Raw genomic sequence first — 144179 nt, 5'->3', positions numbered from 1 at the left:
ATAACCTTCTTGCCTTTGAGCTAAGCAAACTGGGGGTTTTTCACTGTGCAATTAAAAATTCAGAGCTAGACCACAGATCAAACCTCTGGTTCCACAAGGTAAAGAGACAACTCTCCTATTGTATATAAATAGTTAAATTTTTTTCCCAAATACATCAGTTAAATAGATGGCCCTTTGTGTTTGCTCAAGACTGCATCACACAACTGGAACCAAGACCTGACTGCAGACTAAAAATCAAATGGATCATTAAATAATTGATGGTTAAGAAACACTTATTTGAGGCACACTAAAGACATTGAACAAAATGTCAATAAAATATATCAAAGTTAAATGTCATCTTATTATTCTCACTTCTCAAACATACAATCCAAAGCACATGAATTTGATATACAAATGAAATAACTATCTTTGTATGGCTATCATGATCTTGCTGCCAATCTCTAGCACTGCTACCAAGCTCTTAAAATATCTGTACTTGTGCATTTTTACTCTCTCAAATTTTAAGAAATATAAATTCAATAAGTAGTAATTGAATGCTGAGCTATCTCAAAGCTCATTTTAAGCTACAATGCATTTTACAAAATCTGTATTCAAGGAAAGTAACTAAAGCAGTCTTTTTTTTTCCTCAGGAAATGAACTTTCAATTGCTTAGGCAAATATTTTCTGCAGAAAGCTCTTACCCAGCATCATGGTTTGCTTCCTTGGAACCAAGGTGCTTTGACTTATCTCTGTAGATTTACTTCTGGAAAAATCTGTGGGATCCACTTCCTCAGCACCTGGCCTTTGGTCTCTGTAGACAATCTTACAATGGCACTGCGACATTTTAAACATGTTAGAAGTCAAGGGTAAGGGCAGAATGTTGTAGGTACACAGTTTGTGGTGATTGGGAGTGGGGCTGGGCCAGCCTCATCCCCATGGGCACAGCTGTGAGCAGCAGGTGAGCAGCACTGACAGCAATGAGCCATGGAGTGCCCAGGGGCACTGATCGACCACCAAAGGGAGCAGAGGGCACACAGGGGCAGGGTGTGAACATCAGGGGTATGAAAGGCTGGTCATGCCTGGATAAATCAGAACTGATTGAAGGGAATGAATTTTCTAGCATCATGTTCAATAACACTTTGATCACCATTCCTAACTATAGCCCTGTTTGTTGAAATTTAAAAGTTAGTTGGTGTGACCTAAATTAAAAAGAAAACATTCTATGTGAGAAGCTCCTGAGTGAAAGCCAGTGGCTTATTAGTATCCTTTACAATTGCAAAATAGTCTAAAGTTTCAATGCTGATAATGAATTGATGATAATGCACAGCAGCATGTGCATTATTAATAGTTATCTACATATGAATAGAAACTCAGCCAGACTTGTCTGAAAGTACACTTCAAGGACTGCTCCTTAATAATACATCTGAGGAACAGGTTTGTGAAGATGAACGTGACATTTATTATTCATTTAAGGATTGACAATAGGGAAAATCTTATTCCTTTTAAATATATTTAACCTTGTGTAGTGTTAGTATAGAGCCTTCAAAATCTCAGATTGTTCTTGTGACCAAAAGCTCTCAGACAGTATGTTGCCCTAAAAATTTCAGTTATGTCAGCTGTGGAAGTTATCTTTAAGCTCTTGTACTCTGAGGAATCATCTTGGGATTTCAAAACAAGAACTTTTGCCTAGTTCAACACATTCACAATTATTTGGGAACAGTAAAGTGGTAATTTTTGCTGCTGCTGCTATCAAATTTTTCAGACTAATCACTTTAGGTGGAAAGTGAAAGGTTGCAGTGATAACACTTAATGACTGACAAAATGACAGATGATATGATGATAAATACAAAGGAACACTGCTTCCCGTGGTGCAGACATTTTGTGGTGTACTTGTTTGATTAAATGTACTTACAACTTAAACTTCCACCTCTAATTTAGTTTCCTATTTCCTGTCAAAGGTGTTGTCCATGCTATCTTAAAGCAGATCTTGAAAATTCATATTTTTCTCTGTTGAGAAAAAAGAAAAAAAAAGAAAAAAGAGGTTAGAATAAAACTCTGAACCCCAAGACTGGTTCAGAAAGCACCAGTCTGCATCACTAAAATTTTATACCATCCTCTTGGGCCACATACACTGGAGGTTACTGATGCTTATAGCTATACTTACTGCAGTACAAACATATTATGCTATAAACACTTTAAACTCATAGTGTCTAAAACAATGTTTTTCATTGAATACTTTAATCTTTCATTTTAATAAAATGGTTTGTATTTTACTGAAAACTTTTCTTACTGCTGCTCTAAGTTTAGCTAGGGAAAATATCCATACCATTTTACTACCTATTAAAGCATTGAAGACATTTACATTGATTCAGGAGCTGCTATAGATCAGTAAAATGTTTCTTTGGGAAATAGGCAACCACAAAGTCTCAACATAATTTTTCTTTTTTTTTTTCCTTATGTTTCCAGTGCACATTCAATACCTGTGCAACACCCTTGTTAATTAAAACTGACTGTAGGTCTAATGGACCAATCATAATGAAAGGTTTTCCAAATTCAGAGACTTTTCACAAGTCTTGAATTCCTGTAGTCACTAGTACCAGGCTGTTGTGTGGCTGTTTCTTTAAAATATGAGCAAAATACAGGACAATACATTGCATTTGGTGACTCAATTGCCATTAACAGGACTCAGGACAAACCTTGTGTCAGCTCTTACACAGCTGCCTGCCTATCAGCTACGCCTAGTCTCAAAATCAGGTAATATCTCTGGTTGAAAGAGGGACATCCCTGCAGAATGAAAAAAAATCAGTACCACAAGTCTCCAGTGCCTACAGTTCTGACCCCTATTATTTTTCTGGACTGATTTAATTTTTCCACTCTTCCAGGTAAGAAAATGGAAATTTAAACAATTATAAAGCACCATATATATACTAGTTATTGGAGAAATTAAACTGGTAACACCAGGGGAAAAAGAGATTTTTTTTTTCTAGAAAAAATTTTAAAAATTTATATCTTACAGATGAGTGCTGAAAAGGACAAGGAAAAATATATGTGTAAGTATGACAAAGAAAGAATGAAAGGGAAAGAATTAAAAAATTGTCATGAACCATACACACAGAAACAGTGCAAGAGAACAGAAATTAACAAAGAAAGTCAGAGATTAGAAAATTTTAATTTCTAGTTCAGTTGTAACAAGTAATTGTCGATGCTAAAACTTTAAAAGAGTCAAAAAAGCCAAAGATTGCATTCATGGAAGAAAAAATAATTTTAAGGACTAGTAGACATAAAGGATTAATTCCTGGCTTTTGAATGTCTGAGCTGTAAAATGCTGGAGAAATTCAGGAGAATTTTCTGGGAAGCTGCTAGTTGCAATTCCTATATTCTTACCCTTTCTCCATGCTCTCCTGGCTATGCACTAAGCAAGCAAGCAATGAAACCACTGCCATCAGTCCAGATGATTAGTTAATCCTAAGGATAACAGAAATAGCTGGACATTCTTAATAATACTGGAGTTCAGATCTTAGCAGCAAAATTGGAAGATAATTATAACATATTTTCATCACTAACATGCAACAAATCTTAGAGAGAAGCTTATATAGAGACTCAGCTTATAGATTTTGTTACAAGTTTTGTAATGCAGCTGATTTAAATACTTCATATAAACATTTTTCAATATTTCCATTAAAGCCTGTTAATTTGACAATATCTAAATCTTTCAGGTAGAAATAACTGATTTTGTGAATATTTCTACTACATTTATCCAAGTTATTAGTCTTAAAATGTTTGAAATCCATTTCAGTTATGTTGTTCGACTTGTATTATGTAATTTTTACAAGAAATAAAAGTGTTTGGACTTCATTATTCTACCATAATGAGAAGTAGAATTAATGTGAACCAAAGCTACAAGAACCCCCATGTTAATAACCCATCACCTTTGCTCCTGGCATTATATTAGCATTTGACCTGACATTATATTCACTAGTAGTCAACACATAAATGAAACTATAAGGTTTTGCAGACATTAAATTACAAACTCTTTCTGATTGCATCTTCAGATTTTATTTTACTATAATTAAATACATGGATTTTTTTTTCCATAGGATACTTCTGTATCTGTTTTTTGGACAGGGCAGAGAGAAGTTGATCTTCATGCCTGTTCAGTCTACAGCAGGGCTACACAGAGAAGAAAAATTCTGGGTGGGAAAAAAAAAAAAAGGCAGAAAAAGACAAAGGGCTTATTGATACCCCAAATCAGGGAAGCAACTGCAGCTCTGGAAACCTCAGAAGCCAATGCCTTATTCTGAAGTCAAGCCCATCCATCTATTCTTCCATAGCTGCCATGGACATAGGAAATATAAGATTCAGCTCATATGCCAGCCTAAATTCATATCAGATAGAACTAGGGATATGCAGTATTTGAATAGCCAAGAGGGAAATTTGAGCTCATATTGTTTTATATTTACTTTTCAGCAATGCAGAGCTTCATAAATTGTCTTTTAAGAAGAGCATATCATTTTAGCTCATATTTACTTCTGTCATCTTGACATTTATATCCCACTGAAAAGGAAAACTGTAATGCAACAGATCTGCCTGAAATATGGTATGGACCATGTTTTATTCAATATTACCCCTGATGGTAAATAAGATGTTTACACAGCATTCTGCAAATGACTTGAACATTAGAAAAAAGAAGTCATCGGGAAAAACAAATCCACTGAGATTCCCATAATTGAACAGGAGAGGGAAGTAGAGGGCCAGTGTCAGTACAGTTCCAGCTATTGGACTTCATCAGGGCTATTTTCAGATTACACTAATGAGTCAAAATTTCTGGAGATTAATGACAGTTTCTGTGCAGCAAAGGTTGCACCCAAATAATACTGAAGTGAATTTGAATGAGTTAGGTGACCGAGAATAGAACAAATGTTTTAAAAGAGCGTAACAGTTTCCCCTGCTTATCCATCAGATCTGAGAGAACAGTCAAGTAAGAGCAATTTCATATTTAAAGCAGGGTTGTGATTGCCATCAAGAAGCTGAAGACAATCAGCAAGTGTTAATCTAGAACCTAGGGCAGATACTTTCTAGGACATGATAAAAATCCTAAAACAGAAGCTCTAGGGGCTTTATAAAGACATCCATTTGAGAATTCATCACCTTATAATCAGTATGGAGGAGAAATAGCTTGGTGTGAGCATCTGTCACAAGTGTGCCAGACACTGCATACCTACATCATCAGTGCTGGTTCCTTTCTGATCAGGTTTTCAGTCTTGAGTATAAGAGGAAAATCAGAGCAGCAAGGGTGAGAAAGACAATCACCATGTCAGCATGATGGGCATTGCCTTAAACTGCCTAATAATTACCTAGTTTTGAGAAATATCTACGAGCTATTTGCAGACTACCAATTCATGTGGTACTCTGAGTACTGTACACTTGCTATGGAAAGAGCAATGAAAGAAAGTGGCTCTACAAAAACAAGAATGGTAGCTGAAAGCTAGTGGTAACACAGTTCTAAGGCTGATCCTTTCAGACACCAGATTGCAAAAACTGCACAGAATAATGTACCTTTGCCTTCTGATAGGGATGGCAAAGCCACAGAACATGTTTTCAGAAGGGAAAGCTGACAACAACTCATTAAAATTTTTTCAGGTAATTTTATTTTTCCTAAATATTTTTAAACTCACTAGGGTTTTTTTTTTTTTCACTTACTTGTCTTCAGTGACTTTCCTGGAGTGTGGAAATAAAGCTGACATTCCATTTCAATCATGTTTTAGGATTAAATGAATATAAATAATTTTTGACCCACTGCATAGAAACTTTTTGACCATTTTCCACAGCTTCACAGCATGAAAAGATGTAGACTGTGGAAACAGATCTGTCAGCCTAGTTTGAGAAACAGCAACAGCAGCAGAAAAACAACAAAGCCAAGTAACCTTTTAGTTAGTTAGTTAGTTAGTTCCAAGGAATGAAACTACAGCAGCAAATGTAATCCCTGCTGTGAGGGAGAATTTCTCATGTATTTCTTTCTTGACTCTTTCCTAGAAGTGATTTTGTTATACAGGGGAGTTATTCCTTACTTGATTTACAAAGAAAATAAAGTCAATAGAACTGAACCAGCAGCCTGAAAATATAGTACTATGTTTCCTTAAAAATCCTTATTTAATCACTTCTCCACATCCACACTGACTTTGTAATTTAATATATAGGTTTTGGAATTTCTGCCTTGAGTTCTTCCTGCTTCTCTTGAAATTACCCATCTGATTTTTGGATCACAGTCACTCTTAATGAAGTTCCACTGCCAGTACAGAAGTACAAATTTTTCATATTGCCTTTACTCTCCTGTGTAGAATTTTGATGCTTTCTCTAGAAAAGGGTATTTTGCACCAAAGTTGGAGGTTTTCATTGACCACCTCTCCCCCTCCCCCTCCCCGAGGAAGACTTGGTCCCACATGCTCAGATCTCCTGTTCTGTAGCCAGATTGTCCTCTCTGATGCTAAGCAGCTGGGGTATTTTCCCTTAAGGAAAAAAATGTCTTTTGTCTTTAAGTACAAAAATGTCAGCTTTCCATACACTTCTGTGTCCTATATATTATCTTAGCAGAGGTATAGTTCACATGATTAAACTCTGTAATGTCAGACTACATTTTCCTCTTGTGGCCTGTGCTGTTTGTTTATCAGGAGAAAAAGTATTGACGATAATTCTTTTCATTAACTTTGCTGTTTTGTATTAACCAGTTTCATGCTCTGTTCTTTTACCAGCTGATAATACTGATACCTGTTCTAAGTGATACTTCAAATTTTAATCTTCTGAGCCTTGGAGTAAATATAATTGATAACAGCAAAAGATTACAGATGCCCTTAAACTTAAGTGCAGATATTTGAGAAGAAAAAAAAAATGCAAATGTAGCCAAGAACTTTCTTTTATAAGCATATGCCACTCATTCTGTGAGCAGACCAGAATATTCACAAAACAGATTTTCTCAGGAGTTATTTTTTAGTAATTAATCCTGTCACATTAAAAAACAAATCAGAGTTCATGCATTTAAAGTATATGTTCTCTGTAATCACCACAAATGTTGGTCCACAGTTTGAAAGGGTAAGCTTCTAGAAATGTGTAGAACCTACTGTAAGATTATAACATTTTTTAGTATCAAATATCAAAAGATCCTTATAATTTACTTTTTAGGGTACCACAGGATACAAAAATGAATTCAAAATACGATTCCATCTCAACTACATAATCAATTCTTCACAAACCAATAAGTAATGGGACATAATGACTCTTTTAATTTTCTGTTTCAACTGAAGTTCATGGAGGAAATAAAAATTATGCTATTACTATCCACAGAGTACTGGATATACTTCTCTTTTTAAAGACTTTTAATTTTTCTTAAGCTTGTCTCTATGTGAGATTGGATATTGATCTATGGGAGGCTTCTAGAACATCTATAGTAAAATTTATAAGATCAAAATTGGAAAAATAATTAATGGCCACACCCATACATCTTTAAATTGTCATAACTTTGTATTAGATGGTCTTGCTGAAACAAAACAAAATACACAAAAGCACAAGAAGAACTGCACTGCTGGCTATGATCTTTCAGCCTTAGTCTTGCCTGAACTTCAAGTAATAACAAGCTTCTCAAGTTTGCCTCACTGTAAGGATTTTGAAGTAAGTATATTGCTATGCTGTTCATAATTCAGCTACTGAGATTGAAATAATCCCTTTAACCTGATGTGAAGATGCTGGAATCTATTTATTCTTGCAACGCCTTAATTTGCTGTTGCTTGACTTTCCAAATGCAAGCAGAAAGCTGTCAACTGGAAACTTTGATGAGGATTCCCAATGTATTAAGGTAAGAAGAGTAAGAGAGGTCTCCTTATCAGATGGTGAGAGGAAACTGTGAGAAGACACAGGGTGATTATGCACAATTAAGGGATTGAACTTTTATCTTCCCTGGGAGAAGGATTTCTTAATTTGAGGGAACACAATCACTGAGGTCCAAAGTATACCCTTCCAGGCTTGACAGCTGCTCTGGGCTCACAGTGCAGCCAGGCACAGAGAGCCCTCCGTGTGAAGCCGAGTGAGGAGTGAGTCAATATTGGAACTAACAGCACCAGAAACAGACAGAACAAAAGCCAGAATCCCAATGGCATCAATCCTTCCCCAAGATAAAATGGTACTGCAGTAACGAATTTTAAATTATGCTATTTCCTCAACTCTGTAAGAAAATTCCCATGAAGTAGATGACAGTGCTGGGACTGAAAATTTATGTGTTGACAGAAGGGTGCATCATGAAAAAGACAAGGTCAAGGGAAGAACATTTGAGTAAGCCTTTTTTACATACCCTTCTATTTCTCCACATCTCACACTGTTGCCTTACAGTGTCTACTTTTTTCCCAGCAACACAAAATAGCCATTGGCATTAAGAACCTACCTCTCAGACTAAGTATTAGCTGGTGTGCTAATAATTAATTCTGTGAAGAAGTTCAGTGAAAATTAGTTGTAATCTGTGTTGTGGGCTGTCACAAAAGTATCCAAATTCTAATGCTATTTGATTATTTTCTACTACTTTGTTTCCTTATGCTTTGGGAAACTTCAAACATCAAGCTGTATCTTAACTAGGTACTTGCTGGGATAGTGCTGGGCTTTCACTTAATGGTGAGACTTGATCACTAATGACTCTGTACTGACACTGTCTCCTTATATTTGCAAGTATTTAATTGCTTCTGAAAGAATTAATTCCTCTAACAGGACAATAAATAATGCACAATGAAGTAATCTCTCAACTTTAATTCTAATAATCAAAGAGAAGCATTCTGATAAGCAAAGAGAAGGATCAAGATCTTGTCCAAGATCTTTATCCCACATCTAACTCATCTTTTTATATGAAAAATACAAGTCAGCATTCAAGATACTGCTCTGTACCATTAGTATGATTTTCCACTCCAGAATGGTAGGTAATTTTATTGGCAAATTGTCTATCAGGAAGACTTTGAATCAGGAAAATGATTGCCCAAGTACTAAGGCTTATTATTCAAACTGCTATCTAAATACTAAGTACAATTACTGATTTTCACTGAAACAAACTAAATGTTTTTTAACCTATAAAAAGAACAAAAGTTCAGGCTAAGAAAAGATGATTTCGCCAAAAATATCATAATATTGTACTTTGTTAGGAAAATTATATTAATTTATCTGATGATATCAAAATTTTTAGTGAAATCACATAGGAAAAAGCACAGAAATATAAACAACCTATGATAATCCCAGAGATCCTCAATCCTAACTAGTTTATAAGTGCAATGCCTTTAATTTCCAATTGAGCAACTGTTTAAAGAGGTTGAAATTTTTCTCAGAATTATAGCATTAATGTTCTTTCATCCCAATTAGTTCTCATGGTTTATTTTTATTAGACTCAGGCACTAAGGCACTGGGTTTTTTTAAAGTGCATTCTTTTCTTGACAAAGAGTCCCAGTGGTAAAAGTAACATAATTCTTAAGTAAAAAAAAAAAAAAAAAAAAAAAAAAAAAAATCAAAAAAACCAAACAGATATATATAGAAGTAAAAAGTATAAAAGAAGGAAAAAACAGTTGAATTGCCATGAACACTTTTATGTCTTTTTTTTCTTTTTTCTTTTTTTTAATTTATTTCAATTAATGTAACCAGTCACCATCATTATTTTACAGAGTTTTTTGTTTCTATTGAGGGTAATGTCTTAGCTCCTAAGAGCAATTCAAATTATATGTGGTCATCTGAGAAGAAATATATGTTAATATGGTTGATAAATGTGTCCAAACCTCACTCTCCAAAGAGCAAATCAATCTAGTATCTCTTCCAACTGCCATTTAAAATGAAACTAGCACATGTAACATACCTATTAAAATCCATCCTTGAATAGATATAGTCTTTCCATCCTTGTTAAAATGCAAAAGCTGTTTGGACATAGTGCTGGGAAATCTGCTATAGATGAGACTTCTTGAGCAAGGTGGGATTAGGACCAAATGACATCCAGACATTCTTTCCAACATCAGCCATTCTGTGATACTACGACATTAGGCTCAAATGCATTTATTTGTTTACTCAGTAGCTCATCTACTATCACAAATCAATAATATGGCCCATTTTCTGTGGAAGTGATATTTTATGTTTCATTTTAATTGTTGGAGGGGGAGCATTTCCAATATTTATTTCAGACTGAAAGTGGCGAGGACAGTGGAAATAAACTATTGCTGGGATCACCCAATTCTTCTCATTGATTATAAACAGTTCTGACAGGTATCTTAGTCTTCAAGGTATTTTCTAGATCACTAGAGCTAGACAATAGGAATCATAACCTGATTTAATTTTGTATGGGGCAGAAAGTCTCCCATGTTAAACAATGGTGTACTAGATATCCTTTGTTAAAGAATGTGGCAGGAGCAATGACACAGTGTGAGTACTAGAGATTTTCATACTTACACTGTAAACTTCTACAGCTGGGTGAGATCCATATGACTCTTTCTACACCTAAATCTTGCAGTCAAATTCCAAAAATACCTGGTTTCAGCAATGCTTAAGATAAGACTGAACTTGCCACAGAATGAACTGGGATAATGACATAACATGGTTTGGAATTCCCAGGAAACATGTGCTTTGGAACTGATGGGAGGTCTCACATGAACTCCTAGGAGAAGAGCTTCCCTGAAATGTTTTGGATGTCTTAGGCACCTGGACCTCTGAGTTCAGTACATGTGAGAGATTGTAGTCTACATCATGGAACTGTCTTTTTGGCAAGGGCTTTCTTCTGCTTGGGGATGATAGAGAATGTGTGCTAATGTATTTACAAACAATTCTACAGGTGAAGGTATGGGTGCTAACATCTTTGAACAGGTCTTACTGTCTCTCCTAACTTTGAGCAGCAGATAGGTTACAATGCCCGGACAGCATAGCTCCTGAAACAGACAAGGTTCTGCACAAGCTTGAGTTTCTGAACTTCAGGGTAAAATGACAGGTTCAAGGTGGGAATATGTGGTAGGTGGTTCAAGAAAGCTGTACCTTCCTAGTGCCTCAGGAAGAGGGCAACATGCAGCTTGGAGTTTGGGATTAAAGGAGGCTGTGCCCTCTAAAACACCGAGAGAAAACCCAGTGGGTGTGTGCCCCAGTGGACTCCTTCCCTTTATTCAAATGATGATGTGGGACTCCTCTGTCTCCTTTATGGACGTTGGCTTTTCATAACGTGATTTTCAGTACAGGGTATCTGGCTTTCCCCTTGTAAAGTCAAATTTTCAGTTGCAGCCTGATCTCCAGGTGATCTTACCAGTATCCCAACAGCCCTTTAGTTTGCATTTCTAAATCTCATCTAAAACACTTGACCAGAGTCAAAATTCTCATCTATATTCCTTTAGGCAAAGGATTATCTATTTCCATTAAGTAACAAAAGTATCTCAGCAGGATAGTGGGAATTTCAATATTTATATTTCTAAGGTTTTTTAAGACAAGAACATAAAAGACATAAAGAAACATAAAAACTTCCCAGAATTCCAGATAATAATTCAGAATATCACTTATGTCACATTTCATGCAAAAGAGTGTCTCAGAAAATGTCAGAAGCATGTCATATGTTTTCTGTTCCAATTAACAGAAAATACCTCACAATCCTGCAGTCACTGAAGTGAGATTTATTGCAATTCAAAGGCAGACATGATCCTTCATATCAGTTAATACTGTTGTGCTAGTGTTATAGGGTAGAATATGGCTCCATCCTTCTAAATATGAAAGTATGTGAAAAAAACTTTTAAGACCTGAGATGTAAATTGATGCTTTTGTAGACCATTAATTCAATATGGCGCTTAGGGACATGGTTTAGTGGTGAACAAGGTGGTGCCAGGCTTATGGTTGGACTCAATGATCTTATAGATCTTCTTCAACTCACGTTATTCTATAATTTTGCTACTATTTTTAAATGTGACTGAGAGAATACGTGTCCTTAAATAATTCAGACACAAATTGTCCTGGTCCAGGACAGGGCAGGTTAAGTTTTGCAGTACCTGGGAGAGGGCATGGCCAGGAGATGGAGGTTATTTTATACCACCTCACATCATTGCCAGGGGTGGGGGGAAGAGAGTCTCTTCCAGGGAGAAGGGATTCCTTCCAGTCAAGAAAACATAGAGGGAGTTGTTGGTGTTGTTTATTTTAGGAGGATTATTGCCTGAATCCTTCCTTTCTGCACTTTCTCTCATTAGTATTGTTGCTGTTACTTTTTTCTTATCTCCTTGTGGTTTTCAGCAAAATGTCCTTACCTCAACCTGTGATCTTTGTCCTTTGTGCCTCCAGTTCTCCCCTCCAGCCTGAGGAATGGGTGGAGGAAAGAGGGAGTGAGCAGTGCGTGTGTTTTAGTGGGAGTGTTAAATTGGAAAATATCATTCCTAAACCACTACACAAATCCTACTGAATATTATTGGGGCTTGGGCCAGCACTGCAGTGTGCCTGTAAGTTGCAAACTTACTACATCTAACACTAAAAACACTTGTGATTTTAAGAGAGTATTAATAAAACGGCAACACATTGTCAAGCACACAGGAGCACGGAGAGAATCAAACACTATGAAAGCTTTCATCCTGCAAATGTTCTTAGACATCAGTTTCAATTTTCAGACATATGGACTCGGTGCCTGTTTCTTCTCCACAATTAATGTTTTTATAAGACAGGAATCTTACACTTTCTGAGACTTTCTGAATCTTATACTTTCATCTCCTGTGAGTACAACACTAAGGGAAGATAAAAAGAACAGAAGATGGTAATATTTACCAATGCCTGAGTTTTCTTCATGTTAGTAGGCATATCATGTTTCTTCAAACACTTCTACAGTATCAGTACTATCTTAACATGAACATGCTTCAAGACAAATCTTGCCTGTTTTCCATCTTCAAAAGTCTCACTCACTGAAATATAAGCCATGGTTGACTCAAAATCTGTGATTCTTTGCTTCCAGAATGTTCATATGGTGCAAATTCTATATTCTGTGTTTCTATACTTGGGAAAGTATATTCTGCAAATTATTAGCAGTTCTAAAGGTAAAACAACAATTTGTGGTTCAAATAAATTTGCAGTAGAAGGACCTGTAGCTTCACATAATTTTGTTATTTAAAAGATCTGTGAAACATTTCTCCTTAAAGTCAACCTTGCATACTGCAAGTGTTTAAATACCAAATTTATCTTTCTCAATGTGCCATTATTCCTCAGTAAAATTCCATAGTTAAAACTTTGACCTCCTTAGACTTTTTAACAATTGCTAGGTGTAATTTCAAATAATTAACAAAATCACTTTGTTTGTTTAAGTTTTACACAAAAATTCAATACCACTCTTCCCAAATATCCTGTCAAGTAAGAAGTAAGGAAAAGTAAACCTACACAGTGGGAAAGACAGTGAGGAAAATGTGAGGGGCTTGTGATTTTGCTGGTGTCTGGAGTTATATTTTGGTGGAAGTAGAGAAAATGTTCTGGGAGACGGATATAATAGGCATTAAGTTTTTACCTTTCTGTAAGTGTTTTTCAGCTCTGAGGTGAGGCAGCAACATTCTCTTTCACTCTGAAGCGTTTTGTAGTGAAAAACTAAAAAAAAAAAGGGAAATTTTTCCTCAGAATCTGTAGACAGGAAGAAGCATGATGGCAGCCTGAGTGTTTAAAGAGCTAAATATTTAAATGTCATTTTAGGAACCTTCTGAGCACTGGCTTTTTGTTGTTTTTCCTTAGAAACACCACAGAGAAGTCACAGTCCTGTTTTGCTGGCAGTGCATGAAAACCTGCCAAAGTGACAGGACCCACAACAGAAATCTACTTTCCTCAAAGTGGCTTGTGCTTCTCAAGTCTGCAGTCACCCATGTTCAAGGACCAGATTCTCATTTGACCAAATCAACTTAATGCTTCCACACTAAATGCATTATTTTCATTTGTATCAGAAGGAAGGACTTCTGTGGATAAAGAAAACTAGAGAATTGTGTGAGAAAAATACAGAATTTGAGGAATTTCAAATGTGGTTACAGATTTCCTTGCAGCAGAGCTTCCTAGGGATTTGCAAGGCATCTTTGAATATAACATTTTGGAAAAATGAGAGAGGAAATCAGTTGGAGATACAAACCATAACTTTGCATTATTCTTTGTCAGAAAAACACAGACCTGATCTCTTTCTGAAGATCTTACATGGGAAGCTTCATTGTTAGCAAAAGCCCCACTCTCAGCAGCAGTAATTTTAAGCAATTCACACAATAGATTTTCTATCCATTCCTGGTACATTACCTTAAGTAGAGATTTATCTAAAAGCCATTTTTGGACACTGTCCTAGAGCACAGGCTTCCTTTTTTTTTATTGGTACTACTAAAAAAGTAGTACCAATAACTTCACTACATACCTCATATATTAAATACATTCAGCATTCTCCAAATTTTAATGGTGGTAAGTGAAACTAATGACCACAAATGGATTTGCTTGACTTGATTGTAAAAGTTAATTTTAGATATTGAAAACATTAATGTCTTATTTAATGAGCTTTTAAAAACATGGAACATAATGACTTTCCTGTGTATTGTTTTTAGGATGTTGCTGAATATTAAAAATCATTTTATTGGATAATAATATGTCTCTGCTATCAAGAAAAGTGACTCAGACTGGAAATGTTTCTACTTAACATAATAGATTTTCTACAGTAGTAGTTTCTTCAAAAGTCATTACCAAAGGAGTGCTGTTTCTCAGACTAGACTACTTCTAGTACGTAACTGAACCAAACTTGCAGGAAATAAATAATATTCCTGCAAGTCAATAAACAGGATTAACTGGTGCATATTAAATTATTTCTTTTAGAGACCCACCGTGCAGGAAAAAAAAATAAATTACTTTTTAAATTACTCCTATTTCCTCAAGCTGTTTCCTACTGAGTTACCAGACTTACAGTCACACCTCACATCAGGGAACACCCAATTTGGCTCTAGCTGCTACATCTGCTTTTACAGACAAGAATGAAACAATGTTTTAGATATAAAAATTAAAGTGTTGCAGTTGGACCACAAAGAAAAATCCTTGTTTACTAATGCAGTTCATATAGAATTCTGTATTCGGTCTCTCATTTTCATAAGGTCTATAACTAATGGTATTAGTTAAATCAGTATAGTTAGTTAAATTAGTTAAATAAGCAGTAGAATAAATATTTTAGGAGAAATCAAAGAACTGTTTTGAACTTTGATGAAACCTTTATCATCCTAATGAGTTCTATAACTTGAAGCTGCTGCTGGCCAGCTGTGACACTTACTAGATTCTCATGCAGCAATTTCTTCACGTGTGTGAGGGCTTGTGATTGGACTTCAGGTATAATTATGTGTGTAAAAACGTGATGAAAACGTTTTGATCAGACGTGATCAAAAGTTTTGATGTTTCAGAAACATGATCTGTGTCTACTAACTCCTCCCCTGTCCTTGCTCAGAGTGAAGATGTACCTATAAAGGTGACAGGGGAAGGTGGCTGTCCCCAGAGCCCTCAGTCTGCCCTGCACTGTAACACTTGCATAACACAGCCCAGTTGCTCTTGCAAATCCCTGAGTGCTGTGGTTTTCCTTTGATCTTTTACTCACAAGGTGTTCATGGGTTCATCGCTGGACATTTCAGACAATTCAATGTCTCATTGCTAACTGTGAGGCTTGTAGGAGAATTGATCATGCAGCATAAATCCAACATGCTGGAGATAAGGTTTCCTTCATTGCTTTATGTAGGTATGTTCCTTGCCTTATTTAAATTATGCAAATAAACAAGAATTCTGTTAAGGAACAAGGTAGATATTTCACTATCTGCTTACAAATTCGTAGTCTATCTTCAGTTCAATTTTCACACAATAGATGTTTTTAATAACAGCTATTAATTCATACATGTTCTTTTGGAAATAAATGTCAAAACATTTTTTATCCCATTGTGTAGTGGAGCACAGAATTGACATGAAGTGACTTGGCCAGTGTCATACAACAGATAAGCCCAGTCTTATCTTTTGCAACATGCTTTCCTATGCCTAGTACTAAAGAAAGAGAAATCCACCTACTTTGATTCCTAGACAAATGCATTTTCTCTAGAAATGTAAATATCATTTTTCTTCTTCACTTCTAGTTCTGAAAAGTCAATTAATTCTTCCCTTATTGGTCATAGATATCTGCAGCTAATAAAATGATTTTTTAAAAACTAAATACCCAGATTTTAATAAATATTTTCAAATATAATCTCATGCAAATTTGTTTGCAAGCACCAAGCACAGTTCCAAACTATCCGATCAAGCAACAAATAAGCATTTTCCTCTGATAGCTCAGATCAGCTTTAGTATTCCATGCCTACAGAAAAATGCTTTCTCAAGAATTGTCTATGCTCAGAAACCAAAACTAAACATAATTTTCTCAGACTCAGCTTCCTTTTCAAGCAGTTTCTGCACAGCATTGAACATAGTTCTCTAAACTAAAACATTTATTTGTGCATGGAGAACAACTGCATCAAAAAGTATGTGCAATAACACCATGAGCAAATTATCACCATAATACACATAAGCATAAATCTAAGCTTTCCATTGTACATGTCTACAAAATAAATTCTCTGTGGAAATGTACACTGATGCAAATTTCAGGATAACAATCTTTGAATCTTTATTTTTAGTTCTAACTAGAGTTTATTAATCAACATATTTAGTGTGTCAATAAATACTCCAGGGAAAATTTTAATGTAGATGTGCAGCAAACTGGAGACTTATTTCTAATGCTCTGATGCATTTGTTCAAAGGTTTTGTAAGGAGCTGTGATGAGTCAGATGGTCTCCACAAGCAGAACTGTTAGAAAAGTTGAAAGCTATGTTCAACTGGTTTTCACATGGTGAGTTAACTTTGGCTAAAGGCCAAACTCCCACTTAGCTGTTCAATCCCTCCTCCTACTCAGCAGGATAAGGAAAAATTAAGAAAGATTGTAATGAGATAAAGACAGGGATATCACTTACCAATGACTGACTTGGGGAAAATTAATTTAATTTATTGCCCATTAGAATATTTCAAACAGTAAGAAACAAAGACAAATATTACAACATACTGCTTCTCCCCACTGGCCTATATTCAACTTCACACCTTCACTCTGCACATGAGCTCTGGAAAATTTAAAGCAACTCAGTTTAAAGAAAGAATCTTTGTTCTATAATGCTAATACCTTACCTTGTTTTTTACATACCTTCTAGAAACTTAGTCTCTATCACATGACATCAGTAGAATCAAAAAATTCTTAGGTTAAGCTTATGTGGAAGGGTCCTACAAGGAACATCAAGTCCAGCTCCTGGCCCTGCACAGAAGAGCCTGAAGAATCACACCACGTGCCTGAAGCATTGTCCAAACACTTCTTGAACCTCATTTCTCTCTGTGGTAGGTTATGCTATAAGATAATCAGTACTCTCATCTAAGGAATACATCATTTTTCCCCCCCATTCCAGGATGATGTTTTCAGAGATTTGATAAAACTTTAAAGAGTTTCTTAAATTAATGTGATCTTTGAAATTCAAGTGCATAACTGTAACTGCAGTAAATGGACACGATTTGTAGCACTGTAAATAAAGCTTCCAAGAAAGCAGAACTATTGAGCCACAGACAGATGGTATCTGATTCTGTATTCTGTATTCATTTTGCTGCTTACCAGTGATTTTATAGGGTTTTTTTCTCCTGGCTATAATAACAGCTATATGTTATTAAAATGCCAGTTTTGTGATTTGCCTTGACATCGACATTACCTAGTGGATTTTGGATTTTTGAACTCTCTAGCACTTAGCATCTGTGCTATCTTAGAGCCTCAGGTTTCATCGTATAAAAAGTAAGGATCTTGTCCTCATTAATTCTGGGGAAAACTTTGGAGTAGGGACTGGCAATGCTAGATGCAAGCTTCCACAGTACAGCTGTTTTTTCCTTTTTAATATTTTGTTTGTTTGTTATTTGTTTGTGGTAGAAATTATTATTTCATCTGATTTAAGACATTACATTGAAAAGAACACTTCTGAAACTTGAATATTCAAGGCTAAAATAACTCTCTGAAATAATGATGCTGACAGAGCAGAAACTGAGAAGGTTGAAGGCTTGAAAAGAGAAGTAAGAGATTTATCTCTGGAACAGTTAATCTTTGAGAAGGTTCAACAGGTAATGTCAGACAGAAAAGAAATATTTTTTTCCAAAGAAGACAATAAAACCCCTAGAATTCCAAAGAAATTGGTTTTTATTGCAAAATAGGGTAAATTTTGCATCATATATTTTCATTGTATATTAAAACACATCCTACATATGTAGTTTCAATATACGAATAATGTTTAGTCAGTTTGGTGACTTATATAATTCATAATTTTTTTTTACCAAAATATTGCTGAAAATGTATATAAGAATAGAGTCAAAGCACTAGTTAAATTTTACATCAAATTTACTGAAGAGTCGGCTAGGTTGTTCAATAAGCACCTTCAGCAAATGTAAGCTGGCACAGATACTGGAAAAAGCATTCCTTACCACCACTAAAAACATGCTCCTATTCTCATTCCTCCCATCCTTATACCAGCACAAATGATTGGGTGTGCTTATACAGTGTGCAGCAAGAGAGCTGCACAGATAAAAATGGGAAGAAGGAGAAGAGGCAAAGGAATAATTTTCTGTCAGATCAGATCCTGCATCCAATTCACTACTTTGACACTTGAACAAATTTTGCACACATCTGAGCCTTGAGAGCAGGGAGCATACAGGTAAGGAGTGAGAAGGATTTCTCTGGTGAAAGTGGTGACCTGTAATTGCTGAAATGGCTGCTGAGAAATTTCCTTGTGACAAGGAAATCAGAATCAGAATCAGATTATGGTATAAGCTTACTGAGCTGGTTCAAATATTTTCTAAAATGACAGTTCGAGATTTTATTAGCAGCATTTATTGGTTGCAGGATTATATTGGCAAGTAAATCAGACAAATATGCAGTGGAGATCAAAATGAATAACCCACAACAATCTTACTTTTTTCTTACAGTTAGATTTCTTTTCTGCTATGTTACAGGTTTCCTTCTTATCCTTTATCCTGGATGCCATGATTTTCATCTACTCAATGGTACTCCCATCTTAGGATCTACACCTGGTCATACAGAGAAAGGAGTAAGTGAGGTGTTATGTTAGGCCATTTACACTGAGATGTGGGTTAGTCTAGACTCATTATATTTCATTCTGCTATATGAAGAATGCTCTTTGCTGTGAGGCTTACTGGAGCTGAAGTACTTCTTTAAGTCTATTTTTTTACTGCTGGTAAAATGGCTGAGACTTTTTAGGAGAATTTAAAAGAGGATTTCAAATAAAAACTTGGCTTCAGTTTCAGATTTTTAGAAGTCACAGAGGACATACTATTCTGCTTTTCATAGAGGCTGTGTTTTAACAGACATAAAGCCATTTTCCAAATACCTGAAAATACAAAATGCTTCCATAGTGTTGGAGCCTCCTTTCAATATCTTTCAGGCTTAGGCTAAAAATAGAATTACCTTCTCTCTGAAGCACAAGGCCTCCTCACATAAAATACTGTCCATGCATATATTTAGAGGTAAAGATGCATTGTAGCCCTTTAAGAAGGGTGGTAAACTCCTCCTTGTACAGCTTGTTCTCTCATAATGTATGAAGTTGGGAAAGAGAATGATATCTGCTCCTTTTGGCAGTAAAGCACCATGTTTTAATACTGTCATATTTCAAGTCTATCATGCCTACAACTGAGTATGCATAGTATGTAAGTCTGCAAGTGAGTAGGTGAGGAGTGGTTTTGTGTCCTGTGCTGTAACATCGACACAAGGACAGCTGCAGCTTGGCCCCCCAGGAGTTATGGAGATTAACTATCCACTGGTCTTAGAGACAGCTGTATCATTTCCAATATAAATTTTACTGGTTTGAAGCTCAAATATATGGAGAATAAAACTGCTGGGGCACAGATGTGCTAAAGCAGAGCAGGAGCAATTTTCAAGGTTCTAAACAGAAAATCTGGTGCTTGCAATTAAAAAAAATGCAAACAACAGACAGAGTACCTAGGGTTTGCAGATGCAATTTCCAATCTATCATAGGAATTTCATTTCATATTGTGGAAAATTAAAGCCCTAATAATTTCTTATTAATCACATCTTAATAGAAAGAAATAATGATAGCTTCATGAAATTTTACTGTGCTCATGTATTTTTTCTCTGGTTCATGTATATTTTAGTTCTTCCAGGGTTGATAAATGCTTGTATTTTTTTAATGACCAAAGGGTTCCTACCAGAATGGGTACTGACACTGATACCAGAACAACTAATCTGTTCATTCAGATGTTTTCTTTCCAGTGAGGGAAGGAGCCATTCACCTCATTCTTCTGACTACTGTCATTTGGCCATTTCTCACACCAAATCAACTTTGAGTTGAAAGGCACCTCCATCAGCATTTATCCCAACCCCCTTCTCAAAGCAGGTCTCATTTTACCAGGTTTCTCCAGGCTAGGTGCAGCCCTGAACACCTTGCAGACTGGGGAGTCTGCAAGATCTGGGGCCAACCTGATCCTCTTGGTAAAACGGTTTCTTTATGTCTAAATTGAGTTTTTCCTGTTCCAGCCTGTGCCTGTTGCCTCTCTTCCCACTGGTGTGCACCATCAAGAAGAGTCTGACTGCTTCTTCTCTCTATCATCCCATCAGGCATCCGTAGGCAGCAGTAGGGCCTCCCCAGAGGCTTTCTCTTCTCCAGGCTGGATAAACCCAGATCTTTCTGTGGCTCCAGCAGCTCCCATTCCTCAGGCACACAGGCACCCTGCAGGAGCCAGCCCTGGCAGCACCAGCCTGACAGCTGAGCCCATCCTGCCTGTGGTGATCAGATAAAGGGCTGGTTGAATGCACGGAGAGGAGAGGAAATTGCATGTACTTTGCTAGGTCAACCTTCTCTCACACAAAAAAAAAAAAAAAAAAAAAAAAAAACACCACAAAAACCTGAGGGCCTTGAAATTTTATATCAAGGCTTGCATTTATTTTTGGTGAGAATAATGAAAACTTGTTCCCCTGGCAGTTAGACAACAGTAAGTGAAATTACAGTATTCTTGAACTGACTAAACTTTTTGTGTTTAAAAAAAAAAGGTGGGGTCAAAATGGAAGAGTTGTACATATTTGCAGAATTTTAGCTGTTTGTCAAAGGCTTTTGCTAAACACGGTTAACTTTGGGCTGATCTCACAATGATAGATGAGCTGTAACTTGAGAAAATAAGACTTAACTTTTTTAATCAGTAAAAATATGAGTGATAAGAAAAAGATTTCAAAATATAAGCTTTATATTACACTAGATGAAGGGCATTTCTGTGTATATGAGGAAGGTAGATTAGTTATAAAACTATTTTTAAAATTGTGCTGACTCCATTTAAATTTATAATGTCTCTTGGAATTAAACTATAAATATTTATGAATTATGTTATTAATTTCTGTAACAAGTCAGATTTTATTTGAATATTTCTGAAGTAAAACTCTTTCCTTGGATAATGGAATCCAAATGATTAAATAAAAATGTTCATTTATAATAAATATCTAGCATGAGAGTTTGCAAATAGTTGTTTCCTTTGGTTTTTATCTTCTCTTAATACCTATCATAAAATGCTGTGAGCTGAAAAAGGTCATTTGTAGTATGACAAAGCTGTTCAAGTAGTGAATTATGCCTTCAAATTATATGGAATATTAGAATAATTTTTTATCTGAACAAATCTAGTTTAATCCCCCCAAGAGGGCTGACTTTCTAGACATTAAATAAAACCAAAGGAAATATCTTTAGAACTTGAATGTCTTTTAATCTATTGTACTGAAACTAATGGCAAATAATTTCTTAAAATGTCCTTTTTATGAACTATTTTTGTCTGTGTAATAGGCTAAATGCTATGGAAGAAATCTGCAGAGAACTATTACCAAGCACCAGAAATTTACAATTGATTCATTACTAAATTATAGCTTAATAGCTACTAGAAGTTAGCTAATATTAAATGACTCCTTGCTCAGAGAAGATATTGAATTACATAGAACTGAAAGCTGTTTATAACCATGATAAAGGGAGTTGATAAAGTTGAGATGATATCAGAGGAGGAAACGCAATTGGTTTCAGAGTCTTTCTAGTTTACATACCTGTGATGCATACATTATATATTAGTGACAAAGTTAAAAATATAAAGCAGCAGTTTTAGACAACAGTCAAATTTTTCAATATTTCTGTTTGAGGTCTCTTCTGCATACAAAGAAGATCGAGAAAATAGGCTTAAAAATTAAAATCTATGGACAACATTTTGAGGGTGTGGGAGTGTTAAAAAAATAGCTAAATATACAAATGTACCTTTTCCCCAGGAAAAAAAAAAGAGGAAAATTTAAAAAAATACATAATGAAAAAATCTTCTGGTGCTGGAAAAACAAAACATGTTGATATTGGTTTTTTTCTGTTTTACATGGAGGTTTTTTTGGTGGTGTGGTTTTTGGTTGGTTGTGTTTTTTGTTTTTGTTTTATTTTGGTGGTTTTTTTTTTTTAATGCATCATTGTTCCTAGGAAAAAAAAGCTTTTTTCCTATATGAAGTAATTTTAATAGTAACATTTCTCAACTTGAAGTGGCAAAATCTTTCCTTTATAGAAAATATTGGTAGATCATGAGAAAAAAATTACATTCCTTTTTTTTTTTTTTTTTTTTTTTTTTTTTTACAAAACCACCCAATAAGTGTGGTCCATCCCGTGGTGGTTCAGAAGGTGGCACTGTTCTCCCTGTTGAGTTTAAATGCTTGTGTGGCATATTGGAACAGGGAACAGCTGTCATTTAACGAAGTTATATGAATTCCTTACCCATCCATTAGCACAGATGTCAAGCAAATGGAAAAATAAAATGCATTTTAACATTTTTCTTATTATTCACTGATATGAGTCAAGTAATATCATTTCACAATTCTAATTATGTCTCTTATCTGCCTCTCTGTGCTTAAAGTATGTAAATAATTCCTATTCCCACAATGGAATTACAGACTGCAGAATTTCATTATGAATATCTTTTCTTAAATGTTTTTCTCATAATCAGACATTTGTTATATGGTCTATAATGTTCATTCTGCCCACAAGTATATGCCAAACACAGAAAAGAAAGTAGGCCCTGAATACCTCTTAACTCACCCATGGAAATTATTTTGTTTTGTCTAATAAAGAAAAGAATATTTATGGTTTTCAGAAAGGAAAAACAATCCACTTTCTAGCTGTATTACATTAACTGAAAAACTGTAAAATAACAGATGTCAGGGCAGATTGGATTTATTTTTCCAATATGCTTTCAAATGAATGAATGTGAAACTGTTTAATACTTGTTGTATGTCAGAAAGTTGGTTATATTTACATGATTTTAATGTCTGTTTTTTTAAATGTTAGAAATGCAGTCATGTATGTGGGAAGTAACTGGCACTTTCCCAAAAAAGGCTAGCTGTATGAGCTTGTCATTTAGGATGACAGACGTCTTTTCTTTCCTATTTATTTTGTGGTTTCATAAATCAGGTCTTTTGTTGTTGCTGGTGGTGGTGGGGTTTTTTTTTCCACAGTTAGATACTGAATGTGTATTTCTACTCACAGGAGAACTCAATAATCAGATTGAGTCTGACAATGCTTTATGGGCAATCAGGTCTAACAATGCTCTATGGCAATGACAAAGGCTATCCTTTTCCAGGAAAACATTCTGGTCTCCTACAAGGGTGTTTCTTGTATTGTTGTTGAAGCTGTACAGAGACGTTTTCTTCTTGATGCAGATAAAGAAATAAATTCATTCATGGTTCATTACTTTTTGTATCTTGAGAATGGGATAAAATGGAATACAATAATAAACCAATCTGCAGACCTTATGGTCAGGAAAACCAACATTGTAATGTTATTGTCCTGTTACTCTAATCTACATCCTTGGATCTGTGGAATCACATGTATTTCCATTAATGACAAAGACTTTTTTCACTTCTGTGTTATAGTATCAATAAGTTAGGGAAGAATGAGCTGAGCTGGTCTGCAGCTTTCCTTCTACATCATACACACTGTCAGCTTAGCTCTGTCTGCAGAGTCCTCATTAGAAAGGGGAGTGGAAGGAAAGAACAGATTGCTTTTTTCAGATTCCAGATGGAGTTTGTAAATCTGACAGGTGAAGAAGAGAAATGAGTTGGAAAGAAAAATTTTCATGCTTGTGAAATTACAAAAATCTGTCTAGAAATTATTGAGAAGATGAATATTGGACAAAATGGGGCTGTAAATTATACCCTTCCTGAGTATAACAGTATTTGAGGGGTTAATAATTCAAAAATGCTTGAAACTGACACCCAGATAATCTGCAATTGCAAACATGTCAGATGAATACCAGCTGAGATCCTTGTCCATTAAGAGATTGCTTTGCATAAAGACTTGTGCTATTAGGTGTTTCTTAAAATTTTACACAACTTAATATACTGAATTCCTTTGTGACCTTGTAAGCATGAGGCTGTAATTTTCCAGATATGTGTATTAAACTACACAGCACAGGTGTCTCACCAGGTAGCTCTCTAGCTTCAGGTCACTACTTATTTGCTTGTTTGCTTCATATCTGCTGTGCTGCTTATTGAAGTGAACTAGACTTAAATAAATACAGCAGTTAGTTTATATGGAATCATACTTGCCATTTTGCACATTTGAAAATATTGCAGGCAATGGAAAAGAAGTCAGTTTGAAAGCTTAAAAGCTAAGGTTTATCCTACAAGGCACTAAATTTCTATGTTTTCCCATTATATTTGAAAAGTAAAAGGCAAGGAAAGAGCATGTGGAAAACCAATTAGCATGTGATAATGAAATATATAAGACTATAATACAAATTTTCTTTATCAGTGTGAATAAGTTTGTGAATATATCTGACTGGTCTCTGCAAATCCAAGCTAAGCAGCCATGCAAAACTACTGGCAGCAGCAGATTGAGATGAGATATAAACTCTTAAATATAAATGTAAATATATAACAGCATGTCATGATAGAGACTTTAGCTGGCTTGTAAGCCCCTCCAGAGCACAGGGAGGTTAAAGAAAATGCTAGGTAAAATAAATAAGCTACATGTCACTGTGTTGAGCACTCCAGTACTTTAGAGAATTTAAAGACTAACACTACAAGTGACTCACAGAAAGTCTTTCATATCAATTGCAACCCAGATTTGAACCATACTTTTATAGAAAGAAAATTAAATATGTTCAGAATATGATTATAAGAATTAAGCAACTTAATTCTGCACAATAATATATGCTTTTATAGAATTACTTCAAGATATTAAGAAAGAAAACTTACTTTCTGTTAGCCTCTCACTTTTCTATTGCGCCAGTAATACTAAATCTAAAAAATAAATCTAATTTTCTTTTTAAACTTTTAATTATTTTTCCAGGTTTTATATACCATTATTCTTGAAATAATTTATTAGTTTTGCATTTTCTTATTGCAATTGTTCTTATTTTGTGTTTCTTTTGACTTTTCATGCAAGAGCTGAAAATTGAAATAAAAGGAATATTCCATAGGGTCACTGCAAATGTTTATCTAATCCTTGCAGTGGCTGAGAGTGCATGCAGAAAAGTACAAGAACCAGGGTATTTATATTATCTTTCTCTTTTGGATTCTGGAAGATGAGTAAAACTGGAGGTTTAAAAGAATAAATTTATGTTTATCAGCTATAAGTGGAACCATCTTCCAAAAGTTATCTTCCCCTATTGTCTTTTAATACAGGAGAAAAATTGTGTTTATTTTTCACTTACAGTGCTTTACCCTCCAGCCTTTATAGCAGAGATTGAATCAAGATGACTGTACTCTCTCCTGAAAGAGCAGCCCCAGAAGCTGTGAATCCATCAAATGATGTCAAAGCACCTAGAAAAAATTGATATGTAAAAAGCTATTTCTATAGTCTGAAATGGGTTATTGTCAGGGCTTCAAAATCTGGATATAAATTTCTTCTGACCACAGAAGGACTGCAGATGGGTCAGAGTAGAGCAATGCTCTCAAGGAATATGAGATTCATGATTTTGCTCTCAGTGGAGTGTAAACTGCTAAAGGCTGCACGCATGCAGTCCGCATTTAGAAAGAACTCTGGCTCTTTTTACTCACCAAGGGATATCAGACTCCTAGATATCCTCTGGGGAAAAAAAAAAAAAATTATATATATATATATATATGTGTATATATGCTGGGAAAATAAAGGTCTTGTTTCTGCCTCAGGAACGTGTTACACTGATGCTTTTATAAACTGTGGAAGTATATTTGTGACCTGCTATGCTGTCTTGTACAACATACATTTTTTGTTTTTGTTACAAGATGTCATTTTTGCTTTAGTTTGATTTAGAAAGAAAAACTACCTTTTAGGCTAGTATTTCACACCTCTACTGTCTGCAAAGTATGCAGAAAAAAAGGATTATTTAGTCATTGAGCCAAAGAATTCTAATTTCTCTTCCCATTTTTTATCATTATGCCTTAATCTAAGCTGTTTAGGAAACAGCCATATTATCTATTCTCACAAAGGCTCTAGGTAGAGATTTATTAGCAACATACTTCTGAATTCTTCAGATTAATATATGACTGAAATGCAAAGTGCTCTTACTGATTAAAGAAAATGCAGCTTATATTGCCAGAATACAGCTTTTTTCATTGACTTAAGATAGAATAAAATTCTGCTGCATTTGTATCTAGAGTGTGTATTAGAGTTAGGTAGTAAGAACTACCAGAGTCTCATTTATTTTGTTTCTAAAATGCATTCTAAAAATATACTTAAAATATTAGTTGGGCAGCCTCTAACAGTGCTTGGCTTCAAATTAGTCACCAAGTATTGAGAGATAATTATAGCACTTAGAGTGAGTGTGAGGAATTGTGGTTCTAGTTGCTGAAGCAGAGATAATTGCTGTGAACAGACTCTCCACCCATGCCATTCTATAAACACTCATAGAGTGTTTGGGAGAGTGGTGAAGAGATTGCTAAATGTCCACAAGTTCATAGCCTGGAGCATTAAGAAGAAATTTGTTTCAGTAAAATCAGTGGTATTTTTTTCTTCCATAGCTATGTGTTACTCTACCAAACTATCCGAGGCTCAAATGTGTTTATCAGTCCATCTCCCCAGTGTTAGTAGCACCCACCTGACAACAATACCAGCTTTCTGCAGAAGTATTCCCAAAGGCTCGTGGCCTCCTCATGACCCTCTCCTCTCCATTTTAGTCCCAGATGTCCTTACAGGCACCAGAGAAGCCACACAGGAGCAGAATGAAAAACAGTCCTCTCCTTGCTGAAGCAAACCCCCTGTTTCTGGTATCTAGCAACTCACTGGCATGCACAAGTCTCAGGATATGAATGCCTCCATCCTACACCTACATGGGAATATTTGGCATGTAATAAGTTTTTAGGCAGTCCCCACAGATGCCTTGATCACCATCACACATTTTTTTCTTCAGCTTTCACCAGAACTGGAACTGTACACAACAGCAATCTCCTCTATGTAGGCTTCAGATAAAAATGCATCCAAGGACTCTAATGTTTGATGAAGATGTTGCCTAGGCTGGTGTCAGAACATGCTCTAGAGAACTAGCTGTTGTTTCTCTGTCCCTTTGTCAATCCCACAAACCTTTTCATGTTTTTCTCAAGATCTCTCTTCTCTCTTTCCCACTTTCAGACTGGCCAAAACACAACTCTGAATTTGGCAGCAATTCCCTAAGGAAAGAATTCATCCAGATTTTTCTCCAAATGAAGCAGAGTATGTGGGAATATTCTGAAAGAATATGGAGAGGGATTTCACATGGAAGGAACTATGAAAAAATGCATAACAACTGAAAAATTCCCAAGTAGTAAGTCACACATGAGATGACTCAGCTGGCCTAAGGAACTGAAGCACTCAAAGCACCTTTGTTTCAGGTACAAACACTTGGACACTGATGTCAGATGTCCATGCTAGTTTCCACGATGGCAAGAGAGCAAGGAGCTTGTGAAGAGCTCACTATCCATTCTCACTAGGACAAGCACAGCAAATTAATAGATTTTCTGAGACCAAGAATAGAAAATGAAGGCCCTTCCTTTCCTCTTTTCCGATACTTACATTTCCCAGCCTTTCCTACCTACCTAATAGAATGTCTAGCATAACAGTGCTCGCTCCTTCAGAAACCTGAATCTGCGATGTGGAGCTCAGCACCTGAAAGACCAGCATCTAAACTTCCTTCTGGAAATAAAAATAAACCCCCACAGTCCCCTGTCGTCATCTAAGAAAACATAAGAAAACATAAGAAACATTTTCAAAGTGTGACCACACACTGAAATTACTTTTGTGTCAGACACAATAGCCCATGAAGATGTTCTAAAAATACACTTCTGATTCAAAGTGCTCTTCATTACCTGAGTATGGAGTTTTAACTTTTTGTTTTGTGATTTTAGTATCGGGTAAAAGTTTCTATTGCTAGACTTATTTCACCCTGGAAACTGAGTCTGTGCTCCATCCTCCATGAGATCAGGAGAGTGTAGGTTCTCTATTATACACACAGGGTGTTTTTAAGGCAATTGCACCTTATTTGCAGATTTCTACATTCCCAAAAAAAAGCAAAACACAGGCTTAGCATTCTTGTATGTGCACTCTTGTATTAAACAAACCATATTTCAAATATCTGAGAAAGAGTTTTCATATGTAATATCAGGAAGTGTTTTTTTTCAGCCCAGTCAGCAGAATTAGGTTCTAATGGAATTAATTATCCTCCACATGAGAAGCAAGTGCTGGCAATGTGGCATCTTAAGAAGCAGAAGCATAACTTTAAATATGATTTTTATATGTTTTTAAATTAAAAATCACATTACATAATAATATTTATTGTCTATATACATTTTTCATCCTAGACAAGTTGTTGTAACACAAAATGTCAATTCCCAGCTGTTAAAAATATGAATTCTTTGTTTGTATTTTAAGTTGTTTCCCCTTGAAATGACATTGCTAAAAATATATTTTTGGGAGTAGTTTTCAGTGTTTTTCAATATTATGTGCTCCTTCTGTGGGGTTGTCACCTAAAAATAACTGCCTACCTTGATATCTGAACACTCTTCACTCTGTCTGTTCTAAATATTTTGTGCACACTACAAAGTGGCAGTGTATTTTTAAGGAAATACACCTATGGTCCTTTGTTGCTATATTCTGTTTGGAAATATCTGTAAATAAAAATTGCATAAAACTCAATAAGGTGGTTTGGGTTTTTTTCTTATTTCTTCTAGTAATTATCCAAAAGTATTGACATCAGTATCTGTACCATTTATGTAAAGTACTTAAATAATTTTAACTTTAGGGAACAATATTAATTCTAATATTTAATAGCTAAAAGGTCAATTCAAAACAGACTCTTTGTTCAGATTGCTTTGAATTTTCAACGATTAGTTGATCAGTTGTGGTTTTTGAAAAATCTAATTACAGTCTCAGAGCTATAGAACATCTTGGATTTTTTTAACCAATCCTTATGCATTGAAAATCTCTTTACTCATCATGAAATCTGAATAAATATTAAATAAAAAATTGATTTTATTATAGAGTCATAGAAAAAAATTACTGAATCACCTTAACTAACATCTTGAAATTAGAAACTGCAATAAATATTGACTGATTTTAATGTTGCTTTGCTTTGGACTGTCAGGATGACTAGCTCTTTAAATGAATTCTTTAAAAGAATTCCTTCATGAGAGCTTGGGGCATCTATAAAAACACCAGAACATCTGGGTTAGACCAGTTATAGTCTGAGTAAATTGTTAGGTTTTGAGTAAATTATTCTTCTTCTGGGTGCTGATTGGTGAAGAATTGAATATTAAAAGGAACAGACATGACAGGCAGCATCATGTTCATAACCCACATACAACTGCAGTGAGAAAGCACAATGATGATCCCTTCTGTATCTGTCACTCACGAAGATGATGGGCAAGAGCTTTTGAACTGGTGAATGCCACCTCCTGAATTACCTAGTCAGATGATACTCGACAGTAGGCTTTCTGATTGCCAGAAATGTCAGCTGTCTACCTCCTCAGCTGAAGGAGGAGCTCAGCACAGATTTATGTGCATGGGCATCTACTCTCTCACCTGGAAGCTGTCCCTTCACTGATGGCCACACTGCAGCACTCAGTCAGTATTGTCCCCAGGCTCCAGACACTACTGGGTGCTGCTGCCTGGGTGTTTCTGCGACAGACATCTGGCAGTCAGATGCATCAGCTGCACTGCTAGCTCTGTTCCCTGCCTACCACTCTGCAGTTTTGGAGAAATGGGAGCTGTTCCGTGCCTGCACACACATTCCCAAAGCCCAGCTGCTCTCAGGTTGCAGACCAGAAAGGTTTCTAGAGAGTATGCTGGAAATTACTGGGCTGAAAGGTAATGGTGTCCTGATAGTGATGTGTTTCTTTATCAGGGGCTATTTCTGCAGGGCAGAGCTAAGAAACAGAAGAACCTAGGAACCAGCTGCCAAAAGCCTCCTCAGTGCTCCATGCAGATAAGCAGAGGAAAAACACCAGGCAATCTGGAATGGCTCCCACATGCCCACAGAGCGTGCAGATGTAAATGCCATAGTATGAGCTTTTCTGCGCTCCTACCTACTCCTATCCTAATCTGCACTACTTAGTGAGCTGAGGGCATAGGGACCCCTTTTAAATCAACATGGGAATGCATGGCCCTAGGTACTCACAGTATCCTTTCTCTCCTAAAAGTTTTTCCCTACTTTAATTCAGTTTTTTTGTAATGTTAAACACTCCTTCTAGCTAAAGTTCCCTGACTCACAGTTCTCAGTATTAACACCTGAGAATAGAAAATCACAGATCAGTATTTTGAAATCAAATGTGTTCAGAAAACTGTCAAGAGATCCAAGACATTTTCAATTTATTTAGTTTAAACTGCATTAACCTCTAAAAGGACACAGTGCAGTTCTTTGTATATCATTCTATGCATTACTGCAGTGCACTCGGTTATCTTGGGGAGAAGGCTTTACCATTCTAAGTACTTGTATCTGCACTGTTGCACAGAAGAATATTAAACACATGCAAACAAAAGATTGCAGCTGAAAAGAATTTGGTTTACAGACTGTAAACAGTTGAAGACTGTTGGGGGTTTTAAAATCCTATATATATATATATAGGTATGAAAAAAAAAACAGCTAAAAAAAAAGTTTTTCCAGGCATAGAAAGATGTTTTACTGGTACACAAGCAAAGTATTTGCTTTCATGAGTGCAAAATGGAGAAAATAAGTTTGAGAAGATTACAAGATGAAACAAGAAGTAACTCCATTGAAAGTAGCTCCGTTAGGGAGCTACAAGAACAGAGCAAAGTCAAAGTACACATGTCAGAGCAGGGCCAGCATATCCTGATTATCAACATTGATATGCAATGGAAAAATACAAGTTAGCTGCAGTAACATTCTCATTCATAGAACACGAAAAAACAGCATTTGGATGTTAACAAGAGTGTATAATTTCACAGTTTTCTCTTCCTCAACTGCCCATTTTATTTTAGGTATTTTTAGCCTGACTACTTTCTTCACTTCCCTTTAGAAGGAATCAAGCCTCAGGAGGCAGACGTTGCACAACATGGATATTTCATTTATTTTTCTTTCACCTTAAAAAACAAAAGTTTACCTTTAGATACAAAAGCAAAAAAATACAGCAGATATCCACACTATTTTCACTTTTTTTTTTTATTTTTTTTTTTTACTTAGGATGGGTGCAATGAAAGCTTCTTTTAGAGCTGCTTATTTAAAGTGCCCATAAAAGAAAGAATTTATCCTGTTTGCCAGAGATATGCAAGTTAAAAATAGCATGGCAGTGAAGCAAAACACATGATGACTCTGTGCCAGATGACAACAAAATGGCCTAACAATGGAAAAGAAATTAATTCTATATACAGTAAGTTTTTCTCAAGTGATCTTATTTTCTGCACAGATTTTCTCCTCTCAGCTATCCTGTATTATAGTATGACTCAAAAGCAGAATAGGTAACAAAATGAAGTGTTAACTACAAGTTAGAGATATGCTACTAGATCTTGATGTTTGGGGACGTGACAGGGATTATTTTGTAAGAAACAAATTCTAGATTTTATCCATTAAATGTCTTCATCATTATTTCTGTTAAGTAACAACAGAATTTGTTAACAAATTATCAAACAAAAGGCAATTCTAGTATTTTGTATATAATTAGTTTAAATGCCTCACAAGAAATATTTCTGGTAGCAGTACTCAATGTGCTTTAAGCACTGAATTTATTCAAGAGTTTGTTTGGTTTTCATATTAAGTTATCTCTTTCTTTTACAGACAGAGGATGTTTTACTATTTTTTTTCTTCTCTCAGTTTGCAGAAAGTAAAAGTTAGGGAAGAGATATAATTTAGAATCCAGTTTAAAAAAAATTAGGTCATTATTAGAAACGTTAAACATAAAGCCTAATCAAGAAGAAGTTTAAAGTGCAAAGAGGTTCTTCTTAACTTATGCTAAGAAGTGTTTACATTAATAATTAAATGAAAGGAAATTAGTCTATTGTTACTATTATACAAAGAATGAAAGCTTTTCAGAACAAACCACACTTTAAAATTACTTGAATATCTAGAAAAGCAAATTTCAAGTACTTGGAGAGTTTATGATCCTTTTTGGGAAGTTAACATTACTGGCCATAAATGGGTGTGCAATTAAACTAATTTTCTAATATTAAGGAAAAGGATTTTATTTTAAATCCTCAAGACTATAAATTTTTTAAGTACCTATCCATTACATGTGCTCAAATCCCTCAAATGCAGTATTGTCAATACAGTAACCTCTCCCCAAATTGATTATATCTGTATATTGGCTACAGATCAACATTTTTAGTATTTAAAGAAACCTGATGGTGCTATCAGTTGTATTATTTGATAAGTGATTTAGGGTCAAAACCACAGTATTGATCACACTCCATCTTGGAAAGAAATAAACAGACTGACCATCTATTGCTTTATCTCTCCGTGCATGTATATATGTGTGTCTGCACACATGCAAAGCTGTTTATTTTGACAAACATGGTTTCATCTGTCCCCAGAGGAAATGGTGCCATTAGACAGGTAGTTATGAGTGTAAAACTACCCATTGGGCATTTAACTCATTGTCAGAGTACACAAAGCCATTTCACCTAACTGATTTTTTAATGGTTAAAGAGGCTGAGTAATATGTTACCTACAGGCTGAAAATCGATTATCTTAAATACAAAGTGAAACTCAAAAGTTATTAAGTGTGCACGCTTGCTGCTTTCCTTTTTTTTTTTTTTTTTTTTTTTTTCTATGCAGTGGAACCTTTTTCAAGTTGGAGATGGAGCTGACAGAACTCCAAGGCTCTCCACTCTGAAGCAAGGATTGTGATCCCCATTGCTCCTCGAGGGTTGGTGGGACTCAGAGAGGAAGCATTGGCTTTGCACTGCTTAGGCTTCCCTGTGAATGGCTTTTTCACATCTGTGGCAGAAAGTCTCAGGGCACTTGTACTTAATCCTTGAGAAGTGTGGTTATTTCACAAAGGGGACAATCTTAAACAGTATCCCCACAGAAACATATGCAAATGTAGGACATTTAAACATTAAAAAAAGTTCATCAAATAACTTATTAATTTCCTTCCTAAGACCTCTGATTTGACTCTTTCTGCCTCTGAAGACAAGATTTAATTTACTGTTGATAATTGGGCAATGTATCTGACAGCTTTAAGATTCTAAGTGGGTTTCTACATAATAATCCTTATTATTCTAAAAAACATTCTCTGATGTTCTCCTACTTTCATAAATCCCTATCCAAGCAACCTGTCCACACAAATTAGGTCTAATCAAATTTCAGTATAACCTCTGGAACTGGCAAACAGTGAACATCTTTTAGTATTAAATGCCTTAACAGAGCCTGTGGCTGATTTTACCACAAGCAGACCCAAATCTAGCCCTGAATTTAACACTATTTGATATATTAAGTCTGTGACAACTTTGAAACTATTTTCAATTTAATATGTCTTCACAAAAGGCAGGTATAAGGTCAGTTATAGAAAAACAAAGATAAAACCCCAGGAAATCTATTTCAATGTTACAAATCTGTATTAGAAAAAAATGCCAACACAATTCAAAGAGTAATGATGCACAATTATTTCTGGAACAAGTTTTTGTATCTGCCTGCTTGTGTTTTATTCAGACTGGTTGCAGAAAGTAAACTCATTAGAAAAACAAATCTGTGGTTCAGAGAATAAAGCCTGGCCAGATCTCGAAGCTTCTCAAAGATTTATGTTCTTCCACTTTTTGACTGATGCTGAATCCACTGCTCTGCAGATACTGATTTTCTGATTTTTTTAGCTTTAATTTGGTGATTCTTAAAAAAAAAATAAAATATAAGGAGAAATATTGGTGAGTGAAAATTTTTGCAGTTCAGTGTGTAATTCAAAAGCATGCAATATTATTAGGTTGAGACCTTCAGAGGTAATTATGCTCAGACTCAAATCAGGGCTCACTTGAAAGACAGATTTGCCCACTCTAGTGATGGCTATTCCGCTGCTCCCCTGAGCAACCTCTTACTTGGTTCTGAGAGTGTATCATCACTCTCATGCCCAAGAATTTAGTTACAGATATGTCTGTGTCTGTAGCTGAGGCAAAATTATTACAGTTACATCAGTAAATCTCATTAAGAAAACAAGCCCCCCCCTTAACCCCAAAGTTACAGAACAAAATGTACTGTTTCAAACCTACCAGGTGCCTTGAAATCATAGCCACACTTTTAAAATAACTAACTTTACACTTCTTATTCTTGTATATTATTTTATGCATTTAAAATAGTTCTTCAAGTCTAAGATGCAGTTTTCTGCATATCTGGCATTTTCTGCTTTACTTGAAAAGGTAAAATATACTTTACAGACTATTATGCATGCCATTTGTCAAAAATTGGACTAACTCTGTGTATTGATCTAGAATGGTGAATTTAACCTGTCATTACCTGTGGATTTTCACTAAAAGTACTCTTTTCACCTTCAAAATATCTACAACTGCTCTGGAGCATATGTTACCCACACCTCCCATCCATGGCTCCACTTATATCAGAAAGTCTGTTAATCACACAACTAGAAAGTACAGGCTACTCTTCTAATTCTGAGTTGTAATCAGACATGAAATATGAGATGCTTGGTTTTTGGGTACAATGTATTATTAAATATGGATTCCTTTGTATTGACAATTTTCTGTAAATATTTGTGTTTATAGCTTGGATTGTCTCACAGAATTACACATTAAATGGAATGTAAGACTGCTTAATTTTTTTTCCTTTAGTTGAAATTCAGTGTTTGTGTCTATATGTGTGTGTGTATATATATACGTATATCTATATATGTATGTATCTATTAGCTATGAATCCAGGCAATTGCATGCACAAGCATTCAGCGAGCTTTCAAAGCCAACTAAAAGTCAAGATGGTTTGACCTTAATTTTGTCACTTACATATGCAAAAATAAAAGTCAGATTGAGATGGCTTTGAAAACTTTGTATCTTCATAAACAATTGGGAAACCAATACGATATTGATTAAAAACCTACAGTTTCCAGAAATCTATTTTCAATGCCTTCTCTAGCATATAGTGGCAAATATCTTCAGTTATCTACATATATGGTCTTTACCTCTCATTATCATCAAGTTATTGCAAATATACTATTTAAAAAATAATACCTATTTGAAGAAAATATATTTCATGTCCATTTTATATTTCAAATATAACCCATATATGTTTGCACATTAAACAAAATTAGGGTTCATAATCACTGAAATAACACAAAGTAATGGTTTTCAGACGAACAAAACTTTCCCAAAGCTATCAGATTTTTCTCTTTTTTTTTTATTCACAGCTGCAAGTTGAATAGAAAAACAAACTTGTTTCTTTCATTTGCATTATCTAGTCTGGGACATAATTTAGGAAAGAATACTATGGAGCTGATAAAACATTACACAAGTGCTTTGTACAGGCAACACAGTAAATTATGCAGTGCTATTTGCTTTTTCTCCCCTTTACCATGAAGGGAATTTTTTCAAATAATTGCTGTAAACTTGACTCCAAAGCAAATAGTAAAATCTAAAAATTGTTAAATGAACTGTCATGAAAGCATATTTCTAACCTTTCTAAAGTCCTTGGATGTCATACTCAGACCCATGATATTTAACACCACTGTCCACATGGCTATGATACTAACCATTAAGTGATGATAAATGGTAAGGCATGCTGTGCAAATTATATATAATTTTATGTTGCATTCCTCATACCCTATTACAAATCACAGTAGAATTTCTGTGGTTAGGTCATATACTGTGCTAGGCAGCACATGATGTCACTCCCCTGATAATCATAAACATTATGCACAGATTTTATCGACTGGTCAAAAGAAACCTGTAATTAGTGACTAAGCCAACCAGATCTAATAAAACAGGGTCTTTCCAGTCCTATAAGCATGGAGAAATCAAATCCCTTAAAACCTCCCACTGCTGCCTAACACATTGTATATCTTTTCAGAAAAGTGCATGTTCTAAAAAAACTTTAGGAAATATCACAAACATTTCCAAGATGTCTGAGGCTTACTTGTGCCCCTTTACCCTGCTCTGCCTTGATGTGCCTGCAAGTCTTCTGAGTTATCACTGGTCAACGAAGGCAATTACTCATCTCATTTTCACATAGTTATTTTTAAACTGGTCCAAGCATGTTCTGACAACACAATCCAGTACCTTCATTGCAGGAACTAGGACAATTTTAATGTATCCCAGTAATTAGGGATTTGGATTTTCCACATATAGATACACATATCTATCTATGTCTCTGCATATCTTGATGTTATCTTAATTAAGTTGAATTAAGGGTTATTTATTTTGGACAGTGCTCCTACTTAATTAAACATTTCAATTTTCAATTGGCAGGCTTAGAGGAGATCTGAGTTTTCAGTTAGAGGTATTGCTTTTAGTGTAAACAGGAAATTAATAAACATCAGAAGATATCAGTGAATAAAGAGTGAACAGAAAAATGAATGGTGATTTTTTTTTTTCTAATCTAATTTTGTCTATCTTAAAGAAAGATAAAACCATCTTTTGAATGTAGAACAGCATTTTCCACATGCTGTTCCTTTATTGACATATTGGAGTAGTGAAACTTCTTGCTCTTGTTTTATGGTGCCATAAGAAGAGAGGCCACAGTGAACCTTTTTTGCTTTACATGTCCCATAGATCCTGCTGTGGAATATCCCATATCCTGACGTGGTATTTTGCTCAGCCTGTCTGGCTTCCTATGCTCAATCCTTGTGGCTGTTCTTTCAGCTGCATAGAAGGAATACTTTCAGGAAGGTGTTTGAGGGGAGATATGTTTTTATTATATGGGAAAGGAACAGTCCTGAAGATAAGAGAGAAGGAATGCCTCCTTTGCTACCTGCCAATGAAAGAAGTTCCAGAATTACCAGAATCTCCCTCCATGGGTAAGAAAGGGCTAGAAGCAATTTGTCAAATGACCCTACTATCACCAAAAAGTCTGTATCAATTAATATAAACATCAATTTTGCAGTGCATAGATACATAATGCTTTTTTTTTGCAAGCAGTAGTAAATCATATTAATTCTCTGGATCGGGTTGTATTAAATTTCTTTTTGTTAAGCAACACTTGCTAATACTGAGGACTTCTACAAGAAAATGTGACTCAGCAAGGATCATGGGAAGTATCCTTTTATGTTAAAATTTTATTTGTATATTGGACAAAAATACAGAAGCAAATCTGTCCACTTACTTTTGTACATATGGACACATTCTTTCATCATTGGAAGAAACAATACAACTTATTCATTCTGAAGCAAAAAGAAAAACGGTGGTGGTACTTCAGATGACACACTGGGGATGTGCTGCAGTTCTGCAGTACGTATGCATTTGTCACAGATGAGTAGTTTCTGCTTTTATCTATGCTGCACAAGGTTTTACCCCTCCCTCCATCAGCTCTTCAAAAGGCCCATCTCTTGACTCTTTGAGACTGGCTGCTTTTCCACTAGGCAACAGGAACACTGGCTGCCTAGACTGCCCCTGCCACCACCCTCCCTGACTCTCTTTACTTCTAGCCACAGACTCGGTGGATTTGCCATGGGGGGTTTTATGATCTGAGGACTAGAACAACTAGCTAGGGGGGCAGTGTATGCAGGTGACCGAGAACCCAGTGCTGGCTCCTACAGCACTGGAGTCTGAGAAATCCTAAAGTCCAGGACACCGCTCCCCTCTCTACACAGTTCATCAGTAAATTGTATCAAACATTTTCTTATGATCCATTTTCTCTGTCTTGCAACTGTGAAGTACTTAAATTGCTCAATAACTTTAGCTATGCACTAAGCACGAGGTCCAGCACGTGCCATTAGCAGCCTTGCACATTCAGTTTATGCTATGTATCTTTAAATAATATGTTTAAAAATTATTTCCTACATAAGACCTTAGGTGTCCTGCACTGTTTGTGTTGTGAGGAATTGTAGGTATCTCGCTTGTTAGTCCTTTATCAAGCTGCTTATCAGTGACATTCTGGTAGTTCAACTGCATAACTAGCAGTCAGACTTCTGCTCTCCAGGCCCACAAAACACTTCTTTAGTCTTAATTCTGAGGTCATGTTTCTCAGAAACAGTTTATTATCTAAATGCAGTTTTAAGTACCTTGCACACAAACCATTTCAATAGCCTTGTGTTCCTGGAGCAAAGGCTAAGGCTTGCTTTTGAATACTCAGATGAGTCTCACACACAGATAACCACCAGTATCTCTATTTCATCTCTATTCCAGTGGAACTGATGAAAAGGGAACCTTTCTGAATCTGGACCTCTCTCCTGATCCCACAGGATTACAGGATATACAGGCAAGCTCTGACTTTGTTTCTCAGATCTCACTCCTGCAAACACTATGCTCCTTAGAGAAGTGCTTTGGTACAATCATTTAAAATTATTTGAAACACTATCACTTTGCCAGTTTAAAGCTCTGCCTCCTGGCCAGAAATTGCTGCAAGGAATGTTTATGTTAGAGGTGAGGTTTGTTTGTACTGAGATAACAGACTACAAATTGAGGCAGGAGAGAAACACACATGTCCTGTTCTACTATGAAGATGGTAAGCTCTGTGAAGAATCTGGAATACTGCAAGGGGCATTAGCCTTTCAAATTCATTCATCTAACTGCACTCCTTAGGCACTCAAATAATTTTACATGGTTGACTGACACATTTTTTGGCGTTGTTTACAGCTACTTCCATGTGGAAACCCACTTGCTTTCCTGGACCTGTTTGGCATGAAGGTTGAAATCTGCTGGACAGTTTTTGTATGCTAAATCTGTCTAATAATCTGTCTAATAATATCCAGCCATAGGAGGAGAACAATGGCTGAGCCCAAGCATGCCACTCAGCCTGACAAGCCCAAGGACACTGAAGAAGACATTTTACAAGCGTACATGTCACTGGAAATGACAGGCTATGTGCTTAAATATAAACTCAAGACCATCAATACAATTTGGCATTTCTAGCAACACCAATCAAGTAATCCAAATTAAATATTATCAGTACAAAAGACAATGGAAGCAAAAATGAGACAAATTTGAAAAGTCTGAGCAGTTGCAAGAATAAAAGCTGGACTTTAGTTTCTATTAATTTCTACCTAAAACACATTGCCTGCAAGAACCTACAAGAGGAAAAAAAAAAACAAACCAGAAAACAAAAGAAGAGGGAAAAAATTAAAAACAAAACAGAGCAAAAAACTCCAAATAAACAAAAAAATTCCCAAAACCCAAAGCTCATCAAAATACACTAAAAAGAGAAGAAAGGTTGTGAAAGGTTGAAGGGCTGACAAGCATCATTATTAGTGTTCATGAAGGCATATTCAGCTTTTCTCTTGGTTTCTGTTATCAGGCAATTAAATACCCATCATAACTTCAGCATTACTAGTTTGTATGGCTGCAGAAAAATTAGAAAAAAAACATTTTAAATTACTCAGCATTTAGATAGCAGATAAAAATGGATCACTTATCTGGATGTTCCCAAGTTTATCTTTCTAAAAAAAGGTCATGATGAACTCTTTGAAGGTCTCAATGCCCAGATTTATCAGAAAAAAGAAAAAAAATAACCTTGTTTCCAACTTTGTCTTTCATAACTGCGGCCTGTTCTCTGTTTTCTGTTCATGGCTGTGCATCTGGCCTGAAATTCACAGATGCTGGAGACACTGAAGTCTACTGGCAATCATACTCACAGAGAAAAAGGGATCTACCTTTTCAAAAGTTGGTTTTAATACAGAGGAGCAGCTGAAGGCCACTGGGAGTTAAACTTCTAATATATAAGATAGGAAGACATTTGTAGGAGGCTGTTGCCTATAACAAAAGTAGATTGACCTATTTCCATGATATCCATGCAAAATTTATTGGAATTAATATGAGTCACTGAATGGATTTCGCAGCATTTCTAAGAGAGATCTAAAGGAACAGCAATACAGCTGAGTGTAATGGTCTGAAAAACCGAGGCTGTAGCGAACTGCCACTATGTAGCATCAACAACCATTAGATTAAATGACAGGATGAAAATACACATCCCCTGAGGAGACAGTCACTAACAGAAGTTGTACCAACTACAATTGACATTGACAAAAACTCAGCGTTAAACATTGTAAAGTAAAGTACAAAAATATTTTGCTTTGTTGTGAATGTTTATTTTCTAACTAAACAGCTTTTTATTTCCAAGCATTACATTCCCAGCATTGTCACAGTGGACACACAGCAATGTGTGTGGCCCAGGATCGGGACACGTCACTGACATCCAATGTAGAAAATACAATAGCAGAATTTGTTTCCAGCCTTATCCTCTGAGTGTGGAGGAACAGCCCTCTGTTATTTGTGTGACGCTTTAGCAGGAGAGAATGCCTTTCAGGAACGTCGCTGGGGGCCGGGGCAGCGATCGCACACCTGACCGATCCCAGGCTCTCCGCGGGCCGCTGGGAAGAGCCGAGACCGACTCCCGCCCCGTGGGCTTTCTGTGCCAAGGTGAGAACGTGTTTCTGTTCCCAGCACGTTCAGCGCTGCAAAACTCGTCAGAGAGCTGAAAGGGCGCTTTATACATTAATTTTGGAGGTTTGCCCGTCTAAACTCCTGATCCCGGCGCCGGGCGCCTCCGCCTGCCCCAGCGGCTCCGGCGGGACTCCGGCCGCGGCGGAACCCGGCCCGCGGGAGGCTTCCCGACCGCGGCGGGCGCACGCCTCTCCTGCGGAGCGCTCTCGCGGAGCGCCGCTGCCGCCAGCCCGGCTCCACGGCGGCTCCGCGGGCGCGGAAGCGGCGCGCAGCCCCCGAGCAGCAGCGTTTGGGGTTCCCTCCCTTCAGCGATCCCAAACTCCGCTCCAACGCGCTTATTTCCTCCTGCCTCCCAAGCCAGCTTCCTGCCCGCGCTGCCACCGTTTTTCCCCAGCATCCCGCCCGCCCCGCCGGTTCGCGGGCGGCCCGGGACGGTGGCGGCGGGGGCGGTGGGCGGCCCGCGGGCGGCCGCGATTGGCGCAGCCGACGCACGTGGGGCCGCCCTCACGCCTCGGCGCTGGCAGCGCGGCCGCCGCCGCGGGGCACGGCAGGGCAGGGCGGGGGAGCGCACCGAGCTCCGCTCCGCGCGGGTCTCCGCGCACCGCACGCGGCGCTGCGGCGGGGAGGGGAGAGGAGAGGAGAGAAGAGAGAGCGGAGTCAAGTCGAGTCTCCGCGCACCGCACGCGGCGCTGCGGCGGGGAGGGGAGAGGAGAGGGGAGAAGAGAGAGCGGAGTCAAGTCGATCCTGCGGAAAGGTGGGTGTGGGGGCCGCAGACGCCGCGCTGCGGGTCGCGGTGGCGTGGGGTGGACGGGGGCGATGTCCCTATCGGCTCCCTCGGTGGCGCGCCGCGCTCGCTCCGTTGGGGCTTGCCGGTTGCGCGACGCCCGCGGGAGGAGCTCTCGGAGGGAGAGAAATCACTAACTCGGGCCAGCGAGTTAGTGATCAACTCCGCGGTGGCGTTCTCCGCCCCGGCACGGCGCCGGGACCTCCTGGGCGCGCCGGCGGTGCCGGGCCGAGGCAGCCGGGTGTGCACCCCGGGAGCGGGGGCGGCCGCTGCCGGAGCCGCGGAGCTCCGCTGAGCGCCGTCTGCGGCGCGGCTGGGGCGAGGCGGGCGGTGCGTCCGGCGGCGCAGCCCTTCAGCCCTCGCCGTCGGAGGCTGTGCGAGCGGGGGGCCCGGCCCTGCAGCCCCGGCACGGGAGGCTTTGCTCTGACGCCGGCCCCGAAGTCTGCGCTGCCTGGAGCCGCTGGTGCAGCCCGGCAGTGGTCAGTCCCTGTCGACTGTCCTGGGGAGGTTCTGCGGGTGGTGAAGAGCAGCACAGAACTGGCCAGTAAGCGTTAAGCTGATGTACTGGTCCCCTTCCAACACGATGCTTCAGGAGTAACCTTGTCAGTCCAGTGAAAGGACCACCACCACCTTCCCCGCTTTCTGATTGAGCTAGCTTTGCTAATGGAAAAGTAAAATTTACAATAGCTGTAGTCATTATCCACTTGTGATGGATAATCCACAGCTGATGGAATCTGAAGTTCAAGGAAATATTTACCATTATTTAGAGAAATGTGTTATTCTTTTTTCATCATATTTTACCCCCTGTCAAACAGAGGAGCTTATGTTTAAGGAATTGCATCACTTCGCAAATCCCTCTATCTTTGTCTAAATATAAACTGTCTTATAGGATGTCTTCAACTTGGCTGTTTTCCTTTTGTGAGTCAGAGCTAGTGTTACTGCTTTTCATTGCTTGAACGGGCTCCACAGACCCATGACACCTCTCTTAAGAGTTTTAAGTTGTTGCTCTTGTGATTGGGATCATCTGGCAACGCTGCTTAACGTTACTGAGGCAGACAGGACCTTTTCCAGCCTAAAATACTGAAAGATGACAATAAGGTATCTTGATTTTCTTTTGATTATGACATCTAATCAGTGCTGCAGTGACTAACTCTAGGGGAGGTCTGTAACGTGTCATCTCTTGTAAGGGAGGAGGGCAGGGAAGTTGTATCTTGCTGGCGATGCATTGTGTTAGCAACTCAGGGGTTTCTTTTTCACATCTGTAGTTTCCAAGCACACTTTATCCCTGATTTTTTCTGTAATTCTTGTAAGTTATTTTAATGAGGTCCTAAGAACTCAAAATATAATGAACACAGAACACTTGTGGTACTTTGAGTGCAAGTAGTCATACTGGGGAGTTGGGCATTTTTTTTTTCCCCATGCTCTGTGAATAGGAATTTACAGCTTCTTGCCCCAGGAAAAATGTTCCCCCTAGGGCTGATGTTAGTCTACTTGGTAAATACTTGAAAAAGTCACTTTCAGTGAAATGTTTAAGGCCTTTCTGCTTGAGGAAATGCAGTTACATTGTAACATGCCATCCTAATTTCCCATCTATTACTCTCGATTTTCTTCAGGACTATGCCTTAAAAGTTGCATGGCACTTTTAAAAATGCACTAAGGTAAAACAGTGAAAATAAAAAGTACTGTAACATATTGAGTATAGAGTGAAAGTACCATTTTGGAAGTTAGCTCAATCACCATTTTGTGATAGCTTCCTCAGGTGAAGGAATTTCCAGGTGGAAAAAAAAGGCTGTGAAGAATTGTGCAATGGAAAGTAAGGGGTATCCTACCCTTGAGTAACAGTGTTTGCTGTGTTGACTGAGATTTCTGTTAACTTGCACATGTTGATTTCTTACCTGTATTTCATTTATTCTCAAGTTTCTGCGTGTCTCCTAGACATGGTCTGGATAGGAACATGTAAAGTCAGGGAAGTGTGATGATAACATGGTGTTATGAGCTATAGAATGGTCAAAGAGAAGTACTTTGGTTTGTTTTTTTTTTAAGATTTGTGTTCAGATCACCTCAGTCCTGTGTGGATGTGGGATGTTTAGACACTTTAGATAATATAAGCCATTCATAAAGTCCTCAGTATGAATGGGTTTTTATTCCTCCTAGCTGAATATTTTTTCTTTGTGCTATTTAAGGCTACTTTTACTAGAAGTTCACTTCTTAAGTATGATGAATTCTTCAGTAGGTACTTCCTGTGTTTGTGGTGTTGTTATTAGATTAAAGCATACATTTTAGAAAACTTAAAAATACCTTCTTTAAAAAGTGCAGCTTATAAGACTATATGGGATGTCTTCTGTTTTATTATGAATAAAATTATATGAAATGCCAGCTCTGCAAAATAGTAACTGTTAGTTTCCTTTGGGGAGAAGCATGCTGTCTAAGTAATAGTGTGCATTTGTTCTTTCTTTTTTCTTCCCTTGTAACTTAATGTCCATTTCCAGTGTCCAGCTGGTAAGCTATCATTGCCAAGGCTGTACAAAAGTTGTGTTCAGATAAGATGGTGGTAAGACAAACTTGTCTTCTGTTTTTAACCAAGCAGGAATGCCATAGCTGACTTGTGTGCTGAGAAAAACCAAGTCCTTCAAGGGAGCACTTAATTTTCCTAGTCCTGGGTTGGTGATCTGGTGATGTTGGGGATTTGAAAAATTGATGAATTAGAAAGCCTTGACATTAATTTATATTGTATCCAGACATGCCAGTGAATTCATTAATACACTTTTGCATATGACTGCAGCAGTTAGTGCTGGTTTGACTGTATAGAAGCATGTTTAAATTTAGGCTTTTGGTTTGTCTGTTTCTTGTTCTGAGTCAGGAAATGCAAACTAGGATATATCTAGTGTTTTATCAGTGCTAATAAACATTGTGTGATTGTTTACAGTTACTTGTTGTGTAGCATTCCTTGGTTATACAGATTTTTAATTTTATCCCCAACAAATTTCTTAAGCTTGGAGAAAAGGAGAGGAAAATAGTTCTTGTTTTGAATTATTATTACTATGTTAACAAGAGAAGGACTATTGGTTTTCCTGCCTAAATGATGTCATAGAACATTTAGGCTGTGGTGTGCAGGAAGAAACTGGTTTTAGGGAAGTGGGAGGAAGGCTATTGCCTCTTACTACTTTTTTTCCCCTCCTCTGGGTAATCTGCTATCACAGAAGGGAATGATGATTTTTCAAAAGCAAATGCATTTCTGAAGCTATATGTAGCAGAAATAAACTCATGAAATATATTCACTGGGTAACTGAGGGCTAAAAAGAGATCAGACCATTTAACAAAATCATTGTATTAAAACTCTTTCAAAATTGCCAGTATCCTCTTCCATCCTGAAAAACCTTTGCCCAGTAGTCCATTTTCTTTTCCAGTATACATTTGTTGGAGGTCCAGTTGACTTCTGGCATGTGTTGTTCATTGTGGTGCTCTAGAGCTCATAGCTGAGCATTAAACTGCCTTTTTTTCCATCTTAAGCTTAGGCAGACATCCTCTTCACCTGAGGTTTTTGACGCAGACAGTGCTGTGGGATTTCTTTGTCATAAGTGTAAGAGATTCCTTTGTAAATGGGGATTGCATGACTGTGAGTTAGCTTGATAAATTACATATTCCTACTTTCCCTTACACAATTTGTCTTTGCAGATAGTTTTGGGGAAGGGATTCCTGCTGTGCTGAAGTGCTGCAGATCTGGGAGCAGTTTGGACTGTAAAGTTCCTGTGTTCTTTACAAGACAGCACTTGTATTGGATTTCTGATGCTTAGAAGACCCAGGTTTCTATGTGTATGTGTTGTCAGTTTCAGACTTTTACATGTAGATAACAGTGGTAATCTACTGTCAACAGCCCCAAGGAGAAAATATCCAAACCCTTCTGTTCTGTAGCATTTTGATTTCCTTAGTAAAACAGGAGCATAGTGGGAGCTCAAGGTTGCTCAGTGGTGCAGAATTCTTACCAGTGGCTATGAATACAAGTTACTGAAGGTTTTATGGTCATGAACTGCGGACTAAAGTCCAGGACTAAAAGCTGAACTTGGGGGTTTTTTGCCCTTTAAACTTGGTTCTAGTCTTGCTGTAGGCGTGAGAATAGTGCCAGCTCCAGGAATCTTTTTTTTTTGATTTTTCTTCTGCCTTTACTGTCTTGTGTGGTTTTAAACTTCAGACACTTTCACTTCATTATCTCTTCCTAGAGATTGCACATGTTTTTTATATATGTGAAGTTTCTAAGTAGTGTGAAACACACTGTGTAATTGCAGGCCTGTTAGTAATAGGGCAAACCCCCAGATTACATGTATGTGTATGAAACACTTAGGATGGAAAGACTTTGGAAAACAGGTTTCTGGGTAGGTTGGGTTTTTCTTGTCTATGCATAAAACAGTACTCTTAAATGTATAACAGCAATAAATAATAAACTTGTTTTGGAGTAGATTTCATTATAAGAAATTAGCATACTCCTACTTGAGTTAAACTAAGCCATAGTTAAATTATTAAGATTCTGCTGCTGTGGAAACAATTCCTTTTTCTTGATGCATCACCATAAGATAAAACTGGAAATGTAACTTTTGTGAAATTTGGTGCTTGCCTGCAATTCATCTTCAAAAAAGAAATATTTATAATTTCTTCTTGCTAACTGTCCTGGCCAAATAGTTTATTATTTACACATTTTGGTTTTGGGTCTCCTTTTCACAAGCCATTCTGTTATGTTTGCAGGCTGTTTTAGACAACACTCTTTGTACCTTGCAAATACTTGCTTGGAGAGCCAAAACAGTAATTCCTTAACTTTACTTAGAGTTTTTTTCCAGGGTTGTTGAGGTGCGAAATTGAGATGTAATCTAACAGTTTTCCTACCTTTCCACTTGCTAGTGTATTTAGGAGGAGGGGAAGAGCAAACAACTTGCCATATGCAGTATACACTTGGAAACCGCCCTCTTAGTAATTAGTAGAAATTCTAGGATGTTTAAGAGCTTCCTCTTGAATTGTTTGCCTTTAATGGGCCATTATCTGAGCATATAAACTTTCTGTATTCATTTAAAGGGACACAATGCTCAGTTCAACATTGTTAATCATATATGGAAGGAAAGAAGGAAAGACTATGATCTGTTATTGACAGATTGGAATTATGCAGTTAGAGTGAGTTCCTGTTAGTTCATTTATTTCTTTGAGCTTGTATGGCAAGTTCCTGACAGTGTAATAAAGTGTCCAAGTGCTCTGATATGCCCACAGGTTAGTGACTAGTCTGTTAGCACCTCTGTGACTTTAATATAAACATGGCAAATAGTTTTTTGAAGTGGCAGTTTGTTCAGCGTAGGTTAACAATCCACTCTACCCTCTAACAGCAAACACTTGTAAGTCAGTAGGATGCCATGCTCAGAGATGTGCTCTGCTCATGTGTAACACTGCAAAGGGGCTTCTTTCTGGCTTCCTGGTGGCCATCAGTTCCTTGCTGGTAGGCATCCACTGCAGGTGGATGGCAGGCTCTGCACCTGGGCCTTTGCCACGTTTTTCATTGCATGAAGGTTACAGGATTCAAAGAGACAAAAAAGTGTCTGGTGTCTTTCCACAGGAAAGAACCAACAAAAAACTTGTGTTCAGCTACCTTTAGTGTCTTAAGGAAAGATTTAAAGGTGGGTGTTTAAACCTCAAATTTACAACTTAGTTTTGTAATTTCAAAATCTTGACCTGTGCTGAAGGGGTTGCATTAAAGATGCATTCTGATTTAAAATACAAAAACCCCCAGAAGATCACAGAACTGTAGAACAGCTGAGGTTGGATGGGACCTCTGGAAGTTCCTTTTTACAGTTTTATTATACCATTCTCTTTAGGAGAAGAGCTGTGTTAAGCTTAGCTGGTTTTGGACAGTGCTCTCAGGGCCATGGTGTGATTCTTGGGCTTGTCTGTGCACAGCCAGGAGTTTGACTTCATGGTCTTTGAGGGTCCATTCCAACTCAGGATGTTCTATGATTTGTTTTGGGAGATACAGAAAGGATGTTGCACCTTGTAAATATGGAAGCTCACTAGTATGAGGGGATATCAAACAATGAAGAGTTTGTTTTGTAAGCAGACAGCTGAGTGAAGTCAGAGGCATATTCACAGATGGAAATGAGTTCTTGGTTACTGGAACTGAAATTTTCCGTTTACGTTTTTTTGAACCTTAAATGGGGCCCTTTTAAGAATCATCTTGCATTGTGCCCACGCTATTAATTTTTGTCTCCATCAGTACAGAATTTCAGTTTCAGTATTCAAGAATTATTCTTGACTGCTTTTAGTAAAACTCACAACTTAAGAAAATTAATGTGTCATTTGTTTATTTGAAACATCGGTTTTACTGTAGCCTGTGTGCATTTGCAGCTGTTCAGAAGTGACTTTCAGAGGAGAAAAGAATGATTCAAAAGCATATGAGGTGCTGGATGCTTCCCACATCACTGGTAACGTATGATCTGTATTTGAAAAATGTAACCAAGACTGAATCTTTACATGTTTTCATGTTTCTTTTTCTGGGCAACTGACTAGTTTGACTATAACATCAGACTGCATTTGCTGTAAGTTAGGGCATTTGTATGACTTTCAGTTTACCAGGGCCTGAACTATTCATACAGAAATTCACGATGGAAGTGTTCATTTTGAAGATTCTGATTTAATTTAACTCCTGTGGAAGCTAAAGGCTGTAGCTGACTTGACTGGAACTTGAACAGAGCAGGCAGGCAAGCTTTGTCCCATAGAGTTGCTTTAATATTTCTGTTTCCTATGTATTTAGTAAGGCTTCAGATATTCCTTTAGTATGTAACTATAGGGCTAGGTAACGTGTTTCTTAGATGCAGAGACACAGTTACAGTATATAATCTATTGCTTAAATATCCAAATACGAGATTAAGGATTTGCCATAGGTGATCAGTTGTACCTTGCAGAGTTCTTAATTAACTTGCACTTATACACAGATTGTGTTTGTGATTGAGTCTGGGCTGAAAACTAGCATCTTTTACGTCAGTTCTGCATTGACTTGTGAGTTATGCTGTCTGCTTAGGCACCTGATTATCTTCTGACCTGAGGTGTCCACATTTCCTGTCAAGTCAGTGGAAGGAGCTGAAAGCCTTGGGGGCATGAATCACAGCACTGTAGTGTTTCACAAAATAGTAATGACATTACTTCTGTAAGCAGTATTAAAAAGCATGAACAGAAATAGCTTTTATGTGCGCTGGGAGTAAGGCAATACAATTTTGTGACTACTGTGTTAGCTGAAGGTCGCTGTGTCTGTTGGGTTACACTTCATTTGCACATCTTGACACACCACTGTCCCTGCTTGCCCCAGTTTGCCAAGGTCATACTGAATTGTGGGTGATTCTTGTCCCCAGCCCAGGAAATCAGATGCTCTTGAGAAAGCTTTGGGAAGGCAAGCTAATTGGTTATCTGTGAAATTTTTCAGGGGGAAGCTAGGACTTAGGACCTCTAACTTACTTTAATGACTCGATGGGATCTGAAATATGTCATTTAGCGTCTTAAAAGTAAATTCCTTGTGTCCAATGTGATATTTTAACTCAGAGCCCTTATCTGACCGAAAGCTTATGTGACAGCCTTTAAAGGATTAAGAAACCAGTGTGCCTATAGTTCGATAAAGGAATTTAGTAGATGGGAGCCATGTATAGGGCACCTTCAGATCCTTGTAAGAATTACATACAAGACTAGTTTCAGGTTCTGTTTGGTTGCTAGACAAGGTTTCATTTTAGGGGACAAGAAGTATGCAATTAAAAAATATTAGACTTCAGTAACTTTTAATTTTTTGGGGCATAAACATTATGCATTTTAACCTCCTAAAAAGAAAACTTCAAAGATAAGCTCTGTAAGCTGAGAAATATACTGGATTTAGTTGTCATGTAAAACAACAGTGCATTAAACTGCCCTTATTTTTCTTTCAGTGGTGGTTATTGTGAAAGATACAGCAGTGTTTTGGAGTGGGAGTATAAGGGTTCCAGATGTCTGGGGGTTCTACTCCCGTTCTACTCCTAGTTACTTCTGTATAAATCTTCTTATTTATTCTTGTAGAAATGATTGTTTATTTGTGAAAGTGGGCAGGTCTGTGCTGAGGCGAGGCTTGATCCTGTTGTCCTTGGAGTGCAATAACAGTGCTTCTGCATTCCTCTTAAGGGGATGATAAGACCATGTTTGCAACTCTGCTTTCTGTTCCTCTCCACTAGGTTATTAGGGAACTGATATGGTTTTCTGGATGTTTGGGCAGAGAAAACTGAGAATTCTCCAGTAGTATTACTCTTGTTTATTTCATGTTTGTCCCCTATAGAAACTTATGGAGCAGGATATAGACAAGATGCTGACATATCTTGTGATTAGTTGCTTGTTTCAGACAGTAATAGCTGATGCCTTCAAATCTTGACTTGAAAATACTGATTGGTTTTGTGTTAATTCAAAAGCTAAATTTGAATTAACTTTTCAAAAGCTAAATTCACAGTTTTGTTTTTGGTTTTTCTATTCCATTTGGTTACAGTAGAAAGTGCAGGAATGGATTGTCTTTGACAGTAACCCAGGTACCACTGGGTGCTAAGGGGGGGCTTCCTTAAAGCTCTCTCTGAGCAGTGATTAAGCTGAAGAATGTGTTTGTGCAGCCTTAAAACACTGACCTGGTGGTCCCATAAGTGCTTAGCAGATGCCAGACTCTCCCATTTCCCATGAGCTGGGTGTGGTGACCCCCTCATTTTCTGTAGAAGGAAATGATCTTAAATGAGTTGATCAAGGTGGTATCTGTAGTAAAACTGTGATAATAATACACCTTTCTAGTTCTGTTTTTATAGATTATAAGCCTATCAGACTTTATCTTTTAAGCAATTCAGTAAGAAACTTGTAATCAACTCAATATGCATTTGAAGGCCTCTTAAAAATTTGCTAATTCATCCTATGGAGAATCTTGCCCAATGTATAACACAAACATCTTTCCTTTCCAGCTTATAACAAACCTGTTACTTAGGTTTCTAGAGTAAAACAGGCAATGATGTATATGGACCGTTTTTCTGTCTTTTTCGTTGTGCATCTGTTGTGTCTTCCTCTGTGTCTGACATAGTTTGTGCATGTACCCCACACATAGTCTGTGCATGTCTCTGCACAGAGGGAAATGAATTTTCACAGGTGGAGCAATAAAAGCCATCCTTGTGAAGGTGTAGTGTCTGGATGTTTCACAGGGAGCTGCTTTGGTGGCTATGAGCATTTTCTCACTTCCTGATGGTGACAAAGCAGTAAACCCCAGGTTGTTTTTCTCTATGTTCCCCCCACTATGTGGATTTATTTCATGTTCTTACAGCAAGGGCTTATCTGAACTTCAGGATATTCCCAGCTTTGACATGAGTGCTCATACTTGTTTTTGCCTTGTCATTTAAGCATTTTTTCTCCCTCACTTTTCAAAAGGGTGGCATGAGGTGAGGTTGACAATTGATATCTGTTGTGACTAAAAGGGAGCCTTGCTTTTTTGATAGAGGGGTGAATACATAATTTAGCTTGCAGTAAGAAGAAAATGCTTTTCATTTCACTCAGTGAGCTATGCTGAGGAGGGGATAGAAGGGATCAGAAAAGTGGAATCCAGGCTGTGATATAACATATTGTAGTGTGTTATGCTGAATAAAATTTCCTGAAAATAGAAAAGAGATATTAGAGCACTCCCAGGAAATGCAGCAATTCCCCTAGAAACATGTCTGAGATGGGAGGAGATGAGAGTTCAGTACTACTGAAACACAGAGAGGTGCAATGAGTTGTCTTCGGAGGTGTGGGAGCTATGGGAGGTATTTATCTGATTAATGAACCAGTAGCACTGGTTCAGCTGTCTTCCATGGACAAGGATTATTCCTGTAACGTGGTCTCAGCTGTGTCTAATCTCCTTCTAATGTCACTCTTTGTTTTCTGCCTTTATAATTTTGTCTGTTTCTTCCTCATTTCTCACTATTTTATTATCTTTGCAACCCTTGCACGTGATTTTAATCATGAGGCTGTTATCTTTCAAACCTCATTTTGCAGTCCCCAGGGACTTCTTAAGGGCCTTAATAGGTGTGTATTTCCCTGTCATGTGTCAGTTTAAACATTAACCTTGGCATCTTTGGTCAAAGAATGTTGACTAGAGATTGATTTCCTCTATTTATAGGTGAGTTCTCACCTTTCTTCATGTTCTTATTTTCTCCTTTAAATAATTATACTTTTCTAGCTTATCTTAGAAAGGTAATCTTTGGGAAGAGTAAGATGTGACTCAGATGACTGGAAAAGGGAAAGGATTGTGCCCACCTGTAAAAAGGATAGAAAGGAGGATCCTGGAAGCTACCAACTTGCTGACCTCACCTCTGTGCCTGAGAAGGTCATGGAACAGGTCCTCCTAGATGCCATGCTAGGGCACATTGAGGACAGGAAGGTGACTTGAGACAGCCAGCACGACTTCACCCAGGGCAGGTCCTGCCTGATAAATGGCCGCCTATATTGGAGTGACTCCATCAGTGAACTAGGGAAGCTACAGATGTCATTTATCTGCACTTTTGACATGGTTCTCCCCAACATCTTTCTCTTTAAATTGGAGAGAGAAGGATTTGCTGGCTGGACTGTTAACTGGATAAGAAATTGGTTGGATAGTCTCATCCAGAGGGTAGTAGTCAACAGCTCAGGGACCAAGGGACATCAGTAACAAGTGGTGTCCCTTAGGGATCTGTAAACTGTGTTATTTAGTATCTTCTTCATTGGCGTAGACAGAGGGATTGAGTGCAGCCTCAGCAAGTTTGCAAGTGACACCAAGCTGAGCAGTGTGGTTGACAAACCTGAAGGATGGGATGCCATCCAGAGGGACCTGGACCAGCCCAAGAACTGTGCCCATGGGAATCTCAAGGAGTTTTAACAAGACCAAGTGCAAGGTGCTGCACCTGCCTGGGACAACCCCTGGTATCAGCAGAGGCTGGGGATGGACAGATCCAGAACAGCCAGGGCTTGAGGGTGCTGCTGGCTGAGAGGCTGGACATGACCCAGCCGTGTGTGGTGGAACCGGATAAGGTCCCTTCCAACCCAAGCCATTCAATAGTTCTGCAGTTGTGTGACTTCCTTTGTAGTTTCCATTTCCTTCGACTTTCAATTCTACTTCTCTTTCACAGTGTTTCTTCTGAGTTGCATACTTCAAATGAAGCAACAAAGTTATTGATGATAAGGGGTGAAAGGTAAGTGTTCTGCAAATTCCACTATGGTATGTTGTGGATCTTTCCAGATGTGTTATTACACTCTGTGACAGGATGTGAAATATTCCACACATTGAGTAAATAATAGCTGTTATGAATAAATGCTTTTCAGTTAGCAGAGCTGGATAACTGGTTTCTGAACATCTTAAAATGAAAATCCTGAAGAAATGTAGATAGAATAAGGAAGGACCTGGAGTTATGTTAGATAGCTAATTAAATGGTTGCTTCTTATTCTGTTGTGGAACAAAAGAAGCCAATGCTTTGCAAGTGCTGAAGGGTCACTGAAAAGAAAAAGACAAATTTGAAGTTGTGGGTGGTTGTTTGCCTCAGTATGGTGCTGGCAAGTCTAATATACTTTGTTATGTGCAGAGTATTCTGTGTTTAATTAAGCTTAAAATGTGAGTAATGTATATTCAAAGGCAAGAGAAATGCATCTGTTATTTTTAATCTTTCATTGAATGGAGCAATTGATTTCAGTGTAGGATTGTCTGTATTACAAGGTACAGGACACTGAAGGGCTGCTTCTGCTTCTGGTTGGCTTTTTTAATTGTTCTAAAATGTCTGAGCACTTTAAGTACCGGCAATATCTAGGTATTGAATTATCTATTGTGTTTCATTAAAATTATTGGTTAAAGGTTATCTTTAGTATACATAATTTGTAAATTAATTACATATTTATGTGTACCTGAGATCTTTGCTTTCTAAGAGGTGAATTTGCATCTCTCCATAACCATAATATTTTGGTTTTTTTGTTTTGGTCTTTGGCCTGAATGGACATCTGAGGCAAAAAAAAATTTGCAAGACTTATTAGCAGTAGATCCTTGCTTGATTCTAGATGGAAATCTCTCAGTTCTCTTGGGGGTCCTATGGAATTGTTCTTTCCTACAGTAATAAAATTGTCTCTCGAGTATAAATGATGCTAGAATTGTCTAGCTGAGTGAGCAACTAAAATTAATGAGTCGCAAAGAATTCCAAGTATGCATCTGGCTATTAGGGCTATACCCGCAGTTTTGTGATATCTTTATTTGGGAAAACATCTCTTGCTTTCTTTACTTGCTGTGCAGATGGCCATACAAAAGATTGCTCTTTGAAGAAAGACTGAAGCATCAGTAGGCATAGTAGATAAAAGCACAGAATGCACTTAACACTCTCTTTCTTAATTTCAAAATCTTTCTCATGAGGATTTAGAAGCAGTTCTTATAATGATGTAGCTTTTGAGAAATTAATATCCTTGTAAAAGCTAGATGAAAGCCTTTTAAGAAGTTGTAAAAACAATATTTGTACCATGTGCTATGTGCCTCATTCATGGCTCCTTTATTATAGATCTCGGTTTTTACAGAGTTGCCTGTCCTTGCAAATGTTTGTGTATGAAATTTTCTTGGAGAGACAAATGGTTCTAAAATACTAATAGATCTTGTAGTCCATAACACATGTGTGCTTTGCAAATGAAATGCTTCTTTCTTTTTTCAGCAAGTGGAGTAATGTGAATACTTCTTTGAAGAAAAAAACAAAACCCTAAGATTCCCCTTCCCTCCTTTTCTCCGTGACCAAAGTATTTTGGGATATTAACTTCAAAAATTTAGTTTACTCTTCTTTTCATTTTTGAAAACTTTCTAACATATGGACAAGAATAGTGAAAATTTTTAATTACTGCAATCCTGGTAATATCCCACTTTTTAAAAGTGATTAGTTCTATTGGACTCTCGAAAGTATATGAACTTGAAGACTAAGTTCAGCTACCTTAGTGATGAATGACCAGAAGAAAGCACATGTAAATTCCATTTAGGGTGCACTAAATACCCTGATAAGGATATTGCTTCATGAGTCTCTTTTTTTTAAACTTCCCTTCCTCTCTGTATACACTGTGTTTCACTGGTGGCCTCGCTGTACTTGTCAGGCTGAATAAAGGCTGTTAGTTCACATTCTGACTCAGCATCACCCCTGAAATGTACATCTGCATTGTATGTAAACTCACTATTAAAAAAACCCAAACAACTTCGTAGTATTTCTTATATCTACCAAGGCTTGGATTCAGACCTTTGAGTTTCTGGATGGGTTGTTTTGCTTGAAGACTGAAACTTACATAGGCAACCCTGAGAAACTGTTGTGATGGTAACATGATAGCTGATACTTACTAGGTAAGGATGAAAATGTTATTTGCAAAGTGAATGTGTGCAGAATCAACAGGTCTGCCTTATCTCTGTGGGGTATGGGAAATTTTTGGTTTGTTTGAATTTTTTTGCTGTTGTCTTTTGTTTATACGGTGTTTAATGTATTTTATTAGTGATAACATCCATGATAAAATGCATGGCTGAATCCTTGCATAATAGGAAAGCTACTGAAAGAGGTCTTAAATATAAGTAATTATCTGTGAGGCTTTACCTACCTGTCCTGAAGATCTCTCTCAGGGGTTTCTCCTGTTGTTGAACATAATGAGCACAGACCATCATTAACTTTAAAGATACTTGTGTGCCTCACAGGATTCTGGGTCTCTGTTGAATCAATGACACTTACTGATTTTCTTCCTCTTGGAGGAAGACATTTCTCCTTTCTTTTAAGTCTGTCCTGTCCCTGTTGCACATTTGTCTTTATATAAAAATTAGGAGGGATTCCCTTCCTTTTCTTGTTTTCTTCTTTCTTAAGTTTCTTTCTCATTGTTCTGGTGTTACATACTTGGGTTGCCTTTCTTTTATCTTCTGTTCCATTCCTTCACCAAATTTCACACAGGTATGGGTGGTTAAAAAGGCTAGTTGCATCAGGTTGCCTGCTCAGGTTACAGCATGATTAGTGTGAAAGCTTAATATTGAAAGGAAAGAATTTCAAAGAAAAGTGTTAAGCTGCCAGCAAAAATGTACAAAACCTTGTTATTTAACAAAGTGTAGAATGCCATGCACACATCAGTAAAGAGTACTGATCACAGTACTCACAGAAGTGTATTAATAACAATAATCTGTATAAGACTTTAACAATTCTAGAGCAAGATCCTAGTTGATGCAAATTTGCTTAAAAATATTTTACTTCTGACTTCAGTGTACATTCTCACACTTCTCTAGCCTGGCCACTGTATTGTAACAGGGCTTACACCCCCTGAATAAAGCTATTTTTGATTCCTTTCAGGAATGAATAGAGGAGGGAATTGTGTTTCTGATGAAGCCAGAGCTGTGTACAAGGAAGTACTAGATCTGAATCATTTTTATTACAGTTGTGAAAAGGCATCAGAGCGGTAAATAGTTCTGTTGTATAGCAGGAAAGACAAAAGACAGTAAACATTTGCATTTGATCTTGAATCTGATTTACACAGTTTATTTAACAAAGCTATCTGCTTTGATTGTAGAAGAGCAGGAACTTTTGGTGATAAGGTGAGTAGCAATTTGAGTTTCCATTTATGCTTTTCCTCTGCTCAAGTTTGCACCTTGAGCTTACTGGGTGTCAGATACCTTGAAGCAGTTAATAGATCTGCAGGAGCCAGAAGGAATACTGTGCACATTTGAATGCTCAGCAAACATATGTATGTTATTTTAGGAAACCTGACAGGTCTTAGAGTAAACTTAAAAGTCACCAAATGTGCTGGTACATTGAAAACACATCTCCTCAGTGTGAATACAGCTGTACTACCCTCCTGACTACTGGGAGATAAGATCCTGGAAGGGTGAGTTCTCTTAACAGAAGGCAGAGAAAACCTGGTGATGTTTGAAGGACCTAGTTCTTTCTGTGTGTGAAGCATAGTTAGCATTCTTTGCAGCACAAGGGAGGAGAGAATGAGGTAACCTTCTTGTGAGAGCTTCAGAGGCCACACTGACTGGATTTGAAAGCACTGTATGAAAACGTTCTCTAGTTTTCTGTCCCAGCAATAGTCTAGCCTGGGAATAGGGCTGAAGACTTTGGTTAATATCTTCAGGGTGTTGACAAATTGCAAATGAATAAAGGTTGCATGGGCTTGAAGGGAAGATGAAATTAATCTTCTTTCATTGTCAATTACAGCAGAAACAGCCAGAATAGCATGTTAATTTCAAGGAGACTGTTCAGTGTAGATTTAAAAGCCCTGAAATATGTAGAATCACATTTGTGCATGAAACTTGGGTAACTTGAATCAAGTTGTGAATGTTCTTCCTTTCACCTACACCCCTCTATTCACATTTTGAAATTATATTGGGATTGTACCACCAGTTGCTGTCATGTGTGATTGCAGTGTTGTAGGTTTCTGCCTCTCCTTAAATAAAGGTAAGAAAAAGGACATTATTCCTATTGTCATTGAAAGTGTGTTGTTGAATAATAACAATGAGGGCATTTTACTAAGGGCACATTATTTTAAAGCTGTAAAACTGTCCTAGATCTCTCTCTCATCAAAACACTGTTCTTCAAACAAGACTGAAATACTCCAAAATGTAGTCTACCAATATATGTGAACTAGAGGACACTGGCTCAAAGATCAGACACAAAGTAGTGTAAGCACTTAGCGAAACTAATTTTATGTAAAAAGTGGTAGTAGGTAATTTCTTTTTATGTCTTCTTTAGGAAGCAAACTCAAAAAGCTAATAAAAGCAGACTAGTGTGGATCAGAACTGGTAATATTCCACAGGTATGGCATTCAGATCCAACACTTTGCTCCTAATTCCTTTTCTTCTGTATCACCTGCATAGTACTGCCCACTCCTTCTCCCCCCCAAAAATACATACTGGAGATAAATTGGGAAATTATTTCATCTCCTGTAACCAGCTAAGTTCCTTATCACTTCTGTATATTCAGGTTGTGGTATGAAATTTGCAGATTTGAATTGCTCAAGGCATTCCTCAAAACTATATCAAAACAGTAAGCGCAGGACAGGAGTTACAGCTTGATGGAGTTGAAGTAGAGATGTTGAACAGAATGTGGTGCTGTGGTGAAAAAATAATCATGTGCCTGGATTATCATAATAATTTTAAAGAATATTGGGGCTGATTTAGCATAGAGACAAACCTTTTTTTCTTAAACTGCATAATGAGAGGAAACATTGCAGTAAGAGACAGACTGTTCCTGCCAGACACTAGAATTATGACTATATTGATAAAGTTAGTTGGGATGATTTTTTTTTCCTTTCTAAGGTGGAGGTGGCAATTCCTCTTTTAGAATATGATTTCTGAGATCTTCTGTTAATGTGTGCAACAGTGAGACTGCCAGAAAATGGTTTTCTAAAAATGCAATCTCTTAAGTCAACCAAATGCACCATTGCAAGCAGTTTCTTTTAATCCACAAGTCAGTGGGCACCAATCCTGTTTAGTGGTTTGAGTTTTCAAAGAAGAACATTGATGTCAAGCTGAAGCTTGCATAATGCCAGTGGTGGCTGCCTAATACATAATATTTCTATGAGTTGTTCTAAATTTTAGACTTCACTGGTAGTGCAGGTACTGTACATCATTTTATGGAAATAGAAATGGATGTTTTTCTGGATATTCTTTTCTGCATTATTTTCCATGTTCAAGATTCAGAGTGACCAAAGAAGGTCCTTTTGCCTATCATTTTCCACCAATGGGCACAGCAATGTTAGTAGATATTTCCAATTTGGCAAAACAAGTTTATGAAGGTAATCAAAGAAAGGTCATTTTGAAAGAAAGCAGGAAGAGAAGGGGAACCTTCCCCTGTGGATGCTGTCCCTGTACTCAGGTGAGAATGGTTTGGGAATCTGACCTTTGCATATGGGTTTGCTTCTTTCTTTTTTCCTTTTTTTTTTTTTTTTTTCCCCTTGTTGTTTTAATAGAGTGGGTATACTGGCGGTAAACCCAGGTTAACCCTTCTGTTATAGTATGTGGAGTGCTGTCTCTGAACTAAAATGGGAAGAGGGAACCTTATATGGGAAAGCAGGACACAATTTATGAATGTGAGTTTTCAAATCTAGTGTTTTATTTCAGCATACTTTCAGTTTGCATCTGTTTATGTACTTGGCACAGAATTACCATTCATTATATTAGGGGTGACCATTCAATTGTTTTTTGGGTTTTTTTATTTCATATTTTGGAGCATTTTCTATTATTGGACCACCTAAAATGTAACCGTTTGTCAGTGAAGTTGATAATATCTTTTGCTGCTTTGGCTTGAAGGAAGAGCTGTGCTTTCTGCTCCTTGATATCCTCTTTGTTTTGTATGATTGTGCTAGAAGGTGGTAATTGGCACCTTGCTTTTTCCTACTATTTAAGGATGCCTTGTAGTTAATATAATTTGCTGTTCTTCAAGGTAACTAATTCACATATGTAGTAATTCAAAGGAAACCAAAAGGAAGTTACATGGAATTTCTCTTTTGGCAGTGCTTGGTAAGCATGTTTCATCATCCCAGAAATTCTGTTCAGTCAAAGCCTAATTTTGGAAAAGAAGAAAAACTGTCTGTTTCTGTCGAGAACTTGCTTGATACAAAGCAAGCAATTAAGCTTTCTGCCTAAAGACTTGTAATTTGTATTTGAAAAAATTAATAACTGTAAGGGAAAACTCAATAGGAGTTGGAATCTTATGTTTTGCATTTGATTTCAACTGTCTCTAAAGACCTGAATGGTTTCACTTCTTCACCTAACCTCTTTTTATGAATATGCTCTATGTTTCTAATTTTCTTCTCCTTTGGGGATGCTTGATGGCTGTCATTGTGGATTTTTATTTGAGTGAAAATGACAACTTGAGTATAAGTGACAGTTTTCAAATCCACTTTTAAAAAGATATGAATTTTCCAAATCCTTTGGAGATTATATCAAACCCCTTGCAGTGCTTTTATTGGGTCTGTGGGATCTCTTCAGCAGCTGGCAAGAAGTCCATCTTAAAACACTGTCAGGATCACCATTTATCCTTTGCCTATTGTACTATCTGTGGTTTTCTGCAAAAGTGCTGAGCTATCCCAGCATGGATACATGTGGCTTCTGAGTCTGTTGCATACCTTTGTCTTGTGCATAAGCCCTGCAGTTACCTCGTGCTTATGTGTCAAGCACAGGCATGAACCTGGTGTGTAACAAGGAATGCTCAAGTAAGAGAGGAATGCTTGGCAGAGCACTGTAATTAAGCATGGTGCAAACAGGACATGTCCCTCTGTCAAATATGAGCTGTATATTCTGCAACCAAAATGTCCAAGTGCGTGCTCATCCTTTGCATGGACAGATATTTAGCACTTTTAACCTGTCAAATGCTAAATGACAGGATTATCATGTGCTAAATAGAAAGCTCTTACTTTGTTCCGTTTTAAATTTGAATTTTGAAGATTTAAATCTGTATTTCTTCTAATGCTGTTCAAACTATTTTTATCCATCAAGACAGGGACAATAGTTTCTGATTTTAAAATGTCAGATTACTAGTTTCTTTACTACCTTTTAATGCATTTGTGTACCCTGGCAGTGTTTGTGAGTTTGAAGTACTATGCAGATGCAGCTGAGGTATAAATTGTATAAATGACATTAGTAGTAAGTTAGACTAAAGGATATTAAAACAAGCCAAGCAGTTGCTTGCTCCATTTATTTATTTATTTATATCTTATATGCTTAAAGTGGGTTTCCTTTGGATTAGACAGATGTAGCAATGACATTTTCTGATTTCTTGTCCTGGGGCAAATGATTTTTTGGGGTCATCCACCAAAAAAAATACCTTTATACTACTATATACCTAATAGTAGCTGCAGCTAGTTCTCTGTTCTTTCTGTTTCTAAGGCCTGCTTTCTCAGCTTTCTGAAAATCTTATCTTTACTGTTTCACACAGGAGGTTACCTTGAGTTGATGTTAACTGCTTAGAGAAATATCAGTTGTAAATAATCTATGTTTGAGTTACCCCCAGTAGGGGATGGATCTTTTAAAATGCTTTCGAAATCTATTTTCTGAGTTTCAGTAGAGTTAAACTGCTTTCTGAACAAAAGCTTCCTCATTCTCCTGTCACCTGAAATAAGTTGATCCATTGTTTTTGGTGTTCTACTATGAGTAAGTCTTAACTGAAATTGTGCCTGTCATTGGTACCCATTTATTTAGGTTTTATTGATATTTTCTGCTTTGAATTTCAACATGTCACCTCCTTATGCAACAGAGAATGCTGTAAAGAATTTGTTTTATCTATGAATGGGTTTAAGAGTGCTTGTTTACAATGGGCAGTTGTGCTTGTCATTTCGTATATTCACTGACCAAACAGGGAGCAAACCTGTGGAAGATCCTGTGGAAGATAAGCCTTTGAAATTCAGCAAGGTTTATTTTGAAATATTATCTCAAAATTTCTCATAACTGTTCAGGGAGAAGTTGCAGTCTTATTTTTTTATATACCCAGCATTTTGAAAGATAGAATTAAACTATTGAGGCTTGTAGCCTAGTGTCTTACTGATAGTTACATGTTCTAGTATCTGTGAAACTGCTTTTACTTTTTTTGAACCACTGCGCAAATTGCTTAAAAATCTGATTTTAAGTGTTAATTCCACTGTTATCCATACACAATAGCAATGCTAACTATTTGAACTTTTTTCCTTTCTGTTCAGATGTGGTTATAGGTTCAAGGATTTATTTTCTGTTTTAATTTCAAGTTTACAGACGTTCTTAAATTCAGATGATCACCTACTGGTGGCCCAAATGGAACAGGAACCATTCTTAACTGTGAGCGAGACTATTTTGTGCATAATTCTCCTTTTTGGCCTGCTCTGTTTATCATCTTACTAGAATGGGATTATGCTCCAAGGATGTTGATAAATGTTGCTGAGTTGTAGCACTATTATGCATGAACTGTTGTATTTGAATAACTAGGAATTTTTATTGACACATAAAGGATGTGTTTGTCTCTAATTATCATACTGTTGTTGAAGTGGTTATCTTTTTATCTTGACTTAAGAGTGGAACAACTGGCAAGGCTTGGCAGCTCCTCTGCCTCCTATCACATTTGGGGTTCTTGCCAGGGTCACTGAAGCAATTTTTAATGTGCTTTTATTAGACTAGAATTGCTTGTATCATTTTTCTTTTCTGCAAAGTCTCAGCTCAGAGTTTGTCAGCAGGATTGTGTATGTCCCTGCGATGCTGTGTTTCGAAGAACGTCATTAGTTACTTTGGCCCTGTGCACTGAGGCTTGCCTACAGGAGCTGTGGTGACTAAGGGAGATGCTACAGCCTTTTTAGGTCATCGTCAAATCAGGCTGCCGCTGTCATTCTGCAGAAGTTTTGCAGCACTCCCTGTGAAGTTCTCTGTCTGCAGTTTTGAAGTCCTTGCTGCCCTTGCTAACCACATATAAGCAGAAAGTTTTTGATTCAGTGGTATATAGCTTTTCAGATGCATCTTGTCTTCTTTCCCACTGCTGAGCTGAGCAGTCTCTTGCATAATTACCTTTTATTTGAAGAAGAAATAGCTCCAGCTGGCTACTGCTGCTGCATTACTGTGTGCAGGCAATGATTAGGTGTTCTGACTTTCCTTCCTTGTGCTTCTCTACTCTCACTGCTTTGCCTGTCCTTTGCTGGTCCCTTCTGCAGTAGTCTCTCTCATGATCTGCCATCCATTACTTAAAACCTTCTAAAAGCGAGTAAAAAGAAGTTTTGTTTGCTTGATTCCTTTGTTTTCCCTTCCCCTGTCCTTATGAACTTGGAATAACTGCAAAAGGCTTGAGTAAGCACAGGCTTTGGATCCTGTTTGCTGCTCAGTGCGTTTACTCAAGCTGTTGCTGGTGTTCCTTGTGCAAACAGCTGCTGGTGGTTTTAAGTTGATCTTTTGATTCTCAGTTGGTTGAACCTGCCCAGGTGCCCTGTGAGCCGGAGGTTCCCTGTGGCTGTGGCACCAGGAGTGGTGAGGGCTCCCTGGGGTCCAGGCTGTTGGGTGGACTCAGCCTGGGGCATGGGACACCTCCCTGGGGATGAGGTCAAGCTCGGGCTGGGGTATCAGCCCACCAGTAGGCGTGGTGGGGCTGGATCAGTAGAAGTTCTGCTGAGAGGAACTGTGGTCTCACAGGGCTGTAGGGATGGCCTGAGGCCAGGCTGTGATGTGGGCCCACAGGTGGGACTGGCTTGGTGGGGCTCGTGGGCAGCTGGAGAGGAGCCCTTTAGAAAAGAGTAATATGACTGTGATGCTTTATCTTTTGCATACAAAGTAAAGCCTGATTATTTTTTATTATGAGCAGGATGTACTGAAGGAATTAATTCATAAACAAAACATCTGTCTCTCCAGCAGTTTTTTTTTTGCTGGGATTGGAATGAGTCATGGATTTGGGAACTGTGCTGGTCTCAGCGCAATGAGATCAGAAGACTTAAGGATTTTCACTGTGCTTTCCAGGAAGAAAAAAATATATTGTGAAGTTCTTAAAACTTACCCTCCTTTTACACTTGCACATGGCCACCTACTTTTATGCCTTTATGGTATTGGGATCTGTCTTCCAGGAGAGCAGTTTCCTTTTATTCTCCAATAAAAGCATTAAAGGGACTTGGACAAGACTTTCTATACTAGTAAAAGTTACCAATCTGAATGTGATGAGGGAGAGTGAAGAATGTCAGGAGTGGTAAGGAGTAGTATGTTGTTGCCAATTCAGTTTTGGCCTAAACATATATATGGGCAAATACCATTATTGAAGGAAAAACATTGAGTTGACTGACTAAAAGTAGTCCAGAAATGTTTCAAAGAAAATAAGATTTTAACTGTAAATTACTTGAAAAGCAGTATTATGGCACTAGGAGGTGGAAAATAGTCATTGAAAATGAAGCCGTGTTCTTCTGCACTTGCCTTTTCTGAATTTTTACTTATGAAATGTTAATTTATTTATCTAGCTGAGTTATGATTTACTTACAAAAAGAAATTGAAGTGACTCAGTGCTTTGACTGCTGCTCAGTCAAATTGAATTGACTCAGTTAATTCCTTCTAAATTTTATAGAAGTTGCAGATTTTTTTTAATACTGTCTAGCAAGGCTATTGTATCTGTATTCTCTAGATTTCATGCTGTAGTTCTTAAGGCGAGAACAGTCAGTAATTTTATTGGCAGAAATGCATGCAGTCATGTTAGGGCAATCACTTTGCACTCGATCTTTCCTTCATGACACTTAATACAATTCTGTAAATTTGATTTGCATAGAAACTGATCCAGTTTCAGGCCTTTAAAAGAATCTAATATTTCAACCTTAGCCGCTGGATCCAGCGTTTGAGATATTTTGTAACCGTGGTGGTCAGTGGTGCTGTCTCCATGTCTCTTGCGTATATTCTCTCTGAGATTCTTTATCTGACAATCTCATTAAGCAGCGGGCTCCTGTGCTCCATTTATTAGTAATAGGCCCTTGGATAGTTTTCTTTCCTCTTTAGAGTAGGATTTCCTATGGGAGTTTTAATTTTCAAAGTTTATTTTATATACGTTAATATGTCTTAGATGCATAGAAGTTGAGGAGGAAGACTTATCCTAAGACTTTTGGAGCATGAACCATTACTTTTATTCTTGGCAAGGCAGTTAGGGCACAAGAGTGAACTCCTTCCCATGTCTTTCTGTCATTCCCTTATCTAGCCAGCCCCTGGCATAGCTGTAGTCCAGCGTGGTAAAGCCCAGTCCTGGATTTCACCAAAAACACACTCCATAGTACGGCCTGTGAGGACCACCTTTAGTGCTTCTGAGTATAGAGGCTTGGCTTCCACTAGCACAGGAGTTTCTGCAGTAAAAGAAACATCTTCCTCAGTGCATGAGAGGAGACTTGTGGAGGCTGAAAAAAATGACAAGATATGTACTCCCAGTTCAACGTTCTTCTCTTCTGATGTCATAGTAGCATTTTGAGAAGTGGAGCTTTGTCCCTGCCCTTCTTATCATAAGCTATTTCTGTTATTTCATAAGTTATTATAAATAACTTATTTATGTTATTAGTTTGTTTCTTCTGGTAGAGTTTGGGTTCTGTCTGCTAGGAGATGGCTGTGTTACGTGGGTGAAAGAAGTTTTACCCTTTTGTCTGGCATGCGGAGACATCTTTGTTAATCTTTTGTGGTAAAGTAGTTTGTTACTGTGTCACTTGCCAAATGCTTCTAAATCAAGGGCCTCTTGTGCTTGGAGTTATATTTGATTTTTACTGGTATTTCAACAGATATTCTCTGTGTCCCATCCCTTCTTTACTGGAAGCTGATTGCTCTGAAGTTTCTTGGCTGTATCCATACTGTTTTTACAAACATATATTTGTTTCACTTACATCTTACCTTCCTTACCTGTGCTCATGGTGCTTATCTGGATAGCTAGTGCTTTAAGGCAGATGTAGTGAGCTTTGTGTTTATTATGTACTTAGTGTTGGCAAAGTGCTGTTTTCAATGTGGATCAACAAGCCACAGAAATAAGCCTTAATGTCAGTTTATCCAAGTACATTGTTTGTCTTAATAAGTTCCTATATATCTTAAACATGCAAGCATATTTTAGGTGTTGGAAGCTGTAAATGTGTATTGTGAATTTAAAGCCACCTGTGTAAGTTCTTAAGCTTCTTTGCCTCTTGTGTTAGCCATTATGAAATGAATATGTTTGAAGTAAATTGTTAGCGTGATTAAGTCTAATGAATGGCCAAGTATCAGGTTATAAAGTCATGTTTATTTACCTACTGACTGTGAAATGAAAAGTAAAGGGTAAAGTGAAGCTTGATTGAATCATTCATGTTATTAGTTAACCATTCTCTTTTAAGGTAGCTGATTTCTAGATGGGTGATTTTGAGGAGTTACAAGTCTGGAGATAATGCTACTGATACCTTTTATGAATTTTATGAGTTTTGTAAGTCTGCAAAATATATGAAAGGAAAAACCTATTGCAAAAACACCACTTGATTTAACATAAGATGTACTTATAAAATTTTCTGGGTGCTGTATGTATGCAATTAATTATTGAATTATGGAGTTGCTTTTAACTACTGACGTTGATTGTTGGATTACAAAGGCAAAGTAGTTTAATAGCTTTTAATAAAGTATGGTGTTAGTATTAGTAGAGGTTGTGGGTCCTGTTGAATAAAGAAAGAAAAAGATAAAAACTGTGCAGAGGCGTCTATAAGTTCATTGCAACAGGACATATCATTGTCTCTGAAATGGGTTCAGGATTCAAAAATAATAAATTTTAAGAATATAATTTTAGGGCTTGGTTCTAAAGGAATGTGCAGAGATGAGGGTAAGGTTTGAAGAATGAATTAACCCAGTGAACTGTAGATTACTGCCAAGAGTAGTGCATATTCCTCCCACAGTCTCACTGTTTTGATACTAATGTGCAGCTGCAAATTTTAGTATCGGTTGAGTGTTCTAATGAATCAGGAAAATACTGCAAGATGAAGGATGTTGACCCCTTCATTTGGTAATGTCCCACAGTTTATCTGGCATAAGCCACTACTGAAAAGCTTCTTTTGGCTGAGGACAGGACTAGATTTATTTCTCTGTGAAACAGTATTCCTGTCTGTAACTGGAAATTTCTGTCCTTGAGCAATTGTATGAGTTGCTCATACATATGAACTGAGAGCATTGTGTGTAGTGGTGATTAGGTTTTGCACAGGAGGAGGTTTTTCATAAGGTTGTTTATGGTAGAAAAAGAGTGATTTGAGATAAACACATCTGTATCTACATGAATTTGTTTTCAGGGCTGCATACTACAGCCAGGACTGTGTGGCTGTCAGTTTTCCCTTCTATTCAGATGTCTTAGTTAAAGATGGAATATATTTCTTCCTGTTGTTGGTGCAGAATGTATTTGTGGAATAAAAATCATAGCTCTGTATGGAATATGTGCTTGTTCTTTTGGTTGGATGCCATTTTATCTAGGGGTGTGGCCATGTAAAATATGATGTGGGTTGTATGAAGTTGATTTTGGCACAGAATTCTTACAGAGGATTTGTTGCTGTGGACCTTGTCAGTTACTATACATACTAATCTGATAGGGGAAAATTGAAAATGCCATTCAGTTTTAAAGTGTGTATTTACCAATCAAGTGTGCATTTGGTGCTAAAATTACCTTTTCATAAGCGTGTGAAGATATACTGAGAGATTGTTATTTCAGGGTTCATAGCTGTGCCTGCTCTTTTAGAGACAGCATAAATGATTCATTGCTAAGTTGTGGTTGACATTTAAGTTGGAAGGGTGTCTGATACATTGATTGAGCTGCTGTTTTCTGGGATTCGTCTGAAGGAAGACATACATTGTATATTTTGTCATGATTTTTTGTTTGTTGTTTGGTTTCGTTTTTTTTTTTTTTTTTTTTTTTAAACAGCCCTCTTACCTTGACATGTGAAATGGGCACTGTAGGTCTAAGTTCTGTGTGCAATAAGCATGGGACCACTCCTAAATATATGAAGAGAATGATACAGGGGGTTTGTGTTGTATAGTCTTTCTGCATCCCCTCTCCCTGAACAGGATGCTTCTTTACAAATGTCGTTGTTACTCCTTGGTCCACCTTCTCATGCGCTCATGTTGTATTGTCTCAGCTTCAGGCATGCAAAACAGATGTGATTCTCCTAATATTTTCACTTCAAATAAAGGCATTCCAGTCTCTTCCTTGGCAAACTATAAAAAGACATAATAGAAATAGAGAAGGTTTTTGTTTTGTTTTTTTGGGGTTTCTTTTGTGTGTTTTTTTTTTTTTTCCTTTTGGTTGAGCTGTCTAGGTTACCATCATTCTTTCATCCTTCACTGTGCTGTTCTACTGTTCTCAGAATTTAATGTAGAACTGGAAAATTTTGCAATGTGTTTTACAGGCATCCCATACATTGATTAATACCACACTGATCTGTAAGAGATACTAATCTAAAACTTAATGGCTTGTCCGCATCCATGAACCTGATGAAATCTTCCCTTACCTCAAGAAGTTCCTACTTGTTCCCCGTAAGGAGTGCAGAGGGGAAAGTGGTATTTTATTTATATCTTTATTTTGAAAGAAGACTGTCTTGTTCCCAAGAGGCTATCACTTGACATAACTGCTGCCTTGCCATGTTTGAAGGAAACTTTCAAGCTAGTAAAATAAAATAATTCTGTCACTGATCACTGATTGCAAATTACTATGAAAGTAATTAAGGAGGACTTACTTGAGAGGAGAGGAGAAAAGCCAGTAGTTTCCTGTCTTGGTTTTTCTCAGCTTTCTATGAGATTGAACAGTTTATTCCTTAAAAACCCAACCAACCAAAAATAAAAACCCCACAAAACCTCATAAATTTCAACGTACAAGGTCTGTTTGCAGGCATGGTTTTAACTGGATTCTGTCAGGAGAGCAGAGCTAAGCTATCAAACATAGTTGGGGCTAGAAGCTGTGGATGACATCTTTAATCATTTCTGAGATGATAACATCCCTTGAACAAAACACCTGATCAGACCATTTTATTTTTGTTTGTAATTTCTTAAGTTTGCAGAACCCTCTGCAATTTTGCAAGCTTTGTTGAACTCATCCATTTTGAAGTGAGTGATGCTTGTAACTGCTGGAAGATTCTTGGAAAGAAGCATGCAGCATGAAATGTGTTCAGGTTGTGTTATTTGCCAAAAAGAAAACTATTTATTTAACTGCTGCAAAGTATCACCACACTGCCAACCGATGGTTTACTACTTTGCATAGTGCTTGTTTTCCCTCAAGAAAAGCATTCATGTAGTAGTTCATAGAGGTGTGTCTGCTCTTACAGATTTTAATATCCCCAGAATCACATATATTTCATTCTTAAAAGCATTGTGCATTTTTCTAGTATGTTATTCTTCTTAAGCATTTGGAGTGATTGAAAAAACCACTATTTATACTTACCAAGGAATGTTGATTCACCTTAGATGGATGAGATAAAATGCCTTAATATCTTGATGTTATCTTTTCTTGTCTCATCCCAATGTATTACTATGCTTTCGTACTTTTCCCCAGCATTAAAGTAATATAAATGAACTTTTTCTTTTTTTTGCTAGTGTGGGTATTGCAGGTTGCAGTTTAGAAAATTGAAAATATTTAGCCTGAGAGGCCTGACTTTGTTCCCTCCTCTTTTGGGATATTTAATTTAATGGATGACTGTAGCTTGAACAAATATCAATTATGTGAGGAAGAATGGAAATGAAACTGTGAGGATTTGTAAAACCTGAGTTCAGAGTGTACTGAATTATACAAGTTGGAGAAAGCAAGTGCTAAGAGTACTATGTGCCAGCTGTCAGTTCATACAGTTTTGTGGGTTTTTATATTTTCTTTCTTTAAAGCACCTTCAGCTGATGCTGTAGGAATAACATGTCTCTCTGGCAACCTGTACACTAAATTATGAATCTATTTAATGTGTTTTTTCAATTATCAGTACTTATTAAGTCAGAATCTGGTTCCTGTGAGATGTCTTGACAGAGTAGGTGATGTGAGTTAGTGTGTTGTAGTTATGGGTGCTATACTGCAGTAATAGCATTGCATCATTTATTTTGTATATTCCTATAGGCAACAGTTCTGGTAGCTGTGTAACAGAGACAGACTTCTTTTAACCTGAGTTTTTGCTACATCTCTGTTTAAGCCAACCAATAATGCAGTCAGTATACCAAGAAATTAGTACTATCTTGAGCCCCATTTTTTCTTATCAAGGAGAAGCCCCATATGAACTCCTGTTTTAGCACTTTTTAGTAAGTTTGGTTCTTTGTAGCAAGTTTTGATTTTGAAAAATTTTGTCTAGGTTGCTGCACTTTAAATATATTTGTTTTCTTGCACACCTATTTAAAATAATCTACTAGCAGTCTGCAGCTATTCAGACACAGAGTACAGAAATCTTATGTCTTACAACATTTGAGTTGGATTTTCATAGATTGCAGTATTTTAGGTTAACTTCAGTATTACATCCTTTCTGTGAGCTGGGATCTGTGATACTGTTTACTAGGACATTAATTTCTAGATCTGGAATTGCTGTTTTCAGAACATGAAATATGACCTGGAATGTACAGTAACCCATCCCTCAATATGTTTCTGGTGCCTTATGTCACCTCCTACTTAATTTTCTGTACCATTTGGAGACAGTTTAGGGGCACAGTCTCAAAAGAACAAAGTGATACTGCATCTTCTGCTTTTGCTGCATGTGCCTTGAGGAAGTACATGTATTACTTGCCATGATGCTCTATGTATGTATTTCACTCAGGAGAGCAGAGTGCAGAAATGAAAGCAGCTGCTCTGTCTTCCACATGCAAGTGGGACTGGTTCTCCTTTGCCCATTTATGGGCTTTCTGTGATATCCCTGATAATCTGTCTTTGTAAGGAGATGTTTGGGTTTTTTGTGGGGTGATGGAGGAAGGTGCACCAAACTTCTAGGTGTATTTTTTTTTTTAAAGATTGTGTTACATATGAAATAGACTCAAAAGCACCTTCATTGTTTTACTGTCTCTTTATAAATACGTATTCCATTCAGAGCTCCTTATCTTTTTAAATCTGTAGGTCCATACTACTTGCACAGAATTCAAATCACCTTCCCTTGCAATGAAAGGTTATAGGAAATGCTTAGGGCCTCAGGCTGCCTGCCTCAGGTGAAGAAATGTGTCAAGCACTGAGGTATTTACTGCTTCTGTCTGACTGTAAGATCCTATTACTGTGCAATTTTCCTCTTCAATTTTTTTTTTCTTGACCAAAAACATCACATGTTTTCAGGCCACACAGTATGGTAGCCAGTATAGTCTTTCATGTTTCTTTTGCTTATTCTAGGAGCTTTTGAGAAATTCACTGGTTCAAACAAGGCTTCTTGGAGGTTTCAGTAAACAGTCCTGCTAAATTCCCATAATCAAACAATGTCTTGATTAAAAACAAAGTTTAGGCTTGTATTCAAATTTACAGTAAATTCTGTCATGTGTTGGTCTTGGATTAGGTGGGCTACAATATAAACCTTCACTAATGCATCCCACATTACCACTTTAGCATGTAAGATTCAAGTTTTGTGTTTAAGAGCTGCTGCTCTCTGAAGTCTGCTTTTGTCCTATTCAGCTTAACTGGGCAGTTTATTTTGTAATTACATATGTAAGTGAAAGCACACTTCTTGTTTCTAGTTTGAACTGCTACAAATACAGTTCCAGTTTCATAATTTTCATATTTTAGAATTAATACATTATTCAAATGAACGAGTCTTAGCTGAGAAGTTATTTGGAATAATAAATTGGAAATTTGACAGCCCACAAATAACTCTGGAGAATGATTAAGGTTTTTTTAGTAAACACTTCTAGAAGTCGTAAGCCCATGTTAATAGGAAGTAATGGAATTTTTCTGGCTGCTGCAGTGGCTGCTGCTATTGTCCTAATTTAAATAACTATCTTTCAAGCAAAGTTAGATTTGAAAATAGGGTGACAGAAGATGATCTGATTTATTTTTTATGTTCAAGCATTTTAAAGATTTTATCTTGACTGTTTCAGAATAAGGTTGATCTTCTGATTTGATCCTTGTTTGCAGAGCTAATTAAACTTGGTGTTATTCCTCTAGGATAAGTTATGCTTAATAAATGTATTGCAAACCAACTTTTAAAATGTGTATGTTTTAATATTTGTTCTTTAAATATTTATAAATCAGTTGCCTTGGGTTTTAAATGGGGTTTTTTTGCTTTTTTTCAGAATTATACTAGCTATTTGTTTGAGATGACAGCAAATACAGGATTTTGATGACCTGCAATATTCAAAGTAGTTTAAACACTTCCAGCAAGTAAATACCAGGCAACTATCACAATAGCAAAAGCTGTTCTTTTGGCAACAGTGTCTTGCAATGATTTCCTCAAGTAGATGTCATCTTTCAGGATAGTGGCTTTATTAAAAGCAGATTTGAGTGCTTGCTAGAGTTACTATTCCAAGAATAGTTGGTTGCTCAGATGATTTCACACTGCAGGCAGCATTTCAGTGGTTAGCCTGTTCTGGGAGCCCATCCCTGTTTGTGATTAAACTAAAGATCCTTGAAAACAGCCAGGTTTAGCATACTGAACATTTTTTTCCTTTTTTTTTTTTTGGAAACTTTTATGTTCTTTTCCAGTTCTTGCTTTGTATTGTAGTTTACTCCTATTTGAATTCTGCATGCTGAGGATTAGTTTCCTTTCTGCATACCTATACCCTCAACAAAGATACTGTAAATCCCCTTTTTTCCACTTACTTGCATAGAGTCCTATGAAACATGTGGGTGTAAATTAGCCATTTGCTGGCTGTGTGCCTGAAAACAGTCTGAGATTCTGGCTGACCAGAAAACCGTCCATTTTTTTGGTTGTTGTTGAACATGTGGGATGCATTAAGGATTCAGTTTAATTATCCTGGTTTTATTTAATCTTCTTTTTAAGAAATTGCCTTTAATTGTTGCCCCCTCACATACTTCTAGAGGAATAGTCAGCTTTTCACAGAGGGGGCTTTTAGTGATCGAAATATAATGGAGAAGAACTGTAGTAGAGAAAGATGTGAGAAGATGCAAATGAGCAGCGCATTGCAGGCACTTTTTCAAGTTCACACAGGAATCTTTCCTCTCTGTGTTTCTTCTGTGTGCTGGGGGCACTGTGTAAATGCTGACATCCTGTTCCATAATGCTATAGTAGATGGAGTGAAAAATTGCGGAAGTAAAAATGGGGTCTTTGTTTAGCCAAAAGCATCAGTATAATAATTTGAGTGGAAGTAAATATGTGGAACAAAGCATGTGAGGTAGGAAATGTGGTCTCTCTTTCTGAAGTCTTAGGTTTCCTGGAATCTTTAAGTCCCCCTTACCTCCAAGGGGTTAATGTTGCAAGCAGTAATGCACTGTCTGAGAGTGCTCTGAGGTCCTCCAGCAAAGTTTCTTTAAGGATTTTATTTTGTATCTGAGTATAAATGGGAGGAAAAAAGTTTGTGTTCCAGTGAATGAGTTCATACGGGCCTTGAGTGGAAACTGCTGATGGTTTGAATATGTCCTGGAATGTGCACCAAGAGAAAACACAATTATGCAAAGAAATATGCATATACAACATGAAATTGTGCACGTAGAGGCAGTGGTTTGGAGTTTTTTTAATGAAAAGAAGAAGGATTTTTTTAGAGAACAGGAAAAAATGAGACTCATTCGTGTTCCTTGAGGAAGTGTGTAGGTATATAGATATATATAGATATATATATATACATAGATATATAGATATAGATATAATTATTATTATTTTTAAATAAAACTGCCAGAGATTGTATTATCTCCGCTTGTGAATACAGGGAGCATTGGAAGGCTTTACTTATTTAAACAAAGGCCTTTTGCATACAAATACTATTGCATAGGAGAAGATTGCTTATTTGAATTCAGCTGCTGATTTTTTGACCTATGAAAAATAACTTCATCTAAGCTATATTGACATCTCAATCTCAGAAGTCTGTTTGTACACAGGCACAGTTAGTTATTTTCTTCTTTAAATAAGTGGGCTTCTGTGGTTTGTGTTAGTGTCAGTCTTCACACCAGATTTGGCAGTTATATCAGGTACACACTGTCTTAGATTAATTGTTTGAATATGGCTTCTGAAGCTGTTGTCAACCCAGGTTCTGGGAACAGAAGGATCACAATCTCTGAAGCCAGGAGTCCACACTTGGATTGGAAGTTCCAGTCACAGTCCACTTACTGTGTCTGTGTACAGCTTCTGGTAAATGTATACAAACCAGCTTAATGTCAAAGCCAGTGGCAGCATGCAGCAATAAACCACTAACATTTTGTGATACTGTAGGTAAGCAAAACTTGGATCTTCTCTTAATCCAGGAAGTCTTTACAGCCCTGAGTAATCTTTGAAGTCATATTTTATTTTACAGTCTGTGACCACTAAGAAAATGTCTGAAAACATCTATTCAACAACTCAGTTGCAGAATTAACAGCATCAGATTGTTGCACTCTGGAAAGCACTCTTTCAGTTTAATGTCACTTTAATGTCTTTTAACCTGACAGCACTTCTGAGTGTTTTCCCAAAAAGTTATTCATTGAAAATTCTTTAGGCACGTAAAGGAATGGGTTTTGCAAAGATTATCAGTCTCTAGCTCAGTCAGGAGGAGGTCTGTGTGTTTAAATCCATTGTTGTTAACAGTAGCCTTGAATTAAAAAAAGAAAAAAAAATTAACCCAAAAGCTAGTTGCAATGTCCCAACAGTTTAAATGCTGGTATGATGTGCTCTGCAAATATTTCTATAACACAGAAGAAGAGAGAAGTATGTGATGAATGTGAAAACAACACATTTTTTCGCAACTTTTTTCCTAAGTAACTACATGTAAATTGATTCTTTTGATTCTGTTTTCATGTAGATATATTCATTGTTAAAGGATAGGTAACTAAGATGTTGGGACTTATGAGATAACACCTTGTCAGGAATTATACATTATTTGTTCCCTTGAAACTGGTCTCGTTTTTTCTTTTGATGGAGACAATTTTTAAATCCAATTCACTTTTTTAAAGATTCATGTAAATGACCTGGTGCTAAAACATGTCAGAATTCACATTACTCTGTGTTGGTTAACTGAAGTATACTGTTACAGATTATTTTGGCACAGGATTCTGTTGGCATCCCAAAATTAGCAAGTGGTGAATTCAGTTTGGACTAAGTTGTGCTGTCTCTTGTGTAGCTATTTTTTTAAATTTTCCCATTTTTTTAAGATAAGGGAATGTCATAAATAGTGACAACAAAACATTGAGACTGAAAGTTAAGGCAATTACTTTGCCAGTAGTATGCGTAAGGGAATGTCATAAATAGTGACAACAAAACATTGAGACTGAAAGTGTTAAGGCAATTACTTTGCTAGTAGTATGCACACAAAAAATAATGGATCTGTGACTCTCTTAATAATCTAATTTTCATAATCTAATTTGATTATGTAGTTTATTTACATTTATTTTAAATTATGACAAATATCAAATGATCCACAGGCAGAATTATCAGGTAGTTCAGGCCTGAGTATAATCATCTTCGTACTAAGAAAGCTAAGGAGGTCAAAAAGATCTGTCAGCTTGAAAGTCTTCATAATACAGAAATGTGTAAATTAATGTATGTGCATTGGAGTGTCATTACCCTGGGACAATTAAAGGTGTCATTCAGCAGTTTCCATGAATGGGGGCCTGTGCATGTGTTACAAGACATCAGTGCAGAACTGACTGGAGTTACAGCTTGCACAAAGAACCTGTTCATGCCCCCTCTGAGTTCTCCCTCCTTTACTTAGGCTCTTCTGCAAGCTGCAGTGAGGTTGGTGAGGTTTGTTTTTTGGGATGTGCATGACTAAGCAGCTTCCCTCCTCCCTCCCTGTTCTCTATAATAATTTTTTCCTCTACAAATGTGTATGTCTCTCCTGAGACAAATGTCTCTCCTAAGTCAACTGTGCTGTTTTGTTACGAAACACATTGAGGAACTGACCTGGGTCAAAATTACGCAGCCCAAAAGTAGAGGTGTGGTTTTGGCTGTGTTGACCCCAATGGTGTCTCTGACACTGTTTCCTGTGCAGTTGCCCAGTCAGTAATTCCAGAGTTGAGGGGATGAGGTGCTAAAGCTGCAAGAGGTGTAAGAGCTGTGCAATCAAGTGCTGTCACCAGGAGCAGTGCTTCTGAAGAACAGTCTCACCAAGTCTGAAGCTTTCTCTGTCCTCTGTGAACGTGATTTCTTGTGTGCCAGCACAACCATGATGCTCCTTCCCTATGCCCTTGCAGTGCTTTCCCTCTGTATGTGGGACACAGATCTGAGTTTCCCTCAGTTATCAGAGGGGGAATTAATGAAGCTTTTATGCTGCATGAAGTTAAACAGGGTGTTTCTCTGAGAAGATTTTGCAATATACTGAAGTGCAAGTGCTTCTGCCCAAAATAAGCTAAGCTTGCATAAGCAAATTTAAGAAGTGTGGAGAACAACTTCAGTGAAGACACTCAAATACTTGGAAAATTCTGCCTTTAAGAATATGAAATTATTTTCTAAATTCTTTGAAGCATTAAAAGCTTTCTTTGAAGGTCAGAGTTTGTAATGCCTGAGTAAGTTAAGTGGACTTTGATAAAACTTTAGAGTTTCTAATATAGTTTTATATTTATGTTTTCATTTTAGAGAGTAACAGTCGCTATACCTGTGATCTACAATGAATGCCAAATCTGCAATCAGCAAAGAGATTTTTGCCCCACATGATGAAAGGATGCTGGGAGCTGTTCAAGTGAAAAGAAGAACAAAAAAAAAGATTCCTTTTCTAGCTACTGGGGGTCAGGGTGAATATTTAACGTACATCTGCCTGTCAGGTAGGTTTAATGACTTTTGACATCCGGTTGTTTGTTTATCTTTGATTAACTGATTAGCTGTTGTCTGTAGCCATAAGGAGCTAGGTGATTCCAGTCTTCACAATGTAATGAGAGAATTATAGCACTTATACCTTTTATCTTGAGGAGCCATGTGCTCTAGGCTATTTATATTTATATATTATAGTAAGTTGAACAGGTGGTTTCATTGTTTAAAAACCCCTAGGTGTTCTCACAGCCCAGCTGCAGAGTATGAACTAATCAAATATTTGGTAACAGCCTTTCCTTGGTGAGATTAAGACATTTCTTTGAAGGATGAACTTTTCAGGACATTAAAGTGATATACAATGTAATTTTTTATGCCACGTTTCAATGTCTACCAACTGAGTGTGTGTGAATATCTTTGGAATTTAGGGTGATCTAGTCACTTACTTTTTTAGGCCAATCATTTGCTCCCTTTGAGTGTGTGAGGCCAATCTTTCTGGAAGGACAGCTAGTGGCCAGAAGAAATGTTCTATGACTCTCAGAAAAGTAGGATTATTTGTGCACTAAATGAGAGAGTTTCATGACTTTCAAATTGTGGTGTTATTTCTTTAAATAATGTTAAAACTTTCAAAGCATAGGACGTAAAACTCAGTGACTCTACTACTGTTCTAGCACATCACACACCTGCCCAAAAAGTATACATTCACTATATGTTATTGGATGAGATGCTATTTATATACATATGTACAAATACTTCTGTTAAAATACAAGCTGGAGAGGAAATGCACATGCATACTGAGGTCAGTGAGACAAAAGAGAAGACCTTTCATTTACAGCTGAGTATTTTGCTTGTCATTGTAGGATCATAGAATATCCCGAGTTGGAAGTGACCCACAAAGATCATCAAGGCCAACTCCTGGCCCTGCATTTTGCTAAACCCAAAAATGGCACCATGTGTCTGAAAGCATTTCAAAAGCTTTGTGGGCTCTGCCAGGTTAGTGCTGTGACCAGTTCCCTGGGGGGCCTGTTCAAGGGCTTGAACACCCTCTGAATGAAGAGCCTTTTTCTGATATCCAGCCTAATCCTTCCCTTACAGAGTTTTGTGCTATTTCCTCAGGTCCTATCAGTGGTCATGAGAGTGAAGAGGTCAATGTGTGACTCTCTGCTTCCCCTCCTGAGGAAGCTGTAGACCACAATGAGGCCTTCCCTCAGTCTGCTATTTTCTAGGCTGAGCAACCAAGTGACCTCACATTCTCCCCACATAGAGAGCTTCAAGGAAGGATTTAAAAATTGATTCCCCTAGGCTATTCCATAGACTTGCAGTTGGAATACTCTGTGTTGATGTAAGAATTGCATGCTTCACTCTTCTCAAGATGTAGAGGAAACTAATCTAGGCCTCTCAACTGTTAAAGAAATGTTCAAATGACTAATGTATTTAAGCAAAGCCAAACTCTTCTTTTGGCAGTCATATTTTTCAAATGTCAGTCCATTTTTTTCCTAAGTCTTCTTGTAAAGAGCAATCATGTTCTAGGACTGTGCAGTAAGTTTTGGGACATACAGTTGTTTGATACCCATGTTCATGATTAAAGGTTAGAGATGTGCTCATTCATGATTAAAGGCTAGAGATGTGCTCTATGCTTACAATTTTCTGTAGGCTAAATGTTCAATAGGTGGATTTTTGTGTCTTTTTTTTTTTTTATTTGATATTCTGTAAAACTTAGCCCTCCTTCGACTCCCCTACCCCATATTCATAGGTATCAGTCAACATGGATTTTAAGACAATGAATGGTCTTAAATGCATTTATTGTTTTACTGCCATAGCATATTATGAGTAAGGAAAAAATAGCGGATGTCCTGACTTAAGCAGAGTTTGCCACTCATGATAAGGAGAAGCATTCAGGATCTAAATAAAATTACTTAGTGACAGACACTGAAAAGTTGCGTATTGATATTGCAAGAACCCTCACATGTGGCTCACTATGCACAGGTCTGAGACCAGGTTTTCTCATATACATTTATAGTTTATGAGAGTACTGTATGATTGGTAATATCAGTAGGCAGCAAAGTGACTAGGGAGAGGACTGCCTGGCTGTGTTTGATGTCACATTCCAAACAGTCTGCTCAGCAAGATTATGCAGTTCAGTAGGGTCAAGTACAATTAGTTATGTAGTCGGGAGTTATCAAAGGCACAAAACCATGCGTTGGGGAGCAAGTGTTTCTGCCACTGTTTAAAAGAAATTGTGATGAGGATAAACTGAGATTTTTACCTATTCCTAATGGCTGTGAAGCAATAATGGTTTTAGTTGCAGCTGTTACAGAAAAAGTTTCTGTTTGGTAAGGCTAAGTTAAAGTAGTCATGGCAATTTAACTGTGCCCCAAACAGAGTCCAAGATGAATTGTATCTTGGGACAACAGAATGTATTTGATTGCTTTCCTTTTTTTGAAGTAATGTGTCCAGCGAAGCAGTCACAATGGTGGCTAGCTCTGAATTTGTATTTACATTTCAGGTAACGTGCTTTAGTGCTGAGTATTGCAACCTCTTCCCTGGAAATGCCTTTATCAGCCTTTGACTCTTGTCCCAGGTTTGCTATGTATTAGGTAAACAAAGTGACTGGAATATCTCTGTGTTCATAGTTTTCTTGGACTAATTCAGTTTGGCCTTTGTTGAAAGGAATTTGGTAATTTACTCTTTAGAACAGAATTTGTCAGTTGAAAGAATAGAAACTGACTCCTTATATCCTTAGGGGGTATAAATATAAAACATATTGTCTAGTGGTAGTTTCATCCAAGATATAGTACAGAAAATGAAACATCAGCCACTGTGGCAGCTACTTCTATTTACTGCTCACTTTGAAACTAAGAAATTACACAAATTCTTATAACCAGAGTTAAACGTTTTACTTTCAATGTTGAACTGAATTTTGGGTTGAAAAAACATTTTATCATAGTTGTTTATTTGAATTTCTGAAAGTGTGGCTAGAGATGCTGAGCAGGGAGAATCCCCTTAGCCTCAGAGATGGGACAGTGAACCATTAAAAGAAGCAAATATTGAGGAGAGTGAGATGGGAGAGTAAGGAAGATTCTTCTTTAGTATTGGTATTTGAAGTATGTACTGAGTTTTTTGATTGTACAATATTGAATACTGAGATGGTTAGAAGTAAGCATTAATGCTTGAAAGAGGTATAGCTAAAGCCTGTAATCTGAAACAGATTAGGTTAAGCTAAGAAAGCTGTAGCAAGACTGCTTGACAGCCTGGTGGAAACCAAGCATCTGGGTTACCTGCAGCTTTCTAGCCTAGTGTTGGAGCTAGCCAAGTTAAACTGGCAAACAGAGCCAAGACAGATCTTTAGGAGTTGTGTAGCTGAAGAAGAACAAGAAGGGAGTAGACAGATGGGAAACACAGAGGTGGGGTGGCTGTAGGCAGAACAGAGAAAATGAACACTAGGATTTTTGTAATGTAAAAGAAGATTTAACACAGAGCAAAGACAAGAAATTCAAAGTGGATATTTATCACCTCCTCCGCACTAGCAGGCCTAGTGAGAGTTATTGGATCAGGTCTAAGTTTTAATTTTGTCACCATTGTCTTATATAATTGAAACATAATTGTTTAAAATAGTTCTTAGCCTTATTTAGAATTCTGAATTAAGTATAAAATACTTAAACGGTCACTTCAGAAATAGGTCATTGGCCTACTCACCAGTGGGTGGTATTTTCCCCTCTGTTTAAATGTTGTGAGAATGTTACTTCAGTGTTCGTCATATTCACTTTCGATCTGACCCACTTAGATGTCAGACTCTATTGAATATTTGATTATTTATGCAAAAAAGGTCATGACTGACATAAGAGATTTGGTCAGCCCAGAAGAGCACACCAGCCAAATGATGGTCCAGTGTTCTGCAAGCTCTGACCTGGACAGCTGTTTGCAGACAGCTGCAGGCCAGTTGCGGTGTTTGCCCAGCCCCATGGACCCAGACTTGGATCATGGCTGAACATCTGAGCACAGACAGGGGTGCTCAGCAAGGACTGAACAAAGTCCAATACAAGTTTTATATTGTGTTTTGTTGTGAAAATTCAAATTCCTTTTTTCGGAACAGAGGAAAAAAACCAAACAAGCCTCTTTCTTCACTATCTTATCTTAGTAATGTCTTCTTTAAGGTGAAGGTTTAATAGTTCAGGTATCTGTAGGGCAAATAATGACTAGCTCCTCTTGCTGTGTGCTCACTGACCTATATTTACTGCTTTAAACTAGCCATAAGTTGGATAATGGAAAGCACTGATGTTTTTCAAATTGTTGCACAGTGTGGTTACATTCACTTACTGTATTATGTGTGTCTAAATAAATATGTATTAAATGTACACATGCAGCATATAGCTTCTAGCGCTAATACGAACAAAACATAATTGCCTTCATCTACTTGTAATAAATTATTACGGTACTGAATATAATTCTTAACCAAGAATCTTTTCCTTCCTTTGTCAGAACCTACTTCTGGTATTTTAACTCCAGGGTTCCCATAAGGAGTTTTATAAGGTCAAGTATCAGTTGCTCATAATAATAATAAATTTCAAATTTTATAAAAGGTATTTGAAAATCTTTTCTTAAGGGTCTTTGAAAAACAAAACTGGCACATTTTGAGTGGAAGCCAGGTTAAGCTTCTCTTTTTCATTATTGATCTTTCTGTATACATTGAAAGAGAAAGTTATGAACTACTTTGCATACATGTATTGATTGTATCCTTAATATGTCTTGTTGCTCTGATCCCTTCTGATTCTGAGTTGTCTACCGTAATATAACCAGTCTTTTTCCACAAGAATTTTGTGTAGGAGTGCATCTTTTTACAGCAAAGCTACAGAATTATATATTTGAAGGCATTTAGTCTTAAGATTGGTGTGTTTTGGTTTGCTTTTTTTTTTCTCTTTTTAAGGTGGAGGAGGAATGTATGTGTGCATCCTCCCAGTACCCTACTTGATCTTATTCATGTGCAGGAAGTATTTTCTAAATGGCAAGATGAAGGTGTGCAGTTATGTGTCTGCTCTTTAGTGCTTTTTTTGCCACGCAAATCCTTCAGAATATAATTGTAGCAGATTGGTAAAGCTTAACAGTTTACTGTGCATCAGTACTGTTCCTCAGAGCTCAGTGTTGCACCCAGTCCTGATTAATACCTTTATTTATCATCTGGATGAGGGGATCAGGTGCATCATCTGACGGATTACAGACTACACCAAGCTGGGCAGGAGTGTTGATCATCTGGAGGGAGGGCAGGAAGGCTCTGCAGAGGGATCTGGGCAGCCTGGATCAATGGGCCAAGGCCAATGATACGAGATTCAACAAAGTCAAGTGCCAGATCCTGCACTTGGAGCACAAGAATCCCAGGCAGAACTACAGGCTGGAGACAGAGCGGCTGGGAAGATGTCGCGTGGAAAAGGATCTAGGAGTGCTGGTCAGCAGCTGGATGAACATGTTCCAGTGTGTGCCCAGGTGGCCAAGAAGGCCAGTGGCATCCAGGTCTGTATCAGCAATAGTGTGGGCAACAGGACAAGGGCAGTCCCTCTGTACTCAGCATTTGTGAGGCTGCACCTGGAGTCCTGCGTTCAGTTCTGGGCCTGTCACTGCAAGGAAGACATTAAGGTGCTGGATTGTGTTCAGAGAGGGGTAAGAAAGCTGGTGAAGGTTCTAGAGGGTAATTCCTTTGAGAAGCAGCTGAGGGAATTGGGGTTGTTCAACCTGGAGAAAAGGATGCTCAGGGAAGATGTTACTGCTCTCTACAGCTGCCTGAAAGGAGGTTGTAACAGGGTGGGGGTCAGCCTCTCCTCCCAGGTAACCAGACAATAAAATGGCCTCAAGCTGCAAGCTATGCCAGAGAGGTTCAGCCTGGACATCATGAGGAGCTTCTTAAAGGGGGGGGTCTTAAACAGTGGAGTGAACTGCTCAGGGTGGTGGTGGAGTTACTATCCCTGATTCAAGAGAAATGATTGGATGTGGCACTTAGTGCCATGGCATATCTGATATGGTGATGTTCAGTCAAAGCTTGGATTTAATGATCTGAGGTGTTCTCCAATCTAAATGGTTCTGTGACTCTCTGTGCAGTTTTTTAAAAATGTGTCAATTCACAAAATTTGTGTTACTAATGTTGCTTTTAATTCTATTCAGACTTGATCTTTTGAAATTGTTTTTCCTTCCACCTCAACCAGACATAAACTCCTTTGGAAAGATTTCCAAATGAGAAATCTTGAAAAAATGTGAGCAAAACTAAGGCATTGAAAACTTGATGGGAAATGTGAGGCATCAGATCTGTTTTTTCAGTCATACGTAAATTTGCAGTAATTAAAAGGAATAAATTCAATATACATAAGTACAAAGCCGGTTTTGATGCAGGAAGATTTATGCATTAAAACAAATTGGTTGTAAAACTGTAGACTGGAAGTTGTACACTGGGAGCTTCTTGTTGCCTCATTGTTCATAAAGGAAGCCTGATGAGATTATTAGTTGCACATTGTGGCCTTTTCCATGGAGGTATGCAAAAATTACTGTGAAAATTACTACACAAAGTAGTTATGTTGCAGATTCCCTCACTCCCCTCCGTGTTCAGAAGCGAATGGGGGCTCTGCAGAGCTTTATCCGTTTATTGCAATTACTTGTGCTGGCTAGGTTTGTATTCCTCAAGAGCTGGCAGCACCTCACTTCAGTGGTGATGATGTATGTCAGTGCCGTGTTTTGCCCAGAACATGGCAGATGCTGCATCAAGTTTAGTGCCAGGTTAAAATGTTTGAATGTCATAATGTCTTTGGAAACAGTTTGTTCATTCTTTGTCCAAGTGAGGCTTTTGGCAAGGTTTGTTGCTATCTTGTATGTGATAAAAATGCAGAGCTGTAAAGTAAGGCTCTACATAACAAATGTCCATGGTAGCTCTCCCTTCAAGTTGGAGAACAGCAACCATACACATAAGACCTGCATGAGTATCCCCTTGCTTGCTTTGGCAAAAGCTATTCTTGTGGTGCCATGACAGCTAAAACTGCTGTGTTTTGCTTTGCAATAGGATTCATTCTGAACAGTTCTTAGTTTTTGTAGTGCTGGAGTGTAGTATGTATAATACTCTGACTCACTGCATTATGGATTGTGCAGCTAAAACTGCTGTGTTTTGCTTTGCAATAGGATTCATTCTGAACAGTTCTTAGTTTTTGTAGTATGTATAATACCCTGACTCACTGCATTATGGATTGTTGAACTTGAATCATACTGGGAAGAAAACATCTGGAATGTTCCCTTGATGTTGCATTTCAGAAAGCATTTCTGTTGATTGCTGTATAGTTCTGCTCTTAGAAGTAATATCATCTTGTGAACAAAACCAGAAGTTCTCTTTCTCCCTGACCAATGCTTACTATATTAGACTCTTTTAGTAGATAAGCATCAGATTAAAATCTTATCCTTTTATAGTACTCCAAGCTGTATGAGTCAAATCCTGCAAGTTTTCACCATACATCTGGCCTTTAGATACTGTACTATTGAATAATTTTCAGCATGGAGCAGCACGTAAGAAGTACTTAACAAAGGAACTGATAAGCTGATTAGAAGACTACATCAAGCTTCTCTATCATTAGGTAGATTTTATTGTTGCCTTGACAAAGAGAAAGATGAATAATGCAGTTCTGGTGTCTAAATATTTTCTGTTTGGGACTTTAATCTGTAAATAATCCTTTTAAAGCAAGTGAAATTGAAAAAGAACAGATCAGAACTGATGATTGATTTTCTGTGTTTAGCCTGTGTCCCCCAGTTTATGCAAACTGCTGCCACAGGAGCTCATATACCAATCAAGTAGCAAGACACCTGAAAAACACAGTAGGGGGGAATTACTTAATGAACTAAGTCTGTCTAATCGTCCCTCACTGTTATAATATCTGAACATTTCAGACTGTTGCAATAAAAACAAGCTCATATTCTCATGTATGCCTGTGTATGTGCTACTGTGAACAAGTGCTCTGCATTTACAGCAGACATTGTTTTTCCTCCAGCCTACTTACATTTAGATTTTTAGTAACTTGTTTTTGTGCTCTGATTATGCATATCCTAACAAGAAGGAAAAAACAACATATGAAGGGTGGGGAGGCTGAGAGAATATAAACTATGCAAAGTTTTGTTGGCCATGTATCAGGGAGGAGCCTACCCATTAGTCCAAGTTAAAACAATCTCTAGTAACTGTTTAGCTGGAACAACTTCATAGAGAAATTCTGGCACACCCAGTCAGCTGCTTTTTTGTTCATTAGAGCTCAGCAGCACACAGTAACTCTCAGTAGCCTGAGGGAATGACAAAGTTAAAACCCTACAAATTCTCTAATGTTACTGTTTTAAACAAAACTTCATTTGGGTGAAATTTTCAGGGGCTGAAAACTTTATAACTTTGTGGAACATACTTGTCAGTCAGTGAAGTTCCTTGGGTATTTTTAGCCCATAATTCTAAATAGTTATTGGAAAATTACTTTAAGCATTCAATTTTCTTTTCATATTGTCTATTTAGACCTGTCTTGAGAGGACAGGCTCAGCTGGAAGGGAAGCTGCAACATTAATGTCTTGCTGGATGAAATAACTGGTAAATGCTTTTCCTGGATAATATGATATCAGCCCCTGCTGTGTTAGTTTTCTCAAACTTGTGCCTCATGTCACTCTGTGGAACACAGTGTGGAGCACACATAGTAATGGCAAGAGCAATTTTCTGTGACTGGATCAATGACTTGGAAGGAAATAGAACTGTTGAAAGAACACTCTCTTACTTCTAGCAAGAGAAGTATTTACAACATGTATTTAAAGCAGTTACACAAAGTATGATTTTTCTGAATGAGGCACAAATTGGAAGCTGAAGTAAACAAAAGCTTCCAACCTCCAGACATTATATTTATTCACTTGCATTAATGACCAATTGCTAAAGAAAACTTGACTGTTTAAGTGTCTGGGAATATCTAAAGTTGTCTAGAATACTATCTGAGAAGATTTTAGGCAGCTGAAATTTGTTGAATTTGCTTCCAAAGAAAACAACATCTAGGTAGAGAATGTTTAAAAGTTCTGGAATAATTTCTGTTCTCCTTTATTTTTGTACTCACATATCATTATTTCTTTTAAGAATAGTTTTTTTAGGTTTAGCACACAAAATGCAAACAATCCTTCAGCTGTACATTTCAGGGAGTGCTGCATTTTTGCCCAGTGTTCAATCTATAATGAAAGGTAGTTGGGATACAAAACAACAAAAATTGTCTTTACGTATGGGGAACAGAAAATGGGTTGAGGAGAGGCTTTGAAATTTTTTAGGAACTGGGAAAAGGGAGGGTTTTTGCAGTGGCATTAGGAAGAGTTTAAACTCACTGTATGTATTGACTGATAAAGCAATTAATATTTTATTCATTGGGACTCCTAAATTTATTTATTTTAAATTAAAAAATATATTTTCCTTTTGTCTCCTAACCACCTAGAGAAAAAAAAAAAACAACAAAAAAACCAAGTTTGCATTTGGATTTTGTGTTGTACTTTGGAAGTATTGTAAATCACATAATCACTAGGTTGGAAAAGATCGCGAAGGTCACTGAGTCCAACTTTGACCAGTCATCTCCTTGCCAGCTAAATTGTAGCGCTAAGTACCATGTCCGTTCATTTTTTTCCCACCTCCAGGGATATGCTTTGTGATCTGTGCTCATACCATTTTTAACTAAAAGTGAGGTTTGTTTGTGTTCCCGCTAGAACCTGATGGATCCTAATAAAATATTTTTGTGCTTAGGTTCAAAAAGCTTTTGTTCCAGCCAGGGAGAAGGGTGAGGAGGGGAAGAGCAGAACAGAAAGAATCAACTACACCAGCTGGTTGAACCACATACTTCGCTTGCGTCTAATGATGTGTTTGGAGCATGATATTATTTTGCAAGTTAGGGCTTTCAGTCTGTACTGAGATACTGTGAGGACTAAAGTATGTCATGGTTGTGAGGGTTTGTGATCCATGTGATGAGAAACAACTTTTAATTAAAGGCTCTTTGCCTTTTAAATATGATAAAAAATGTTTCTTTTTTAATGATTTTTCAGTCCTTAAGTTACACTAGTCAGAGAATGGCAGAACACCCTGGATTGAAAGGAGCCTTAAAATAATCTTCTGGTCCAGTCTTTATTTGTTAAATAATATACTAAAAAAAAATAGTGTGTAGTGAGGCACTGGTGTAGTTCAGACTGTCTGCTGGAATTATCCAGAGCAGCAGCCTGGATATTTCTAACAAGTAGAAATAGTGTCAAGAATAGTTTCAGCCATTCATTTAGGTAGGTAGCACAGTCTCAAAGACTTGAATGACCAGAGGTATACTACTGCTTTGGACTGAAAATTTAATGATATGTAGAAAATATTGTAAAAATTGTATGTATCTGTAACTGTTTACTGCTCTGCTCTTTCTGTTGTGTTTATCCATAACTTCTGGTTTTTCCCTGTTTCAGCTCAGTCACTTCTTTAAAGAATTTCATATTATGGTTCTCATGTCTGCTTAATGTGGACCTCTTCAAACAGTATTTCTTTTTTTTCCATTTGTTTTTTCTCTCTTTAAAAAACACTTGAATAATTTAGGGCAATCAGCTTGGTTTCATGATGTCTTTCCCCTTTTTGCATACCTGTAATGCCTTTAGAAGATGGGAAAAATATTTGAAATTCCCTCTTTCTGTGAGTAGCTACTGTTCTAAAACAAATCAGTTGTGGACAACTTCTTTTAGTCTTCTGATTTGTGGAAGTTTTACTTTGGCAAGGTTTCTGTTTGTTACTTCCACTTCTAAAATATGCCTTTTTCTTTATGATTAATTAATTGCATTATTTAGCCATGGCTATTGCTTCTTGGAGAAGTTTCAGTCACTAAACATAGTTGTTTCACTTCAAGTTAATTCTTGTTTTAATTTTGCGCACTTCCTTCCTGAATGTGAATATTCACTAGTAACAAGCCATTGTTCACTTGGCGCTAGTTCTGCTTAACTCAATCTCCAGCTGTCCAGCTCTGTGCAAGAATCTATCCTTTCTTGAAACAAAACATAACACTAATTCTCCTCTGCTTATGCCAGCTTCTTCTGCTCTTAACACACACTAGTAATGCTGCTGATTGTTAACCTCACGTGATTGTTCCACCCCCTTTTATCTTCCTGCTCTTTTTAAAGAATCCACTTTCTTGCTTTTCCATCTTGCAGTCAAGCTCTTAATTTTCCAAACCTCATCTGCTCTTTTGGACCATATTTTTGTTTTTCTTTGTTTTTCCTTTTGTTTCTAGAATCCTGCTGCAGCTGTAAACCCAGGCTTCCGCTATGCCATTTCCGTGAAAATTTGATATGCTATCACTTGGCTTCATTCCAGGTTCAGGAGGAATCACTTTGGGTGCATAATTCCTATTTCTTACTATCCCTGAACATTTTGTCTGCACTTCATTTGGATGTTTGATGTTTCTGTCAGGCTTTGTGAACTCCATGTATTATTAGTGATTGTCTAATAGGAGATTGGTTTGTGTAATATTTGATTAAAGCAGTCCTAGGAGTTGCTTGTCAGCTCTGTGCGGGAAGCTTCTGCACATAACAGAAGGGCAGAGAAACTGTTCTGGAAAATGGTTGGATTTTTTTTGGCCATAGAGCTAGGTTTTAAAACTATTTGAAAAAAATAAGAAGCTCACAGAATAGTGAAGAAATACTGATTACTAGAGCGGCCTTGCAGAGCTGTATTTTTGTCTGTTAATGACTGTCCATTAGGACACATTTGTAGGGATGGAGTACTGGAAACAACTGTGTTGCATTATTTTAAATGTTTGACATTCAGCTGTAAACTCCTGTGGTTATGCACTGGCTTCCTTTCCACCTGTTCAAATGTATTACTCCTTCTCTCTAGGAAAGCTTTTTGTCTTTATTGTTCATGCTTCAGTCTCTTTCATCTATTAATCTCAATGAAAAGAGAATTTACAGCCTCTTCAGCTTTTTTTGTCCTCCACAAATGCTGTCACATATAAAAAACATTCTATTACATTGTCCGTGTGTTGAGGCTAAAGTAAACGTGGAAGAGAGGGGTACAAATTGAATTCAACACGTACACCTTCATATGTTTTAAAATTAGCTTTAGACCTAGTTCCTGTATTTGTTATAAGTTTTCTCACAGTATTTCTTGCAAAAGAATACAGATAAAAAAATCAGCAATATGGTGACTTCAATTTTTCTTAAAAAATACTTTATCTCTAATAGTGTGACAGGTTAATAACATGGTTTGTCAAACATCTGCATGTATGTAGAAAATAGAATAGAAGAAATGAAAATTCGTTCAGCTTTAAAGTGCTGCCTAAGCAGACAGTTTAATTTAAATCATAACAGGAATGCATCGGTTTGAGGGCTGATATTAAAATTGTTTTCCTAACTATAGAAATGTTTTTCCAAGCATGGGGTTTGTTTCATTTTGAATATGTTATAAATATCTCAAGAATTGGATGGAATTGATATTCAGAAAATTCTGAAAACTTAATATAGGCAAATGCAATTTTGTCAAGCTATTTCGTGACTATGTACTTTATCTGTCAAAGCAGTCTGACTCAGAGGACACATAGAATTTCCTAGAATAGGAGTAACTTGACTGACATGTCCTTTATTTTAAGATGTTATTTTTACTGAATCAGTAGTTTCATAATCTAGTTATCAATATTCTTGAAACAAAGGCAGTCACTGCCAAGTTGCTAAGTGACTATAAGTTTTCATGAGGGGTAATTAGTACTGTAAAGAAAAGGGGTAGACTGCTCACTTCTGGTGTTTCCAGTATAAATCTAAGAATTCTTGTCTAACTTTTCAGGTTAATTCTTTGACACTGGTGTGGCTGTGATTTGTACAGAATTTAGTTATATCTTATTGGATAGTGAGTACCAAGAGATACCTTACAAGACCCCTCAAATCATAAGGTACTTGATTGTAGGATTGCCTTTCCACAAGGTGTGGTACTTCCTTACTATCCTAAGTGTTGGCTAGTAGTTTCATTTTTTAAAGCAAGTGGAAGCAGGATCTTTGAGAGGTACAGATGTCTGGAAGTGTTAGGACTAGCTGATGCCGTACTGTGCAAGGTGTGCTCAGTACAATGTGCAGCCTGCATCTTAGGGTGCAGCTGTGTAACTCCTCTCCTCATACCTGCTCTCTGGCCACATCTTTTTAAGCACAGAATCATCAGCCGCAGGTGAATGAGGCTCAGAACCTCTGAGGGTTCTGAGCACGTGTTCATAGGGCACATGTTGATAGATTTGGTATTTTAGCTTTTGGTAGTCATTGTATTGAAATAAAATCTGGATTAAGGGACTAATCAGCATAAATTAGAAAGAAGATTATTCACTGAATAAGATGCCACAAAGAATATTATTCACTGGAAATTATGATGGCTGCAGAACATCCAAAATGTGATTTAACAAGGCGTCAAGATACTATTTCTGGATGTTTCAAATGCCATGAGGATCTGCAGGAGTTTCTTCACCAGTGTAATACAGTATGAAAAGAGTGAATAGTAGAAGTAGTAGTAGTAATAAATGAGCTTGCATTCCTTTCAGTTTAGACAGTAATGAACTGAAAAAGCAAACTGACCCCTATAAAAGGAGGTTTATGTACTAAACTGATGTTTGTCAATAGATGCAAACCATATGTTAAGGTTTAGAATTTGGAAGGGGTCATATAATATTTGAGCAGGAGACGTTTCTTATGGACATGTCTAAAGAATTGGATGTACTTTCAAAGGAAATGCAGAGTGATGTCATGAGTTAGCCCTTTTCACATGTGCACCTTTGGGATTGTTTTGTTGCTCTGAAGTGCAGAGAATGTTTCAAAATGACTTTGTTGTCTTCCCCATCTTTTGGGTTATACCAGTAAATGAGTGATGTACAGTTTGTTACACTTGTGTAATCTGTAAAACCTCAGTCTATGGATTAGCATTGTCATAATGCAGTAATAAAATTTAACGGTTTTCTGCTTATGCATTGCTGGGATTTTTTTAACTCCACAGGGTCATTCATATGATAATCAGTCTTGGCTGTATCTTGTTTGTATTACATATTCTATAGGATTTCTGTGGGTAGCATTTGTGTAACCTTTCAAGATGCAGCTGCTGCTTCTGTTATTGAATCCTTTTCATTATGTATTCATTACAGAAGGATAAATAAAAATAGATTTAATAACAATGGCAAGAGAAATCTACTGCAGTCTGGGATATGCAATTTGTATATTCTTGTTCTTCATTTTGTGTTCAGTTCTAAAGTTCATAGTCATTAATACAGCAAGAATCCACTATGAATTTGCTGTATAGTTTCTTCAATTAAATTTAATGCTGGCCTTCACAGGGTCAAAGAATGAGTTAGTAAAGTCTGGGATTCCTGTTAAAGCTAACTGATTAGTTTACTATGTTGGTAAAGGAAATCCCTGAAAGAGATATTAATCTGAGAGCAATGGTAGTATGTACAGTATGAGATTCTGATTTGAAAATAATCTGTTAAAAAAATCTCATTCTCCTTAATACTTAGAGTATCAGAATTTCTTGCTTGCTCATGGAATATCTTAAAAATTGAAGAGTTACCCCTCCTGCAAAACACTGCTTGTAATACTGTACATTTTATAACTTCTCAAGATACAACCCCTTCTGAGACTTGTTCAACACAGGAGTTGGTCTGAATTGTGTATGTGGAAGGCTGAGGAATTACAGGAACTTGAAGTAGGTGTTGAGATGGCTGATTTTTCTCAAACAGCTACAAGCAGAGATGGAGAATAACTCAGCCAAGTATCAGTATGTTTCTACTCTAGGGAATTGAACTAGCTAATGTTATTCCAGGCCGTGGGCTTTTGAATCCATGTTTACTTGCTTCATTGAGAGAAGTGCATGCAACTCTGATAGCTCTTTATCTTTCTCAGTGAAGTATTATTTGAGTGAGATTTTTGTGGCATTCTTAAACATAATTTGTGTGTTTATACATGAAATTTCTAGACAAATAAGTATGAAAGAGCACACATTGGTGTTTCTCAGGATCCTGATAAGTAGCTCAAACCCCTAGTCTCACCCCTAGTGCAATAAATTGTGTGGGGAAACCTGCAAATCTTAAAAGTCTGGATCTTATGTGTAGGGAAGACTTTGAGGTGGAAAAAGGGATGGATGTATCTGAGGCTGAACACAGGGCAGGTCTGTTGCTTAGATTTGTTTTATTTTCAGCTTTCTGGCAATTGACTTGGTTTATGAAGAAAATCCTGAAATAATAGTCTTGTTTGATAATGTTAAAATAATTGATCTGCAATAGATCAATTATTAGATACTTAAGTAGAATTTTTTTAAAGTATACACATATATTGTGTCTTAGGATTTGGTTATCCTGAGAAGTTGTGGATGCCACATCCCTGGAAGGATGGTTGGATGAGACTTTAGGGAACTTGATCTAGCCTGCCCATAGCAGAGGGAGTTGGAACTAGATGATCTTTATGGTCTCTTACAATCCAAACCATTCTAAAATTCGGTGAACTAAGTGTGAATGTATTTGTGTTTTAATTTGATTTTCCAGATTAGAGTGCTTTATCTTCTTACCCTGATCTGTAATTAAATGCATCTGGTGGATCCCCTTCAGGCATATGTAAAACACAGTATCTTAAGCAGCCTTATAAAGTCATGTGTTCACATTCCTGTCTGAACTGCAGCATCTCTAGCAATAATCCAGGGAACTTGCCTTAGCATTGATATAGGTGCATTGGGTGAATTTAGTAATATATCCACTGGTGCTTATTGTGCTGGTAGTTGTAAGGTTTTAATTGTCTATTCCATGTTGTCTTTCTTTTGTAACTCTTACAACCAAGTCTAATTGGCAGTGCTGCCATGGGAGAGTGTACTTAGTGCTCTATTGTCAATGGTTTTGTTAGGGAGAGAAGTTTTGGCTAATCTAGCAGTAAAAGGCAGGTTAGATATAAAACATGAACGAAATTCACCTGCTATTTTTTTAAATGGTATCACATTGTGCTACATTTTTTGGTGAGTTGGAAAGTGGATAGGGTCCTAAGGCAAGAAGAGTTATTCTGCAATTGTATTTATAAAAATGAAGGAATTGAGTTGCTTGATGATAGCTTCATATTTTAACTGTTTGCTGAAAGATATTGACCCCCTCTTTAATCTCGTGTATTAAGCTGTCATAATTTCTGATAAAGTTGTTAGGTACATATTTAAATTAATTAAATGTCAGAAGGTAGAGTTCAAGTCATATGTAGTACCTTGAAAAGTATTACAGGAAACACAGGTCAAGAAACTGTTTTAAATTAGTATGATCTGTTTTCTTTATGGAAGTGACTTAATGTGGTATAACTTTTGACAGCTTCATAGCTTCTCAAGCTGCTAAGTGTTGGTTGGTTTTACTTTTTCTCTATTGAAATAGTTTTAAGCAAGTGTTAAATCAACAAGTAGATGACAGCTTGAACCAAAACCTAGAAAATATTAGATTAGAAAAAATTCTGTCCACCAAATTAATGTTTAACTGATATTTAGTCAGCTCTTATCCAACCTAGTGGGAACTGACATAGTGCAAGACATGAAAGACAAGGAATTAGCTCAATAATGTACTGGAATTAGCTCAATAATGTGGCAAAATGAAAAAAAATTGCAGGGGGAAAAAAAAAACCACCAAAAAAAACCCAAAAAAAACACAAAAAAAACACACCCAAAACAAAACAAAAAAAAATACAGAACAAGAAATACAAGTCTGAAAGGAATCTGCAAAGCAAGTCCTTCAGCATAACTCTTTACTTTTATTTCTTTGGCTCTTTAGGGAGTTGCCATTCTCTCCCTCTCCAGTGACACTGCAGTTTGTGCATATTACTGATCCAGGTCAGGAACTGATTCAACTGAAAAATATTTTTCTTTTCCTGTGTTCTTTTTCATCCTGCTCACTCTGCAGTCTGGTTCCGCCTGTGACTGAAAGCCATGGCATGGGACAGAGTGAAAGCCAAGGCAATGGGAGGAGGCACCTGACAGCAGTACCTGATTTATGCCATAGAGGTACCAAGCTTCTGACCATGATCTCTGCTGCCTCTGCACTGTCGCTCTTGTTTGGTGCTGGTACAAATCCTGGACAAATTGATTCCATGCATTTGTCCAAAGCTGTATTTGAATTTGAATGGAGACCAAATGGTGTCTTCATAAACAAGTTATGCATTTATTAAAAGTAAAAAATAAAAATATTATGTGTTAATAATCAAAACAGGAACAAAGTGAAATTCACAGGGTTGATTTACTATGCAAGGGCTTTCCTAAGCAACAACTAGTGGTGTTACCCCGCTGCTTGCTTCAAATGTGCTTCCCTCCCTTATACTAAAATAGTAATTTCCATAGGCTCTCCTTGATGAATCACTTATATATACTAGAATATACACTTAGAGGAACTGAGTGACATAACAGCCCATTACATATATGAATATGTTCACAAGCAGCAGAGCATTCTCAGCAAAAGAATTAACAGCTCATAACCCAAATAAATAAGTGTTCTGCCTCAGTCACCTAAGCTTCACAGGTGGCTAGCCCATTGTAAAGAGGATATCTGACTTAAAACATTTATTTCTACCAGGTTTATGTGAAATATATTACTTATTTCCTCAAACTATTGTACTTTATTTGTCAATGAATGAAGACTTACTAAATATCAACATTTTTGATAGTCTCAAATATTCATTTTCAAATGCATTGCAATTAATAAGCATGTCATGTGTTGCAAAAATAGATGTATAATATATCCTTATCTTTCTAAGGGGAAATGTTGATTCTGATTGGTAGCGTCAGGTGAGTTGGGGAGAACATATGCAATTATTTTTCTTGTCATGTTCTAATCCTTGTGAGTATCTTATGGTGGGATATCAGTAAAGGATTGCTTCACTTTAAAGCAGATCTATTGCATCAGGTAACACCCTTTTTCATAGGAGTGCAATACTAATGGGTGTGTTCCCATGGGGGGCAGATGCATGGGTGACCTTTCTGCAAGGTCTTTTTAAAATTAAATTAATAACTTACTTCTGGATAATTTGACCAACACAGAAGTGTGAAAATGTTTCTGCCCCTTTTTTAGTTCCCTTCCTAAATGCCTGGTATGTAGGGGTGTTGTAGCTGTGAAATGTCACTTGGCTGATAATGCACTTCAGCTCTCCTTAAGATAAATTGATGTGGTTTAATTATTTGCTTTAAAGTAATCTGATCCTGAGTATACTCTTATATTTTTGCTAGTCATATTCTTGTTAATCAGGGAATGTTCCAGCATAATTTGGCACATAAAATACAACTGAAGCAGATGTCCCTTTAAAATATACTTAAAACCTAGAGACCTTACTATTCCCATGTTATTGTCCAGTAATCCTTGAGCATTTGTAAGCTATTAAGCTGCTTCTTTTAAAAGCCTGTTCATCATTGTTGTATTTCTTGTGCATCTTGCTGCTGAGTTTTACTAGGGAGAGCAAGACATTAAGATGGAAACCTTTAAATGGGATAAGGCTGCTCTGCTCCCTTCTCCTGTAATTTTAGTCCTTGTATCCTTTTAGTCCAAATGCCTTTGCTTTCTTTCCATGATGTAGTTTCTATAGCTATATTCTGGATCACATTCAACTTCTTGTGTTGGCAGTCTTTGCAATTATACCACATTCAGTAAGTCTCTGAAAAGGCTAAATTGACTTCTAAAGAGCCTTATGAAGGCCTCATTACCATCATTTTTTGTCCTGACATGCTAATAGGGACATACCCCTGCACTTTTAGCAGTGCCAGATTATTAAGTACTTGAATACCTGTCCCTATAGCATCTAAATTTTCTTTTAGTATCAAATAGAATATTCTGTATAGCTATGATAGAGTCAGTCTGTGGGAAACCAAGAACTGGGATGCAGATGTGTTTGCTTAAGAACTGTTAAAACCAGCTGATGCTGCAATGTACTGCTTGTACATAGCTGTCTCCAACAGACAAAACCTTTTTTGGATTCATAGGTAATCTTGTGGATTTAAGATTTTAGTTCATGTAAGAGAAAACCATTTCAGTTTTCTCAAGCTTGGGAGGACAGAAGGGTTCAGTGAGCATCTCTTGCTGATGCCATGGGAGATTTTGCAGCAAGCGCTATGAATAAACAGCTCTTGCAGTAGTGAGGCAAAACAAATGATAGGTACTAATTACTGTGTCCCTGTGGTTCTCAGGTACTCTCATGTCCCATTTATTGTTTCATGAACAAAGACGTACGTTTTGAAAGACAAGTAAGTTGTTGCTTCTTGAAAAGCCAGTGACAGAAAAAGTGCCAAGTAAGGAAGAACTCAAATAGGAATGGTGTAATGATTTCAGTATGTAATTTTAATTTTTTGAGTTCTCAAATGATAATGTGAAAAGATGGAATGAGGAATTAAACCCCTAGAGCAAGGGGTCCTATTCTTGATCCTTTATTTATGTATTTTGGAGTGAAGCACAACAACTTTGGTTTTAGTAGAGCATCTTACCTAGCAGCAGAATGCTGTTCTGAGTGAGCGTAAGCTGAAATGGCTGTATTTGCACAAGACACTAACTAGGAATAACTACCAGACGGAAAAGGTAGTGGAAATTAATATTTGCAAAACAATCTAATTTCTCATTAGGAGAATTACCCTGTAGGGTGGGCTGTGGTGTTTTTTTCTCCCTTCCCCCACCCCCCTTTTTAAGGTGTTATGCCTAACTGTTACTATTAATGTATACTTAGGTATGTCAGCTATTGAATACTGGTTTTATTGAATACAAGTTTTTAAAACTTGTGTTTCTAGGAAATTTCTCTTAAATTTCACTCCGGAGCAACTTACATGATATGATAGCTTTATTGCTACAGTCTTGATATTTGGAAATATCCAGCTGATTTTCCCACCTTCACTGGGAGACAGGGTCAGACCTGCAGAAATTATTATAGCTGTTGACAATATGCTCGTATTGTAAATTCTTCAAAGCTGTGAAAGCAAGTCTTTAGAGTGTGAAACAAATCCTGTGTGGTTTTTTTAAGTACACAGATTTTTGCATTTTTGTTTCAAGCATTTTTTAAATTTCCATTCTCTTTCCAGCTTATAACTCTAATCTGAAATTTATTTATTCAATAAGATTCTATTATGCAAAAGAAAGCAAAATAAAGGTTCATTGAATGGGTTTGTCTTCGCAGAGACTAATTTGTGGTTTTTATTGCTCCTGTAGAAAAATAGTAAATACTTTTCCCCTCTCTAATAGAAATTCTTCAGCTCCCATTGTGTTTAGTTTTTTAATTTCTAAGGAATTCAATAAATAGTCGGAGTTTTCTAGAAGGAAAAGGTCTGGAAGTATGCTGTATTTTCTTGGTGGGTAGAGGACAGAGAAACCAGCTATAAAGGCACCACATTTGGCTTGCTTTGAATTACCGCTGTCTCCTTAAGGTGTGTGCTTATCTGAAAGAAACATAACATTAAAGTGATTCATTGTTTAGAGTTTATCTGTACAAAAAATTTGAGTTCTAGCATTGAGAGAGCCAACCGCAAAATATAGATCTTAATAATAAAACATGTCTTGATGCAATGTAGTGAGTTCTTCCAGGCTGAACAAATCGAAGCAGTTATTTATTACTGAAGCAGGACACGGTTTGGCACTGCATGGACAAAATTATCCTCAGTTTATACAAACAAAAAATATTAGCCTTAGGCCATGTGTATAAGACAGTGGTCTGGAGCTGTTTTCTCCTGAAATGTTGGGCAGAGACATGAAGCTCTGATCCAGCTCTCTCTTGATGTCTGGGCCTGGCTGGCTGGGAAATGGTGCAGAAGAGAACCATTAAGAGAAAATAGATTGTAACAAAGCTCCTTGTCTGTTCTCCTTTTATCTTGACTTAAGAAGAAGTCATACCATTGTCACAGTGCTCTGATAGGAAAGGGAAGTGTCACAAGTCTGAACTGTGCAGACAGCAGTAGTGTGTAATACAAATGTGTGCCTCTAAGCATTGAGAAACAGTGATAAATGGGCTGCAGTCCTGGATCTCCCAGCCCCACTTCCTGAAACTGTAGAGCTGAGCCCAGTAAAGTAAATAACCTTTGTTTTGAAATGAGACTTTCACTTGCTCATACCAGTATGTTTTAGACTTTTACAGTGTTCTTTTCACTGCTCAGCATTTTCTTTTAGCCACAATGAGCCTTTGTCAGATAATGATTATTTAATCTTCTCTCATTTTATATTTCTTTCTTTTTAGTATTGGGTAATATATTTTGTTGAAATGATAAGTGATTCTTTTTAGAATTGATGATTGCACTGTCTTTACAAACCTTTTGATTTGTTTATTTGGTTTAGTATTTCTGGTTTTGCTTCTAAAATTGAACTTTTTAAGTGGAATTATATGGATTTGTTGCTGTGGTACCAATAATTCCTTGTTCATGAAAGATTCAGCAGTATAGCTGGCTTCCGTGCTGGTATAGTCACTCTTGAATATGTAAAGTTGTCTCTGCATGAGAAACTTATATTATATATTATATTATATGATATATAATATAATATAATATATATATATTATATATATATATATATATATTAACCAATATTATAGAGGAATATTGGTTGAAAGGGATTTTTTCTTATGTAGATGGGAGTGGTCTTAATAGAGTTGCACTGAAAAAAGAAGCCTCTGATTGTGGCTCTGCAGTCTTAGTAAGTTCATTAACCATGGCAAGGGGAGGAGAGGAGCACAGGGCAAAAAAAAGCACAGGTAATTAATATGTTAAATTCTCTGTATTCAGCAAGAATGTAAGAGGGTGTTATACTTAGAATATTGAAGATTATGTGTTTCAAGATAAGATACACATTTTTCTTAATTTTTGGCATAACTTCAAAAATATGTATCCTGGGTAAACATGCAAAAAATTCAAACTCATTTAAATCGAGATGGTTGGGGTAAGGGGCAGAGGAGAGCAGTCTAAAACCTGTTTGCTAGAAATAGCCATTCTTTGGCTTTTACATAAGTCATTATTCTCTGAAGTAAGTCCTGGTTCAACCCTTTAAGTGGCATTTAGGCATTAAAAACTAGAAATAAATTGATTGTAATGCTAGTATTTATTTACTAACTGTCCTGTTACACTGTTCTCCAGGACTTACTTTTTATAACTTCAAGAGTTCTTAATAAATCTTAAACAACATTCACTGGAACTGCTAATGACGCTGAAGTTACTTCTCTTCTTGCTTTGGCTGAACTTTGTTGTTCTTTTACTTCTTTAATACATAAAATATCCAATCTTGAGTCGTCAGTATAGACAGTCATGAAAGGATTGGTATTGATTGCATCAGTTGATGAGTGCGTATAAAGGCCATGTGTGTAAACTAGGATTGGACTGGGACTTACACCTCTTGACAGCCTGTCGAGCAGCTGGACAGGTTGAATAATATATTGTAGTCTGTGGAGAGGGACTTCATGTCTTGTGTCTTCAGTAAATGCTAAAGTTCTCAGTAAAATAGGGTATCTTAAGTCAGTTGCCTTTAATATATTGATAGTGATACACCAGAAGCTTGCAATTTCACAGTATTTAAAGTTTTTGAAATCTGAGTCAACACTGTCATATTTTTTCTGTGGAATTATAAAAGTGTTATTCACTAAAATGAATACTTTTGAGGGATCAGTTTTTCAATGTAAATCTCTGGACAAAGTTGTTGAAGCTTAAGCTTATTGACAAACCTGCAACTTCAAAGGAAAATTATTTTCTTCAGGAAGTTTTGACCCTTTTTTGTTGGTCAGCTCTCATCATATGGTTTTTGAATTCTAAGTTTAAAAAGTAGCTATATGTGCCATTGACCTTTCTCTTTCTTAATGCTTTTAAGCTCAGAAGTCAATACATGTAAATTACATTCTGAATGTTATGACTTCAGTTCTTAGTTGATTGTTTGATCACGTGGCAAATGTAATTTCAAAGGACATTAGGCAGTAAACTTTTTCTTAAATTGACTTAACATCTGTATAATTAATTGATTTACCAGGGAATTACTAATCTGCAGTGAAAATACTGCATTACTAATAGGAGGTGAAGGAAGTTGTGTCAATTTACTTTATGATGATGTCACTGGAAAGGTTTTTGTGAGACTGTTGGAAATATATAAAAATCTGGGGTAATAATTAGCATATATCAGTACACTTGCAAATATTGCTCTATTATAGAGATTGACAACAAAAAGGCATAGAATGCAGTAAAATTTTAAAGTGACTTCTTAAATATATCCTTAATTCATGTGAAATAAGCAGAATAGTTCATGGAGTATCTTTGAAGAAGTGCTTTGATGTAACTTCTGATTAGTGTTCAGAATTTACTTTCTAAATTGCCATGGCTAAGTAAGAGTGCATGTGTTGCAGTGATACTTATTTGCTTTGTGAAGGTATTACTTAGGACACAGCCTCTTGTTTTTGTCTGCAGCTATTAATAATTTCAGTAATGCAACTGTATTTTCATTTAAATTTGTGTAATAAAATTTTATATTGGACTCTTTATTTTGGAAAGGCCATTTATTGTCTTTTGAGGAGAACATAGCTAGCTGTTGGTCTCCGTAGCTACGACTATAAAGATTTTATATGTTCACAACTTTTGGCAAGCTTAGGAAGAATTTTATTTCACAAAGGGTAAAGGCTTAAGGAAACTGAAAAACATATGGAGGTATTCTTGCTACTACTGTAGCTCAAGTTAAAGCCAATCTCTTCATGTCTTAAACAGCAAATTTTATTGTTGTTCCATACAAGAAAAATAGCAATTGTTTTGTATATGTGGCAAATCCACTTGTTAGTCCTGGTGTTTGGAAATTCTTCTGTTTCTTTATATGTTTAATTTTGAATGGAGGGAAGATAAAAAAATTATAGTTTGGTAGAAATACTGTGGATTTTTTCTTTTACTTTATTCCCCTACCTTAAAGTTCTTGCAGTTTTTACGAGTGGTCGGCACAGTAAAAATGACTGACATAAATGTTAAGAATACAGAATTTGATCAGAAGTAAGTGCTGACAGCAAGAGGGCAGTTAAGTTGAATAACAGAGTTATTTCTGAGTAGTGTGTAATTTCTGTGTATTTTTAGAGTTCATTCAAGCCCTCACTATAAGCTTATGGAAAAATTACTTAAATTGAAAATTGCAAATCAAATTTAATGTGCAAATCTGCTCAGTGCTAGGCCCTTAAACACTATGTTTGCCATTACAGAATTGGTCTGATTTTAAGTATTAGACCCTGAGCTTTCAGTAATTAAGTAATGCTAAAGTAAAATATTGGTGAGGGTAAAAATTATGTGTTACGTAAAACTGACATTGAAAGACAGAATATCTATAGCTCTTTACATTGATTTTCTACATTACATTAGTAAATTGATGCTTGTAAAGGAATTTATGAATATCTGAGTAGATCTAATATCACTCACTTAGATGGGAATGGAGCCATGCAGCAGTGTAGCACAGCTTTCACTGTCTTTGTAGGCAGATGGGATATTTTGTATAGGAGAGGTGGAGTATGAGGTGGAAGGAAGAGGAACACGGGGCTCAGAGGTCTGGTTCTGTGTCTATGCAGTGGCTCAGTGTCATAAGGGCATGGCTGCTGGTGGCATGGTGGGTGTGGAAGCTGATCCTGGAGCCAGTCCTGGTTCATTTCCTTTTCCATTACTAGGATAACAGGATGTGCTGTGTCCTTCAGGTTTGCAGGTGATCCCAAATTGGAGGGGAGGGATGTAGGACGTTCAATAACGTGGCTGTAGGTGTGGGAATGGGGCAACAGAAGGGGACTTCTGATGTTTGGCCAGGACAAGCATGAAATCCTGCACCTGGGTTGGAATAATCCACTGCCTGGGGTGGAGAGCTGCCTGTCAACTCTGGAGAGGAGAGGAAAAAAATCACCATAAGACAGTGAAGTTCTTAATTTGGTTTACTATCTTTTGCAATTAAGTAACCTCACTGAATGATAATGTTTGTGCGACTTTGAGCAGAGGTTTCACTAGGTGACCTTGAGAGGTCAGATTCACTTTTGTGATCCTGAATTGCATAAATGAGCAGGCAGCTATGAAGGAACTCTGGCATGTTTTGACAAAGTAATTCCAGTCTGTCGTGAAATAGGAATGTTTTGGTAATCTGAGTGCTGTGTACAGACTTCATAGAGTTTCATGATAGAATTGGTACAAACAGCATAAACATTTCTGCAGAAAGAGCAAACTATTAGATTCAGATTAAATCTCTGTCAACAAGCTGGATGCTTTCTAAGACTGTTGCATACCAGTGGACGTTTTTTTCCTGAAGATTGAGTTTGAATATCTCTGTTAGTCCTGAATTGACTTTTCTTTGAATGACGAGTACAATAAATAAGAACTAGGATGCTGGTAAATGCAAGACATCTAGTGAGACATGAAAGGTTCTATTTAAAAAAAAAACTAACTTGTTTTTTTACTTGCTCCTTAAAAGTATTGCCAAAAGTATCTCTGTTCAATCATAAATTATTCGGTTATCTTTTCCAAAATTTAGCAGTGTACTATGGCAAGATTGGAACAATGTTATGCTGTGAAAGAAATTGTTTGATTTTAATTTTCCAATATAATTTTCCTTGTGAGAAAATCCCACAGTGAAGTTTTACTTATTAAAGTTGGTATTTGAATATTTGCTTTTCAGTGGTGGATGTTACATGTTGGTTCTGGAACTGTTGGATGGACATGGTTTTATTTGTTGTGTTTCTGTATCCTGTTGTAGAATGGGAGGACCTGATGTGTTCTGCTTTAGATTAAGTGTGGTAAAAGATATGTGAAAGTGAACACAAATTAACCCATTTTCTCAAGGTTTAGGCAATAAGTATGCTGAGCTTTCTCATCAGATTACGGTAGATACAAGAAGCAGCCTCATTTAGGGTCTTCCATTTTAAACAAATCAGAAGAATTATTTTCATTTGGTCTGGTTTGAACCTTCTAGTCTCTGGCTGGAAGAAATTCAGTGTGTTTTCCATTTCAAGTGTGTTTCCAGAGTTTCTTGTGAAACTTGTAGCATGGTGTATGTGATCCACTCTATTACCTTCAATGCACTCCAAAGGACTGAAAAAAGTCGGTCCCGAGATGATAAAATGTCATGAGACAAAAAAGCTGTAACATCAGATTTCATTTTTCAGGTTGTACATGTCTTTTGATCTGTTTGTGTTTACAGTTCATAAATTCAAATATATAGTTTTAGAAAACCTGCTGATATTTTTTGTGGGTTTTTTGACATTTTAACAGTCTTGCCAGGTACCAAGTTTGCCTTAGTGTATGCTGGTCTGCACCTCAATTTCTACTTTAGGAAAGCTGAAAATCCTTAAGAAGGGTTACGTGCAGGAAGATGTAATGAGCAGTTCATCCACTGTAAAATACACCCCTCTTGTTGCATTTTGCATGAATGTATAATGACAATAGTAGGAACAAACCTTCAAGATGTTATAGTGTTTCTTGTAGTATCAGTTCTGTGTTCAGACTGTTGGAAGGTTTTCAGCATTTCTTCATATCCAGACTCTGTTCTTATGGCCTTTTTCTTTTCTTTAATTTTTTTTTTAACCCCTCCCCTCTTTAAAGTGTTTCTACTGTATTTCTCCTAGTTTGGAGAATTATCTGTCCTCCAGATACTAATATGGTTTAGGACTTTTTTGCACTATTGTAACAGTGATTTTTTTTCTCTCCTGATATATGGAGGAGCTTTTTAAATTTGACTGCAGTACTACTAATGTTCTCTGTAGAACCACCCACCAAGACAGCAGGCAGCTCCATCCATTATAGATCTTGTACCAACATGCACAGCATGGCTGGAAACTAAGGGGGCATGTCTGGTGTCTCAAGGTCAACCTGCTGAGTGTCCTAGATAGTGAAACTACTTTAAATATTTGAGATTATAGATCTCTCTGATCCAGACTTCTTAAATGTTTCATGCCTGTTCTTTGGGCATTTTTTTCTCCTTTCACAGTCTTTCAAACTGTTGCATTTATCTGCTTCAGAATATCTTTAGTGTTAACCTTTTGAATGTAGGAGAAATCCGGATCTGAGGAGCAACTCTTCTTTTTTCCTTCCACCTGTTTTTAATTTGGCTATAAATATAAATGTATTACTAATACACAAAATCTGCAAAAGAGAATAATTGGATTTTCCCCTCTCAAGGGCTGTTATTAGTGTACTGTGTCTAGGAACACTATGGATATTGCTTTAAAAAAAGTATACTTCTTTCAGTGTAAGTTTCCTTTATGTTATCCTTTGTGTATTGTCAACTAATTTATACTTTCACTGGCTGTTTTCTGGTAGGAAATTGGTCCAATACAGTCAGGCAAAACACATAGTTTCAAATAATTCATACTTATCCACTTGGGCAGATAAAATCCTATTATTCAGGTACTTCAAAACAAAAAAAAATAAAATCAAGCAGTAGTGCTTTTAACAGTAATGGGTTTATTTCTGGCTTCATGGCAGTTTTTTGTTTCAGATTGGTTTTTTTTGACAATTGTTACCTGATAGAGCAAAATTGGAATATACATCTGTAGTAGTAGCTTCTATTGTTAGCATTTACAGATGATGGACAAAATTAGTTCACTCCACATAGGCTTGTTGAATAACACTTCAGTATTGACCTGGAGCCCAAAATAAAACTATAAAATGTTTCCAAACTATAAAATGTTTCCAAACTGAAATTGATTTCCGTTTCGGCTTTATATCCCATTTCAGCTGTACCTCTAGGTAACTCCCCACTGATACATTTCTGGGGTGTTTATTGGTTTGGGGATGTGTGTATGTGTGTGTTTCAATTTCTTCATAGCTGTAAGTGGTTAAGTCTGACAAACTTTTTTAGTTGCTTATATTGAGATTTAGATGTTTTCATACCACGTGTATGTGAAGGGTTCTGTAGAATTCTCTCGGACAGTCTGAGTTACAAGTGTATGGAATAATTTGCCCGCTGCTGTTCTGACTGAGGCCATTGCATAGCAAAAGCTGGGGATTTTGTCTTGAATGGCTGTAATAGCCCTTTCTTACATCTGCTCATGGAAAGTATTTTTTTTAGTAGCAGTCTCATCTGCTGTATTTTTGGTCGTTGATTCAGTGCAAAATGAAGGAAAACACAGTTTTCTAAGTAACTTTAAAAACTGCAGTAAACCCTCTACCCTGTTATAACAGGATTCTCTTAGAATGTAGGATCTTAAAAGTTGTTGACCAGTTCATTTCAGATCCTGAAGCCTCTCAAGTTTTCTGAGCAAGCTTAGAAATGAAGCCCTATTTGTTAAATCCATGGTCCTTGTACGAGTTACTGAGTAACAAAGTCAGGCTTTAATTTTCCAGAACCTCTTCCTGCCTCTCAGGACACTTGCTGTGAAGTTCAAGCATTGTTTTCAGGCTGGTGAGGTAATTCCTAGTGTACTCTCTGCTAAGGATGCACATCTGTTAACTTGCATGGGAATAATGCCAAATTCCATTTAAGTTGACAAGTACTTTTGTGGTATTGATTTTTATTGGTTCCTCACAGTTTCAGGTGCTGAAGTGACAAGAATGTGATAAAAGGACAACCCACACATGTATTCACTGTGGTCTGTGTCTTGAGCCTTGATTTCTAAGCTAAATTGAAGTGAGATTTTCTGCAGTTTGCGTACATGCTTGCAAGGTGATTTTAAAGTATGCTTGCTGTTCAGCAAAGTCTGTGTGAAATGCTGCCTTCCTTTCAAGGAAAGGAGAGCCAAGAAGATTGAAGGTGTAAGTGATCTAGACAAATAGAGTGAACTGAAATTCTCAATCACCAAATATGCCCAATTAAAAGATGAGGCTCTATCATGCCAGGACAAGGTGAACTACGAATATAAAGTGCTCTAGGTCAGGATCAGCCAGAGCTCTATTCTAATTGAGAGGTCCCTGATAAAGCTTTTGGTGTCTGTGTTGTGAGAAATTCATCACTCTTCCCTGGGACCTGGCTGGAATATCTATTATCTTCTCTGCAGTGGCCCTGCTTTGGTAGATTGCCTGAGCACCATGCTGTCCTCTCAACTAGGTTTTAACTAAAAACATACACACAATAAATCTGGTGATTTTGACTAGAAATATCTTGAGTCCTCAAATGCAGCTGACTGTGCGCAGGAAAAAGGAGGTGGGAAAAGTTTGAAAGTTGGCTGCTTTGCAATATAAAGTAGTAAAAGGCAATTCAAACAAAACCTGGAAGTTCAGTCATCATTCTGGAAGTGAAAATGTGTTTAATAAGATTCCTTTGCAGATATTTGCAGTTAAGCAGAAGTTTTCTCTCTGGTGAGAAAAAGAAGTTTGCCATTCTTGCCACTGTTACCTACATTTGTTTATATAACTGCCACTATGAAAAGCAGTTGCCTTTGTATAGGTAACTTAAGCTATATTGCTGTAGTATTTGAAGAATAATTTAAGCAAGTTATTAATTTAAAACTGGAAAATTTCTGTATTTACAGCTTTAAAAATTTGATAGAAACGCAGGATGAGTCTTCTGCAATGGATATGGATGATGGGGGGGTTCAGGTGTTTGAATAGTTATAAAATCTGTTTTTGAGGACAAGTATTTAGACGGTTCTGTGAAAAATAAATATTTCCGGTGGGGAAACCAAAGGCAAGGCATTCTGCCTCTAAGCAGCAGTTTTTTCTTAATACAGTCATGCTGTAAGACTCTCATTTCAGGCTTATAAACTTCATGGTGTCATACGCATGAACAAAAAAAGTGGTTTTTTATTGCAACTCAAAGGAATAGCTTATTTTTTTTTCCATTTAAAGTCACCATAACATTTTTTTGTCTAGTTCTTTATCTTGGGAAGATACAGCACATATCTTAACCTGAATTTTCAGATTAACCAATTTTTTTAGTACTTGATTTTTCTTTTACTAATCAACAGATAAGGATAACTTCCATGTAGAAAGAAAATTTATTACTTACATAAAACTTTATTTCAAACAATGTATGAATATACGTTAATTAAGAGAAAGGCATTTCTCACATTTTTATCGTGAAGCATAAGGCTGGCAACTTGTTATGGGCAGTGATGCAGTAGAGCTGATTTAAGCAGACAGATGATGCATATTGTTATCTGAACTCCTGGGGAGGGCTGTGGGAAAACCAGTATGTGCTTAGACTTAGGAGTAGTTTGCCTCTTTTATATCTGAAAGCTTCTCTTTCTTCCGGTTTGATGTCAAAACATTATGCTGTGCCTAAAGAAACAGAAGGAATTAATGTTTGGTTACACTGCTGTGTATTTAGGGCCATTTACATCCTCATGTCCTATTTGGCAAGTGAAGAAGGTGGGACTGTGCTGCTTGTCCCTGCTTTCAGCTCCTTAGATCCCAGATGGTGAGAAAGCAGCACTGTCAAATGAAGGAAAGAGGAAATATGGGCAAAAATAGGAGACGCCATTCTGAGAAGTCAGGCCTCACCTTATGAACATTTTGACACCTGCAAGACTTGACCAGCAAGCGGGAATTTAAACATGCCCCAGTTTTAGCTGGTTTTGTTTATCTTCTGTGAGGCTAGCTCTCTTTTGCTGCAAACATATCCTTTCTTTTCTCTATACCTAAAAAAAATTAATGCTGGAAGTGGCAACATAAGTCTAAATTAATTTTGCCACAGTCTTCTCAGAGCATCCCTTTTTATTATATATGGATCGTTGAGATCTAAGAAGTGTGGCAGGTGTGCAAGAGGTAATCCCACTGGACAATGGCAGTGGGAAGGCTCAAAGTTCTAGCATTAATTCAGACTGCACACTAAATCAGTATTAGTTGAACCTGTTCTGAGAAAACCTGAAACACTACAAGTTTTGGTGCTCCTACTCAGAGCTGGAATTGATAGGTAGCAAAGCTCACAACTGTCAAGTAAAGCAGACTGGAAGCAGCTTTCCTAAAATTCACATGGTATACTAAGACAGTTTCATGTATATCTGGATCTTACTTCTCATGACCTAAATAAGTCAAGAATGCATCTGTTTGCTCCATCTTAATTGTCACCTTAATTTTTCTGATTGTTGGAAAGTTATTGTAGGAAACACTGGAAGTTGCTTGCCAGGACCATACTTTGGGGACCATGTGACCTGAATAGTAGTAGCTTGAACTTCCTTGTAGCCTTGCAGAACAGAGTAATACAAGGGTTAAGGGGATGTGTGAGTGTCCTTTCCCCTGCCTAGTCTTCATTTCCTTGCTTTGGGAAGAAAACAGGGAGGGTAGGATTTTGAAATGGGGGGAAAACAATTGTAAGGTTGTCTTAGTGACAGGAAGAACACCTTCTTATGCCAAGGGAATAGAGATAGATTATCTTTTCTTGCCTTTTGCTTTGGAGTTATATAGGTAAAAATAGCAAATGGGGGCAAGCCCTCATTGATAACTTAATGTCTTTTCTTTGAGCCTTTGTACTTCGGCATTTGAAAGAAAATCCAATAAATATTTTTCTCATACTTCTGGGACATTTTTGCAAGTTAATTGTGTGTTGTCCTCTGAGACAACATTGCAGATTAAGTAGCAGCTGGACAAACATAACAGAAAAGTCACCAACCTCACAGTGTCTTCCATCATAAATTGCAGTAGCTGATTTCTCACACATTTTCTTGCTTCACTGATAGCTGTATGTTGCTTAAGAAGAAAAAACTTGTTTCCATCTATGACATGTAGAAATGCCCCATGAACCGACCATTTATTTATGGGTTCCAAGTAAATGTATTTTGTCCACACTGTTATAGCTTGTTATTTTGAAGGCTTAGTGTTACAGTTTTTAAAAAAGGCAAAGCAAACAAAAAACCCACTTAAAATTGAAGCATAGCTTAAATATTGGCTTTTATTAAGATAGATGATGATTATGTAAGATTTTAGCAAAAATGCCTAAATGATTTGTCAGAGAGGGAATGTGTCTAGGTGTATGTGATTTGTCAGAGAGGGAATGTGTCTAGGTGCATGTAATTGCTTCCACTTTTTTTCATTTTTTCAGAAAATACTTTTTACGTGTCTGCAAGATAACTCCCACTCAGTGGCTGGTGAAATGCTCTAGTTTTTTAGGCAAGATAACGAGCAGCTAGTGAGGATGGTTTCCCTGGCTGCCAAAGGGTTTCTCAGAGTTACAGTGACTGCCATATTACTGTCAAGCTGTCATGGACTTCTAAAGCATGTTTGGTGGGTTCGTGAGTAGCTGGTTTTTTGAATGCCATAGAAATGCTAGCTGTTTCCTAAAATACTAAGACTTGAAAGGTGAAATGCAACTAGATCTGTTTGACTGTGCACAGTAATCATGAGTGAGATGTAGAGGAGGATCTGCTGTTTTCCCAAGAGGATGGCACCATTTAGCTTAAGACTGAATTTCTGCCTCAGGTGATGACATACCCAAGGTCCTTGTAAGTTCCTCCATGGAGGAGTAGCCCTCTTGGCCTTTTTCAGAGTTATGTGGTGGTGGATGATACAGAAACAATCATCTAATCAAGATGCTTTTATAGTTTATCTTTAATAGGCTTTTTTGGGAGGTGATGAAGTTTGGAAATGTAATGTGAATCTTTCACTGCAGTACAGAGCACTAATGGCTCCAAATGAAGACAAAGCTGCTGTTTATTGATTGTTAAAAGTGCTATATAAAGAAGTTAGGGGAAGTAGATTCTGGATATGTCAAACGAATCAGTTTCTGGAGATGCTGAGATTAGACATTTAGTGTTTAAATATCATGTGTAAAATTTTATATTCTCACCTTGAAAGATTAATGTCCCCTATTTTCAAGAGCACTTGAATGTATGTCATGTATAAGCCTCCAGAACAATAGGAAGTTTGCTGTATTAAAGGTTAAGGCAATACATTTCGTGATTGGTTATCCATGAGACTCTTGAGGGAGGGAAACGTCTAGTGCTTCCTGGTGTCAAACTCTTTATTTTGCAGAGCTGCTGGCGTTATAAAATTATGTGTGACTTACATGTAGTATGCACAGTTTTTTCTTTTTAATACATAGCTCATTTAGCTGTAGATCATTGCCCATTTTGCATGGAAAGAGAATAATCCACAGGCCATAAAAGTTGAGCCACTGTTAAATAGCCTTCAATTAGTACTGATTTGTAGAAGATATGTGAAACTCGGTCTAGTAGAATGCTGTAAAGTGTTTAAATACATACAAAGAGTAAATTTAGGGAGAATAGACACATAAACCTGTACAGTCTGTGAGCTTGTTTCTCACTCCCGATTGTGTGGGTTTGAAGTAGAAACAGAACCTGTATATACCCTATAGGTATAGATAGGTTTCCTAACACCCCTGCATTATTGGGATTGTTGTATTTGGATGCATGGGCCATGGAGCAAGCAATGAGTCTTTAATACTAATCTCACTTCTTAGTAATAGCAGTCTTTGCATTTCAGTAGTTGTTCTAGTCTAATTTTGCTGCTGCCTTTCTGATACTACATTGATCTTCTGTGTTCTGTACCATTTGATGTAAGATTCTAAACCACCTACTTCAACATGCACCAGTTTGGCTTGCAGTGCTTCCACTACCAGTGAGATTTCTTTTTTGTCAATAGACTGATCAATATACTGAGTCCAGCTGTGCTTCCTATTCCAAGGTAGCTTCTTAAAAACAATTATCTCCCTTGTTGAATGCTAGTATCTCTTTTTTTTTTTTTTTTTTTTTCCTACTAAAATTTCCTTGGAATGAATTTTCTGTTTATCAAGTTTAGTTCTCATTAAGGGTGTTTGGACTTTCACAGACACACTCAGAACTGAAAACACCTAAATCTGAGATACTGAAAAGAGCTTTTCATATTAATCTGCTTTTGCTAATGTATTCCAAAGAACATTTAACAACAACACAGTGATCTGTGCATTTTAAATTTTCATTCAAAGAACCAATATTAGCTTTTTAACTTCATGGAATGATAAGGTATTACAGCAGTATTTACTTAGTGTTTAACTGTGTCTCTGGGTGCCGAAGTGCATGCTGCATGCCTTTTCAGAGTGGGAAGCCTGTTACTTTTCCTGGTTGTCTGGGCAAATAGAGTGCACAAAAATAAGCAATCTTGCTGTTTAAGTCTTGATTATTTTAGATGCTCTCTTTGACTGCCAGCATCTAAAAGCAGAGAAAAGCAACTTTTCCAATAATACTCTTATTTGGTGGACCATATGGGTAAAATTATTTTTGGAAAGAGTTTAGGTAGGAAAAAAATAAATGACACACCAGCTTTAGTAGATTATGTGATACAGTGATTATACAAATTTTTTCTTCACAGAAAGTAGAAATGTGTTTGGGAGTGACTTAACATACAGCAACAGATAAGTGACATGTAAATGAAATACACATTGGACTACAGAAAGTGTCTAAAGCTGCTTATAGAACTTCCATGGAGTTACACTGATTAAAAGAATATTTGTTTAGAGAAAACATCTAATGCAGGAAGTCAATTTTCCTGCTGTTGAAAAGTTAGCCTTATTAAGTACTCTTTGAAAACACAATTCTGACTTAATGATACACTGATTTAAGCATTGTATTGCCTTTTTTATTCTTTTCCAAAATCAGAGCAGTGGTTTTTAACATACATTTTTTGTGGGTTTTAACATACATTTTGTTTATAATAAGTAATATAATTCTTATTCATGGTTTTTGTTTGTGGTACCTAATATTTGGAAGGGAAGGTGTCAAACAAACTTTAGTTGCTTAATTCTTGTACCTGTGTTTTTCACTGACTGTTGTCTGACTTGGTGGATTTACAGTGCATATACCTATGTCTCTTGGCTGGCACTCAAATGTCACAAATGTGGGTGGTATTATACAAGCGTGACCTACATGTAACATGTTGTGAAAAGACTGGAAAAATACTTTGTTTTTTTTCAATCAGCAATGTAAAATTCAGTCTAAAGTAACAGGTTTTTTTTAATAAGGTACATATACTTACATGGTCATATGGTTGGGGTTTTTTTTTTCCTTCTCTATTTTCCTAAATTGAGAAGATGAGAAAGAAATTGTTAATACTCAGTGCTGAATGTGAGAAACTTAAGCAAATTAGCTTGGGGAAAAGAGAACAGTAAGGTAATTGATGGTGCACCTCTCCTGTGAGGAAAGTCTGAGAGAATTGGGTTTTATCGGCCCGAAAAACAGAATGCGTTGAAATGACCTAATTGCAGCCTTCCAGTACCTGAGAGCCTACAAGAAATCTGGAGAAGGACTTTTTACAAGAGCATGTAGTGATAGGACAAAGGGAAACGGCTTCACACTGAAAGAGAGTAGATTTAGGTTAGATATTAGGGAAAAAAAAAGTCTTTACTGGGAGAGTGGTGAGGCGTTGGAACAGGTTGCCCAGAAAGGTGGTCAGTGCCCTGTCACTGGAGATGTTTAGGACAAACTGGATGGGGCTCTGAGCAACCTGGTCTAGTGACAGGTGTCCCTGACCATGGCAGGGAGATAGGAACTGGATGTCTTTAAGGTCCCTTAATACCAGGCCATTCTGTGATTCTGGGATTGTTAGAATGAAATGGACAGACCTTTGTTGTAGCACTGGGTTTTTTTTACAGGATGGTGGTAAGTTAAGTTGATAATGGCTAAAATATATCCAATTTTGAGTACTAAAGAGCTTGTTTGGCATCATACCACCATTGTGACACTGAGGTATGTGCTTTTCAGTATGTTATCCTGGAAAGATAATGCATTCTGCTGTCAGAATCAGTGACATGTATTTGCTTCGTGGGACACTGTAGAAAATACACCAGCAAAACAGCTACTGATAAGTGAAGTAAACAGCATGTTCTTGAATCACAAAACCCATTTTAGTTATGTGTTTTTCTGTATGTTCAGTGACAAACAAGAAACCAGCTCAAGCATCTATTACAAAGGTGAAGCAGTTTGAAGGCTCCACGTCCTTTGTCAGGAGAACGCAGTGGATGCTCGAGCAGCTTCGCCAGGTCAACGGAATAGACCCTAATCGGGTGAGTTTGAACAGTTTTCTAGAAAATGAAAATTGAGCTGTTATGTAACTGGTTTGTGAGCCAGGCATTCTTTCTATTTAAAAGGTATCTTTTGATCTTTTGAAATATAAAATGCAGGTTTAAGTGCAAATTGTCAAAAAAGAAACAGCTACATGGAATATGTGAAGTAAATTTTAATGGGAAACATGGGAGGAGGCTAAAACTCAGTCATGTGGATTTTTTTCTTCTTGTCTTTCCATACTTTCCTTACTGCTTTTTCTTTGTAGAGAGCAGAATAAGAGCCTTGTTTGCTTCAGCTTTAAGCCTCTTGGGGTCTACTTTGGCATGCAGCTGTGCTGTGAGATAGAGGAATAGGTAGAAGTACAGAGGAGATTCAAGTTTGCTGAGATTCAAGTTTGCTGAGATTCAAGTTTGCTGAGATTCAAGTTTGCTGAGATTCAAGTTTGCTGAGATTCAAGTTTGTGAAATCTTGTGAATCCTGCATTTTTTCTAGGACAGTCCTTTCCTCGGATATTTCTACATTCCTTATCTTATGCTAGCAAATGTGGTAGTGTCCTTTAGCTGCAAATGGCAAATGAACACTGATTTAAACAAAAAAAATACCAAAAATAAAATAAAACAAATTAACCCTATATTAAATAGCTGTGGAATTATTCCTTTAATTTGGGCTGTGCAGCTCACCTTGAGCTGTCTCAAGATGAGGTTGTACAAATATGTCTTAGGTTTATGAATGCAATGCTCCAGTACTAAAGCGTCGTAATTAGAAGTTAAAAATGTAGCTTATATTATGTGCTCACAAAGTGATTTTGTGTTCTTTTTATAGCAAAATATTTTTGTGACTAGCTCCCTTGTTTCTTCAAAGTTGTGCTCTAATCAGCCACCTAAGCATCTTAACTGTGGTGCACCAAATTCTGTCAGTACCCAAGTCTTGGTTAGTACCTAAGTCCTTAGTACCAAGTCTAGTTACTACCTAAAGACTTGATACGAAAAAGAAGCCCTTAGCCACTACCCTATAAAATGCAAGGAGTGAGATTATATTTTCTGTGGGTAAAGGAACTATGAACACAAGTGAAATTACAAAGAGATAAGGCATAAGAGTTTTAGGTCCTTTTACAGCATCTGCTATGCAGCCATGTACATAACAGATTGGAAATCCTACTATGCTCTTAACCTTAGAAATGTTTCCTTCAAACTCATCTCCCTGTGAATTCCTAGTGTCATCAACTGGAAAACAACATTTACTAGATTAGATTGCAAAACAATGGCTCACAAATATTAAATGTATAGCATGACTTCTTGCGTAAAATAATTTTATTTTGGCAGCTGAATCTGGTATTGAGCTGCACTGTGATTTGTTCTGGGAGCAGCCTTTTGCTCATGTTATCCTAAGTCCTTTGCAACACCTTATGAAAATGCATTAAATCAATAACTAGGACTTGTTATTTGCTTAGGACTTTGCTCAACCAAACAAATGAGCTTGGAGAGCAGATCCACATCTTCTATAACAGTGTGACCATAGATTTTGTGTTGAGAGACATAAATGCTTGCATAATACAGAGGAAACAAATAACTATATATCTGAAGATAGCAATGGCTTCTTATGAGAATTTGGCTTTTAATTTTTTGATCTAAATCATATTTGTTTTCAGATATTTTTGTCATAGCTGACTATTCCTCATTAAAAATAACAGTAAAAAAACCTTCCTGCCTGTTCGGTCTTTTTCATTTAAAAATGTGCAGTAATACCACGGTGGTTATTAGTTGCATGACCTTTCTGCTTTTTGTAACACAGTACATTTTAAAAAATATCTTTCTCTAAATCGTTTTTAAAACAGGAATAATAACAGTCTATTTTATTTTTCTTCTAGGATTCCCCAGAATTTGATTTACTATTTGAAAATGCATTTGACCAATGGGTAGCAAACACAGCTTCAGAAAAATGCACATTCTTTCAGGTTCTACATCACACTTGTCAGCGATACCTTACAGACAAGAAGCCAGAATTTATCAACTGCCAATCTAAAATTATGGGAGGTAAGTGAATCAAAGCTTTGCAGTTGGACATGAAATTATTTGCATGTGATTTATTCTGTGTTCAGATAAGCTTGCAGCCTAATGACATCTTGAAATCATGGGTCTGAACATGCTAACTTAGCAGTAAACTTCTAGGCTTCAACATTGCTCCACCAAGCACCACTTCACACGCTTCTGTTACCTTTGCATTCCTTTTATTTTAGCTACTGAAACTGATAACAGATACAGATAACTTCATCAATCAATAGTTTTCTTTTAGTGTAGTCTCAATCTAAGAAACAATGTACAATATTTCTTGTGTCTTCTCTTATTCTTTCATTTTCCACTTTTGAGCAGAATTTGTTTTCTTCTTGGTGTGATGGTGAGGAAGGAGCTGCATTAGTGAGTGAAGATACACTCTACAATTTTTCTATTTCCTATGTGAAGTCTCATGTTGGTTATCTGTTTCTCACTTCCATCGTTCCTGCAAATAAGTTGTTATTAATAAAGCACAACACATTTTGCCTTTGAACTTGTATTATTCTAAGCTTGACCTGTCCAAAATTGAGTTCCTGATTCAACTGATGCAGTATTAACTTTATCCTAAACAAGTGTCATCAAAGTGGAAAAAAATTGCCACTGAGGTTCATAAATATATGCTTAACTTCTGCTTTTTCAACACACACTAGATCCTACCATGTCCCATGAAGCACACCCACATTCTCCCTTTCATAACTTTGTAGATCAAGTGGGAGTATTCAGTAATCCTCTGATAGCAGATGGTGACCATTTCCATATTCCTTGCATGTCATTCTGACTGGGAGCAAGTCTGGTCTGTGTATGTACACACACAGTGCTGCATACAGACATTGCATAGAAACTAATAAATCTGCTCATGGATACAGTGCTTCTGCTGTTCTTCACAGAATCAGCTTTTTCCTCACACTGGATAATACACTCCCTGGGGGTAGGTTTAAATTTGACAGAACCCGTACAAACCGTAAACAAAGTAATAGTTGACCCTAAATTTCAGTGACTTGCTGTGTATCAGCCTCACTGAGCCAGCTGTTTGTATCAAAACCCATTTAGTCCAAAACCTGAAATACCAAGAGGTATTTTCTGGAATATATTTGTTGAAATGTCTTGTCAAGCTCAAATTCATCCTGACTGGAGAAAGTAAGGTCCAAATGTAGCCAAGCAACACAAAGAACATAGACCTGAGGATATAGTTTGAACTATATTATGTCCAGTTGAGAATTTACAACTTGAGGTTTTTTGTTGTTGCTGTTATGTTGGTGTTTTTTGCTAGCTAGTCAAAGCAGTATATTCAAATCATACTTAAATCTTAGTGTGGTCAGATTTCAAGGCTTGTCACTTCATCCCCTCAGGCAAGGCAGCATAACATTTAAAGTGATATTCTTGTGAATTTTGTGGGGATGTGAAATTAATACTTTCTTTTTGATGGTTTGACAGTTTAACTTCTAATACTCTACAAGTTTTTTAAAAAATAATTTATTAGAATATATATATGCACGCACCCACATGGGCTTGTAAGTCATTATATAGATATGCCCATCTGCCCATGGGCAGGTACGTAATGTGTATCTTGTAGTTAATGCATATTTTCAAAAATAAAAAAAAATGCCACCAAAGAACAGTTTTTCCTAAGTGGAACTGAAGATGAAAGAACCTGAAGGGCTTGTTTACAAGCCTACTTGTCTTATTGAACCTTGTTCCTTCCTGAAGGACAAGTGTGAAGAAAGTGAAACTTGTGCTACTCCTGCAGGAAGTGCTTAGGGGCTTAACTTTAAGTAAATATGGGTGTTCTGTGGAACTCCAGACCTTCTTCATGGCCTTCCTCCTTTTACCTCCTTTCTCTCTCTCTCTCACACACACACACACTTTTGCCCCTGTAGACAAGAGCCCTGCCACTGACTCTCCGTCTGCAGAATCATTTTTGCCTTATTTTCATTTGCGTGTCATTATAGTCTGCAGAGTTGAATAGGCTAGACTGTTTTCTGTAACTTGATTAACGACATCAATACTTGCAGCAGTAATGAGAGCTGACTGAAGGTGTGGGTGCTAATTCTGAGAACAAAGAACAAATTCAAGTTTAGGCAGACTGTAACAAGATTCCTCCTATTAGTGTCATATACTAAATATTTCAGGTTTGTCTTTTGTTTAGAATTTAGGTGAGCCCTCTCTGTAGCTTACATGCATTCTGGATGTTATGGTGGAGAAGAAAGGCAGGTTTTGGGGACAGAAGGCTTTTTTTGACTGATTGTTCCCCTTGTGTAAATTTATAACATACAGGTTCTGATACTGGAATGTGCATAATTTGGAGTATCTTTGTGTTGTATTTTTATTTGGTAGCCATGTTAATCAGGTTGTATTACTTTTGCAAAGCAGAGTTGGAGATGGCTGGTATGCAGAAATTTGATCCCTTAGAGGTTGTGTTCACTGGAACAGCTTGATTCTTGACATAGCATTAAACTGACATTGAGGATGCATTTGACTCTCATTTCTGGATAGAGCCTTGAGGTACAGCGATTGAAGCTCTTTAGAGATTTACTCTGGCCCGATAATAAAGAACAAACATTTGCTGCCACCTTTAGATGTATATTAGAAATGCGTTTGGTTTTAAGCTTTGTCCTACCTCTGCACATTGGCATTTAACAATTGTCCTGCTGAATTAATCAAAATATTCTTGGAAACCCAAAATGATGACATCTTTACCTTTGTGACCTTTTCTGTAGGACATCCTGCAGGAGTTATTAATGAATCACTATTTTTCCTCCAAGAATAAAATGCCAGTGTGAGAATGGTAATGAGTACTTTTTCCATACAGTATTACTCATCTTGGCTTACCACATTTGAGACCTGCTAAGCATATAGTGGTGTTTACCATACAGAGCAAGATTAACGACTGACCAAAGGAGATGAACTAAAACTTGTGTTAGAAATTGCCTCGAGCATCCTGGTGTAGTGGGTGGCATCACTGTCCTTGGTGGGGGTTTGGAAATAGATCATCTTTAAGGTCCCTTCCAACCCAGGCCTGTGATTCTGTGAATTAAGATGGGAAAAAAGACAATTGTTGCCCTCCCTCCTGTCAAATATGTGGTAGTTGGTTGTGCGTTTCAGTTGTCACCTGACATTGAAAAAAGTGTGTATTTGAACATATTACTCTTGCAGACATTCACATTTAAATTATTTCTGATAGAAATGAATTTGACCCCCAAAAAATTAAAAAACAAACGAAAAACAACAACAACAAAGGTAAATTATCTGCAGTATCTGTTATTTTGGTGTTTTTCTGTTTTGAATTGACCAACCAAATTTTGCAATGTTCCCATACAGAAACAAATTTTTTTTTCATTTTATTTAAGTATTTCATGCTAACGTATACCAAATACTCAGTTATTGTCATTTTAGAGATTAAAATATTATACATGTTTTCTGCTGCCAAAGACCATTTCAGATGCTTGCTTTTATGCCCTGCATATTCATGTTAATATTAGTTCTGTTTGCAGTTGTACTTAACTATATGTATTTTAGTCATCTTAAACACATAAGACATGTATTGAGATTCGAATTAATAAGAATAGTCGAGATCTTTTTTGAGATAGAAATTTGGCATATAATCTGAGCTCTAAATTAAATTCTAAAAGGAGAAACTTGTAAGGAAAAAAAAAAGGTCCATTATGTTTTTGCAAAATCTGTAGGGACACATAAATTGAGAAGGGACATTTATCATTATAAAGGTTGGTTCCTTTTTCTGATCCATATGACTCTGAGAAAAAGTAGTGTAGAAAGCATTAAGCAACATATTTGCTTGACTTTCTGAAGACTGAAGGTCTAAGTGAGGTGTTATCTTCAAGATGCAGAATATTGCTGTTTGCCATAGAAATGTGGTTCTTTTTCTTTTTTTTTTTTTAATCTAGTTGTTAGGTTTGAAGTTTGCAGATCCAGACTGGGGTTCTGTGCTTTGTTATAGTTACTGATTCTGAAAGTGTCTGATTGGTTAGACTGTAATTTAGTATAAATCTTATTTTAATTGAAAATATTGCTTACTTAAGTTAGAATTAATTTTATAAATGTATTACATTAGAATTTAAAGTTTTACTAGCTTAAATACATTTTTAGCTTGGAAAGCAGGTAAAGTTTGTGTTAATATGAAATTGATCCTAGTTAGGTATTTCCTTAATGTATAACTAATACACATTACACAGTAACAACTTGTCCTGGCATCAGTGCCAGTAATTAAGAACACTAGTGGGAGAAGATAAGATTTTCTGTAAGGAATTTGTGACCTGTTCATTCAGCCCTTAGTCCTTGTTCTATATATTTTCCAGAACTGCTAGAAATATAAAACATAATTGCTTTTCTGTTTCTTTCAAACACGGAAAAAAGCAGTCCTGGGTGACAGACAAATGAAATCTGTAAAAGGGAAAATTAATTCCTAATTTCAGTAATTTGCTTAAACTTTAATACTGTATTGATGTAGAAAGGCAGAGACATCAAATGCTACGATGATGTTGCACCCTAGAAGAATCCCAAAGTGTGTGAATGTAGTTGGCTTGGAAAACTAAATAACAGCCTTTTTTTTTTCTTCTTTTTTCTTTTTTTTTTTTTTTTTTAAATTTGAACATTTATTAGCACTAAGACCAGATCATGAAAAAAAAATAAATTAAAGTATAAAGAAAATAAGAAAACCCTTAACTATGAAAATCCTACCTATGACAAGGAAAACTAGCCTGGCTCCATGTTGTGTTACAGGGAATGAACACTAGAGATCACATCCTCCAGCTATACAGTTAAGATGAAATACAGCTGCCTGGACTCATAAACTAATGATGATATTGATAAAAAGGTTGCAACATGCTTGAAATGCTCTCTCCTGGTAGCTACTATTTGCTGTGCTTTCCTATAGAAAGTTGATGATAAGTAAGCTGAAGGCTGATGTTTTTCTTCTTTACTCACTGACTGCTCTTAGCACACCTGAGTTATGACACACTGAGTTTGTCAGTCCTGGCAGCCCACCTCAAGGACTTCTTGAGGTGCTTCTTACCCAGAGGTAGAATTTATCTTGAATGTAATTTATGATCATAGTGGCAGAGCTCTCCACTGCCAATATTACCCTGATTTCTATTACTGAGATAATCTTTACTGTTTCACCTCACCTAGCTTCATTAGTTTTGTGGTTTTGATAGATTTTGAAAGTACAAGTCTGATTTACATATACTCAGTATATTTATACTTACATAGATACATTTTTGTATGGTTAAAACATAGGCTTAGGTTTGAATATCTATTTTACAGCATTTTGGAATTCATCAGTTTTTGCCTAAAATGAGATGGATGACAGTTCTGTTTTGTGCTGCTGAGCATTACTTGATTGGTGAAAGCTATTTTCTGGTCACCTCTGTGTGTAACCAAGCAAGACCAGAGAGAGTTTTTTCATCCTATATAAAACTTCATTTAATCTGGCTGACCTCTGATGTGAAAAGGTGATTGCCCATGTTCATAATGACTTCGGAGCTATTAGAAATGTAAAATAGAATTGCTTTTCTATTTCTTATAAAGAAGGAAAAAAAGCAGTCTTGGTTGATAGACACATTGGTAAAAGGGAAGAATCCACCTCCTGAATGGCCAGCTGTTTCAAAACATAAAATCTTCCTTTTCTGTTCCTGGTATTTCATGTTTCTATGTTAGTTCACTGTTAGACATCATTTAATGCAGCATTTTTCCCAGTCTGGAAAGTGAATGCAAGTGGTACATCAATAGTAATAACTATTCAAAATACCTCTATGGAGCATACTTTGTTGAATGAACCCAGATCCATTTCTCAATACTTCTGAGCTTCTTAGCTTGAATACCCTTGAGAATAAATTTTGCATAAATTCTCAGGTTACTTGAGTCCAGAAAACTCAAATAAAGCATTAAATAACAGTTTTTTCTTAATGGCATTGCTCTGAATATTTGACCTCATCTTGTTTGTAAAGCACACAGCCACTAGCTCATTTGAAATAAGCAGATGTATATTGTGCTTAATGAATTGCTGCAGACTTATCCTTTTCTTACCTTTTTGAATTTTAATTCTTTTCCAGTCTGTCAGAAAGGATCTGTCTAAAGAATCACTTCTTGATCTTCTTTATGAAAATCCTGTATACCATGTTTTTCATTATCAGTCCCTATGGAAGTCATAAGGCAATGGCATTACTGTGTATCAAAACAAAGTCAGTAGGAAGTGTGAATTAATTTGTACTGTTGTCCAGCATTCTCTCCATTCCAAAACTCATTCTAAACTTAGTACATTGTAATTCCTTATGACTAGCAGGAATTCATTAGTGTTGACATTTTCAGTCTTCCCAACTTCTTTTGTTGACACAGGATCAATTCAGTATGTATAATGGCTCTCTTTCTACTTCGAAAGTATAGGTCATTTCTCTTCTGAAGCATTTTAGGATTTTCTTCATCTTTAACACTTCCCATATTGACATGAGAAGGTGGAAGACCTTGTTTGGATAGTCTTATTTACTAACATAAGAAACACTATTAAGTTTTTTACTGCTGAACAATAAAATACTCCAACTTTTCATCTCTTTCCTCCATTTCAGTTCTGTGTACATAATTTTTTTTAAGTCTGTTGGCGATGCTGATGCTTAAAAGAGCCCATTTTAATTCTAATTCTGTTTTCCTTCCTTCAATATTAAGTGTCATTCTATCCTATCTTGTTTATATGTATTCAGCATCCACATTGGAATAGAATGTTAGTCTCTACTCTTCTTTGACTTCAAACAAACAGCTAGTTTTTAGGTGTCTAGGATCTTTCATTTGGTCTCCAAATGAACATGTATATGAAAGCTTGTTCCTAACCCAGTTTTCTAAGCTCTTTAGATTTCTGACTTAGAAGAGGTAAATATAAAATACAGAACTGTAGACCATCTGTCTAGGTAGCAGGGAAAAATGTCTCCCAGGCTACTTAAGCCACTTGAAAAATAACTCACAGAATTTAGTTGCAAACTTGATATTTTGATATTCATGGATTAGCATTATTGTTTAATATAAAATATTAATAAATAAGACACAGATGTATAGTCTTGGTGATGTCTTAGGTCGAAGTGTTGGATTTTTCAGAATTACTTACAAAAGGGTTGTTTTAGAAGGCCCACTGTGGCACGATAGTAATTTCCTAAATAGGTAATTTATTGGTTTTTCTGTCTCTCTCTTCACAGTAGTAGTATTTAAACTTACTCATAAAATACAAAACAGATTGGATGTACATCACCTTCACTCACTGTGGACTTTACTGCATTACGTATTTTTATTCATTAAAATAATATATAGTTGATGGATCTGTGTTACATGTTCCCTCTCCACTTCCAGACCACTGACATCAAATGGTTTTTCCATGTTTGCTTTTATTTACATTTGGCAAAGATACAAAATGACTACCTTGGCCAGGTGCTAGTTTTGCTAATCAGTACATACCCTCAGTTTGCACACCTATATAAACACTATTCTTTCTGTTTCTTTCTCCCCTCCTTCCTTCTCCTTTAAGGCTGGTGCTAATGTGATGCTTTAAAACTGGTTATTGATTTGGTTAGGAAGGTACAGAGTTTGAAGTTCTCTACATTGTTAACTTAAGGCTGCCAGTTTGGAGAATCATTACTGGAGGTTTTTAGTAGCATATGCTTTCACTTCAGACAAATTAAGGTCTTAAGGATAAGACTCCCTTATCCCCCTTCTGGGACCATAGGAGACTTCTCTTCATTCACTGTGAACTTCAACTCATGGTTAGTTGGCTGTTGAGTACCTGGATACTGTGATTGCTCTACAAGGTTCATGCTTGATAGTAGTGCAAAAGTGAAGAAATTTTATTCTGTCAGTTTCTCATTTAGATGATTTTAACAAAGTTGTGATTAATAAAGCTCATGCAAACATGTCAAGCATAATTCAGCTTATAGCAGTCTGGAAATCAGAGCATCTACTGAGGTCCTCTGATAGCTGCACCCAGAAGAACCTGTGAAGTATTGTTTGCAAGACCCTGTACTGCAGGCATTGCAGCAATCTGAAATATATGCACATTCTTCAGTCAGTCAATCCAGGAAAACCATGTACCTTTGTTTTAATTTGTGGAAAATAGGTTAAACAAGAACTAGGATGCTACCCACTAGACTGATTTTTATTTTTTTCCCATCTTGAAATGTACCTTGCAAATCTAAGGAGCTGATATGGCTCCTTAGCCATGATGAGAGCAGAGAAAGAAATTTATCTCTGTTGTCAATAAGGCTTGTCTTGTTTTGTTGCTTGCTAATGAAGATGCTGAACAGTCAGGATGATAATTTTGCCTCGTACATACTCTCTAATTGGTAGGACCTTTTTAAAAGTATAACGTTGCGATGCACAAGGTGTTCTTTGTTATTGTTACAAATAACTTGCTAGCATCTGTTTAACTTTCAGGGTTATAGGTATTAGTTAACTACTAGCAGGAACAAAATATGCTTTTTCTTCATATAAGAGTTGAGATAAATTTGCCCTCTTTTGGTGCTAAAAGTACAGGATTTCAGATACAAAAAAAATAAATCGTGTGCAGATGTAAATGTATTGTTCAGAAGCAATGAAGTGACAAACTAGGGTTCTATTAGAACATGCTATAATATAAAGTATTCTATGTTACTATGACTGATAGGCTTTATTTCATGTGTTGCAAATCAGGAAGACTGAAAAGTGTGGGGTCAAATCTGAATAGTTTTACTGAGGTTTATAAAGCAATTATAATATACTGATTTTGGGTTTTTTTTTTCCTTTTTCTGTCTTACATGCTTTGGACAAAATACTGGATTAGATGAATTTTCAAGTTTCTTTGCCTCAACATAATACACAATATTTGCCCACCTTTTTATATTTACATCTGTTTCTGGCCAATTTTGATATTGATATTAAAAGATCCAGATGTGTCAGAAGAAATTGCCTAGCTCATATGTGGACAGGGGAAAGTACTGTAACCAGTTTAAATTTGAGATCACTTCTTACTCTGAAACCTGTATTACTTTTCAGGGTAGAATAAGATTTTTACAAAGGTGAAACCATTGATTATGTCCCTTGGGAGTACAATGACTCTTAATGTTGCATGATTGGTAAAGGCTAAATTAAGAGCAGAATATGTACCACTTACATTAAAATAGTTACCCGGCTGGGTAACTAATGCTTTTTGAAGGCCATACACTTTCCAGATTCAGGTGCAAAGACTTACAAAAGTGTTTTGTTTACTTTCAAAGAAAGTGAAAGTCCATGGCAGTCCTCCTGTCCAGGCTGTGAGATTTTATGGATCAAGTAGAAGTTGGGAAGTACATTATCATTGAAAGATAAATTGAGAAGTTGATGTTCAGATTTAATTTCAGATTCAAGTTTTCAAAGCTGGAAATCCAGTGAAGATTGTACTTCTTATAAATGTCCTATCTTTCTGATCACTTAGGCATCCTTTCTGAATGATGATTTAAATATTCAAATTATCTAGAGAACATTCCATTTGTGTGCAATTCATTAAGTTGTAAGAGTGTATAATCTTACAGGATTGCCATCACAGAAGTACTGTTTCTATAATCTTCTATGTATTATCTCAAACTGTTTAATAAGGCTTTCGTATGGCTGTTTAAGAGAGGTCATAAATGTTTTTTTTTTCTGTTTGGGTCTTTTTAGTAGCTCTTCCCTCTTTTATTCAAGAGAGTTCTTAACCAAGGCTGTCAGCACAGCCCCAATGTGTATGAAAGGATGTGTAACAGTTGGCAGGGAGGTGACAGGGATGAAGGAGGGGAAGAACGTGTTTGTCCTGTGAACTTTTATAACCAGCTATTGTGTTACAGATGTGATGGAAAGCCTTGGGTTAATGTTAGTCTAGGAAATGTAACTCTCTGGTAATGATGATTTCAACAAAACAAATGTGCTCAGCAAGGAGAGGCGGCTAATGGATGTGTGAAGTGCCACCATCGATTGAAACTTCATCAGTCTAAATATGTTGATGTTGAAATACTGTAGCATCCTGAGTTAAATGCCTAGAGTTCATTTAATCCTTTATAATTCTTGTGGTGTTTTTTGGGTATCATTCCAGACTGAGTTATTCCTTATTGTGAGCAGTTTCATGACAGTCTTAGCAGTAGAAGAGGTTTGTCTTCATGTCTTCAGTGCTGTGTTGCAGTAGTGAGCAACTCTTAACTTATTTTTTATGGCATAATTCATTCTTCCAACAAAATGTATGGAAGAATCAAGTCACCTGGACTTTGACAGACTTAGGAGAAACTTTCAGATAAGCCAAACCTGTAATTGCCTCTTGAGCTTTCTGTGGTCACTTGCTTCATTCTGAAGTATTGTTTTCAGTGATTCAGTACAGTTTGGAGGTGGAAGAAGAGATTGGATTTTTGTAAAATGCTGTGTATAAGAGCAGCATTCAAGCTGGTTTTTATTGACAGTGGTTGACTGACAGATGAGAGTAATGTGCATAATTAGCAGAAAAAGCTATTCAGGCACAAACATATGTCAGTCATACCAATCTTAGGTGATTGGGATGGTGCTAAAATATTGCCTGTAAATGTATAGCTCCTGGATTACCCTGAGGAAGGGCTGGCACAGCCAGTCGCTCTCAGATCAGATGCTGCATTTTTCATTTGATGTTTTCCAGCCATTGCTCTTGGCTGATTTCATCCTGACCTTTACCAGTTCTTAGTCTTCATTCTTACTCATGAGCCATAACTTTATTTTTAGTTTGTGTGGTAATAGAAGTTGGTGATTTTGAATATGCTGCTTAAGTAGCAAGCACAGAACCTTAAAAGTCACTTACCTGATGAAGAAATAGGAATTTGTTGACAAATACACTGTGTTCCATGCCTCCATTGTAGCAGGTTAATGCCTTATGTTTCTCAATAATAATTAACACTACTTAAGCAAAAGCTCAATCAATAGTATTGACACAATGTCTGCAAGAACTACCTTGTTTAGAAAAATCCTGTGGTTCATTTTCAGGGCATGTTGCTGTCTAAATCTCCCACCCATCCTAAAAGAAATGTCAATACTTTGGTGAATTCAATTTGAAACAAAACAAGGAAATTGCAGCAGGAGATGTGTTAACACTTCGGACTGCCTTGACAGGGAAAAGTGTGTTAGGCTTTCTATAGTTTTTGGCTGGGATGGAGCTTATTTTTCTTCATAAAACCAGTACAGTGTTGTATTTTGGATTTGTGACCAAAACTGTGTTGGTAACACACCAGTGTCAAGACCTTCATGGTCTCTTCCTTCTGCCTTGTCCCCCAGCAAATGGCCTGGGAGAGGACACAAACAGGGAAGCTTACCAAAACTGACCAAGGAGATTCTCCATGCCGTGTAACAGCATGCTCAGCAATAAAACTGGAGGGGAAACTGCCTTTTCCCAAGGTAGACATTACTCAGGCACTATCTGAGCACTAGCCCAGTGGTGAGTGTTGGCTGGTCACTGATTCTTTTTGCATCATTTCATGCATCTGTCATTAAAAATAGATTTTTGTTTTCCTTTTAAATATTAAATACAACTCTTCATAGGATTCACTGGTTGGGGGATTTTCTTATTCTATTTGAAATATGTTCCATCATTCTGAATATTCCCTATGGAAAAATACTCTGATTTTTGAATCAAACTCGTTTGAGTATTTCAACTTGTGGTGAGGAAGAAATGTAGGAAGTACAGCATTTAATTAATGGCAGAAATGGCTGGAAGAATTTAACCAAAAAAAAAATCATACTTTTCCTTCATAGGATGACATCAATGTCAGTAAAAATTGACATGGGAATTATCCCATTTCCAGTTATTTACTTGTCAATTGCTCAAAATCAGCAAAGCTTCAAAGTTTTTTCAGTGTTCACAACTCTCACAGCTCTCACTTGTGACCCCAGGGGAGCGGCATTTAATATTAATATTTAAACTTGTTAGCTCACTCTCAAAAAGAAGCTTGCTTTGTTTTAATTACATGTTCTGCTTCATGTCAGGTTGGCTGTAATATGAGATCCTGCTGAATTCCAGAACTTCTCCAGAGTAAGCCTTTTTAACACAAAACTGTCGTAATGGGTAAATGTCACTGCACAGTAAGATTTTTGGACATTATTTATTTTATACTCCCCAAGAAAATTACCCTTTCAATATTTCGACCAGAGTAATGATCTGAGACAAATTCCTATAATAGAATGATGCAAAGATAATGCTAAAGTAATTTTTCTGATTCTACTGCTTGAAATTTGTAATTAGTTAAGCTGTTCAAAATATGAATAATTTACATGATATCATTACTGTGGAGTACTGAATAAAAGAAAATCTCAAGAGAGCAGGAGGTATTTTAGTTATCAAGATAGCTCATCAATGAAAAAAATCTTTTTTGTTTTACTCTAATCGCCCCTATATCACTGTTTAAAATAAAAAGGCACTAGCATCAAAGATAAAACTTGCTTTTTCTTACAACTGTAACAGGAAAGCTTGTCCTACTTAACTGCCCATAGAAGATATTTTTCTAGTGCCTTGCAGAACCATAATAAGGGTTGGCTTTTTTGTAACACAGCTGTTTCTAGATCTAAGATTTTGCAATCCACACTGAGAAATGAGAATACACTGTGTTTGCTAACCAATAAAAATACTGGACTGTTGAACCCGTAAGATTATTCAGGTAATTTATTTTGTCATGTTTTGGGGTTTTTTTTTTTGTTGTTTTTTTTTTAAGACGTCATCTTCACGATTTAATTAAATTTTATTTCCTATGGTCTGCAGAAATCATTCTGTTCATGTGCTGCTTTCAGTTTTTTGTCAGCTAATTGTCTGCTGTGTTTCAGGCTATGTTGATTTTCTTTCATTTCTGTATTTCTGGTTTGCATCTATTTAAATATGAGAGTTAAAACACCAGTAATCATCCAGATGTATTTGATATGTTGGAGATGATACTGTTTGAGCTAAAAGTAGGGGTGGTTCTTTTTTTAGAGAAGTTTATGGAAATAATTTAGTCAAGATACATGCAAAGATACTCTTTGACTCAAGAAAACCCCAAAGCCACAAATAGTATTGTAGACTTGGAAAATATACTAGTTAAGTATCGCTATATATTTATTTTGCTCTAAAAAGTTTATTGAAAGCGTCTGCTGATTCTTGCATTTTCATAATTGTCCATTGATTTTTGTTAACATCTTCAGAAGTTTTCTTGAAACATAAAGAACATTCAAATCAGATCAGTAAAAAATGTATTTAGTCTTGTATTTTGTCTTTTAGCACAACATTGTGGTTTAGGAATGGTATTCCCCGCTCTAGTGCTCCAACCAAAACTGCAACAGCATTCACTCCCCCTTCCCCTCCAGCAGAAAGCACAAAAGGCAAAGATTAGGGGTTGAGATAAGAAAAAATCACTGAAAACATTAAGAAAATGAACAGTAACAGCAAGAATAATAATTACAAATAATCAAAGCTAAATGCATTTATTTCCTTCTCAGAAGTAGGTAGTTGCTAAATGTTTTATTAATGCATGTACAATTAAAATTAAATACTCGTGTTTGCAAATCAGTCACTGTAGAGTCTGATCACTTAATTTAAAGATAAATCTCTGCATTGAGCTGAAATGCATTTGATATGGCTAATAGAGAATGCAATGAACCTTTTATGAATGTGTGATAAAACAAATGATGCAATCTAAATAATGATATCTCTAGAGACCAGTTAGTTTCTTCGCATACTTTATTATGACAGTATTCCTGTATCTTTCAGGTATTGGATATGGTGGCTAAAGGATGTATTTTTCATTGTGCATGATAAAAGTCCTTGGGGGTGTAAGAGCTTCTTGATACAGCTTGAATTGTAGAATATCCTGAGTTGGAAGGGACCTATAGGGGTCATCAAAGTTCAGCTCCTGGCTCTGCACAGGACGCCCCAGGAGTCACACCATGTGCCTGAGAGCACTGTCCAAATGCTGCTTGAGCTCTGTCAGGTTGGTGCTGCGACCACTGCCTGGGGGAGCCTGTTCCACTGCCCAAACACCCTCTGGGTAAAAAACCTTTTTCTAATATCCAAAATAAACTGAAGAGGTCAGTGCCTGCCCTTCCTCTTCACCTCAGGAGAAGTTGTAGACTGCTGTGAGTTCTGCTTTCAGTCTCCTTCAGGCTGAACTAGCCAGGTGACCTCAACCACTCCTCATATGGCTTCTGCTCTAGATTCTTCACCACCTTTGTAGTCCTTCTTTGGACACTCTCCAATGGATTTACATTCGTTAAGTGTTGTGGTGCTGAAAACTGCACACAGGACTCGAGGTGAGCAGAGTGGGACAGTCCCCTCCCTTGCCTGGCTGGTGATGCTGTGCCTGATGAACCCCAGGACAGGGTTGGCCCTCCTCGCTGCCAGGGCACTGCTGACTCAGATTCAACTTGACTTTGACCATGGTACTGCTCTCCAGCATCTTGTTCCTCAGTCTGTACATAAATCCAGGATTGCCCCATTCCAAGTGCAGAATCCAGCACTTTCCTTTGTTGAACTTCCTGTAGCTGGTGATTACACGGCCCTCTAATTTGTCAAGATCTTTCTGCAGGGCCTCTCTGCTGTGATGGGAGTCAACAACTCCTCCCAGTTTAGTATTGTCTGAAAACCTATTATACATCTATCTGATTCCTACATCCAAATTCTTTTTGAAGATGTTGAAAATTGGGCCCTGCAGAACCCCAGACAAGTCACCAGCCTGATGTCACCCTATTCAGTGTAACCCTTTGCACCTGAGCCATGAGCCAGTTGCTCACCCATCACATGATGTGTTTATCCAGCTGTGTGCTGGACATTTTGTCTAGAAGGATACTGCGAAAGACAGTATGAGAAGCTTTACTGAAATCCTAAAGGAATCCATCAACATGGAAAACATCTCTCAGGATATTTTGAATCAGAGTAGTTACCTCCTAAAGAACAGCTTAAAAGTTTTGCAGGTTGTAGATTATTTATTCATATGAATGATTTTCCAATACATCCAGTGCAAGTGTTGCTATTCCTGCAGTGATACTAATGAGGTATAGTCAGTCATACCAGCAACCACCTACACATGCTCTAGAAATACACTGATGAAATTCCATACACTACTGACATGTGGGTTTCTGAGTTGCTCATAGATGAGAGCAGATTTTTTATTGTTTTACTGACATACCATTAGTAAGGATACTCCAGAAGTAGTTCTTAGGAGCAGTCTCAGAATAGCAGCTTCTCTGCAAGTCGCTGCTCATGAGAATATACAGCAGATCTTACCTGGAGAGAACACAATATTGTGTTAGCTAGAGGGAAAAACACTTACTGTCACTGTGCCAAACTTTCAAGTTCATTCTTCTTTGCTGAAAATAATGTGGAGTAATAGATACCAGTCTTTGGCCACAAATCTACAAATAGTTTTAGGAGTATAGAAAATAAGGAATATTTTTGGGAGTATAGAAAATGAAAAGTATTTTTGTTCTGTAGTTTCCTGTTGACTTGACAGAAGGTCAGCAATATGTTAAATTCTGCTCCGCAACACATTTTAAGACTTAAGAAGATGCTTCGTTTTATAAGTTTATCCATGTAGCCTGCTTTCCTTGAATTCTGCAGAGGCTTTGTGATCTTGTGAAAAACAGATTTCATTCAGTGTTGGGAGCTTTTAAAACTCTTGTCCTAGAGAACTAACACTATACAAGACGCCAAAGCCATTAGATCACACCACCAAAAAAGGAAAACTATTTCCAGTGCAGTGCTGCTCAGTACATGTGTTTATTGGAAAAGCTGCCTGAACAGAAGCCAAAATTATCTCCTTAAAAAATTATGAACAAAATAGCAATTGACTGAAAAGTTTCAAAGTAAGAAAGAAAGTGTGCAGGATGTAAAGTTGAAGTTGTTTGGTTTTACAATCAAACTCCTCAGTGTCTGAAGGGAGATCACTTGAAAAGATTAATTTCTGTCTCTGCAAAGTTCCAGCTCACAGTATTGTTAGATACTAATCTCTTTAACAAGAATGCCAGCTATTATATTCCTTTTCTAAATGCAACAGTAGGAAAAAAACCCTAACCTGTAGCAGTTCCACATCTACTTTTTTTTTTTTTTCAACTCCTGATGTGCAAAATGTAACAATATTGGTATTTAGGAGGCCAGGATGTTCTTTCATGGGTATTTCTCATATTGACTCACCATCTGTGAGTCACTTTGTGTAGGTTCTTAAGTCTCTCCCTCACCTCCATAGTTTAATACTAGTTGAGTTTTAGCTTAAATTGTAAGACAGTTTTTTTATATCAGGAATTCCTGCATATTCAGCTAGTACCGTGCTTCACAGGCTACCTAGGTCAGCCTTTAGTTTCACTGTTCATTGTTTGTTTGGACTTCCTAAGGAAAGGATTACTATTTGAAAACTGAAGTCTGAAAGGATTGTTTGTTCTTATTTTTTCTAATGAAACTGTGAACTGGTTTCAGATATGTGATTTTTTTTCACAGTGGCTGATATGGGGCAATGTGATAGATTTGTGCTGAACATGAGGTTGATAATATGGAGATGTTTTTGTTATTGCTGAGCTGGGCTTGCACAGAACCAAGGCCTTTTCTGCTTTTTGTACTGGCCATGCTGGTGAGGAAGTTGGGAGGTTGGGAGGAGGAGACACAGCTTGGACAACTGACCAAAGGGATATTCCAGACCATATGACATCACACTCAGTGCATAAAGTGAGAAGAAGAAGAAGGAGGAAGGGGAGGAATCATGTTTGTTTTCATGAGGAACTGTTACTGTTGGATGGGTGCCTGCTCTCCTGGAAATGGCTGAACACCTACCTGCCCATGAGAAGGAGTGAATTAATTCCTTGTTTTTCTTTACTTTAGTGCTTAACTTTTCCTTTCTCTATTAAACTGTCTGTATCTCACCCCATCCGTTTTCTAATTTTTACCTTTCTAGTCTCTCCCCAGTCCTGCTGGTGGGAGAGAGAGAAAGGGGCTGTGTGGTTCTTGGTTGCTGGCTGGGGCTAAACTACAACAAACTAGTAGCAAAGTAGCCCTTTAAATTGATGTTTGAGTTTGGTTTTTTAGCCCAAGAATATTTTTAAAGTAGGTACACACTTCCTCAGATTAATGATAAAAGCAGTGTCTGTTTTCACTTGTCTTTGTATGCTAGTAAGAACAACATAGTTTAACAGCAGATTTGCTGTAGTACTTGCTTTGACTGTTGAGTTTGTTTCATATCTTTATCAGAATAATTCATTTAAGAGCATTATATAGTTGGTTTTAATGCTGTGGAAAAAATGACGACAGCCAGGACAACCAGGGGATCAAGTCCAACCAACATGGATTTATGAGAGGAAGGCACTGCGTGACTCCCCTGATGGCAAAGTGACCTGTTCTGTAGATGAAGAGAAAGCTGTGGATGTTGTTTATCTAGACTCACTAAAGTCTACCACAGCATCCTTCTAGATCAGTTGGCTGCTTGTGGCTTGGATGGGTTGACTCATCAATGAATAAAAATGTGGGTGGATGTCCAGGCCTAGAGAGTTGTAGTGAATGGAACTAAATCCAGTTGGCGACCCATCGCTAGCAGTGTTCTCCAGGGCTCTGTTTCGGCACCAATTCTGTTTAACATCGTTATTGATGATCTGGATCTAGGGATTGAGGGCACCCTCAGTAGATTTACAGTGATACTAAGATGGGTGGGAGTGTTCATTTCTCAAGGGAAGGAAGGCTCTGCAGAGGGATCTGGACAGACTCAGTCAGTGGGCTAAGGACAAGGCAAGAGGTTCACCAGGGCCAAGTGCCAGGTCCTGCACTTGGGTCGCAGCAGTCCCAGGCAGTGCTGCAGGCTGGGCCAAGAGTGGCTGTCCAGCAGAAAGGGGCCTGGTGGTGCTGGCCAACAGCAGGCTCGGGGTGAGCCAGTCTGGGCCCAGGTGGCCAAGAAGGCCAGTGGCATCTTGGCCTGTGTCAGCAGTCCTGTGGCCAGCAGGACAAGGGAAGTGACAATCCCTCTGTGTCAGCACTGGTGAGGCCACACCTCGAGTGCCGCATTCACTTTTGGGCCCCTCCCTTTAAAAAGGGCATTGAAGTACTGGAGTGTGTCCAGTGAAGGGCAGCAAGGCTCTGAGAGGTCTAGGGAACTTGTCTTTTGAGGAACAGCTGAGAGAGCTGGGATTGTTTAGTCTTGAGGAGGCTCAGGGGAGATTTCGTCGCTCTCTACAACCACCTCAAGAGAGGTTATAGTGAAGTGAGGGCAGTCCAGATAGCAAACCAGCTCTAGAACATTATAAATTAAAATCATTGTATTTATTCCGAAGCATATATATATATACGTGAGTACTCTAATGGCTTCTTTTGGTTAACAGGAAACAGCATACTCCATTCAGCAGCAGACAGTGTGACAAGTGCAGTACAGAAGGCAAGTCAGGCCTTGAATGAGCGTGGTGAAAGGCTAGGTCGTGCGGAGGAAAAAACAGAGGAGCTGAAAAACAGTGCTCAGCAGTTTGCAGAAACTGCACATAAGGTAAGATTTCAGGGGAATAAAGTCAGATATTTGGCTGTCAGAGTTTGTTGCATGAAAGCATGTATCGATACTTTGTTGTATAAAGGCTTGAACTTAGCTCAGGGTATGTATCAAATCCTCTGTGACGCCTTCACTTTCTTTGCCTCTAAAAAATCCCTTCCATTTGTTGGTGACTGCACAGGATCTCAAAGTTATAAATTCTGTAAAATAAAAACTTCTCAGAGTTTGTTGTCTTTGTGCCTGCCAAAGACACATTTAAAAAAAAATTGTGTGTGAGGAAAGAAAGAAGAGTGTTGGTATAAGTTCTTTTGTGCTTAAATGGGATTCTAGTATATCACTACAAATATTAATTTCTTTAAAAATTGTAATTTCTTTAAAAATTTGTAACCTTATCCTTGAGTATCAAGGGTTTATGTCAGTTTAGTTTGAGTCATTTATTGGTCATCATTTCACCAGTAGCAAATGAGTGAATTTTAACTGCCGCTACAGTTCTGTTTTCTAGGTGATTTCCCAGAGGGTTCACTCATCTCAGCTTTGTTAGCATGCTATTATCTACAGATAGCATTTTTTTATTATATGGAACCTAACCCTAAGCTCTCTGTTTGGTTTGCAAAGTCCGTTTGTCTACACATTTTATACAGGTTTTAGCTCGCTTCATCTTTCTTCTCCCTCTCATTCCTAGTTAAGTGCATTTTTGAATTATTTGAAATGGAAATAATTGGTAATCACAGAGGTGGAAAGGCAATCAGTCCTTTATATTTCATCATTATGTAGAGCTCCTGAATAGGTGTTTTAAATTACTTGTCTGGAATTTCTGATTGTAGTTAATAATCAAAATGATTGGGTCAAAATTACTATTCTTCTGAGCATGTCTTTATATCTGGTGTCTTGCTCTAGCCTTCCTCACAGACAGCAAAATAATGGAACACTGGGAAACAGAGCTGGGAAAGCAGATAAATCCTGCCTCCTCAGCATGGCAGAGGGAGGCTTTGCCTGTGTGTTTGAGGAAAGGGAATAACTATGGTATATCTGTGCGAAGAAGTTAATGGATTTCAGGCATCTTTTAAAGAATTTGTCCTACAAACTCTTCTTATCCATACTAGCCACATTAGGTTGATACAGCTGTCATTCTCAGTGATATCTCTTTAATTAATTTTTTTATTTCTTTTTCAGCTTGCCATGAAGCACAAATGCTGAGATACTTCCCAAAGTTGAAATCTTCTCAAGAGAAGCTGAAAAGGCTCGAATCAGCAACTTCTACAGGAGATTCAGTCTTCTGTGCGCTTTTTCCTTCCCATTCAGTGGAGATGCATTCTTTCAGTTTCTGTGCAGGAAAAAGTGTTGCGTTTCTACTTTTCTGACTTCCTTCTGTTCCTCTTTTTTAATATTGCTACACAGTCCTGCGATACTTTCTACCTGTATTTCAGTTGTTACAGGAGTGAAAGCAGACATTGAAAAAGGACCAAATGACAAGCAGATCAAGATTAAAATAGTAATATTCTTCTATGGTTGTACAAAAAGAAAGATTGAACTGATGGTGGACGTGTATGTGGAAATAAAATCCAAAGAAGGGGTATAATTTTCTTCATTTAATGTAGCATCAGCAGAATGTGAATGAATGTTAGAATTAAACATCTAGGGTTGTAGCTATAGCGGAGGACAAACAGCTTTGTCCTGGGAAACAGAAAAAATGGTTTCTTCTAATGTAGGAAGTGTTGTATGTGCACCAGCATTCAGAAGTGCATATCTGAATTTCATTCATATCAGCATTTTACATGTTCCTATTTTCACTTTCAGACTGATTATTTGAATAGTATGCTGAAACCTAGAGAATGTATGCTTGAGGTTTCAAAATAGAGGGAAAAAGTAGTTTTTACATCTATACGCACATAGCTGTGCCTCAAACACAATCTACAATTCAGCAATCTTGATATAAAATAGCATTTCTTTTTACCTGTGATTGTATGGCTAAAGTCCCATGAGAATGCAAAGGCCTGGGAAGATGAGAGTGCACTATTTTCAAGTCATCTGTTTTTCATAAATTCTACAGTTTTTTGAACACTTGAGAAATGTGTCTAATTTTAATGACTTCTCTGTTAGCAAGTTGTCTGATTTTTTTAACATAGAGGCTTTCAAAAAAGCATGTCTTGGTACAGTAGAATCAACTTCTAGTTTGAGTCTCAGCTTTCAATATGTTATCACGGGAAGGATAACTCTACTTCATCTGTATTCATTACATGCAATAGATACACTTACAAAAATAAGTAGGTTACCTTTTTCCTTCACACTTTTAAGATGGTCTAATATGCTACAAGAATGAAAAGGGGAAAAAAAAGAGAAAAATATGTTTTTTTTCTTTTTTTAAACCAGTAAGCTAGAAAACAGATCCTTGCAGAAGGTACAGCCTTCATCTTCTGAAAAAGCCTGCTCTTTATTTCTGCCCTCATCTTACCAGAGAAAAGCTGGCATTATGTGAATGTACTGTATTCATTGTAGAATATGATTTTTGCATTATTAATGACACAGCAGTCTAAAATCCTCAGAGCAGTGCTTGTAAGAGAGATAAAAGCTACTGTAGTAATTGAGAATATTTTACTTACTGCAAGCTGAAATAACTGAAAATTTCATGGAAATGCCCATTTCATAAAAAGATGCTTGCCATTAGGAAAGTATTCTTGTTTGAAATAAGGACACTGTCTGGTTAGCTGATTGCATTCAAACTTAACATCTGTTTTGGTTTTGGGTTTTTTTTTCCTGTAATTTAAACAGTTGTGTATGAAGCTTTTTATTTAATTTCACACTGGGAATTGAGAGAATGGGTCGTTTGTGTAGTACCATAGGATCATTTAGCTCTATTTAGCATCAGCTCCTACAGTTACCAAATCTAACACCTACTGAAAGGGAATTTAGCCACTTCTGTTATAAATCAGAACAGGTTCATTAACAACACAAGTTCTGAACACTCCACTGAGCTTTGTGCTTGCCCTGGAAATGTCTGAATGCTATTGTAATGAGTGGGTATTTCTGCAATTAACCAGGAAAACAGTATCTGTTTTTTAAACAGAAATTAAACTTCTGCTAGATACAAAATGTTAGGCTACATTTTTTTTTTTTAAAGATGGATTATAAATCAGGGAGTACGTTTTTGACCACGTAGCTATCTTCATGTCATATTTTCCACTCTTTTAAAACTATATTCTGCTGCTAACCTCACAAGTCTTTCTCTTGAGAGAAGGAAGTAGATTCTGGGCTGTTGTCATGAAGCCATTCCTCTAAGCTTTCAAATAATTAGAATAAATGTCTAAAACCCAGGTCAGATAAACCTGAAAATAATTAGTTGTCTAAATTTAGATAAAAAGACATATATTTTCAAATGTTTACATAAATGTCAGCTGGACAGGACAAGATCATAATTGCACTGCTAAGTTCCAGACCTCTTGTGAGCTGAACTGTACTAAAACATTGCTTTAGTCCCACCTGAGTTTTTCAGCATTTTTAGGTTTTTTGTATCTTCCAGTTAAGTGTGTTGTTTTTATCATAACTCAGGACTTTAATCCAACCATCAAAAGCCATTTACTATGGGAACTTTAGGTAAACCTAAGTCTTCTGAATGAAGGAAAAGTGGTTTGTCTGTTTACTTTGTTCTTTCTGTTCATTAAACTACAAGGTTTAGTAGTTTTTAGGAAAAAAAAATCAAGGTGTATAAATGTTTATCCAAAGGTAAATCTTAGAGCATTGCAGTTTCCTTCTGGAACTTAGCTTGTAGTGTGTAGAACCTAGTATTATTAAATAGTCATGTACATAACATATACTATGATTCAGGTTAATGTTTCATATGAAAGAATGTATTTGTAAATTGTAACAATATTAGTTTCTTTATCTTTTTAAAGTTCTGAACAGAATAAAAATAATGTATTGTTAGACTTGACTGGTGTACCGCAAACTCTGTCTTAAAAGGTTACTTTTGTGTCTAGCAAAAGTTGTGTATTATGTGAAATATTAACAAAAATGTGTGCTCATAAAACTGATCTTAAAGGTAGGTAGGTTTTGCCATGATTTGCCAGAATTGTAATACTTGCTGATATCTATTGTAACCCATTCCTTGGAAGTTCTCAAAGGTGTAGAAATTATTTTGTGCCATTCTGGGGAGAGAAAAAACAAGTGGGACCTGCTCTCTTGGCTCACTACTGGAAACCCTGATTTTTGTCATTAAATACTTTACTGTGATGAAAACTGTGTTTGGATTATTTCTCTATTCAAAATATCAATTGTTCTTGTGTTAGGTTTTTGTATTTCTAGCAAAACTACATTGAATTATTGAATCGTAACTCTAGCAAAATTATATTGAATCTTAGCAAAACTGAATAAAAATTATTTTCTGCTATAGTGATAAAAAATTTCCGTAGAGTACTGTAATTAGAAGTAGTGGAAACTAGGTTGAAGCATTTCCTGTCTAAGCAGGTTCCAAAAAATAATTGCAATAGGTTGAAATTAGCACCTTACCAAAAGGCTGTGTAGGTTAAAAAGAATCCTGGTAATTTACTTTGCATTCCTATGAAATGGTTATTCTCAAGTTGTTAATATCGTCTTTTAGCTATCTAATTTTATTGATAATTTTTTAATCAAAGCGTAAGCAATTTTAATTACCCTATAAGAGTAAAACTATAAAGGTAGAATTCTTCTACACACAGCGAAGCAATCCCTTGGATTCAAATGAGGTCTACTTGCACAAGAACGATACCCAATACGAACTGCCTTTTCTGCCATCTCTCTTTTCAGGTTTAAATGTGATCCCTGTGATTGTAGTCTCAAAAATTTCTTGCTGGCAAGTACTGTCAACTGTTCAATTACTCTAGTTACTAGGTAAGTTCTGCTTGAATTCATGTTATCCATAGATGTTGAATACCATACATCCCCATGCCCAACCTGTGTGAACCTCTTTGTAAAAGAAATAGATCTCTGGTGGATCAGAAGCTAATCTGATCTGAACAGCAATTTGTTGTAGATTGAACATAACTCTTTTTCAATTATTTTCTATTGTTATTGTTTGTTTATCCTATAGGATAGAAAGACAAAATGTTCAGTTCATTTTTGAACATTCTTTTAGATCAATTTCACCATGTCATTTTTGAAATTGATGTTACGAGTTTTGTAATTCATCAGCCTTATTTGTTGCTGTGTATGAATTAAGGAAAATATGATCGGGCTTTGTTTGTCATCTTTGATTTATGGAAGAAGCTCAAGCATGGATGTTTGCTGATTCAGTATGTTAGGTTTCCTAAGTGAATGATATGTTAGTATGTTCCTGAAGGGATAATATTTGACTGAGAAAATTGTTCTTCAGCTACAGGTCTTGGCATCTGTGAAGATACAGATACAAACTACTTCAGGTAGTGAGCAGGAGTGCTGTCCACTACTCACAAAGGATTGCAATGTCTCAGATTAAAAATGGCTTCCTCTTGTTTCAAAGTTAGTCGTCCATGGAAGTGGTCAACTTCAGTGTTCAGGCCCAGTATCCAGAGTAGAAAAGTAACCTCGTTAGTTAGACAAGTCAGGTGGCTTTAGAAGTGTAGAAAATAGATACCTAACAAAATACTAATTGATATTTCAAACAGTTTCAGAGGTTTCTGGTAGCTAAAAGGGTGATAACTTACTCAGAGGACTTGAAGCCTGTATTGTGTTGAAATTCTGTTGGTGCTAAAGAGGGGAACAGTTTTCATTTGCATCAAGTATTTTTTCCTGGAGAGATGAGAAAGGAAATGAAAGAAATAAAAAATTAATGATAAAACATTGATGGTGTTTCATGCTCTATTGAAAATTAATTCTTCAACATGTGCAACTAACAATAATCATCATGCTGGTCTGCAGCCAAACCAGTTGGGGGTCTTTACTATCTCAGAAAGAATACACATAGGAAAGCTTTCTTTGCTTTGGCATGATCCTGAAACTAGGACTTCTGCAGAAAACAGCTTTACTTGTCAGAAGTATTAAGATTTTAATGAGAATCCTTTCCAAAACTTTCACTGGTTTTATGAAAAATAGTGTTTGGAAACGCTTACTTGTTTCTATGAGAAAACATAGTATAAGGAAACATAAAAGAAAAGGCTATTAGATTTAACAGTAGATTGCTGCATTTATTTGTGGATTGTAAGAGACTAGTCAAAAGTGTCACACTATTACTTTTTAGGATTAAGGAAGTGTAAGCACTGTTCATGCTGCCAATCAGTGCCTGAACCTGATGAGAAGTTGTGCAAGATGAGGGACAGATTGGAGACTTCTGCATCACCAGGTAAGAAAGTCAGAGGAGTGATGAGATAACTTCCGAGAGAGTCCCAGGGAAGAGGAAAAACATACCCCTTACTTGGGAAGACACTGCCATCACTCCCAGTGTGTGTCTTCCCCCCACTTCCTTCTCACCCCAGCTTTATGCGCTGAGCACAAAACTGCATGATGCAGGATTATCCCTCTGGTCAGCTGGGGTCAGGTGTCCTGCTTGTGTCCCTTCCCTGTTCATTGTTTAACCTCAACCTCTCTGAGGTTGGTGCAAGAAGCAGAAAAGGCCTTGACAAGGTGCAAGGCCTGCTCAGCAATAACTAAAACATCCCTCAATTATCAACTCTTTCCAGCACAGATTTAAATCACAGCCCTTACTTGCTACTGTGAAGAAAATTTTACCAGCCAAAAGCAGCAGACTGTTTAGTATTTTCTCACAAATGGATAAAGAACCATTTGCAATTTTAGCAGCAATTTTCTTCAGGGCAGTTCTGAGATGTCTTAAACCTACATAGAACTGTGAGTGCCCTTGGTCTTTTATCTTACCTGTTTTTTTCTGGTGCTTCCCCACATGCACTTGTTCGGTATTTGAGACAAGCTGAAAACAGGTCTGTTAAAAGTCAGAGCAGTGAAACTGCATGACAGGTATTATTCTTCACTGAGGCCGTGAACAATTGCAAAGCTTCCAGTGTCTGAGTGAAATAATAGCTGTATATATAGGATCATTTGTAAGACAGATGGCTGAGAAAGGTACCATTTATCTACCAGGCAAGGTTTCACAACTTTTGGCATCCATTCTTCTTAAAAGCATTATTAATGGCTATGCTATTTGCTAATTACCTAAACTTAGAAGATGTTAGATTAAAATCTTTTTTTTTCCAAGTCTATTCTAGGTGGCAATCTCTGCAATGGCACTGAAAAAGGAAAGGGAGGTGGGAAGAAAGAGGTTATGCCTTTATATTCATTAACTGGGTAGGCTTCATGGAATCTGTTCCACTGTCCAACACAGTGCATGTGCAAGGTTATCTATGGCTTCCTTTAGTACCCCAGCTGTCCTTCCTTGTTCCCACCTTTGAATAGTCTTCAATATTCAGTGTTGTGTTTTTGTCATATTATTCACTTGAAAGTATCTCATCCTAAGGGGTGGGTGCACAGCTGAACTATCAGGATTTCTAAGGCCAACATGAAGTACGATCTTTAGTGTTTGCTCTTTGGTGTTTGAATAGCTCCTCTTGCATTATTTATTAACTGCAGATTGTTGCTGTTTGTAGATGAAGATGTAGGCATGTACTGCACATGAAATGAGGTTACTTCACATCACAAGGGCAAATTTGTAGTGAAGGTGTTTCAGAACACCTGAAAAATTTAGGATAAGATTTCACAGTCTGAAATCTGGTGTTGGATCACCAACTGAAGTGTTTCTTCCTTATTCTTGCAAAAGGCTTTTTTCCAAAGTCTGTGATGAAGCTGTAATAAATGATACAAGGTATTTATCTTAAATGTAGCAGGTTTCACCCTACAAGATTTCAAAAAGAAATATCAAATTTGTTTCATATAGGTATAAAATAAGCCCTGGAAGTAAGTAATTTAGAGTAAATTAATGGACCAGAGTAGAACTGAGATCTGAAAATATAAACCCCAGTTTTTCCAGTCCTAATAGAAAATTTCATGATTGTAATGGAAATACTTCTAGTTTCTTGATTTGTTAAAAAAATCAGATACAAAAGTGTGCTTCTCTCTGTCTTGCTTTACCTCTCTTAGCAACCAAGCACTATGCAGCCACTCAATCCTCCTCCAGTGAGACTGGGAGAGAATGTGAAGAATAAAAGTTAGAAAACTGTGGGTTGAGATAGGGACAGTTTAATAGATGAAGTAAAAACCACGCACACAAGCAAAGCAAGACAGGAAATTAATACCCCATCGCTCCAAATGTCCCTGCCTCCTCCTTCTTCCCCTGGCTTTATATGCTGAGTGTGACACCATGTGGTCTGGAATATCCCTGTGGTCAGTTGGGGTCACCTGTCCCAGCTGTGTCTCCTCCCAACCTCCCATGCACCTCCAGCCCCCTCACCAGCCTGGCAGTATGAAAAACAGAAAGGGCCTTGGCTCTAAGCCCTGCTGATAAAAAACACCTCTAAATTATCAACCCCCTGTTTAGCACAAATCCAAAACACAGCTGTATACTACCCATTGTCAAAGAAATCAACTCTACCCCAGCCAAAACCAACACACTCACAGATATTTTTTCTGCCTGCTCCAGCAATACAGTATCTTTTGTGACATGCAGTATATGCTGTCTGCACGGATCAATCTGTTGTTGTAAAACATATCTGGAGAAAGAGAGGCACCAAAGGAAAGCTGAGAAAAAGCAGCAATAAAATCTCATTGCTGCTCTACTTGGATTTTGCACTGAAAGAGCAAACAGTCAGCTTTGTGGCTGAATGCCTTTGTATCAATGAAAGAACCCAGTTTAAGGTATTTTGGGGAATGCTGTGTCTGTATGCCTCTTCTCACTGGCTTCAGCAGCTGTGAGGAAAAAATGTCTGTTGCCTTGTGCTCAAACAATTCTCTGACATTCTCTGGTTTAGTCTAAGGACAAAAGGATCTTTGTGTCAGAGACACACAGTGCTTAGTCAGTGTCAGCTTCCATTAAACTGCCAGTTTGAAACGCATAAACCCTCCCTCCTAAAAGCATGGGAAAAGTAATCAAAGGAAAAGAAAACCCTAATAAAGCATTGGAAACACTCATATTCTACAGTGATATTTGATATAGGAATTCATACTGCAAAAACTATTTCAGGTAGCCAAACTTGAGCAGTTTCTCATCTCAGCAGAATGAAATTAAAACATGCTTCACAGTGTATTCTGTCTCTTCATGTGGAATTTAGAAATCAAGCATTGTGATTCTCAGTTGAAAGGTATATTACAAAAGAACAATGTGGTACAAATAGGATGAGAGTGCTCATAAAAACAAGACTTACCACTACCCATGAATGTCATACCCGTAGGGAGTCCTGTGGTGAACGCTGGAGGCAATAGAAACACCAGTCATGCTAAAGAAATGAGGATAGGCTGGGCCACCTTGAATCTAAATGAGCAACAGATTTCAGGATGTGAAAAATATGTATTTTGTGACTGTTATGAAGGGAATGATCAAGGCATTCATGTAGAATGCATGATCTTATAGAATTTAAGAGAAGTTATAAATACAAAAGTAGGGAGACTTTGTTTCTTAACACCAGTTTGGCTGTCTCTACTTACCAACATAGGTAACTTCATTTTAAGATATGCTCATAATGGCTTTAACTCAACCATTTTCAAGTGTAATGCTCAAAGCAGTGAGCAACTTTTCCATTCCTAATCAAATGCTAATGTAATAGAGCTTAGTTTAACCCAAATGAAAAGCAAACAGATGTCCTAATTTTCTTTCTAAATAGTCAGAAAATACAAGAAGCTGTTACTTGGTCATCCCTTCCACATGAAAGATCTTGGCCATGTTGACAGTTTAATATTTCACCAGATCTGCTAAGATTCCTTGTCCTGTAGTGGGGTTAAATGAAATCTTCTAGTATCTGCTATCTTAACATCTGGAATTTTTCAGTTCTGAGATTTATTTTTTTAATATTGCTACTAAAATAACACAAAGTCTGTGTCTCTATTTTGTTATTATATAGCATAGTATTTCTATCTGAAATCCACCATTGTGGATTTAGTGACTGACAGCTTATTCTATGAACTGTAATGAGCTGTCAAATCAATGTAATGTTATCAAGTTCTAATCAGACCCTTTTTATTGATATATATTAATTCCTGTTTTACTAGAATTTGTATTAAAATTTGTTGTACCTTCGACATTCCAAGGATTGTAAATCAACAGAGTAGCATTTTGCCAGACAGTCGGTGATTGCCCAAGTCAGACTCCAAATGCGGCTACTTGTGTCAGGGGAACCTAGGAATCTCTCCAAATAAAATAGCTTCAGCAGTTTTCTTGCTAAATCAATGTAAAACAATGATAGAAATGCTTAGGGAATGATAGTTATAAGGTCATTTATTTTTTTTAATGGAAGAGAAGGGTTGGCTAGAATCCCTAGAGAGCACAGGGCAGGGGCTTTCTAGGAGGTGATGGTAGGTAAGGCTTGTTTGTGTAGTCATAAACTCCCTAGACAATTTCTGTGCCCCAGCTTCAGCTCAGATTTTTGTGAGTTGCAGCACAATACATTAAGGCACTTCTGTAAGAGGATGTACAGAAAACAGCATGCTGTCCAGAAAAATTTTCAAAGATTTCATGTGCTATGTCTAAAACAAAGAAGACATGCAAATACAGTGTCTTTTTTTGCAGTCACACTCATTTAGAGAGAAATTCTCAGAAAATTTTTTATTTATTGCAGTGCTTAATTTGTTGGTTTTGCTGCTGCTCTTCTCTGTGTATTAAGCATATTCTTTCAATCTTCTCTGTATGTCTTAGTAATTAAGACACAAATGTGGTGCATTTAATACTACATCTTTCTTGAAGGACTATTTTGCTGAAGTACATGGAATTTTGTGATGGTCTTTTTTGTAGTGTTGCAAGTTCATTCAATGATATAGAAAATAACTTTCAGTTTATTGATTTGGCCTCTTAATTGTTGCAAACTACAAATACAGTACAGATTCTATAGTAAAATTTATTATTGCTGTAGGTGTTCTTAGCATGACAGTTAAAATTGACTTGTGGTTAAGGACACACTTAGACACCTCTGGATTTGAGATTTCAGTTTTTGGAGGGGAACTTTAGCCTGGATATAATCCTTGAGTTAGGTAACAAATGGTCCTTCTCCTCTTTTGCTTTCCCTTGGTTTCCCTTTGAAAGAATGGAAGCTGGCCACACAGGATGGCACTGAGGCTTTTGAGATGCCCAAGGAAAAGAGCAAATGGGATAAGTAGCACAGCACATTTTTCTTCTGTGTTGATGAAGCAAAGAGATTGAGACTACCCTGCCCAATATGATAAATTGTTTTATTTAGAACTTCTTTGAAAAAAAAACCCCACATTTGTTTATGTCTCAAAAATGTTACTTACAGGAAGTAGAGCCCGAGGAATAGATTACTTCTGAGATCACCATATGCTTGTGAAGCATAGGCAAGGAATGCAAGAAAGAATAAAGAAAAAAAGAAAAAAAAGCAGGTCTTCCTGTTCTAGGATTAAAATCTGAAAAGTGAGGAGTTGCCAAATTGTAATTGTTATAAGAAAAAGGGGTTTGCCAGACTTTCTGGAGCATCTGAGGAAGACATATGAAGAAATCTACTTTCTGAACTGCAATGGTTGTTAAAGTTAGAATTCCAATGTTAATTGGAGGAGGAATTAAAAATTAAATGTCTTGGTCAACATAGCTTTGGGTCACAATAGCGTTAGACATTGCAATGCATGCACTGGATCAACTTATCATCATTAGTCTCTGCAGGTG

The 144179-nt window shown here is 37.0% G+C and overlaps 1 protein-coding gene across 2 annotated transcripts; it reads left to right on the top strand.

The window, feature by feature from the left end:
* Positions 1-41762: 41762 nt before the first annotated feature.
* On the top strand, positions 41763-136696 carry STXBP6 (syntaxin binding protein 6). 2 transcript variants are annotated; one of them, XM_041402605.1, is made up of 7 exons: positions 41763-41784; positions 52959-53021; positions 75907-76091; positions 111817-111947; positions 113816-113981; positions 132306-132463; positions 133637-136696. In XM_041402605.1, exons 3-7 carry the CDS (start codon positions 75938-75940, stop codon positions 133658-133660), a joined length of 633 nt encoding a protein of 210 aa, XP_041258539.1. In that variant the 5' UTR covers positions 41763-41784; positions 52959-53021; positions 75907-75937; the 3' UTR covers positions 133661-136696. The 2 variants fall into 2 exon arrangements, with proteins under 2 accessions (XP_041258539.1, XP_041258550.1); XM_041402616.1 differs by lacking the exons at positions 41763-41784; positions 52959-53021 and adding an exon at positions 92991-93091 and having other exon boundaries at positions 75986-76091.
* The last annotated feature ends 7483 nt before the right edge of the window (positions 136697-144179 follow it).

Source organism: Onychostruthus taczanowskii, unplaced genomic scaffold (assembly GCF_017590055.1).
Source record: "Onychostruthus taczanowskii isolate IOZ18803 unplaced genomic scaffold, ASM1759005v1 scaffold1, whole genome shotgun sequence".
Lineage (NCBI taxonomy): Eukaryota > Metazoa > Chordata > Aves > Passeriformes > Passeridae > Onychostruthus > Onychostruthus taczanowskii.
Note: the sequence above shows the minus strand (reverse complement) of the source record. Positions and strands in the feature narration are given on the sequence as shown.

Excerpts from the sequence above, each read along its gene's own strand:
- STXBP6 (XM_041402605.1), top strand. The coding sequence starts at position 75,938 with ATGAATGCCAAATCTGCAATCAGCAAAGAGATTTTTGCCCCACATGAT. Across the intron at positions 76,092-111,816 it reads AACGTACATCTGCCTGTCAG|TGACAAACAAGAAACCAGCT; the intron begins GTAGGTTTAATG and ends CTGTATGTTCAG. Across the intron at positions 111,948-113,815 it reads ACGGAATAGACCCTAATCGG|GATTCCCCAGAATTTGATTT; the intron begins GTGAGTTTGAAC and ends TTTTTCTTCTAG.